The sequence below is a fragment of the Aulonocara sp. 'chitande type north' Nkhata Bay genome, linkage group LG4, assembly GCF_057382095.1.
Source record: "Aulonocara sp. 'chitande type north' Nkhata Bay isolate Kocher_YH1m ecotype deep benthic linkage group LG4, A_spYH_male_GT1.1, whole genome shotgun sequence".
Taxonomy (NCBI): domain Eukaryota; kingdom Metazoa; phylum Chordata; class Actinopteri; order Cichliformes; family Cichlidae; genus Aulonocara; species Aulonocara sp. 'chitande type north' Nkhata Bay.
The window spans coordinates 31,362,233-31,484,128 of record NC_141347.1 but is presented as its reverse complement, the minus strand read 5'-3'; the positions used below and the strand labels follow the sequence as shown (position 1 = coordinate 31,484,128).

The 121,896-nt window shown below is 40.0% G+C and overlaps 5 protein-coding genes across 12 annotated transcripts; 1 reads left to right on the top strand and 4 right to left on the bottom strand.

The window, feature by feature from the left end:
• Nucleotides 1-3,036: 3,036 nt before the first annotated feature.
• Nucleotides 3,037-6,139, bottom strand: LOC147333012 (zinc finger MYM-type protein 1-like). The gene is made up of 2 exons (XM_086290820.1): nt 5,784-6,139; nt 3,037-5,003 (listed from the first exon to the last, which is right to left on the bottom strand). The coding sequence occupies exons 1-2, from the start codon at nt 5,866-5,868 to the stop codon at nt 3,037-3,039; spliced, it is 2,052 nt and encodes a 683-aa protein (XP_086146946.1). The 5' UTR covers nt 5,869-6,139.
• A 1,213-nt stretch (nt 6,140-7,352) lies between these two features.
• mpp3a (MAGUK p55 scaffold protein 3a) lies at nt 7,353-33,724 on the bottom strand. Of its 5 annotated transcripts, none has more exons than XM_086289903.1 (20): nt 33,558-33,724; nt 24,139-24,201; nt 23,903-24,021; nt 22,576-22,653; nt 22,136-22,216; nt 21,773-21,910; nt 21,554-21,635; nt 20,506-20,591; nt 20,249-20,323; nt 18,279-18,475; nt 17,476-17,540; nt 16,626-16,646; nt 15,684-15,725; nt 13,020-13,085; nt 12,211-12,366; nt 12,011-12,091; nt 11,833-11,926; nt 11,641-11,749; nt 11,278-11,406; nt 7,353-10,939 (listed from the first exon to the last, which is right to left on the bottom strand). In XM_086289903.1, the coding sequence occupies exons 2-20, from the start codon at nt 24,173-24,175 to the stop codon at nt 10,760-10,762; spliced, it is 1,836 nt and encodes a 611-aa protein (XP_086146029.1). In that variant the 5' UTR covers nt 24,176-24,201; nt 33,558-33,724; the 3' UTR covers nt 7,353-10,759. The 5 variants fall into 5 exon arrangements, with proteins under 5 accessions (XP_086146029.1, XP_086146030.1, XP_086146031.1 ...); XM_086289904.1 differs by lacking the exon at nt 33,558-33,724 and adding an exon at nt 31,210-31,420; XM_086289905.1 differs by lacking the exon at nt 13,020-13,085 and having other exon boundaries at nt 33,558-33,723.
• A 9,218-nt stretch (nt 33,725-42,942) lies between these two features.
• On the bottom strand, nt 42,943-62,287 carry LOC147333010 (uncharacterized). Of its 2 annotated transcripts, XM_086289901.1 has the most exons (14): nt 62,079-62,287; nt 49,689-51,488; nt 49,261-49,440; nt 48,903-49,001; nt 48,669-48,778; nt 48,527-48,585; nt 48,299-48,429; nt 48,072-48,206; nt 47,320-47,362; nt 47,123-47,160; nt 45,777-45,864; nt 44,984-45,179; nt 44,271-44,303; nt 42,943-43,923 (listed from the first exon to the last, which is right to left on the bottom strand). In XM_086289901.1, the coding sequence occupies exons 1-14, from the start codon at nt 62,128-62,130 to the stop codon at nt 43,795-43,797; spliced, it is 3,093 nt and encodes a 1,030-aa protein (XP_086146027.1). In that variant the 5' UTR covers nt 62,131-62,287; the 3' UTR covers nt 42,943-43,794. The 2 variants fall into 2 exon arrangements, with proteins under 2 accessions (XP_086146027.1, XP_086146028.1); XM_086289902.1 differs by lacking the exon at nt 44,271-44,303.
• An 8,649-nt stretch (nt 62,288-70,936) lies between these two features.
• On the bottom strand, nt 70,937-82,780 carry znf281a (zinc finger protein 281a). Of its 3 annotated transcripts, none has more exons than XM_086289897.1 (7): nt 82,649-82,780; nt 80,419-80,872; nt 78,880-78,981; nt 78,243-78,369; nt 74,540-74,623; nt 74,300-74,418; nt 70,937-74,186 (listed from the first exon to the last, which is right to left on the bottom strand). In XM_086289897.1, the coding sequence occupies exons 2-7, from the start codon at nt 80,821-80,823 to the stop codon at nt 72,600-72,602; spliced, it is 2,424 nt and encodes an 807-aa protein (XP_086146023.1). In that variant the 5' UTR covers nt 80,824-80,872; nt 82,649-82,780; the 3' UTR covers nt 70,937-72,599. The 3 variants fall into 3 exon arrangements, with proteins under 3 accessions (XP_086146023.1, XP_086146025.1, XP_086146024.1); XM_086289899.1 differs by having other exon boundaries at nt 78,243-78,366; XM_086289898.1 differs by lacking the exon at nt 82,649-82,780 and adding an exon at nt 82,364-82,609.
• A 7,265-nt stretch (nt 82,781-90,045) lies between these two features.
• Nucleotides 90,046-112,428, top strand: kcnj19a (potassium inwardly rectifying channel subfamily J member 19a). The gene is made up of 3 exons (XM_086289900.1): nt 90,046-91,086; nt 105,027-105,243; nt 109,888-112,428. The coding sequence occupies exons 1-3, from the start codon at nt 90,421-90,423 to the stop codon at nt 110,550-110,552; spliced, it is 1,548 nt and encodes a 515-aa protein (XP_086146026.1). The 5' UTR covers nt 90,046-90,420; the 3' UTR covers nt 110,553-112,428.
• Nucleotides 112,429-121,896: the final 9,468 nt, after the last annotated feature.

Sequence of the window (121,896 nt, the reverse complement as noted above, 5' to 3'; positions counted from 1 at the left end):
GTATCGTTGCACCCCTATTAACTAGTTATATAGTTTTGACTTTTAAGCCCTCGGCTCATCATAACTGGAAAGTTTTATTTTAGGATCCAGATGATTTGGCAACATATGCTATTCACCTTTCTTCTCCTTTGTTTTTCTGGCTCCGACATGGTTGTTTACCTGCCTATGTGTGCATGGTTCCCGAGGAAAAGCAGCTACAGATTGCTTTGACAATACGTATCAACTTTTCAATTCAATATTTTCCTAAAATACAATTCCTGTCCTTCCTTTTTTAGTATTGTCAGTGTATAAAATCCCAGTTAATCTACCCCTGTGTCTTCAAACAACAAATTTTAGGCAATTTGTAATGGAGTTGGTGGCATCACATCACACTAGGCTTTTTTAACCGTAAACAACAGCCCTTCTGGTTGGAGGCTGATTCCTGTAATCCGTCCTTTAAAACAGATTTCACTTGGCAGGAGTAAACGGCCTCCATATTAACCACTGAGCCTTTGAAACGCAGCATCTTTTGTTTGTCCGTAATGAATGTGGATCTGAGTGCAGCGGCAGCACACCTTCAACTAACGTAGCTCCATTTTCTCAGCAGAGCAACTTTGCTAATTAGAATGATTGTTAACTGGTTTAATTGGGTCTGCCAGCAGCAGTCTCAGGAGTCACAGGATGCTCACAGAGGTAATTGCATAGGAGACAGAGTGAGAGTGGTTGATGCACTCTTGCAAAACTTCCCAAAAAGCCGCTCTTCACAGGCACAATAATGGGTTTCCTATCTTTTTTCAATTACAGAAACTGAATGGGGACTGCAATGAAGAATTAGTGTGAAGACCACTTTTCACTGCAGAGAAGTAATAATAAGGGAATAAGAGTCTGAGACTCCACAGAAAGACGCTGCGATTTTGAAGCCCTGCACCATAAGTGAGACATGTTTTCATGTCTAAAATCTAACTTTAATTATCATTTTGTATTTTGTGTTTATTTGCATATACTGGGAGTCTTCTACTCTTGGACTCAAGCTGGGTGATGCAGTCACTTTTTGTACCTATGCACAAAAATGGTTGGAACACATTCACTGGTCATTTCATTAGGCACACCTCTTCAGCTGCTCGTTAATGGAAATATGTATTCAGCTAATCAGATAGCACAGTGGTTCTCAAACTTTTCACATTGAGTACCACCTCATAAAATATATGGCTGTTGAAGTACACCTTTATGACTGAAGGCCTGTTTAACACCACATACAGTTTACATGAGACAATTTCTTGTATGAATGTTATTTGTCATAAACAAGATGTGACAAGTGATAATAATAACAACTACACTGCATTAAAACATTCACAGCAGATGGGATATCCAGTCTTAAGTGATGCCGTATGAACCCTGCTTCTCTGCTACTACTCTGTGTTTATTAAGGCTGTTTCGTTTTTAACATGTTTTAGTGCTTTGTATCTTGTTCCATTTAGTCTGAATAAGCCCGATAAAAAAATTCAGTGATCACTGTCGGCCTCTCTCTTGGTTTTTATTACCACTATTAGTTTTAAAGCTCAGTTTTTAAAACCTTACGATGTAACTACAGCCCAGCCCGTGCAGCAGTATATTAGTGACTCAGCTGTTCTCCTGACTGAAGTTTGGTCCATTTACAGCATCCTGCCATGCAATTGCATTTGTCCCTGACCATCGGGAACCCTCACATTAGCTTTTATCAGGTGGAAAAAAGTTAGCGTTCATCTTCAGATTCACTGTGTTTATGTTATGCTAACCATAGCTGTGTAGCTAGCAGTGTTGGGCAAGTTACTTTGAAAAAGTAATTAATTATAGTTACTAGTTACTTCTTTAAAAAAAACTGAGTTAGTAACTGAGTTACAATATTCTAAAAGTAATTAATTACTTGAAAAGTAACTATTGCGTTACTTTAAAAAAAATGTTTAACCCTCTGGGGTCCAGGGTATAATTGGCCATTTTTAACTACTTTTGATTTTCCCTCCACATTTTACCTTTAAAAACGATTTACTTTGCCTTGTTTGGTATCATCCTTTTCAGCACAACCTCACGTGTCTGAATTTACAGTTATGTTTTCATTTTTTACGTACTGTATTAACACAAGTGATCTAAAATCAGACAAAAAACATAAAATCAGAGTAGAAAAAGTTATATTCTTTACTGTAACAACCACAAACATGATTAATGAATCATATTTCATAACTTTAAATGCAAATATAAATTGTCAATTTTAAAATCCTATGCACAAGTTTTGCAAACAACAAGTTATTTGCATCCATTTACCTTTTACCTTTTTTTAAAATAACCATTTCAAACTATTTACAGAACAATCAGCTGTTCTGCATTCAATAAGATGCCACACAAATTATTTGTGCCACTCCAAAAAAAATAATTTCTGTCCACTATAAAGGAGAACATCACAGCCTGATACCTGCAGGTCTGACAGCAGCAGGTGTATAACTCCTGTTTCTTCCTGGAGACAGCAGTCGCCTCATTGTTCTGACACACAACCACATCCACAACACTACACACTAACTACACAAGAAAACACATTAACTACACACTCCAAAGATGCTAAACGTCACAAATCTCTCACATCTCAAAACTCGCTCTCTCTCTTTTTCTGCTGTCTCTCGTTCTCTCGCCGTCACTCCTAAAACTTCCCCTGTGCTTGCTGCACTGTCAGACAGTAAACGTGATGAAACTATTGAGGAAAAAACGCCGCATATATATTGTTTATCATGACTCTGGTTTTACGTGGCCTATCAACACAATTTAAAAACTGGTATATCTTGTTGCTTTGTCTTTAAGTGGCCATGTGATTGGCTTACCACGCCTACTTTATTCTTCCTCAGTCAAACAGCAGCACTCGATTGTTTTGCCCCCTTAGCTCCAGGTGTTGTGCTAGACAGTGATCGTGATTACCGTCCGCGGGAGCGCTCGCAGCTACTTAAAGCTGTAGCGTCCAGATTACTTACAGCTACTTCCGTGCAACTGATATAAGATGCGGTGAGCTGAACACAGCTTTAACCAGGGCCGTTGCTAGCCATTTGGGTGCCCTAAGCACAAATGCTCCTGTAGGGAGATTAAAGCAGAGTCCACAACACAATTGAAAAATGTGACCTCAAGCTTTTTAAGGGCATCATGGAGGGGCTCATCAACAGCTTCATATGCAAACTGCCTTTTTGTGCTCCTGAGCCTTTTCTCCTTCAACTGTGGTTCTATGTTCAGGGCCTCACAGAGTTCTTTGGCAGCTGACACAGCCTCATCAAACCCAGACTGTCTGTATTTAGAGAGGTTACTTTTGGCAGTGTCAATGAGCCTGACAGCAACATCGAGCTGCATGGAGCTGGACTGTAGTAACTTGTTCACCTGGTTTGTGATTGTAAGAAGTTCACACCACACGATGGAGCAAATCAAAAATCGAAATGAGGCTACTTCCTCAGCAAGCACTTGAGCCTCCACCTTTGCGACTGCATCACTTACAGCTTCTCTGGCCTCCAGGAGAGCATCCCTCACTTCTTTTGTCTGACTCCGGACAGCAGTTACACTTTGAAGCCTGCTTTCCCATCTAACGTCACTCCAAGATTTAAGTGTCAATTTCACATGTTTTGTTAAAATGGCCCATCGCTGGGTGGCACTGGAAAAGAAATTGAACAACTTCTGCAAATACCCAAAGTAGCCAGTTGCATCTGGAGAGGACTTGGCAGCATCAGCTATGACCAGATTCATCGTGTGAGCTCCACAAGGCACAAACAATGCTCTCGGGTTTAATTGTAGCAGTCTGGCCTGAACACCTTGCTTCTTCCCCTTCATGTTGGCCCCATTGTCATAGGCCTGTCCTCGACAGTTTTCAAATGGAATGCCAAGCTCCTTCAACTTGTCAAGGACAACATTGGACAGGTTAAGGCCAGTTGTTTGCTCCACATTTATATAGCCAAGAAAGTATTCTTTAATATCTGGTTGTGCTTGGAAACAAACAATGCGTACTATGACTGACATTTGTTCAGTGTGACTCACATCTGGAGTACAGTCAAGAATGATGGAGAAGTATTTTGCCAACTGGATTTGCTTCACAATGGCGCGGAATGTTTCTGAAGAGATAATCTGAATTAGTTCGTTCTGTGTCTCAGGGCTGAGGTAATGTGTGTGGGAACCTTCATCTTTTATGTTGGCCAAGTGATTTGCCATTACAAGGTCATATGTTGCCATAAGCTCTACTTCCTTCAAGAAGTTGCCATTGTCCGGCTCATAAAGACAGTCAGAAGAGCCCCTAAAAGACAAATTTCTGGAAGCCAGTGAGAGAGTTATTGAGAGTAATCGTTTGAGAATCTCTCGCCACTTTTTCCTTTCTGCCTCTAGTAAGGTCAACTCCTGTTGATCTATTGCCATGCTTTTCTTTAGCCGTGTGTCCAGTTCTCTCCACTTAAGCATGCACTGTATGTGGTCTTGGCTACACTCATGACCCCTCAAACGGATGTTGATGTTCGACCAGTCACTGAAGCCCTCTGTACTCAGCTTTATATCCTTCACACTGAAAAGCTTACATGCAAAGCAGAACACAGCATTGTTCTGCGGTGAGTACACTAACCAGCTCCGGTGAACCTTTTCTCCATTGGGAAGAATTTTGAACTTAAGGCTAGTGTGAAATGCTCTTCCATCAGGCCCCTTTGGAAAATTAAAATCAGAGCTGACATTAAAAGGACCTCTCCGCACAATTTCAACACGATCAGCATCTACAATGTGAGCTGGCCAAAGAGCAGGATCGGTTGAAGGGGGCACACATGTCTCCACAGTGTCACTTTCTGATAGTCTCTCAGTGACAGGACTCTCAGTGGTACTTGTGTATGGAACTGTACCTGAACTGGTGGTTGATGGTTCTTGTTCTTCTTGGCTAGGGATTGTTGCAGGGTCTACAATGGCTGGTGGTTGATGTCCAGGGATGGCACTACTACTGGATGGTTCATCCTGTCCTTGAGATCCTCCTTGAACATATTTAAGCATTGACCCTGCATACAAGAGAAAATATTCAGGGATTTTACAGAAATACAATTTTGAATCTACAGTAGGCCTACGAAAGATTGCATTATAAGACTAATAAATTAAGTAAGTCACTGGTACATTTAAAAATTACTAACTATATTTTACATGTATAGATTTTCATAATGGCAAATGGCAATATAAACATGCTGTACATAATTTGATATAAATGCGCAAGTAGGAAATCTATATTACTGGAAGATATAGGTTTCATATTACAGTTTCACCAACAGATGTCGCCCTTGATCTATGAACCTAAAGAAAGACGAGAACTATTTATGTGTTCAGACGTCAATGGCATAAATAAGATATGCGTCTTTATAGATATCCTGAAATGCAGCAACATACAAAGTAATCTTGTCTAATCTGATAATAATACTTGACTGCATCACTGACCTATCCCAAAGTTAAGGTTAATCAGTAGCATGCATGACGTTAGCCAGCTAGCAACCTGAGGAGGGAAATGCTAGTCTCACGAATCACGATAACGTTAGCAATCGTGAGTCACGATTGCTAACGTTATCTGAAAACCGTCAATTGAGTGACCATGATGAGTTGCTTTTAGTAGTCCATTCTATATTCATATCCACAACGTAAACAAACTACCCAACATCAATCATTTGCAACATTTGTTAACACAGTATGAACACTGCTAACAGGAGCTATCACAGAGTTGACGGACATGAGCGTGCAAGCAAGGGCTACAATAATGAACTTTTTTTATTATTATTATTTAAACATTGCCTTACCGGCAAGCGACGCCTGAGTTTCATCACGCTTCCTCTTCTTCTTTCTTTTCTCCGCTCCCGACTCCTGTTGCCGTTTCGAGGCCATGTTCAAACAGGTGTTTACCAATTATAGAACAGACCACTGGGAGTGGGGGGGCACCAGGAGGAGACTGGAGACAGGGCACAAAGCAGATTCACCCCTTTTCTCGGGAAAATTGTTTTATGTTGCTTTTGTATTGTTTAACCATATTAATGCATATGATATTTATAGTATTAATATGGTTTACTTTTTTTTTTTACGACCCTGATTTTTTTGGTGCCCTACCGGCCATTTGGTGCCCTACGCAGTGTGCGTTATGTGCGTTTGCGGAGCTACGGCACTGGCTTTAACCATCTGTTTGTTGAAAAATAGTAACAGACCACATTTTCTTATTAGTAACTGTAACGGCGTTGTAACTATAGGAATAGTAATTAGTTAGATTACTCATTACTGAAAAAAGTAACGCCGTTATTCCCACCACTGGTAGCTAGCCACCACATTGCACATCATTATATACCAGCTAGCCCAACTTCAGTAACCCTACAAACATCACTGCTGTTTAGTTTTCTGTCTTCATTTATGTCAGAAGTGATAGCAGAGCTGTATGTTTTAATTTTTCAGAAATCCCTTAATCAGAACATGGTATATTATTTAATCTTAAAATAATGGGGGCAGATTTCCCGCATACAACTAGAGGGAGCCCAAGTACCACCAGTGGTAAGCGTACCACACTTTAAGAACCATTGAGATAGCAGAAATGAAATGCATTTAGGTATGTACACAAGAAAAGGAAACTGCTGATCTCCTGGGATTTTCCCACACAGGCTCATCAAAAACTGTAACTCTCATTTAGATACTAAAAGTGATTTTGTGATAGCCTTTATTAGAGAAAATGATTAGTGCAGCTTGAAGTTAACGTTGTATTTTTTTGTGATATCTTTATTGTTATTGTTGATAGGCGGTGCCGTTCTCCACTGGCCCACAAGGACAGTTCTTAAATTATAATAAATGACTGGTCATTCAAATGAAGTGTGCAACTGCTGACGGAAATGAGGATACTGTGTTTAAAATTCCAGTTTTCGTCACATAAAAAGAAACTGTCATCATTGTAATAAATATTTGATTTTCTAATCAACATTATGCTCAACTGCTTCATTAGATTGATGATCACGCACATCTCTAGTTCCTGAGTTCCACTGCCACATCATAGGAATGGAAATGATGGTGCTCAGGTTCTGGTGAACTGCATTTAAATTCCTTTCCAGGACCTTAGCTTGTTTTCAACTTATTTATCACCGTGACAGTAATCTCTCCACTTATCAGAACACCGGAGAAAGAGTGGTGATAGAATACAAATGCGATGTGTTGAGAGCTCTTTGGGACCAAAGGCAGGACTCCTGGCAGTGTTGTAGATTGCACTGGCACTAAAGAGAGTGAGTGACAGGTAAACGCACACATTCAACATTTTGACATTAAAAATGTCAGTGCAAGCTGTAGCACTAAAAGCAAAACCCACCAAACTGTATTTAAATAAACACTGAAAGTTTGAATCAGCTAGCTTTATTATGGCACTTTGTACATGTCAGGATACAAACTCAACATTCTAGGTTTCTTGGTTCATATAGCACATAAAACAATCAAAAACATTATTTCATTGCATAAAAAAAGACAGAAGGGTTCTGGAAGCTGCTTAGTTTTTTTTTACCACACATACAGACACTTACATTCAATCAAATCCCAGTCTAGTAGTGACAGTTTATCTGAAATTTTCTCCAACCAGTCATTTCTTTTTGTAATCACCAGTGAGACACAGTCTGAGTGTCTGATTGGTTTTCTGATTTTGTGTCATTTAAGGACAGGTTGATATTTTTCAGGCCTGTCTTAGAATGATACAAACAGCTTTTGGGTGTTATTCCCCTTCTGTACACTGGTTCTCCTTCTAAGTGAAAATTGTTTCGCGTATAGAGTCAATGAATGTTTTCTAATGATAAGGAGGGGGCACAATAGAGTTCAAATAAAACTGCCCCGTTCCTTTTTATTTAATAGCTTGTAACAGTTTTCATATTACTTAATACTCTCAGTCGTTAGTTTCAGATTTTCATTAACACATCTTTATGTTCATTTTTGTAGATTAGGGTCACATTTGAATTAAAAAAGATGAAGCATGATGTAATTTAAGCTTTAGTGTTCTCAGTCATATCCATCCCTATGCCTGTCAGTGGCTATGTCTATCTTTTATGTACAGTCTGTTGTTCTGGGTCCTCTTAGTTAGCTTACTGAAGTATTTCTTTTACAAAGTTGCCTTGTGTTTTACCAGAAATCATCATAAGCTGAGGTAATTTTATAAGAGAATTTACTTTGGAAGACTTAGTAATTGAATTTTGCTTTTGCCTATTAAAAACTGGGCTAGATGTTTTCACAACCAGTGGAGGGAAATGTTAAAATACAGCTGAGAAATTATGAGTGCTGGTAATTAAAATAATAACTTGACCCTTTTCTTTCATTGACGTTCGAATTAAATCCATTTTAGACTTTATATAGGTCTTTATATTGGAAGAGCTCAAAGTATGATATATAAAATATTGATATGTGAACTGTCAAATTCAGATTTGTATGACTTGAAGCAGATGAAGTAGAAAATGACATCATAGTAAAGAAGGTGAAATGATGGCTAGCCTGCTTATTTTCTGACTCAATAAAAAAACTGGTTCTGTTCTAATTCAGATTTTCCGGACACAGTGTCTTTCAGCGCAACATTACAACAGTAATGAAAAAACAAATGAGTACTCATCACTTCTGCAGTCAAAAATACAGATATCTGCAAGAAAACTCTACAAAATCCATTTCTGCATGTAAAGGAGCATCACAGATTGGTGCATGTAAACACACTCTGACATCCATCCACACAGACTTTGTGCACAACATCATTTTACACACAAACTCATGTGGGTTCCCAGGGATCCAAGGTAAACAGGTTGCATTGAAGTGCTACGAGATCTTTCGTTGGCACGAGAGGAGTAACTTTTACAGTATTTACAACTGCGGTTAAATGATCAGTTTTTTTCATGCATTTCTTAAAAACAAACTCTTGTAGAAAATACTTTTTTCACATTCCGTTTGATTATTTTGTTTTGTTTTTGTTTGCGTGAAAAGAATGCATTAGTGTCAAATGATAGTCACTTAACTTTGCGTGTATTTATTTTGTTCTGGTCACTGTGTGATTATACTTTACATGATGCATGAGCAGTAGGAATAAACAGGAAGCATTCTGCAATTGGCATTGAGTTGAATAAAGCTTTGAAATTAAGAAACATGCTACCAAAAGGTACTCCAACAGGAGTCACAATAAACTGACTGACTGAGCAATCCTTTGAGTGGGAGACCAAACCTGACACACTCAGCTAGAAGTGCAATAGTTTGAGGAGTAAAACATTTGGGCTATGCTTTTTTTAACGAGTCCCATATTTTCAACAAAGTAACTAGTTTGCTATAAATTACCAGAACAGCTGCAGTTAATGAGAAACTCCACATTTTCTTCAAGATGAAAAAGTCTATTAGCTGATATCAGTATTCATCACTTTTATTAAAACTGCAGTTTAATTATGAAGTGCCAGGCATCAAAGAGTCATTTGTCAAAGATAAGCATTCATTCATTTCTGCCACCTGTTATTAACTTGGATGTCTCTTTGTAATTGTCACCTGTGCTGGGAATTATTTTTTTGTATTTCAGCCTCACAATAAACTACAAGATACTCTATCATTTAAACATAACTGCTAAAATGTAATCATTTCAAACCAACTTAAACCATTCTTGACACACAGCACAGTCACGTCCCATCTAATCAAACGTGTTTTCAGTCTTTCTAAGAAATCATCATTATCATTACTGGTGACCAGTGCCGAACACTGGCACCAGTGTTCGGCAGCCTCACCTCCGTCAGTGCGCCCCAGGGTGGCTGTGGCTACAATGTAGCTTGCCATCACCAGTGTGTGAATGTGTGTGTGAATGGGTGGATGACTGAATGTGTAAAGCGCTTTGGGGTCCTTAGGGACTAGTAAGGCGCAATACAAATACAGGCCATTTACCATTTACCATTATTATTTTTTAAGACAGCCAGCTCTTAAGAGGTCATATACAGTAGAGCTGTGATCCACCTAATTATCTGCCGGGGCTTCCTCTGTTTTCTATCTGTGGAAGCCTTGTGGGCAGCAAACTTCATTTATCCAACTTAAGATGAAGGAAAAGTGAATGTAGAAGGGGCTATAAAAATAACTCAATGTAAGAGGGTAAACCTTTAGGCTGAGGGGGCCAAAATAACTGTTTGGAAGGTTGCCACTATGTAAATCTATATTTTCTGCTTAACATCCAATTTTCCTGAAGGTTTATTTCTGCATGAATGAAAACCTTGCTTTTCCTAACTTTATAAACTCTTTCCAAGCTTAACAAATACATTTTTTTTTATCTATTATTAAGCTGGGGGGGGTTTTTTTGTTTGTTTTGGCCAGTCTAAACTGTGGAAATCTTTTGGAGAACCTGTTGAAAAAATATGGGACTGTTTAAAAAAAGAGAGCAGTACCAAACATTTAAAACTACAATTTCCATCCTTGTCTTTGAACTAAATAAATTGAAATCAAAACCTGAATAAATATGACAAGACAAAGTAGTGATTGTTTGAGGAAGTAAGACTGTGACTTTTGGGCTAAATAACCAACCTGCTTTAAAACTGAGGTATTCCTCTGACATCATTCTCTCCCTTTGGTGCCTCGATTTTTGGCTGACTGACCAGCCCTGTAGCATTCAGAGGACTATGTAGAGGAAGTTCAGCAGACTCCAAGGCTGGCCAGCAGGCCTTTAGAGAAGAGAAGAATATCAGCTCTCTGGGAGAGGACCAGTGCAGGGTTTGGTGAACAGACTGTGAAGTTCTTCTGGAACGATTTGTGGAGTGCGTTGGTAAGCTTAGGTCCGCACCCAGCTGAGAGGCACCCAGAAGGACTCTCTCTCCAGCCTCTCCAAAATACCTCGCAGTTCTGCACAAGCACTGGCCGAGTCCTCCTTGATCAGGACACGGTCCACTAGGTGTCCATACTGCTGATCAATCTGAATGGCAGACTGACGCATCTCCTGGAGGTCTTCATCCTGTTGAAGAAAGGCAATTAAAGAATTTTCTTTTCTTTACAGTGGATGTTGTGGATTGATAGTGTCCTTTGAAAAAATACGCTAATATATATTGATGTTAGTGACCATTTTCTATCTTTTGTGTCACATCAGTTTTGCACTGGCTTAATGCTCCAGGAGTGATATTCTATAGTACATTTGTATAATGAGATTGCTGCGTATTTACAAAGCTTGTGAGTTGATAAGAATTGTGCAATACTTTTGATCTATTAAGCAAAAGAATGCATGACAGGCCCAACTACATTTAAAAAGAAACTTTTAACAGGACGTCTGTTACTGCTTAGAGAAACATGGCTCACTGTAATGCGGCCATGCTCGCCCCCTCCTGGGGAGGTGGCTGCACTGCGACGACGTCTGCTCTCAGGAACACGAGGCTTGACGAATATCACATAAGGCTTGAACTCCGATGTCCGTAGCCTCTTTAGAGCCTGGAGTAGTGGAAGGTTTACATCAAACAGAGAAAACAGAGGTCAGGAAGGAGCTGGGAAGAAGCAAAGTCAACAGCTTGGTGAGCAGGCCTGACATGACTGCCTGCCCCTGCCCACTCAGGTACTCAGTAAAGTGCTGCTGCCTGCAGACTAAGTAACTCATTGTGACATGTTATGACAGTGGATTCTTTGGATGAACATTAAACAGGATGTTCTCTGTAATGTGACCCTTACCTCAGGCTGCACATCTACTATACACATCTTATTCTTGGCCTGCACAGAGCGGATAGCCTCGATACTGGTGCCGTATTGGTTCTCCTTGTATTCACCGTGCTCTATGAACCTGTGCAGCAAGAATTAAACCTTTTCTTAAAGACACAATAAACCAAACTTGCACGACTCAACATGGATTCAACGGAAACATACTTGTTGTTCAAAACATCTGCATCAAACTGCTGTTTGGTGACAAAGTGGTACTCTACACCATCCTTCTCATGCGGCTTCTTGGGTCTGGTTGTATCTGTGGGAACACAGGAGTACTTTAGTGATATTTCTAGAGTTTTGGCGATTCATTTAGGCAAGTGTAAAATGTGGAGTGACTCACGCGGTACAGCTACTGCATAACGATGTGGGTTTTCAGCAATCACCCTCTGTTTGAGTTCATTAATTCTTGCTCCAAGAGAACCTTTCGGAAACAGATGGTGAATATACATGTGAACAAAAGGACAGCATGTTGTAACACAAGTTGTAGTCCACTAGATGTCGCAATCATCAAAGGAGTCCTTTTGTGCTTTTCAGTCTTACCAATCAGAACCACCAAGCGGGGCCTTTCATTTGGCCTCTGCTGATAGCGGGTCACCTCCTCATAGGTCAGGAACTCTGGTTCTCCAGGATCAGAACCCTCTCCTGATGATCCCTGCCTGTCTTTACGACTCAGGCGGAAACTCCTCCGCAAACCAGCTACAGTGAGGTCACAGATGGGAAGGAAGAAGAAACAGAAAACAAGAGGTCTTTGGTCAGATGTACGACAACATTTACTAGTGCACAGCAGTTTGATAAAGTTGTGGACAAACACCTTTTGGATAAATTAAAGACCAACCCACAGATCATGCATTAAAAACCTTTGTATAGAGTGCACATGGATGAATATAGATCTATCCTATTGAAAGTGCAAATAGTTAAATATTTGATATATAATATTATATATATATATTATATATCAAATATATTTAATATATCAATTATAATATTTGATAGTGTGAGATATACTGTAAGTAGAAGCCAATTGGATGTCATGCTTAAACTAAAAATTGGATCACATGCAGCTGACAGTAAATATATTAGGTGAAAGTCTGTTATATTACATATTTTGATAATTTTCGCATTTAAAAACTGATTTTAGTGACCCAATGTAAATACCATTTTGCTTTTATGTATTAAGAAAAAGCATGCTGCTTTCAACAAGGCTACAGTGCTGAGGCAGGACAGACAGGACAACCTGGCCCTGGGAGACGCCACGTTAAAAGGAAAAGACTGGATCTCCCATGATCAGGACTGTCTGTATCCTCCCCTGTCAGTGATGTGTACCTGCAGGAATGAGCCGGGCACTGTACCTGAATAAAATTCCCAGGAAAACACCTGGCCACAGGAGGGCGCCACTGCTTTACACTTAGGAGAGACTATAACTGGCGTTAGAGCATCACACAACCCAGCCTCACACCTCCACACAGGGTGAACAAGCAACAAACGTGCCTGGTTGAGTGTGCAATGCGTCCAACGCAGCAGGGCCCTCGTGGGTGGGGAGAGGATGGGGGAAGGGGTTGATTCTGAGGGTAGGGGTAAGCAGTGCACCAACCAGAGCAGCAGGGACAGTTAGTTAGATGCAGGGCAGGAGGGAGGGGCAGGTTTAAGGGGATCCAAACACTGCAAGGTGAAGGCGGTGGGGGGAGGGATGAGAATGGGAAGGGTTTAACAGCTCCAAGCAGGTTAACGGGAAGCACAAATACTGTTTACTGAAGTATTTTGTGTTACAGTGAGAAAGGGCTGTGTTTAGATCGCTCCTTGTTGTCACACTTATTACAGCAGCTCACAGGATGGGGGAGCAGATGAGGGGTCAGGCTGGGTTAAAGAAGGGTGAGGGAGTGAAGGTCAGCGGAAGGCTAAAGAGCACAGGAAGAAAATTGGGGACTCCTTTTTTGCCCTCTTCCAAAGCGTAACGTTAGTAAAGATTGCTTATTGCAACATACCTTTGGCCTAGTTGTCCATTTAAATACAGTAAGCAACATTTTATAAACTACTTTGTTGTTAGCTATTAGATTATTTTATAGATTTGTATTATTGAACTATATGCTACACATTAGCCAGCTCAGTATGCTAGGAGTTCATTTATACTTATATCAAGTAAAAAAATCTTTCTCTAACAGTTTCAGTATTTAGTGAATAATAATAATAATAATAATGATAAAAGTAATAATAAAGGCAAGAACAAAACCAGCACATTTGTTGAATTTAAGTCCTACTGAGGTAAAGATATAGTAAAAAAATAAAAGTTACACAATTATTTTTTGCACTACTTTTTTTTCATGTTATGTCAGTGTTACATTTGCAAAAAACACTCACCGGCCACTTTGTTAGGTACTCTACTTCAACTGGTCGTTAAACCAAATATCTAATTGGTCAAAACATTTTGGCATGTTGACGTGCTCAAGACGACCTGCTGAAGTTCAAACCGAGCACCAGAACGGGGATTAAAGGTGGTCTGAGTATACCAGAAAGAGCTGATCTATTGGGATTTTCTCACACAAACATCTCCTGAGTTTACAGAGAGAAAATATCCAGTGAGCTGCAGTTGTCTGGGACAAAATGTCTCGTTGATGCAAGACGTTAAAGAAGAATTGTCAGACTGGTTTGTGCTAATAGAAAAGCAACATTAGCTCAAATAACCACTCGTTATAACCAAAGGTATGCAGAAGAGCATATCTGAATGCACAGCACTTTTAGCCTTGAAGTAGATGGACTGCAGCAGCAGAAGACCACACTGGGTGCCACTTCTGTTAGCTAAGACCAGGAAGGTGAAGCTGGAAGTGACATGGGCTTAGTAAAACTGGCATCTGACATTAGGATGCTAAGGTCAGAATTTGGCATAAACATGAAACCATGGAGCCATCCGGCCTTAAATAAGGAGGATGTTGGTAATGTAAGGGTGTAGGGGATCCCAAATCTAATTTAGTACCAAATGAGCATCATTTAAACACCATATCCTCCGTCTATCCGCACAGTGTACACATCTTCTGGCTGCTTCCAGCAGCAAAACATATCATGCCAAAAAGCTGAAATAATCTAAAACTGGATTCTTGACCTGGCCTCCACTGTTCCCAGTTCCAGAGGCATTAGAGCACTTTTTTAGATGTGATGGAATGAGAGACTCACATCATGGAGATGCAGCCAACAAATCTGGAACAACAATGATGTGATGCCATCATGTTAATATGAACCAATATTGCTGGTATGTTTGCAGCTCCTTGTTCATTTTTATTCCGCTGAAGAATTAAGGCCAAAGGGGTCCAACCCAGCAATAGCACTAACAAAGTGACCAGTGATTGTATGGATAAACGTCCAATTAACAATGTGCAAAAAAATCCCCCACCTGAATGTGGATTTTTCAAATTGTCCTTCCATGACATTGAAAGAGATGCTGTGGAAGCACAGTAGCTTGAAATCGAAAGTTGTGCTTTAAACAGCACCAAGTAGCGAGCTGTTTTCTCTTTTTTCCTTCAGGAAGTTTCTAACAAAATAATAACTTGTTTTGCATAATGTAGAACTGTACAGTCTGCACCACAGGAGCTGACACAGTGATGCATCCCTAAACTCTCTCCTAACTAATTATTCAGTGGAGTCTTCAAAGAGGCAACTCTGTTACTAACACCTGCTGTGAGTGTGAGACGGTACTCCCTACACTTTCCTTTGCCCTTCCTCACTTTACACTGTAGCAGTTAAGTGTCTCACTCACATGCATATCTACCGTCTCTTCAGCTATCAGAAATGAATCACTGACCCTCATCTAATTTCTTGGACTGCTGTGAAAACCATCTTTTTTGAACCTTCAAAACCTTCACCCTTGCTCTTATCCCTCAACCCTGGCCCCCGAAGAGACAACCTTCCAAGCAGTTATTTTGGCCCCCAGCCCAAAGCACCCAGGGAACCAGCACACAGCCAGGCTGCAGCAGGCACAGAGCAGATAGGGAGAAGGAGGTGGAGAAAGATGTGCACACTCTCACCTATGTACTGTCCATTGAAATAGCCCTCACAGTCACAGTCCTCTGTAGGGAGGCAAGCAGGGAAAAGAGGGGGGTAAGCATAGGGTAAGAGACCTGGAAGAGTTGAGGAATAAGGGTTGTGGAAGAGTTTAAGAAAGGGGTGGGCGGGCCATGGTAGCTGTAGAGGGGAAGCCGGGCCCAACGGGCAACAGGCAGGCAGGCAGACAGCAGGAGGAGAGAGTGGAAGGGCAGCCAAGAGATGATGAAGATGTGCTGTTAGAGGCAACAGCCACTAAACAAAGGCTTGATAAAGAGATTTAAGTAGAAGGGAGAGAAGAGAGATGGCTCTACATCTGTATGTGAGTCAGCTATTAGACAGATCTCTGTGTACACACACGCAAACAAGCTCTGTGTCCCCAAAGATGTGCAGCTTGTGTACAAACTGCCTATACAAACCCATCTGTAATTCCTAAGCAAAATGTGTGCTTTCTACGCTTCTTTAATAGACTAAAGGGGAACAGGAAACGTTCATGTAAAGACAAATATGGAAAAACAAAAGACAGATAATAAGAGGTGAGGTTGATGCAAGAGAGGGGTGGAGGTATTGTTCTATTCAACAATCTCTGCTAGACGAAAGTCTCCAGGGATGCTGTTCTGCCTGCACCTTACCTGATACAAAAGAAACACACACACACACACGTACACACTCAAACTAGCCACACAAAGAATCTCTATTCTGGTCTGGTAACTAATGGTAGGAGGGAAGGAATTAAGCTGGAAGCTGTAGAAATCCCAAATGCACACCCCAGTAGCACACATGCAAGCTTTACACACACACACACACACACACACACACACACACACACACACACACACACACACGAATATGCACACAAACGGCAATATTACTCTGTAGTTTGTGTTTGGTTGTTTTGCTGTGTTTGTGGCTGCACATATACCAACCTTTATCACATCCTGGATCATCTGATGCAGCAGTGAAGGGCAGAGTAACATGTTAAGCATGGTTAAAGTAAAAATTATTTTGTGCTGATAATCTCTAGGAACGTTGGAAATTTGTTACAGAGGAAAGCTAGTCTAAATTTAGGAGATTGGCCTTAAACTGACGTCACTCTGAGACGAGGAGGGGGACCCGCATGTTAAAGCCCCTGCTGGGATTGGGTGGAATTAATAAAGAGAGCTGGGGGAGTGTGGATGGAGGCTGAGACAGAAGAGACCTCGCAGGTTTGCTGCTGTGCAGCATAGCAGGGCTAGTTGCCATATTGCTAAGCTCTTGTTGTCTCCACGCAGCTCCCGCCTAATCGGATCGCCTGCAGCTTATGTGCCACGAAGAGCCACCGCTCACATCATCCACTCACCTGGCTGTTTACATGAATCCACTATAGTATCAACTGGAAAAGTGAGAAGCGCAGCATATTAACAGGGCTTTGTTTCCCACCGGACGACTGTTGTTACAGAGTCTGAGTTAAGCTGAATTTGCAGCCTGCTTACTGGCCAGATGGACTGAACATGAAAGAGATTAATTCATATGTGTGATCCCTCCCAGTGTCTTTCTTCCCCTCCAACTCTAATCTTTTTTTCAAAACCTGTCTACACTGCAGCATTTAGGGAATGTACAGTTGATACTAATGGCTGTGAGAGTTCTAATTAATAACCAAAAAAAGGTTAGAAAAATGAAAGCCAGTGAAACAATATAATCACAGTAGAGAATGGAGAGCTGATAGTGAGAGATAGTGTCAGTCATAAATTGTTACTATAAAAAGATGCACTGAAATCCTAGGAAGCAGAAACTTACAGAGAGACTTTTTAGGGGATTTTGGATTCGGGAGTGTGCCCATTTTCATCCTGTAGGCCAGTCGCCTGGGGAAGTGTGCAGTGGAACAAAGAACCAGAGACGATAAAGGCAGAAAGAGAGTAAGCAAAAAGTAAGGGGGGACTGTCAGGACTGAAAGACGTGAATCTGAAAAGGCAGAGGAATATACAACACATGGATGGATGGCTTTATTATGAGGGCAGAGACAAATAAGACAGCAGTTTGCACATTTTTTGTGCTTACTTTGTGATTGGACTATCCAGCCTATCCAGCAAGAAATGGCAACAATCACTACAAAAAGACATCTGGGCCTATTCAGTAATCCATCCCTGATGAGCAGACCTGAGCTCATGCCACTTTTGTTCAGTGACAATCAATGTAATCCAGTTTTACCCTAATCGGTTTGTCCCAAACATGAAAAAAAAAACAATTTTAGGTAGTTCTGAACCATATCTCTCTCAGTGTTTAAGCTATGGTTATTAATCCACCAGATGCTGCGGTGTTTGGCTGGAGATCAGCTGAGATCATTTTAACAGCAATTTTGACACTTAGAGTTTCAGCGCATGCCTATTCAAGTCAGAGTTTCAACTAAATTTATTCCACAATGATCTGATGCTCTATCTAATCACAGTTGACCCTTTAAAGTGGAACACATGAATGTGGATTTAAAAGATTATTGTCTGGGTAAAATAAATATCCGTTGGTGTATGGGTGAACCGTTCAGCTTCTGTGACATCAGGCTCATTTTAATTGTGAAGACAAGACCTTCTTCTAAGCGTTCTCACCTCTCCTGAAACTGTTTGGATGGGATGAGTCCAGCACGCAGGTTGCTGTCTCCCACACGCTTGGCCTGCCACCAAGTGGGGTCATCCTGCGTCACAACCTGAATGATGTCTCCTCGTTTAAAGGGAAGTCCCGCCTCCTGGCAGGGTGTGGCCTTGTCTTCCAAGGGGATGTAGTCAAACAAGGCTCTCATATACACCTGGAGTCAAATGCACAAGGTGGTGGAAACACCATATTTTAGGGTTTAGAGTTATCTGAGCAGAGTGTCCTGGATGTAAAACACAGGGCAAAGTGAGAAGGTGATTGTACCACAATTATATTTAAAAATTTAAATATAATATAAATATTATTTGCTGAAATTAAATGGGGTTACCACAGGGTTACCATCTTTCATGTTTTATTCAGTGTAAACAGACACTGTCGTTGCTTAAATGCCAAAAACCACATTTGAAATCTCCTTGGATTTGGACTTTCAGCAGTTCACACAAAGACTGAATATTATGTACACTGAACAAAAATATAAACGCAACACTTTTGTTTTTGCTCCCATTCCCCATGGGATGGACGTAGAGACCTAAAATTCATTCCAGATACACAATATAACCATCCCTCCCAAACAGTGGTCACAAATCAGTCCAAATGTGTGGTAGTGGGCACATCTGCTATATTGAGATAATCCATCCCACCTCACAGGTGTGCCACATCAGGATGCTGATCTGACATCATGAGTAGTGCACAGGTGTACCTCAGACTGCCCACAACAAAAGGCCACCCTGGAATGTGCAGTTCTTTGCGCTATTGGGGGTCTGGGGACCCAGAACCGGTCAGTATCTGGTGTGACCACCATTTGCCTCATGCAGTGCAACACATCGTCGCATGGAGTCTATCAGATTGTCAATTGTGGCCTGTGGAATGTTGGTCCACTCCACTTCAATGGCTGTGCGAGGTTGTTGGATATTCGTGGGAACTGGTACACGCTGTCGTATACGCCGGTCAAGCACATCCCGAACATGCTCAATGGGTGACATGTCCGGTGAGTATGCTGGCCATGCAAGAACTGGGACATTCTCAGCTGCCATCTGCCCTGAACAATGTGAACCATGATTCATCCGTGAAGCGCACACCTCTCCAACGTGCCAGACGCCATCGAATGTGAGCATTTGCCCACACAAGTCTGTTACGGCGACGAGCTGGAGTCAGGTCAAGACCCCGATGAGGACGACGGGCATGCAGTTGAGCGTCCCTGAGACGGTTTCTGACAGTTTGTGCAGAAATTGTTTGGTTGTGCAAACCAATTGTTCCAGCAGCTGTCTGGGTGGCTGGTCTCAGACGATCTTGGAGGTGAATCTGCTGGATGTGGAGGTCCTGGGCTGGTGTGGTTACACGAGGTCTGCGGTTGTGAGGCCGGTTGGATGTGCTGCCATATTCTCTGAAACGCCTGTGGAGACGGCTTATGGTTGAGAAATGAACATTCAATGCACGGGCGACAGATCTGGTTGACATTCCTGCTGTCAGCATGCCAATTGCACGCTCCCTCATTGCTTGTGGCATCTGTGGCATTTTGCTGTGAGACAAAACTGCACATTCCAGGGTGGCCTTTTGTTGTGGGCAGTCTGAGGTACACCTGTGCACTACTCATGATGTCAGATCAGCATCCTGATGTGGCACACCTGTGAGGTGGGATGGATTATCTCAATATAGCAGATGTGCCCACTACCACACATTTGGACTGATTTGTGACCACTGTTTGGGAGGGATGGTTATATTGTGTATCTGGAATGAATTTTAGGTCTCTACGTCCATCCCATGGGGAATGGGAGCAAAAACAAAAGTGTTGCGTTTATATTTTTGTTCAGTGTAAATCGTAGCACAATAAAAGGTGTTTCATTTTTTGTTTTTTCTCTCCCTTGCGCACTCTGAATACTGAGTGCAGATCAGAGGAAACCCATCCATCCATCATACTTTATCTCACCTTGCTCTCCTTCAGCCGGTCCTCCTCTTTAATAGCGGGGATTATCTTTAGAGTGATGGAGCCCTGGGACTGGGACTGGATCACAAATAAACAAGAGCATGGGAAGATTATGACTGCATCCTTACATTAAAGACAAACACTGAAATATAATACGCTTAACTGTCAACTTGCAGTGAACTTTATTTTTAATGGATAAAAGACATTTGTTTTTTTAGTGGAGTTATTCCAACATTCACATGTCCTTCTGTCCATCTTACCAACAACTGACTGATCTCATCAGGCCTCTTGTGGATCACAGAGACCCCGTTCACCTCCCTCAGCTCATCTCCTACATGCACCAAACCTGTGAAGAGCGTACATGCTGGATGAGCTGGCAGAAACATCAATGATGTTCAAAGAGACTTCAGTGTGCTTCCCGGGTCTGTGGGGTTTAGCATTTGTATCTTAAGATCAGCGCTGTTGTTAGATCCTCAGATACGAGCAGCTTCTGTCCTCGGCTGCGATCTGTTTATCTGCAGCCACAACAATGCGACCAAAGAGCACGAGAGAAGGGGGGTCGATATATTTCTCCCTCAGGATAGAAGCACAGAGCCCACGATATTATACTGATGAGCATTTTTTCATCACTTGACAGCAAGAAAAAAAGATTACTCACTGCTTACTTTCATTCTGTAGTTTATATTTTCCTGGTGTAACCACTGCACGTTGTACACGATGACTTACTAATGAAGAGGTTTTTGCTTTTCCAACAACTGTGCTGAATGTTTTGTCCTGATGCAATCTTTCTACCAGAGGGTTCATTAGAACATCAAGTTTTCTTGGCTTATTTTAATGAAATTATTTATCTCCTTCTCGCTGGTTGCAAGAAGAAAACTGAAGCCACACCACTGTAAAAATCAGGAGGCTCTTGAGGCATCATGCTGGGTCAAGGCTACGCTACATTACTGCAACAGCAGTTTGGTTTCATGCTGGGCCTGTTTTTCTTCATGACAGTTTCCCCTTTTCTGACTATTAAAAACAACAGAAACGCAGCAAAGAGTACACTTTTACTCAATTGTTGGTTTTATAAAGACAGATACTGACATCATTTATAAAAGTAATTCTTCTTCTTGTGAATTGATTGTTGATTAAATTTATAACGTGATAGATCTTTATTTGAAAATAAAAATAGAGAACCTTTAAAAAATGCTCTTAGTTTCTCCCCTGATAATCATATAACATCCTCTTGCTCATAGGCTGGTACCACAGATATTGTTATAGTAGTTATAAGATATACAAGCTTTTAGAAAATGAACAGCATTTTACCACTTCGATCAGCTGCACCTCCCCTCATTATCCGAGCCACTATCACTGCTCCAGTGGCTTCGTCACGCCTGATGGTGGCTCCCTAGAGTACAAAGAAGTAACAACTCCATTAGCAGAAGAGGCCAAAGGTCTCCGTCCCATAATCCTTTCCTGTTTCATCTGCTTCTCTTGAAGGCTCTCTAGTTTCATTCCCACTCTCGACTTTACGTCACAACTCACCAGAGGTTCTTTGTTCTTTACCAGCCTGACAATCTTTACAGATTCCTCTTCCAGATCGTCCTCAAAGTCGTCCGGCAGCGGTGGCAGAACAGGGTCAAAGTTCTTCTGAGCTACAGTGTCATGCACTGACAGAACAGCCTGATGGGACAGAAAACATACATGCTGAGATTACAGTGCTGACGTTCAGCTGTCGGGAAGCACACAAAGCAGTCTGACATCTGCCCGAGCTTGTGAACTGCATCAGAAATGAATTTTCAGTTTGATATGAGTGCAAGTGAAACAACCCAGCACAACAGGAGGTGAATGAAATCAGAGTTTGTGTGTCACTGCCACAAAATCTCCACTAATTGAAAATGTGTTTACCTTAAGATGAGGGGAAAGTAGCAAATTCAGCAGCTCCTTCTCCTCTGTGCTCATCGAACCACTCTGTAGCTCCTCTGCCACCTGCCAATCCCAATACACATGAACTCTGGATGTGTATACTAGTAACACACACAGTTTATTGTAGAACAACAGAAGACAGATTCAGAGATGCAGAGTGGGAAAGATAAGTGGAAAGCACCTAGGGTCAGCAGTTTGCTCTTCTGATAACTGGTGAGAGCAACAGAGCAGCAGGATATGGAGTTTCATTAGAGGAGCACTGGGATGATTCAGCACTTTGAGAACATTAAAATTCACTTTTCATACCCACATTGCTTCTCTGTCGGAGCTAACTCATGGTGACTGAATGCTGTGCCCAAGTGGAAAAGTAATTTACAGTATGTGTGTGTGCGTGCGTGCGTGTGTTTGTGTGAGGAACTTACATCCTCTGCCAGAGAGGAAGCACTGTGGAGGACAGGTGTTGGGCTCTGTCTCTCATACTGTCTCAGCTTCTCGTGAATCTAGGAAAAAACACAATCAGTGTATAGAAGGAAGAATTTTAATAAAGTGCTGCATAGTTAGGCCAAAAGGTGAAGTACAGTAATATGATATTCCATAACATGTATCAGCTTCATGCCATTCTTTTCCAACAGCCACAAAACATAAGCATAAATCCGCTGGGCTCAAATCAACTAGATATAAAAAACAACAACAAATGAACACAGCCACCATGATTGGTTCAAGTTCTGAACCAACTTGTCCAAGGTATCCATGCCCTAAAGCAGGGGTGGGGGAACTCCAGGCCTCAAGGGCCAAAGTCCTACAGGTTTTAGACATGTCCTTGATCCAACAGCTGATTTAAATAGCTAAATTACATGTCTTGAAGTTCTCCAGAGGCCTGGTAATGAACTAGTCATTTTATTCAGGTGTGATGACCCAGGGTCAGATCTAAAAACCTGCAGGACACTGGCCCTTGAGGCCTGGAGTTCAACCAACCCTGCCCTAAAGTGTACCTTGCTTTAGCCTTTATGGAGATCATAGATCAAGTGAGTTGGATCCTTTTACCAAGTACTTTTATACAACCAAAACAGTCACCCTCTGTATGTCAGTAGAAAGAATGGCTAAAAGCCAGTTTGATGCACTGCATTATGGGAAACTATGTCCATCTTTTATCTACAGTCTATGGTCAGTGTACATAATCCTGACTATTCTACCCATCGCTGTAATATGTTACAAGTAGAATGACCTACCACATCGAAAGTAAGCCAAATAAAAAAATAACTGGTATATGCTTTTGATTCAGACTGAATGCTCATATAATTGAGATCAAATGTCTTCAGATGCTTATTTTATGTCAGGAGCATACTTCCATGAAGAGCAGACCTCCGATGAAAGCTGTGTGATCTGGTTTTATTTCCAAATTCTGCACTTTTATTATCGTGCACATCAAAATGATCAAATTTTAGGATTTGTTTTGAGTTTTGTTTTGTTTTTATAAAATTATGCCATCTGTAGACCTATAGACAGACTATAAAGACATTGGGAGCATTTTGGCATGATGCTACTGTAGTTGCACCGTTTCACAAAGAAACTAGATACCAATTTCCTGTTCCATGAAGTCAGGTAGTAATCCAAAAAAAAGAAAATAAACCTTTACTGCATAAACAAATAATAGATGTTTCAATTTAGAAATTAGTTATCCAAATAATTATATTACAAGTTATCATTTGTAAAGCTTGAACCATCCTCACAAGAATCATAATTCCTCACCTTCATCAGGTATCCCAAACTCCTCTCACTGAAGACATCTTTGAGGAACACCATGTCCTCTTTGTGGTTGGCATCTGGCCGCAGCTGAGAGGTCAGCAGGGCCAACGTTTCATGTAGCCCTGCACAGGACATGAATTAGAAAATCCATCATGTATATTAGCATGAACAGATGGGGCACAGCTAGCCTTGAGCAGTATGGACAGTATGTGTTGAGCATCTGCGCTCGCTTTTCTTACCCGCTCCTGCTGTGAGAACCGGCATGGCTTCTTTCATGGGTCAGTGAGGTGAGGAGGGGAAACCTGGGAGGGGAGAAAATAGAAGTAGTATTTCCTCACACTTCCACTTGGACTCTGGCGGTTGCTTTCCGAGAAGTTTAATTGAGTGATTAAAAAAAAAGAATTTCTTTCTTCCTAAAAAAATTAATGCAAGGGTGTGTTTGTGTGTGAGCATGTAGGATTGACGTACCTAGAAACCCATGTTTGGTAATTATAGCTGTACTTCATCCTCTTTTCTACTTTAAGCAATAAATCGGGGTTGCAATTTCCATTTTGCAGTGTAGTTACCTCATCTGTGAATGTGTAGGTGTGGATCTGAACGTCTGCTCGCATTATAGGGCAGTACTACTAAGATAAACAGTCACTGCTGGTACTATTAATCACACCGACTCTCGTTAGGCTGTCTGAGCTTGTGTTGGTATGTGTGAAACGAGCAGAGTGGGATACTCTGGCACAAACCTGTGTGAAACAAGCAGTGTGTCAAACCTCTAAGGAAGAAGCTGCTGATACGAGGACTCGAAGGGATGCCTATCACATATTTACAGTACACTATGCTGTTGTAAATCTGTCCTCCTTGCTGCATAAAAAAGAGCCACCCTTCCTTGCTTGAAGGAATAATTTCAGTGATATAAAAACCAAAAGCCATCTATTGTCACAAGTCTTTTAATATAATTCAGAACAACTGAGGCTTATTTTAATTAAAAACAAAACAAGCAGTGCTTATCCCAGTTTGTCTTGAGGAATTTACCATCATAAATGAGACAGATGAGCGCAACAACTTTAGTTGGGATTCTCAGGGCTAAATGAAAAGTTAAAGTAACAAACGAAGGCAGCACTCTTCAGTATTCAGACCTGTGAGTGACTCAAAGATCTATTTAGTGTAAGCCCAGCACAGACTGCTGCATTATTGCAGTCCCAGCCAATCAATAACTTTGTCACTTGATTCAATATTCTCCATATTTCCTCACTTGGAAACCTGGATCAATATGAAAAAAACAAAACAAAAAAAACCCACAGAGTCACTCATGTCACACTGTAATCTGATGACAGAACAACAGAAAACTGCAGCAAAGTCAAAACCGCAGTCTGTGGCTAAAACATTAACAAAGAGTATTAGTATTTTCAGTTGTTTCTCATAGTTATGTTGGACATTTATGAACTCTGGGACTTCTTTTAGTCATGTCAGGAAATGGCAAATTAGAAGATAGAGTTTAATTTTCATATTTCCTTTGTTTTTTTTCTCACTGTTTGCATAAATAACACTTTACACAGTAGGCCTATATCTCACAGTATGAGGCCCTAATATCAATCCATATATCAATCTGTCTGTCTACCTATCAAAGATGATCATACTTTAAAAGTAGTAACACCTAAGCAATGTGTTTTTCTAAACATACACAACCCACAAATCCAGTCAGTGAAAATAAATCCAAGAAGTAACGTTGGCTTCTGTACTGTTAGCACAGCATGTTAGCTGTTTTTTTTTTTTACTGTATAATCTCAGTCACATTGAAGAAACAGGTGTGAAGCAGTGGATTTCCAGAGGCAGGTTTAACAGTAGCCAGTGGGGTGAAAGCAGTAAGCTAAAATTAGCAGGTGGATTTTCAAAATCCAGGCTGAGGATCCATCCAGTCCAGTTTGGGTCAACTGACATAAGGTGGAGGCTGGGCGGTGGAGTGACTGGGCCTCAGCAGTAGTCACTAGAGGACAGGTGATGAATAGCAAGTCTAAGATTAGAAATACAAGGGGATAAGGAGCTTAGAGCAGAGGTGAGATATAACGTTTTTTAGAGAGCTGGATCTTGTTCAGTGTTCAGAGACAGATTAGTCTTCCTGGTTAAATATATATATCTTTGTTTTTGCTGCAGTAATAATGGAAATATAATTATTTATTCTTCACTAGATCGATCCAGTTTTGAATCTTGGCTGAAGTACTTGTGGCAATAAAAGTTCTAGTGCCATCGACTGAGCCTGGTGAGTGTTCTAAATGTATTTTTAGATTTACATTATTTTTTATTTAATGTTTATATTGATAGAAAGAGTACTAGAATTCTTTCAGTGGAAAGTTAACAAGCTTGTCATATAGGGCTAGTGATTAAACTGGCTTGAATTTGTGTCATGTACTCAAAAGCTGAGTTACTCCAAAGCTTTCCTTTAGGTTCCCTGAACTTAAAATTATTGTGTTAGCTTTACTACTTCATTTTGTATCGTCACTCAAAATAATAAAGTTATTCTAAGTACTACCGTAACTTAAATATCTAAAGTAAACTGTACTTTAGTTTTTCTAATACAACAAGCTTGCGTGTTTATTTATTTATTGCAATACTCACACCTAATTCGATTTTACAGTGTAATATCTTAGCAATACAATTAAACCCTTCAAACTGTGGCAAAACTGCAACAAAAAGACTTAAAATTGTCTTTAGCACTATTAGAAAATGTAAATGCTAATGCTATAGGATATATGCTAATATAAAACCAGGTAGTCACACCAACAGTGACCATAGTGAGGATGTTAGCACGTTGCGATGAGCATTCAATTCAAAGCGGTGGATTACTACAGTGGCCAACCCGTGGTCATTAGGTGAGTCTGCAGTGACATAGAACAGCATTCATTCCTGTGTGCTAACAGAGCAGCAGTGTATTCTTAGGGTCTGTAACCTAAATATATCATCACTGATATGCAGCACGCAAGTGAAGACTTCTTGAATTAGGACAGAGCAACATCAACAAGCTGCAGCTGGCTCAGTTTCTCTTCATCTGCGCTGTTCTTACAGTTAAATAAATCACACCTGAACACGGATCTTCTGTTTCCGTCTGTATTTTGACATGTGCACCTGGGCCATGCATCTAGAAATTGGAATTATGTTGTTATGTACAGAGAGATCTTGAATCTCTGCAAGTGTGATCATCTTTGCCTCTTTTGCTTCTTCTTTCTGTCTCACTCCTAAAGCATTTTTTAAATCTATTCAAGGCCTTTGATGGTTCACAATCAGAATTTGATTAACTTCAGCAGAGACAGCAGCGAGCTCATGAATAATGAACAGAGATGATATTACAGGAGGTGGGGGAGGCAGAGAGGGAGGGGGCTGCACTGTTTTCTGTACTGTCAACACAAGAGACAACCTTTTGTTATTAACTATGTCAGCTAGATTTTACTTCTTAACTCACAGGAAGAAAACAAAATGCCAGTTCTGTGTTTCTAGGAATGATAGACTGGCTTTAGTGGTCACTGTTTTCACTGATACATTTTTACATCAAAGAATGCTTTAAAGGTTTCCTCTCATCTCCTCACAACTATCTTCTACTTGATGAAAATTTAATATCCTCCTTTGTAATGAGCAAGCAGTTCATTTATATTAAATATATGGTTAGACTGTGCTTAAGTATTGATGCTTGTAGAGAATTACAGGGTCAGTCCTGCACATTTGATAGATGTCTTTATCATTTTTAGCTTTTATCACTGTCTCCTTTTGATTTTTTTGTTTCTTTTGTGTGTGATTTGGACCACTTCAGAAGTCAGAACAGCAACAATGGCCATGACACCATGTAGCAAACATCTCATGGAGGCAGCCAAGCTACTTTAGTGAAAAGTTCCCGCAAGTGGGATCAATAATTAAGTTCCTACTCTGCAGCCTGACTCAGGCAAAACTGAACGCGCAGACATACTGGAGATTTTACTTCACTTTTACTTCCAGTGTCTGATAATAAAACTAAAAAAAACTAAAAAATACAGATCCAAAAATCCACAAATCTCCTTTAAACTGACTGCATTTTTTTTCTTTTGATGATTTGGGGTTTCTGCTTTGGGAAATATCTAATTCTGCAGCTGCTAAATACTCAGCGTTCACCTGCAAGCTCATCTATTAGTGCTGATGGTGGAACACAGTGGGTTTTAGAGGGGCTTGTTTTTTGTTTAAATTGACTTGGAAAAGGTTGTGAACAACTTCACAGTGACCTTAAAAACACTGTAAAACAAAACATGTAACTAAACTGATATGTGATGACTATTGTTGGGTTCATTAGCATACAAAGATTGATACTTGATCTGAGGCCTGTACCACAAACCAGGATTTTGTTTTATCCAGAAAATTTCAGGGCTCTTACCAGGTTACACTGCCATGATAACTTATATTATAATTACTATTATTATTGCTAGAGATTAGCTATCACCAAGTATGACATCACCCCTTACTTCAGAAAATAGTGTCAGATCTTTCAGACCTTTGTGCATGGATAGTTACTGGATTATTATTAATTATTAGCTATTATATCAATTGAACATTAACTAAGCCTATATTTGAATTGTGTTATTTATTAATTGTTAGTTCTTACTCGCTCTCAGTTAAACACGACCTGGGCTCCAGCTGGAAGGAAAACAAAACAAAACTGTCTTATGCAAATTTAAGAATGAATTTAATGGCGTACTTGAGTTTTCCTTGTCATAATAATTGGAATGTTGATAAGTTTGTTTACTCACAAAATTAGGATTTTTGCCAGCTTTTCTTCCTGCCATCAAACAGGCCGAATTTTTATTAACATAATAGTTCTTTTTCTGTTTTACTGACCAAAACTTTTAAAGCATAACCATGCGTTTATACAGTTCTTTTAACACTTAGCTACTATATAGTGTTTTTGCGCTCACATGTAGATTTATCTGAAGCAGCTGTGTTACTTTCATACCTAAGATCAGAAAGCCCTGGGTTGGCAAAGTAAGTTGATGACCAGCTTAGTGTGACTGCGTATCTTGATCTACCGTGTAGCGGTAAGTGATTCCAAATAATGGAAAGATATCCCGGGTATGTAGAACTTGCTATGTGTGCAGGATCCTGGAGCTTGACGTTTGTTTCCAAATATTTGACTCAGTTTAGAGCTTACAGCATGTTACATGAATGTTTGCCTTTTATTGGTAATTAGAAGGATCTGTTCAGATCATTTGTTATCCCCAACACGCACAATGTCAAAATCCAAAAACAAAAGCGACTTGGCACGAAAGAAAATGTGTTCATGAATTTAAGATTAATTTGCTAAAAACTGCATCCAAGTGATATGTTTCTGAATAATTAAACTGACGATTGAAACTGCAGCTTTCAAACAATCAAAAGCTCGTGCTTTATTGCATCTCCCTTTGCTGCTCTTGTTACAATCACTGCATATGTATTCCTGCTAAAACATTTACACTAAGATATCAAAATATACATTATTACTATGTGCACTAATGTCAGCAATTATATGGTAAATAGAAGGTTCCTAGTTTTCTTCATTAACTTCTTCATTAAGTCAGGCCTTCCTGTGCATGCATATTACCTAATTGTTGAATTTAAATTTACTGTAGGTGTGGATATGATTACTTGTGGCTGTCTGTGTCACCTCATTAGACCTGTGTGGTAGACTGGTGACCTGGTCAGGGGTACCCAGTCTCTTGGTGGCAGTTAGGATAGGCCCCAGTCTCCACACAACCCCCAGCTGCCTAACTGGTTTAGAAAATGGATTGTTGCTAAAATTATGCTAATCAAAGTCTGTTTTTTAAATACTAGCTCTGAAAAGAGATGAAAAATTGTGTACACAAGCCAAAACCACAAATAGCTGTTCAGTTCCTTCAGGGGTTGCATTTTTAAAATATCCCACTTTAAAAACTGAAAAGAATTAAACATGTTTGCTCTCCAGTAAAAACACAGGTTTGGTTTCAGTAGTTAATCTACCCCATCATAGCGACCGTCTGCTGATTGATTATCAATAACGCTCCATTTACATTGTATTAATGTTTAAGGATATGCACTAAAAGGCACACAGACACAGATGGAGATCCTTTCTTTATGTTCTGTATTGAGCTGTCTTTAAAGCAGTTTAGTTTTTTTTTAGGTTTTGTTTGCCAAAAATATGTTGACAGTCAAAATACCAAACTCAAAGCTAGAGGATTACACATGGGTGGCTATGTCTATCATTTATATGCAATAGTTTTATAGAACCTGGTTTTAAAGAACCAGTATGTTAAAGTTAATCATCATTTGCTGTCTTACAGTATTAGTAGCTTAGGATTAATCCAGAAAGCTAAAAGCTAGTACACATACTACATATACTATGCTACGCATTAGTTTATAACACCTGTTTGCTTTTAACTCTTTGCTACCTCAAAGGTCAGTGTTGTCAAGACGTTTACAGCCGAACAGTGCATCAAATTCACAAAGTTTAAAGTTCCACTTATCAAATTCAAGGTCACGGGGGTTAAAAAGCATTTTTAAAAATGCTTTGATTAAAAAAGAAAGCATTTTTAATCAAAGCAAATCCAAAGATACTGTTTATGCTGCACATTCAGCATTCTGGTCAAAGTTTGTATCATTCACAACACAACTCAAACCCAGCCCATTAAGCAAGCACTCCTAGGAGACCGGAAGATGCTGAGTGAACAAACCTGCTACATGTGTAAACTTGGTGGAGATTTTAAACAACATTGTGAACATTTAATGTGGATTTAAGGGCAAAACCTCAGACTGCAGTGATGTCTTGTGCATTGTAATGATGTATTTTAGTCTGAAATTTCTTCTCATTTTGATATCTTGAGGCCTGGTATGAAATGCGCCAGAAGATCCACCGTCAACATGCATATTTATATCAGCCTCTTCTGTCACACCCTGAATTCTGAAATCCTGCACAGTTGAGTTCATGTTGTTGTAGCTCAAAACATCAGCAGGACTACAATCACCAAATCGCCCAACGTCACTGATCCAGAAATAGACTCAGACATTACGTTTTTTGCACTTTGTTCCAGCAAAAATGACGTTTGATGTCTCTTGAAATCTAGTTAAGAGCTTAACTGCAGATCACATAAACACGATGGAGTGGTGAAGCCACAGCTCAAAAGTCAGCTGACCAGATAACAGCTTTCGTCATATAGTATTCTTCTGGACTTTGCTAAAATGCAAACATTCCTATTACTGCTTTAATAACATAATCCTGCCTTAAATAAAACATTTAAAAATCAAAAATATTCTAAACAGCAATTTCAGTGATTTCTATCCAAAGTGATACTCACATTAACAGAAAACAAACAGGTTACACCCCGCGTGAGCACACAACCAACATACTCAGACATCCTCTATCTTCCTCCCACCACATCCTGCTCTCACTTTTCCTCTCTTCTGTCCTGATTCATCTTTTATCTTTGTTAGAACCACACAGCTGGTCCACAAGCCTTTTATTCCTCTGCATTCAGTCACGAGCCCCGGGGGTGGCATGATATCAGGCGGTTCACCATGAGAGTCACTGGCCCTCAAAGTACTCAGCGCACTGCCAAGAGTTTTATCAGGTCGCTTCGAGTCTCTGTGACGCCTCATCCAGCAAAATCTTAGCCCTAAGAGAGCTACAGAGCAGCCACTGCTCTCCTGCAACAAACAGAGGGAGAGCTTTCCTCTTTCCTTTAAAGGATCCAGGGTTTTGTAAGATTTTTCAATATAAAATGTAAGAAAATTGTTTCAAATCAGTCTTACTTTAAATATATTCAATTTAAAATAATAAATCTAATTTTACATGGAAACAAGACGACTTCTCACTGCTCCAAGGACGCAAACAATTAATTTAATTCTTTTAATTATTTAATTATTATTTAATTTGTTGCTATTACCTCCTAAATTTACAGTTTCCGAAAACATGATTTCTTTTAGACATTTAAATAATGGCTTTTTCAGGAAAAAAAAGTGCATTTTCATGACATGTATGATAAAAGATTTCCAGCAGAAGTTGGAAGGTATGGATGTAAAATTTATATCCTGCTTGTTCTCAAAGGTTCCAGGTTCTTTGTAGGTAATTCATAACTAGGTGTTTTATAGGTACACACGAGTCTGTTCACATATGAAATAAGCTGCTCATTATGCAACTGACAGAATTATATTTCCATTAAAGGCCAACAAACAGGGCTAAAACTCTCTTTGGTAATTATTTTCAATAACAAAGAACTGATTTGCCATCATAAATATTATATATTTCATACAGTATTATCTGGAATCATTCAGACTGTTGATTCCTGTCACAGTATATTTCCATTCAGTCATCGTGGTGCTGCTTGTTATTGTTTTTGTGCACAGAGACTATGCCCTTGCTCTCTGTGTATATCCGAAGCTGTTACAACACAAAATAGGCCAGCTGCAGTGCTTACTGTGAAGCCTGTGTGTAGGAATCATTAGAAACCCCCTCTTGAACATAGCAGTGCTTAATGAAAATGCATTGTCTACTTTGCTGTAATATGCCTCGGTATAGATACTAAAGCAACAAATGCTTGGTCGAGCTGTTCTAAGTGTGCTGCCTTTCAGAGACTGTTTCAGTTTGCCAGATGGCAAGGGTCAGCCCTGCTTCAGGAGCATTCGGTCTCTGTCTGTCCAGTGTGCTTTTACAGTATATTATTTCTGTATCATGTCACTAAAAAATGGATGTGAGGAACTTGTAAAGAGGAATCATGCCGGGGGTTAAAGGCTCGATCTGTATACAGCTGCAGCTGTGTGTGCTCCACTACAGTATTCCACACATAAAGACACAGGCAGTCACACACAGACACACACACTGGAGAATCCGTGCTGGTCTCTACACACACATAGAGCTGAGAGCAACATCTCGGTGAGCACATGATTGAGCGGCTTGGCTTGTCGCTGAATGAACACCGCTCACATACGGCTAATCCACTGAACTGACAGTAATGGGAGGCAATACTAAGCATCTTTGGCCAACATCCAAAATGTTTTTCACACACACACACACACACACACACACACACACACACACACACACACACACACACACACACACACACACACACACACTTCCCAGGCTCACACCATCACTTCTGCGCAACCACAAAAACCTCCCATCATCTAATCTCATCTCACAGGAGCAAGCAGAGGGTGTGGCCAGACAGAAACTTATATCATCTCCAACATGGAGGGAAACTACTGATGTTGACAGCTGACACACTCCTGCTCCTGCACACTGTCACACAAAAGGCTCCCCCCTCCTAAATCCCCCTACACCCACTTCCTGAATTCTACACAGCAAAACGGAGGCAGATGTCTGCTATCTCTTCCTGTTTCCACTTCTCTTCCACCTGATCTCTCTATTCTTACTTCCTCATGTCTGTAGAGCATAATGCTGCCCATCCCTCCCTCCCCCACACCCCTCCTCTTCCTCTCTCCTCCATCTCTCTGCATCACCCTGCAGTGCTACAGCGCTCTGCTCTCCCGACATACAGCGTGCCGTCAGCTGGCAGACAGAGGAAGAAAAGGAGAGCTCGCACAGGGTAGCAGAGCATCCTTTCTTCCAGCTGATACCCTACGTTCACTCTGAAAAACAGAAAGGTGTTAAACAGATCAATGTGGACAGAAGCTGCCTTCTTACCTTCGCTTCTCTCCGTATCTCCTCCTCTCTCTCCGTTTGTGTCTCCTGACTGCAGCCACACTGTTTGTCTCGCTCTGAATCCTCTCCCTCCTCCTTCTTTCTTCCTGCTCTTCTGGCTGCTGGTCTCACAAACCTGCTACCACTGAGTGAGCGCCTCTCCCTCTCTGCCTCGTGCCCTCTCTCAGCCCTCCCCTCCCCATCCTCCTCCCTTTACATTTCTGATGCTCTTTCTGCTAACAACATCAGTAAAGAATGCCAGAGTGGGGTTAAGATTTTACATTTTTCATACTCAATGCCCCTGAGTCTGCTATCTAATCTTCTTTTTTCAGGGGGTTGTTAGAATAGACCAGCCTTTGTAATATGAGTTGCATTATTTAAGAAAAGAAAAAAATAGATAAAAAACACAAGTATGTGATAATGAATGAAAATATTCTGTTGAAAATGCCATTAAAGCTGTACTTAATTAGCAATGGGTGAAATACTGTGCAATATCTTCAAGGTTACGTATTGAGAAATATCACCAAATTCTATTGTTTTTCATCTTGTGTTTTAACACATTGTAACTAACAACAGGTAAAAGGGAACAATTTGGTGGAGACCAAAAGCAGAGCCAAAACTACAGCAGCCAAAATTGTATCTACAGGCAGATAGAGCAGTCTGATTACACACTTTCAAAGTCTTTCAACTAGGGTTGGTTATAGCCTTGTTGATTTAACATCTCAAGATAGATTTTAAAAATATCTATATTTTTAGCTGTGTGACTCATTTGTCAAGAAAGTAATAGCAGTAGAACAAAATGGCACAAACACAATGCTGCCAAACAATCCACATATTGTTTTATTCAATATAATATTTTCTCCTTTTATTTTGACTCAATTTCACTGTCACATGTTGTGGTTACTTACTGGATCTGATTGGCTGCCACTAACAGGGAGTTCCCCTCCCCCTCCTCTCAGAGCCAGGCAGGATGAAGCTGAGCCCACATCCAGTTAGGGAGCGGCTGCTCGCTTTGTCTGCATGCATGCTGTTCCGAGTGGACACACACACACACACACACACACACACACACACACACACACACACACACACACACACACAGACTTTCTTTCTTATGATAATTGGGGGCGTTCCCAGTCCGTGTTTGTGGATCTCTTCTGGGGTTTTTTTTTTTTTGGGGGGGGGGGGGGGCAGCCCTTTACAGCTCTCAGTACACAAAGAAGTGAACTGCATGTACAAATATGGCATGAACATGCCAACAAGTGATTTAATTCAATCACAGTGAACTGGTGACCTCCATCTGTTCTCAGGGATGTGCGTACACGATGCAGTCAAATCAAACGTACAATGATAAATGGGAAATACCAAAATGTCTTTTTTCTTTCTGATGTCTTATAAATATTGCCACTAACTGAGCTTTTAATGATATTAAAGCAAACATTCACTGGGATAATGACCAAAATATATGTTATCTTAAACATTAAATATGTTATGTGCATGTTCTTTCTCCTATATGATCTTTTTTATTTTATTTGTTTGGTTTTTTTTGGTATTATTAACAAATAAATTATTATCCCAGTGAGTATCTGTGAAATAAACTTATTAAAGAGCTTTGAGTTCTGACCTTTTGCAGCCAGGGCTGTTCAGTGAGAGCAGGTGATCTGGACGGAGGGATTCTGAAAGGTCATTGTGATTCTTTGGGCAAATTGATTAAGAAGCATCTGTTAACTTGCTTCTCCGAGGACCAGGAAGGGTCGGCTCTGCAGTGAGAGGAGGGGCAGGAGGGCTAAGCTGTCCCCTGACCTCACAAATAGGCCATAAACTGGGTTTCTGTGTTCAGCCTGCTCCAACGGGACCAAAGGGATGGAGCTGTCATCAGATAATAGAACACATGCAGGAAACTGTGTGAGAATTTATTCCATGCTGTGTCCAGATGCAACCAGAATTTTGAAGCTGAAGATGTTTTTCCAGTCTCTTCTGATATAGACTGCTCCAAAAAAGTAAAGGAGCACTTTGAAAACACGCCACATCTCAAGGGGGAAAAAATCAAGCTGGATATCAGTACTGATATGGATTGGATAATGTGTTAGGATTTGATAGAAATGAAAATGATGAACCTACAAAGCTCCTACAAGGCCCCACTGTGCTTGTATAAACGCCAGAGGTGGACCAGGGTATCAGTGAGCTCCTGTTCAGTCTGAGGTACAACCTGGCAGCACTGATTAGACCAAAATATAAAGCTCCAGATATGTTGCATTGGATTTAGGTAAGGCAAGTGTGGAGGGCAGTCAGTATTATCACTTTCTACATCCTCCAGGAATTGCCTGCGTACACTTGCTACATGAGGTTCTCGTGCACCAAGAGGAACCCAGAACCCACTGCACCAGCGTAGGGTCTGACAATGGGTCCAAGGATTTCATCCTGATAGTGGTCAGGGTGCCATTGCCTGATCTGCAGAGGTCAGTGCATTCCTCCATGGGTATGCCTCCCCAGACCATCAGCAAACTGATCATGCTGAATGATGTTACAGGCAGCATAATGTTCTCTACAGCTTCTCCAGATACTTTTATGTCTGTCACATGTGCTCAGGTTGAAGCTGCTCTCACAGGGTGCCATTGGTGGACCTGCCGAGTTCTGGTATTCTATAGTAAATGCCAAATTTGGCTCCACAGTGCCGGGCAGTGAACACAGGGCCCACTAGACCACATCAGGCCTTCAGGTCAGCCTCACAAGATCTTTTTCTGATTATTTGGTCAGAAACATTCACACCAGTCTCGTTCTGGAGGTCATTTTATAGAGCTTGGCAATGCTCATTCTGATCCTCTGTGCACAAAGGAGAGGATATCAGTCCTGCTGAGGGGTAAAGGAATCTCTACAGCCTTGTCCAGCTTTCCTAGAGTAACTGCTTGTCTCCTAAAATCTCCTTCATGCTTTTGAGACTGTGCTGGGGCACAGATTGTATTTACTTATTTTTTAAAAAGCACCAAGAGCCACCCATATTACTGTGTTAACGTGTTCTGTCATCGAGTTTCTCATCATGCGAGAAGAATGAATAATGAAATGAAATGAAATTCGATTTTTAAAAATTAACAAAGAGTTTGGGAAACTGCTATGAATCACTTCTAAATATTTGGAAACATTGTCAGAAATATAAAACACATTTTCAAACAAATATGTGGTTTTGTGTGTTTTTAATCACAACAACAACAGGCAAGTGATGTTGTGAATTCAAGTGGAAAAAATGAAAGTGATGTGAATATAATTATGATAATCATTTAACAGTGGGTACTAACAGGTGTAATTTCTTTTATAGCAAATTCCTGTCCATAGTAAAAACCTGTCTAAATACATTCTGGTAACAGGAAATATCCATAAAAATAGAAATTCTAACCTTTTGAAAGATGATGGAAGACATTATAAGAAATTAAACTTAACTGAACTACGAGAGTAACTGGTTTAAACAGCACAACTGCCAAGTAGCGTATGAGAAGCTACATTTTTGGCAGCAGCAAAGCTATGAGCAACATAAGATGTAAAACATACTTTTATATGAGTGCTATAAGTGTCTCGAAAGACAGAAAGCGTTAGCATCTCCTATACAGCTAAAGTTTCACACGATTAAACCGCTATCAGTATCAGGAAAGTAATTTAGTAGTAATTTTTTAATTATTCGAAAAAAGCCACCCAACAAAACAGTTGGTACATGAGAGTTTCTCATTGTTTCCTCACAGATTTGCCTTGCTTTGTTTTAATCTATGAGAACTCAGCCTTATGTAACACTTAGAGCAGACTGCAGGAACCAAAAAGCTAAAGCAGCAGTAGATTATTACGCATAGTTGTTAAAAATTGAGTCTAAATTGAGCATGACTCATCTCTGCACCACTACCTCCCACCAAGAGCTGCATGATGCACAAACAACCAGATAAATAAAAACAACAGGCCCAATGAAGTTAAAAAAAAACTGAAGAGAACAATCAGACAGTGAAATTTACTGCACAGCTGTAACAGCTGGCACCTTTGCAGGGTGGAGCTGGTCACACGATTGGCCAAGGCTGTGTCACTGACTAAGGGGTGAGATGGGGAGTTCCCCATCTTATGTTGCAGTTCGAATGACAGTGTATCCCATATAAATAAATGGCAGAGACTGACTTTCTTTCATTGCCTCAAGTGACCATTCAAGAAACTGCGATTTTGGATGTTCCATGTTGGTTTAATGGAGGTAGTGACTTCAGTTTCAGAAAACTGAGTCATTTGCTTTATAATATCCTGAAAATGTATTGCATTCCTCTTCCAATTTTAGATATTCTGTTGAATTAATTCATGTATTAATAATTAGTACCACAGGATAGGCATAACAAACAAAACGTATCATTTCAAAATAAAATACAGCAGTTTCAAGAGCCAAAAATGTACCAACGTTCAGTTGACGTTGATAAAATCTGACAAATGTCTACAGTTTACATTAAGCAAAGTTCATTTAATTATATGGAGAAAATCTGAAAATTGAAGTGAATTAAATTAGAATGGAGGTGAAATATATTCTATTACTGCACTAATAGAAAAAAAACCCAAATTGAATAAAGTAAGTAAACAATGAAACTGAGAAATGACTTTATCAAACAAGCAGAAAAACATACTTAATTCCTATTTGAACTGCAGTTTCAATCAGAACCATTCCCAAAACACCAGAGATAAAAGCGTCAGGGATAGGGATGTCACAATATGACTGTGTACTAGATACTTTTTAAAAATGTCCTAATTTATCTTACACTAAAAGCTAAACATTCAAACACTGATTAATTTTAAGGATAAGAAAAAAAAATCAATTTTGTCATAATGTTATCGTCCGGCGTGTGGATTTTAAAAGGTTAGTTTAGTCTGCACTTGGCTTATAAGTGGCAGGTGATTAATGAGGAAGAAGATATGCATATTTACTGTTCTCCCTTCAGTCAGATCTCTGCTGCTTAGAAGAGCCATCTAGAAGAAGGCTTAACGTCCTTTCAGACTAACGTCTGCCCGGCGCCACAACTTTCTCACCATTCTCTCTTCCTCCAGGACTCGTCAATTTGATTGTCTGTCTGGCCCTTCGTACATTATCTGCTGGCACTCAGGCCGAGCCCTTCTCCAAAGCCTGAGATACCGAGGGCAAGATGAAAGGATAACAAATTAGATTATTTGACCACTTTGTCAGAGGGAACTTATAAGAAACAAGGCTAAAGCAATAATTTTGGAACACTTTATCTTGCTTGATGATGATGATGATGCATGGTTAGACGCAGCAGACAGAGTAGCTGACGGGTGTAGCAGCATGCTCCACCACCTCTGATAGATAGTTGGTAACCTGCATTTGAAATTTGTTTAAGTATGCTTTCTTCTGACCAGAAAATGATTCAAAAAATCCGCAAAGAAATTCAAACCAGCAACCACAACTTGCAAAACACAGAAATGAAAAAACAAAACAACTATTACTCACTGTATACAATCACTACCGTGTGCACAACGTCCACTAAATTTGCCCCAGAAACAGGTGATATAACATGTAAAGGGAGGGGTGTAAGCTGAATCAAAATAATAATAACTTCTTTTCACATTTAAAAAAAAAAAAATGTTGAGCTCAAGTTAAGGGACCCCTTTATCAAAAGTTATAATTCTATCAAAAAGCGAGGCAGAGGAAGACTGCAGTTCTTTTATTTTCATTTATTTATATACTTTGGCAGCTTAATGCCAGACACACAACGTTGCTGGGAAATGTTCCACAATTTCATGTCCTTCACAGGCTGCTGCCGAACGGCATTAGAGAAAGAAGGAGAAGGGAAAGGGAGACAGGAGGGGAGAAGACAGAAAGCGACTGATTTCTGCTCATTCACAATGATAAAATGGATAAAATGGTAGAGCAGGTGGCTTCAGCTTCCTTTGTGGGCCTCCTGGCAGGAATTTATTAGACTGGTTTGTTGGCAATGGTGCAGTGTAAATTTTAGTGTTTGCAAACAATCATCTGCTTCATATGTTGCAGTTCCACTATTGTTTCAGCGTGAAGTCCTAGAATTGCATTGCTCATGCGATATATTATACACAGAAGACAGGTTTTGCATATTTTATGAACTTGAAAATAAACTTTCATCATTATTTTTTCATGTTAAATAGCTGAACTTAAGGGCTTTGAGAATCTGACAGAATAACTGGCCGTAAACGAAAGAAAGAGCGGCTCATTTTATCTGATGCTCTGTGCGGTCTTTGGAAAAGTGTGCAACCTCAAAATGTCAGTCTTTTTATTAACTGATATAAAATACCTTCATTTTCAAAAGGACCGAATGAAAAGGATCATTTACTGTAAGGGGACTGGATGACCTTAAAGGCCATCTGTGAGGAATACCACAAAACCACAACGCTGCTACACTTTGTTGCTTATTTTGTTCTTAAAATTCGACAAAGCTGCAGAAGGTGGTGATCTCAAGTTAGATTAGATTGAATCAGCTCTTTATGTTTTTGAGTTTTGAAGCTGAATAGATTCATTGCAATGTTAAATGTATCTCTGCACTAAAACTGTATTATACATATATCAGAAATATTCTTGATCCTAAAACGATATATTCACAGACTCACATTTAAGGTGAGTCCAGAACCTGAAATATACAAGGGATAAGCTTTCAGTTAATTCAACTATTTCTTTATATGCAACAAGAAGGAATCAATAGCTCCATGTTAATCCACATCTTGATCTCACCATGAGTGTGTGACGATAGCTTTCACGCACCTACTCTGCAGTCAGAGCAGATGTATGTGGATCTATCCGGGAGGAGGAAGTTCCTCAAGTTGGCGGTCCAGTTCAGTTGTTTCAGTGGCTCGATGCTTATTGAATTGCGTGCCCATTCCCACAGCTCCAGCAGGTCAAATGACTGGGATGTGTAGCTCACGGCCGCTAAGTGGTCTATCGATCAGTCAGCTGAGCCTGTGGGCTGATGGGATGTGCTGCAGCAGACTCGGCCAGGATTTGGCAAGCTGGTAATGGCTGTAAAATACAAAGCATTCCTACACAGATGAGAAGCACCAGAGTATATAGTTCCATGGCTGTGTTCAAAAAGTGGTGGAAAATTTGAAATGAAGGAACCTTTTAAATACAAGCGCGTCCATGCTCACAGGTGTACACACGGGTACTCACACACACAAACTACACCCTTTTTGGCTCCTACCTCAAAGCACACTGTGCGGTGTCAATATTACGTGCTGCACAATAATGTTTAATATTTAGTATTTACTGTTATATTCCCATGTATCATCGTGATGTTGTTTATTGTATTGCTCTCGTTTTCTTCTGCTTGTTTTCTTTTTTCTTTCTCAACAGGTGATCCAGGTGATTGATATATCTATTTTTTTCTGTCTGCTTATTTAGTTGGGTTTTGTTTTTTTGCCCTTTATCCCCGTCCCTCTTCTCCACTGTTTTTTTCCCCCTCTTCCTTTCTCCCTTTTCTTTTCCTGATTCAAGTCTGTCCCATATCTAGCAAGTGAAAATAAAAAATAAATAAAATAAACAATAAAAGGTGAATCAAATAGACCATTACAGCAATATTAAGTTGTTTTGCTGCTTCGCAGACTAAAGTGACGTTGACTGCTAATTTCAATCAATTGTCCCAAAAGCTCTGACAAAACACATCAGTCTCAACTGCTGCAAGTAACAGAAGACGATGAAGCCAAAAGACAAAATCCATGACTTGAGCAATCAATGTAATTGACCCATGTTACTCAGCCTCTAAGCACCTAAATTCTCATTAATGCAACAAAGTAATCAAACGTATTAAAAGATTATTTTGCACGACTTAAAAGTAAATCATCTTTATTACCATAACTGACAATGAAGGCAACCAAATGGAGACACTGCTCCATAATAAAATGGTTGTAAACATTTGTAAGCACCAATAACATACAAACACAGGTTTAAAAGGTGTAAAATGTAGATAAACACTGAATTAAATGATTGTAAATTTCATAAATCCACATTTTATTCTTAATAGCACATGGCCCAACCTTCTGTGAATTACGGTTTATATACACATATATTATTGGGCCAGACCGTATATTTAAATTTTATTTCACTCTCAGATTAGTTAAGTTCCAGCCATGTACGTGGCATTGCTATTAAGGATCAGGATTCTACACACATGTTTAATCTTTACATGGAAATCATCAAGGATGTGCATCTGATTTGTTCCTCCTGTATACTCGCCACAGCCTGTTCAAGTGACCCAGTGCCCGAGATTAAGGTTTGGCAAAGCCAGATTTAGCACCAGCAAACCAAATCCCAGTTTTTAAGAGCTTGGCTGACTGCCGACTAACTGCAACACCACAGCAGCAACCACCTCGTCAATCTATGTGACATAGTGCAGCATAATATACAGAGCAGAGAGTTTCTAGGTAAAGTGCATCTGCATCTACCTCCAAGAATAGTCCCATCAACACCGAGATTCATATAGCAGTTAAATTGTATCTCACAGCCTTCTGCAGCTGTAATATTATTCAGCTTAAATTATGACAGTGGTTATCTTTGCAAAAGCAATACTTTTAATTAAATGTTTAATTATGCATATAATTTCTTAACAAACAAACAGAGGCTAGATCACTGTTATTATTGACTTTGGTCGATGTGTGATATAAAAACAAAATCAAGAATACAAAAATAAAACACCTTGGGTCACTATATTTGTTTTATTTCCTCATTATAAGGCCACGCTGATGTATCTGTTGTAAATTACTCATTCGCATGCCTCAGTGGCAACAACAGCGATGACTGGAGGCAACGTGTTTTTTAGGTCGGCTGTTTGTCTGTGCCTTCCTGTTGAACATGATTTCTTAGGAATGCCTTGAGGGAAGTTCTTGGTTGAGATTATTAAAGTGCGGAGCTATTCTTTCTCAACACCAGAGGTTGCACATTTGACAAATGCGTGAAAATAAAACAGAGATTACCACAAACCTTTTTTTCTTTTTACAATAAAGAAAAGAAAGCATTACATGTGACATGTAAGTACCTAAGAAGGGGCGAGAATATGTAAGTTACTAATGGATGCAGCTAGGTCCCAAAGACTGAAGTCCTCTTGAACAAAAACAGCTACTTATTGTTAATCGACTACAACCTACAGTCGTTTAATATAACCCACATTTTTTTAATTCCACTGTGCACAAAACACCTGGTTTAAAATAATATTTAACAGTTTCTGGACTGGACAACGTGAGCTTTTAGTGGGAGTTTAGTGCAAGCTGCATGCAGCCATAATATTCTTGTAGCTCTATATTCCAAGTTGGTAATTCTTTGTTTTGGTTACATATATTTATAATTTTACAACAAAATCTACAGTTACACTGACTCACATATGTGAATGATGAAAACCAAGTGCAAGGCTCTTTAAATTAATTTATTTCTGCTGGATGTGTGCACACAGTCTTTTTCTTTACAAAAACACACACTTATAAAACAGTCCATTCTCTCAGAAGCACAAAGATAAATATATATAATTTATACAGAATCCTTAAAAAAATGTTTACAAATGATTTTTGGCACATCGAAAAAAAGCAGACAGGCTTCTTTTTTTTGCCAGCTTAGCACAATGTTTCCTATTCATCAAACAGACTATTAAACAGGCACATTTTGCAAGTGTAGCTTCAACAGATACAGACTGCTACAACATAAATCCCTTTAAATACTCCCAAACAGGGATCCAGCCCCTTTAGTCATTCACGATTTGCTTAATACAAAAAAAAAAAATCACATCCTTTTAGGAAAAATAGCAGGTACCCCATAAGAACCCACATTCAATTTACCTCTGATTTATATAAAAACTAATAGTAAACTTATTATATACTTTAGTGCAATTAGCAAAATAAGATGCTTCATTTTTAAAATTCTTTTTGAATTCATCAAAGCATAAAATAAGGATTAAAAGTCAGCTCTGTTGTTAAAAAAAACTGTTATTATACTATATATGAATGTAAGGAGCAACAGCGACATCCACTGGTTGTAACCATTAAGAGCAGACATGATGCACACAAATGAATCTCTTTGGTAATTTTCAAGATTTTTTTTTTTAAATGTCATTTGTGATTCATCATTAATGCAGATAAGCTCAGAGGGTAAAGTATCTTTATAAATAACTCTTCTCAGGATATGTATCTGTAGTCCCAGAGTTTCAAACCAGTTACTTCTTTTTGATCCCGTCTTCCTCGCTCATTTGTAGGTTTTAGTGTTTTCGTTTCAGTTTTTCTTCTCGTCTCCAGGTAAGAAGTAAGGATTTTCATGGCCTTGAACCAGATACGAGTAACGAGATGTATTTTTACCTTTGAAGGTCATCATTTCTTCTGGGTTGAGATCGTACGATCCCGTCTGAAAAGTCAGTAGAAGGAGTGAGTGTGACACTTTCATAAAGAAGCAGGGACTTCATAGGTTCACACACTTTTAAACCCACAAAACTCAAGACCCACACACAAAGGTAACCCCAGTCACCAGTGTAGACTGAAAAATTATTTATCACTACTCCCAAAAATATTGTCAGATGAATTTCTTTGAACATGCTGGATTTAGTGTGAAGATGAAAGCGCACTGCTGAGAAATCCCCGTTAAAGCTCCCCATCACCCAGAAAACCCATCACCTTCTCACTCTGGCATCTCTAAGTTATCAGCAGGGGTGTATCAAGGCAAATCAAGAATCTAAAAGCAAAGCCATGCCTTACCTTTTTCCATCCTTTCTGCTTCCGCTGAAACCCCTAAAGCAACATACTGGGAGTCAGGCAAAGCAGGGAGCGTGGCAGGGGGCTACATGCTAGCACTTTATTTACGATCACAGGAGTTAAAATGCATCATCAAAGCATCTGATTTATCTGGGTAGTGATGCAAGAAGGTTATGTGCCCAGTTATTAATTTGCAGGTCAAAAACAAAGGTCTAGTCTAGCTAAATCTGCCAGAAAGCAAGCTCTACCCACACATAGTTGCAGCTGTAGGTTGAGAGCTAGCGATCGTTGCCTACTAATCAATAGATTGGTGGGTCAGTTCCTGGTTTTTCCCAGTCTGTGTGTTGAAGTATCTTTGGACAAGTTACTGAAGTTGTCCCCAGTACATCCATGTGAGTGTGTAAATATTTTAAGTTCTTAAGCATAGAAAAAAGCACTTGTTTAAATGTATTTATGTGCATGAGGCTTATAGTAAAAACTTTTTTTATATAAGTACTGTTTCATGTTCCATCTCCATGCAATTTGTTTTGTTTTCAACCTGCAAATCCTTGTTTACTGAGTGGGTTAATAAGCAGATGCAATCTAGATGTGAGATAATGAAGCAACTGAATGAACAAACATTTGATTTAGTTAGTAAGCAACAATATGCAGGACTTTCAGACTGAGGATTAGCAGTAAATAACTGAGACAGCAGAAAAACAGCTGCGGTAACTCACCATTCCGTTGCTTTGATGCCTTTTGTCCACCAGGACATTACTGCTGCCCCCTTCTGTCATCTCTATAGGAGGAGCTCCATCCCATTTACTGTTGGCACGGGGGATGGGCATGATGCCAGTAGGCCAGGGCTGGTTTAAGTCTTCTGTTGAGTAAGGGCTGCTGCTAATGTCTTGCTTTCTATTTGAGCACAGCCTCCTGACATACAGAAAATAGAACAACAGTCACATTTTATGTTCTATTTTATATCTTGCTTTATTTTTTAAATTCAAGCAGTGAACTCCCACAGCAACAATCGTTTATTATTAACTGCAGCTGAGCAATTTTGTTACTCGTGCTTGCTAATGCTATAGTTGCCGCATATACACAAAGTCTTGAGGTTTTTTAAAATCTTAAAATTTGTGTCAGTTTTTAAAAACTATTCCGTCTGCTGGTCCAACAGTTTTGGATTCAGTTCTGCAGACACACTAAGTCTTTAGTTAAGTATAGTTTTTCATAGAGAAAAATTAACATGATTGAGGCTTTTGTTTTTCACAGGAGTGCAGAATATAATCACAACTTTGGCCCCGAGTCCTAAAGATTTTTAATAGCCATTTTATTTATTATTCTGGGCAAATGACAACTTGCCCATTTCCAGCCAATCTAGTCCAAGCTACAAACGACCATTTGCACAGATAACTGGAGCTGTAAGATGCAGAGCGACTTCATTATCTTTCAGTGTGAATCACAGGCAATCAGTACATATGAGCAATGTTTGGGGGGGGGGGGGGTATAAGTGATCTATAATATTCTTACCAGCAGCAGTATATGAGCAAAGCCAGGATAAGAATGAGTAGAATTCCTCCTAGTACGCAGGAAATGATCACCACTGCCAGCAGGGCCGCTGTGAAGACACAATTAAAAACATTGTGCTGTCAGATGGACCCAAGAACACCTTCATCAACACTATTCATCATTTTGTACTTATTGAAACTCATTTTAAACTGGATGTATTCTACTTTCATCTTACAAAACCATTCATCAATTTGACTACTGTGTAACTTTCAGATCACCAAACGAATCGTAATATTAGCTAATCATAACCCGAGAAAATTCAAAGTGCAGTTTTAAAAGATTATTTTATTTATTAAGGGAAAAGGACTAACCAAACGTACTGTACCTAGCCCTACATAAAGAAAACAACAGCTAATAATTGGTAGTAACACCACTGGGAGCAAGTGCTTCAATCAAGCATTTGCAGAAACAGACAATGAGTCTTTTACTTCACTGTGGAGAAATGTTGGCTCACTCTTCTTTGCAGAATTGTTTTTATTCAGCCACATTGGAGGTTTTTCCAGCCAGTTTAATTCACGCCATGGACCTGAATTTGACTAGGACAATAGCTCTAGTAACCTTCTGAAAGGTTAAACTTTTGTCTCATCAGTCCAAAGAATATTTTCCCAAAAGTCTTGGGGAACACAAAGATTTGATATGGCAAATGAAATCACCTTTTAAAAACAGCATTTTGTATTTACTCTGGTGATATTTGTCCAATATTACAATCAGTTTGATGAGTTGAAACATGTGTGACAACGATGTAAAAAAAAAAAAAAAAAAAAAAAGAAATCAGGAAGCGGGTAAATACTTTTTGACAGCCCTTTATTTTAATCCCTTATGTATAACCTTTGGCTGTCTAACATATTTAGAGCCACTTAGTTATTCAACTAAACAGTAGAACTTTTAACATATCCCTGTGGCTACTTCAGAAGTATTCCCTTAGGTATTAATATATCCTAGTTAGAAATCTCAGATATATATTTAAATAATCTACTGATCGGAAGGTTGGTAGTTCGATCCCTGGCTCCCACTAGTCTGCATTCCAAATATCCTTGGGCAAGATACTAACCCCAAGATGCTCTCCAATGCATCCATCAGAGTATGAATGTGTGTGAATGGTAGTTAGAAAGCACTAACTAAGCACTAAAACAAACATAGAAGACAGTGCTTGTGTGAATGGGTGAATGTGGCATGTTGTATAGAGCTCTTTGAGTACTCTGGGAAAGCAGAAAATCGCTATATAGGAACCAGTCCATATACTGTGCAGTCTATATGAGTTCTGCTTCTTTAGCATTTCCCCTTTGTAATACTGATGTTATACTCACAGTCATTGCAGTTGAATCCAGCATACCCAAAGGGACATCTGAAAGAAAGCACAGTGACATTCACATTTCAGAACTCCCCAGAACCATAATGGAGTTCAACAATAAATCCACATGGGGGAGCCATATTTTAATACTGTGCTCCAGTGGGAAGACGTGCAAAACCAGAAGACAGAATTTTAAAAAATGTGTGTACTTACGCTTCACACACTTCTCCCACTGGCCTCTGTCCGCTTGGACACGCTGCAAAAAGAAATAGCAATTGTAACTTAGAGATAATGCTTTGACCAATGAATGTTTCAGATTCACTGGACAGAAACATTTAGCGCTCATGATGGCACATCCAAAAATAGGAGCACTCTGGGAGTCTCTTCACTTAAAGGCTTGCTATTAAACAGTTTACGAGTTGTATGCTGGATTTGTTTGAGGCCTACGGTCTTATTCTTTAACAGTATTTCCTATAGCTGATCTCCTTGGTCACAACCCTACACACAGAGGCAAAGCTGCAATTCTTCCACATGTTTCCAGGGAAACATCCCCATTAAAAAGAAATGAATTAGAGAGATAAATGAAGGAAGTGTCAGGGGTCGGCATGGAGAAAAGGCTATAGCTCTTGACCTTGTACGTGAGTCTCACTCCCTGTTGATTCTTCTTCTCATTCCCACACAGAATTTTTTTTGCAAGGATAAGAAGGTTTTGTTACAGTTCTCGTGACTGTAGACGAGCTCGGGAAATTTCGCTTGAGCTTAGTCTTAAAAGCTGCAGGTGGTCAGCTTTAGTGGTCCATGCATGAGCCTTTAATGTATAATACTATTGCAGCAGGATGTTGTGAAGGCAAAAAAAAACATTAAAGACTTGATGTAAATACTAGAGCATGTGGTAGTTTCCTCATTTAAATCCAACACAGGTCTGGGTTACGGAAAAAGTAATAATCCGAAATAGTCACTTTTACCTTTGCAACTAGTGTTTGAGTACACATTGGAGATGTAGCCATCTTTACAGGCACAAGCAGCCTGGCCATTTGTATTTGTGCATACTGTAGTGGAGACTTCACAAGGTAATGGGCTCAGCTCACACAGGTTTATACCTAAGAAGGGGCGAGAACAGAACAGGCTATGTAAATCAAAGATACGTTATTAACTGATCACTTGACTTGTATAGAATGTAGTCAGCATTTACTTGTATATGTAGCTTGACCCAGAAGTCCAGTGGAAGTTTTTATAGCTTCATTTATGGCGTTATTAACGGTAGTTTGATTTTCAGTGGTGTCACTAAACACATTATTTACAGTTGCTTGCACGCTACCTGGTCTGGAGATTTATAGAAAACAACCAACAGAGGTTAGACACCTTTTTTAACATGTGGCATCGCATCTTTGTATAACAGGAAAGTGAAACATGTACTCACTCAAGTTGCACAACATCAGACCGGATATACCCTGGCTGTTTCTTGAGGATATCGCTAAGCTGTGAAACAGAATAAACACAGTTTATTGATTAAGTTGACAAATTCTAGAGCTACCCAACATGTTTCTGTCTTCATAACCTACTGTTGCTGAAATTTCAGCAGCCGTCATCTGGAATATCTTTGAAGACCTGTTGAACATTTCATTTTGAAATGTTAAGGTGGTAAGATGAAGCCTCCCTGGGAACACATGGGCTGCGTGATGAAGAGGAAAAGAGAATATAAGGCGACAAATTCACTATTAACACCCAATTACACTTTCATTTACGCATTAGACTTTTTGTCTGAACAGACATAAAATGTTTTAATTTTTTTTTACCAGGTACACAATGTCCATTCAGCAGGTAGGTACCAGTGAGACACTGGCAAGTGCCATTAAGACAGATGCTTTCAAGTGGACATGGGACAGCTGGACACACTGGCAAGCAAGAAAAGAAAATGTATCCCATAAACAAATGTTATTTCTGTTTTGTTAATTACAAAATACCCTTTTTGGCCACATGGAGTGAGCGCAAAAAGAAGTTATATACAGCTTTTATATAACATTTTTTTGCAAGCTAACAGTTGCTTCTTTATATCTCCAGGATATGTGGGAACATTATTATTCATGTCAAGGTGCATGTCTGATTTCATAATGTGTATTCTAGTCTATAGAAAAGCAATTTAAAGGTACAAACCTATGACTGGACTCTGCGTAGTGGTGGGTGGAGCTGGAGTGGTTTGGTTGCTGGTAGTGATCTGTGTTGGTTGCAGGGTGGTGGTTGTGATGTTAGAGACGGTGGTTGGAATGGCAGTTGTAATGCCACTAGCTTCAGTTGAAAGAGTTGTAGTTGCGGTTACTGCAGTGTGATTTGTCACTATATCATCAAAAGAAGAGAAACAATCAGATCAGAAATAGAGATAGAAAATACATGGATATGGGTATTAAAGTATGGTACTGTGTGAATATGCATATTTAATAAACACAATACCTTACTTTAACCTATATCCTAGTATGCACTCTCATGAAATACTGGATGGATTGTCATGAATTTCCTTCTCACCTCCATGATATAGTATATTATTTACAAGAACACATCAACATGTATCATGCTGTTAGTATTACCTCCTGAGCTTGCTGTTGAGGGACTAAGGGTGGTGGCATTTCCACTGGGGGGTACGGTGCTATTGCCTGGGGAGGTGCTTGGAGGGAAAGAGCTGGAGTTGGAGATGGTGGTGGGTGAAGAGGGTGAGGTTCCAGCTGTGAGTGTTGTGTTTATGGCAGCAGTTGAGGACAAGGGTGCGGTAGTAGATGCAGCAGTCTCAGGAGAGGTGTTAGTAGTGTTTGGTTGAGTAGTTGAAGTTAACACAGCTGTAGAGCTTACTGGGGTGAGTGTTGTTGTAATTGCTGTGCTGTTGCTGGTTTCTTCAGTAGTTGAAGTTGTGATGTTGCTTAGTGGTGTAGTTGCTGTAATAAAAGTTGTGTTGTTGCTTGTGGGTGTGACTGGAGTAATGTTAGTTGAATGGTTGCTTGTGGGAGATGTAACCATAGCCGTGCTGTTGCTTGTGTGTGTAAATGGTGTACTGGCAGTGGTGTCGTTGTTAGTCTGGGTGACTGGTGTACTTGCAGTTATGTTGATGGTTGTGTTTGTGACTGGCATAACTGTAGTTGTGTCACTACTGGTGTTGGTCATTGGTGTGCTAACAGTGGTGTCATTGTTAGTCTGGGTCACAGGTGTACTTGCAATTGTGTGAGAGGTTGAGTTTGTCACTGGTGCACTTGTAGATGTGTTATTGCTGGTGTTTGTAATTGGTGTACTGGCAGTGGTGTTGTTAGTCTGGGTGACTGGTGTACTTGCAATTGTGTGGGTAGTTGAGTTTGTGATTGGCGTAACTGTAGTTGTGTCATTGCTGGTGTTTGTAATTGGTGTGCTAACAGTGGTGTCATTGTTAGTCTGGGTGACTGGTGTACTTGCAATTGTGTGGGTAGTTGTGTTTGTGACTGGCATAACTGTAGTTGTGTCATTGCTGGTGTTGGTCATTGGTGTGCTAACAGTGGTGTCGTTGCTAGTCTGGGTCACAGGCGTACTTGCAATTGTGTGAGAGGTTGAGTTTGTCACTGGTGCACTTGTAGATGTGTTATTGCTGGTGTTTGTAATTGGTGTGCTAACAGTGGTGTCATTGTTAGTCTGGGTGACTGGTGTACTTGCAATTGTGTGGGTAGTTGAGTTTGTGACTGGCATAACTGTAGTTGTGTCATTGCTGGTGTTGGTCATTGGTGTGCTAACAGTGGTGTCGTTGCTAGTCTGGGTCACAGGCGTACTTGCAATTGTGTGAGAGGTTGAGTTTGTCACTGTTGTGCTCGCAGATGTGTCATTGTTGGTGTACGGTGTACTACGAGTTGTGTAGGTGGTTGAATATGTCATCATTGTGCCGTTCCCAGTGTCTGTAACTGCTGTGCTACTAGTGGTGTCATTGTTAGTCTGTGTGATTGATGTACTTCCAGTTGTGCCATTGGTGGAGTGTGGTGTACTTAGAGATATGTTGGTAGTTGTGTGTGGGATCAATGTACTTGTGCTCATTGTTTGATTCGTGGCTGGAACAGGAACCGTGGTTGTATTTGCAGTCTCGCTATCGCTGGTAGGATTGCTCGTCCCTGGCCTTGCAGTCGACATGCTTGCGTCAGTGGTTGGAGGTGATGGAGAGGGAGCTGGGCTGCCAGTGGTCACAGTACCGTTCTCAGTAACCATAGTATTAGTAGTGATCATGGACTGAGTGCTCAGATTAATTGTCTCTGCATTGGTCAGAGTTGTGTGCACAGTTGTGAATTCTCGAGTAGTACTTTCTGTTGCTCTAGTCACTTCTGAAGCAGTTGTCAAGCCGCCGTCTGTGAGGGCACTGCTTGGATTTGATTCAGTTGTTTCTCCTAGAATGAACACAAAAGCACAAAAATAATCAGATTTTTACCTTCTCTTCAAGTCCAAAGCTTTCCACAGTAAAATGATTTTTTTTAAAAAGGGCATGTATAGGACAGATATATATATACTGCCTCAACTATTCTTTAGTGGGAAATCTACGTCATAACTTACAATGCAACCGAAAAGCCTTCTTAAATCTGCCATAACCTTCCACGTAACCTGAAGTGCCCCTCCCAAGAAATGTAACTACATGTCGGACCGATGAAGTCCGCACTGACTGAATGGCGTGGAAGGTTGTGGTGTAAGCTTAAGAGGGGTTATCGGTTATGCCCCAAGTTACGACATAGATTCAGGTATAATTCAGGCATAAGTGTTTAGTCCAGATTTTAATGCTAAACATCCAATGTCTAAAAGAAAAGACACTCTCCTATTTAAATCAATCCCACCTGTAGTGGAGCGGGTAGTTGTTTACTCGTGGACTGAATTAAATTGACATTGAAAATGTTATCAATGCTTTTCAAGTCCAGATGCCCTTTACTCTAGATTAAAAATGAAAGGACTTCTGCTGCTGTGGCATCTAGGCAAGTATGCTGAAAACACCAAATTGCATCACCTTTCAGTAAAATAGTTGATGAGGTTTTAAAACAAAAATGTGTTACTTATGTACAATTTTATCAACAATATATAAATGAATGTTCAAGAGTATTCAGTCACAAATAAAATTTGACGTTGTGTTTTTGTCCAACAGGTATGTCTACTGACTAAAGTGTGTGTGTTTTTTCTTTCTAGCATTTCTTGGGGGACATGTCCTTCTTTACGTCGTAAATACTCCACTTCTTTCACCAGCTAGTTGCTGCTCCAATAGCACATCATCTACCTCCATCTCAACCAAACCCCATCCCTAGCATCCTCTTCTGTCATACCAGCCTTCTGCTTGTCCTTCTTCACTACATCCATAAATCTCATCTGTTGTCTTCCTCTTTTCCTCCTGCCTGGTAGCTCCATGCTAAACATCTTTACAACATATCCACTACCCCTCCTCTGCATATGTCAAAACAGGGTGAACAGGGTGAACAGGGTGATCCGAAGGGCCAGCTCTGTTCTAGGATGCCCTCTGGACCCAGTGGAGGTGGTGAGTGACAGGAGAACGGCGGCTAAGCTGTCATCCCTGATGGACAACATCTCCCACCCCATGCAGCAGACTGTGACAGCACTGAGCAGCTCCTTCAGTGGGAGACTGCGGCACCCACGGTGTGGGACGGAGAGATTTCGCAGGTCTTTCCTCCCCACTGCTGTCAGACTCCATAATAAAGACTTTAACTGATCAAGCACACACATCCATACATATGCAATAATACTAAGTGCAATAATCCTTTCTGTCATCGTTGTATTTTTACTCAGTTGTATATAGTATTTGTATTTGTATTCTATTCTTATCTTATTGTATATTTATTTTATTTTATTCTACTGTATATAGTATTTTATTTTATTCTATTCTGTACAGTTGTGTACTGTATTTATTCTTATTGTATTCTAATTTTTGCCTCATAACTTTTGCACTGTCCACTTCCTGCTGTGACAAAACAAATTTCCCACGTGTGGGACTAATAAAGGTTATCTTATCTTATCTTATCTTAAAACCATCTCAGACTTGTACAGAGATCCTTTTTTAACTGAAATTTGCAGAATTATCCTGCTGAAAATCACACAATGAGAGCCAACCTAAACAGTAAAGTCGACAGGACTGTCCACCACAGCAACAGTTGACCCTGTTACTTTGATGGACAAGGACTTTAAGCTGTAATCACACGAGGTCATGACTTAAATAAAAATCTAAAACACAGCACATAGAACAGTTGAAAAAAATACTGAATTTGTTGATAAGAACTACCGTAAACAAGCTGCCTTCTGTTTGTTCACTGTGCTGTTCTGACGCCTGTTCTTATTTAGCCTGTTCCCATTCTTTAGGAACAGTACAAACAGTAGGCGGTCTTTGATAATGAGTGATTACATTCAAAGCATGTTTTTTCAGCAGCCAGAGAGGATAGATATTCTACTGCCAGGAGTCAGATGGGTGGACGCCTTACACAAATAGTTTTCTCCAGTGGTGAAAAAAATCAAGACTAATATCAGATCCTGAGCTTGATTTGATTACACTGTGTGCACAAGGCCAGTGTGTGACCTAATGTCTTTATCACTTAGTAACCGAGGCTCATTTAAAGATGAAAGACCAGAGGCTCCAACATGACACACCCTGTGATGCATTCAGTGAGCACACACCTATACCCAACCTCAAAAGTCATGTACTGGAAGACAAAAATAAGACATTGAGCAGTTAAATAGATAAAGAAGTAACAAATTATAGTTGAAATTCAACTGTCACAGTTGACGTTTTCAGTGATCATAAATTAAAGGAGTGGCAGAACTAGATATTGATATATGAGGCAACAGAGCATGAAATCATTGCTACGAAATGCATATCAGTTCCTGGATATTCAAGATCATGGCTTAAATACATCTTATTAATCTTACTGGATAACCAGAGATTTAGATTAATGGAAAAACCCTCTTAAATCAGATCCAGCCAGTCACGCAGTGACGTTACATTCTCAGTGAAATTTTAATAAGATATAATGCAGACGTGTTTCCAAGAACAACTAAAGATGAAGGTTCAATTTGTACCTTTTTACATCATTCCTGCATATCTTCAACTCTCTACAATCTCACATCAAATTTATGTCAAAAATATTTATTAATAATATTTATTATCAAAAGTACGTAAAGTTTTTAATCATTTTTTTAAAAACTGTTTTGCTTTAACTGAAACTAAACAGCCAGTTTCAGCTAAGCACACCATCCTGTCAGGTGCGTGACTCCACTACAGCTGAGTTAATGTCACTGCCAGCAGCAGGTACATTTCCGTGCTGATTTGAGGCACTGCAAATTCCTAACATTTTAGTAGCACTGCCAATTTAGCACACAGCATTATTCTACAATTGCAATTAATCTTGTTGACCCCATAGAAGTAGCAAAAAAATAATAATAATAATAGTAGCACTTATTCTAAGTATAAGGAGTCATAGTAAACTTTGTCAAAGAGCCTTATCGTTTGTTATCAGTATTTCTATATACTGGTCAGATTGGAAAGTTTACAGGCAGTCTCCATGAGTTGCAGTAGTTTTTAAGTATCGCCTTGGTGTGAAGTAGTCACACTCAAACGTCAAGGAAGGTGGTAGGGAAGCAGACTATGCAGACATTTTGGGTTTCCAAGGTGAGCAATTTATTTGCAGTGAACTTAATTTAATGTATAACTTAACAAAACTTTCCCCAAATCAATTCATTTAACAAAACTCAACATAACATGGCTCTGGTGACACAGCTCACCTCTCCTCTCTCCTGCATCTGGTAGAGACTGGCTTTAAATAGGGCCCTCAATTTCCCTCCAATTGCCCAGCCAGTACCACTCACTCAACTGAGGGATCTAAAACTCTACTCAGGTTATCTAAAAACACAAAACCTCTACACACTTCTAATATGCACATTTACACAACTAAATGGCAGTATTAACAAAAGGAAAAACATTCAACAAATCCCTTTAAACATTAACACAAACAAAAGGAAGCATCTCTCTGGAAAAAGAAACCCCTCCACATGGTTTGACCTGATGATGTCATGTGTGACATGATCAGGACTTTAAAATGAGGAAATGCCAAGCGGGCGTTTCCCCACACCTGACACTCATGATGACTGAAAAGACAAACAGAGTAAGTATGAACAAATGACTTAATCTGTAACATAATAAAGTATAAAGAAACATAACTTAGTATTTGTCTTAATTTGCAGAATGTTTGATTTGCCGGCAACAAAACGCTTACACAAACAAACCCGGGATAGTGAGTGAAGCAATGTTACTTGACAAATAGCAAATCATAGCAAATACATAGAAACAGAATAATGTGTACAATGTGCAAAAAAAAGGTAAACACATATGGGACAAATGGAGAGAATTACAACTGCTTCTCCACTTTGTCACACTTGGTAAATATGTATCAATGTCATTTAAAATAAGGAACTAAAGTCAGTGCGCCCCAGGGCAGCTGTGGCTACAATGTAGCTTGCCATTGCCAGTGTGTGAATGTGTGTGTGAATGGGTGAATGACTGAATGTAGTGTAAAGCGCTTTGGGGTCCCTAGGGACTGAGTAAAGCGCTATACAAATGCAGGCCATTTACCATTTACCATTCCTAACATTAGCTACAGTTGTGCTCAGAGCTAATTGGCAAGCAAATGTATGCTAACCCAATGCTGTCAAATAAGTTTCCAAATTTGGAGATATGGAGAGATAATAGTACCCACCGCAGTATTCCAACCGCAGCGTCACGTCATCCAATCTTTAAAATCATTTTTAACAGATGTGAAATCTCTTGGCCTTACACTGCCGCCAGAAAGAAAGCATTATAAAGTACAATATGTATTTTATTTTGTTTATTTTAGCTGTATCTGATGTGTCAATAGTCATCAATTGGGAAGTGGTTTTTCTTTTTACTGTCAAAGTAATGGTGAGTGTTAGTCACAGACTGTATATTAAACCACCATGACATCACCCATTTGTTCCTCAGCTCTGACTTTTGAAACATCGACTTTAGCATTTTGGTCACTGCCAATAATGCTCGAGTAGTCTTGTTGGAGAGATGGATGAATTAAAAAAAAATGCACCGCTTCCTTTTACGATGCAAAAAATCAACTATAGACACAAAAACAGTTTTTTTAGTCTGTCAATTTTAGGATGGAGTTGGACATTTGGAGTTTTAACATCAAAGTCCAAATCAATTGACTGCCTCTCTGTCAAATTTGTCTCTTCCTTTTTCACACCCAGAGGCCTGTTGCTAGTTAACAGTACTTAACTATCAATGATTAATGGTTATTCATTTTAAGGTCACTGGGGTCAGGTTTCTGGCATTGTTGTAACAAAGCTGTAATATTTTGATTGGGTTAATACAAAATCTTACAAATCAAATCACAACTTATATCTAATCTTAATTTAAATCACCGAATACTGACACCATGAGCTGCAGAGGAGAAGGATATATACATATAAATGCAATGTAACCACTGCACTTGAATGGGAAGTATGTTCACATGCAATGCCATAATCACATAAACAAACCAAGAGGTTCCTTACTGCATGTTATTTAATAACTATCTGCCACTTTAGCCACGCAAAACTGGAAAAACAACTCAGGCAGTGAAAGACATCTGGCTTCGTCTGCGGACATATTGTTTACAAACACTGATGTGGCAATAACTAAATGAAATGCAGATTTAATTACCAAGACATGAAAGCACTTTGTCCGTTTGAGGATTAGTTATAGATAAATGTCTTGGCAGCAGTAAAAAGTAATTGAATTTAGCGGTGTACTTTAACAGCCATTTAAAGTAGGGTTGCACTGATTGTGAAATTCTGGGTCGATATTTAAGTTTAACATAATGATTTGGCAAACAGCAGATACCAACGCAAATGTTTGATTTATTGTTTATTTTCTGTTATTCATTCTCGCTTTTATGACAAGGAAACAAAAGAAATATCTTGCTTTCAGAAGCAATAGTCGTGATTTGTCAGAGCTCTGTCTCATCTTATCTCTTGCTTACAGCTTAATACTTGGAAAGAAACTGGAACCAAAATGCAGGGACGGTAATATCGTTAGCTTCATAGCATAATTGCCTAAGTCATTTGACTAAGTCAATGACTTAGGCACTTATGCTATGAAGCTAACGATATCTAAAAGCGTTGCTGATACATTGAGTGTTCGGATATTTATCTGAATGAAGATTAGTTCATGCTACGGTCACATCATAAAAACAATTGTTTATGGACAGAGGGAAGTAACAGACAATAGGGTGTCACGGATATGAATGCATATGTCATGAGAAACACAAATATGATGGTTCTCTTTTTGTCCTCATTTTCATATTGTTTGTTTATTGCCGCTTCTCCAATTCCATTCACATGGAAACATTGTCTGAAAAAGTCCGTACAGAACAGTACACTTCGATGACGTCCTGGCTGAAGACTGATGGCACAATAGCAACAAATTGTGCCCGCCTGACCACAGACCACATCATTTCCAAACTACGTGTAGTAAGGCCCAGCCTAAGGCCTTTATTTTTCAGTTGGCAAGTTGCCATAATGGAAAAGGTTACCAAAAACCCAAGACCCAGTCCAAACAGACAATCAGTGAGTAGTATTGTTGAAAGAAGAGTAATTAAGAGCACACTCTGTGTTGCAAGCCTAACAGGCAGCCTTGTCTCTAAGGATTTAGCCTACAGCCGGGTAATCCCCTGCAAATATAAAAGAGATGACTGGGACAGGCAGGGTGACAAGTGGGGTTAAGGTCGACCTGTGAACACACACTCGGGAGGATATGGATAAGAAGGTCCGGCTTTGCTCCGATTCCAATAAGGATGTTTAATAAACTATCGCTAAAAGCTCCTGTGACTGTCCACCTTTATCTTTCCCTTTATTTTCTCAATGCTAACATCAAACAAGCACAATGGGGAAGTTTATCTGTAGTCAAGGAGATGTTTGTTTCTAGCCGCTGAAGCTTCGCCAGACTTCAATTTACTCACAGAAATAGAAAGAGACAGAACAAGACTTTGGCACTGATGCTCATGTTTCAGTTCAGGGCTTTAGTGACGCAGTAGAATTTCTATAAAGTACCTGCTCATGAACAGACCGTTAGATCCTGTTCCCCAAACACACATCCTTAACTTCCTCTCAATGCTGCCACTCCCAGATAATACATGGTCGTCATTGCCGATAACACTGGGCGAGGGCCAGTGGAATCTAGAAGGAACAGTACAGCGCTGCAGACAAAGAATCTCCTCTCTTCTGTGTTGCTATGAAACTGTTCGTTCAGTTCATTAGTGCAAACTGCAGTCTTGAAATAATTGTCTATTACGTCCAGCAGCACAGAGCTGGACCAGCTGATCAAAGACTGCACACAGAGCAGGAGATGAACTGACAGGTTGTGACCCAATAGCCAGGAAGAGCCCGAAGCCAGAAGCCAGGATCTCATTAAGGAGAAAGAAGAGTCTGGCCAATAGTGTGTGCAGTGGTCGTGCGCCTAAAATCATCTAAAATGACATCTGAAACATGCTGTTCCAAGGCAAAAATGCTACAGGCATACTGGACCATGGCTCGCAGCTAATTACTGCGCACACTTTGTAGGTTAATGGGAGCGAACAAGTCTTGCATGCTGTTTTATGACCTCCTGGTATTTAAAAGCTGTTTTAAATGTCATGGAGCACTGACAGATACACACACAGGTCAGTTTCTTGCTGTATCCACAGAGGGGTAAAACCAGGACTGAGGGAGGCCACATCAAAGCTACACAGCTGATGCCACTTGAGCAGGAGCGTCCTTACAGGACACAGAGAGACTTTTAATATTCATTAACCAACAGTCAGTCATGCAGCTAACTGTCTCATGTTAACAGTTCTGATAAGAGGATGCACACAGATGCCTCAGAAGCTGGATAGAGTAGTTAATCATATGATTAACTACAGTCTACAGTATATAGACAGAACTGATAAGAGTAGCAAATATTAAATTAACAGACAACTTTTTGTTAGTAGCAACAAACAATTTGCATTTACAGCTTTTTAACTACTGCAAGTATTTTTTTTTCCAAGTTATATAATAAATCCAGTCTATCAGCACCCAGGATTACTGCACTTTTTCGTCAATACCTTAAAACCAGAATTTATTGGTTCAGATAGAAAACTGCAGTAATTCAAGCTTGGTGTACCTAATATTTATGCAACTGATAGCCTAAATCATAGAAGGGCATGATGCTGAATCACTTTGACGCATTACTGTAATGAAAGCAAAAGTGCCCCCAAATGCAAAAGTTGAAAAAAAAAATTATTCTTAAATTTAATTTGATTGTGATCATTAATCACACAGGCCTAGAGGTCAGTTGTTGAGCCCCCGACAACCACACGTCTCTAAGAAAACATGTCGATTCCCAGACAGCTTAAATTAGCGATTGGTTGTTGTTGCTGTCACTTGATATAAAATCTGTTGCTATAGCTTCAATCACACAGGCTTGGGATGCTAAGGAAAAATGTAGATTCCCCACCTGGAGGCAGCATCATCTAACATCCGCTCACAGTCAAGAATATGCATTTTTCTTATTGGTTGGTTATCAGTAGGTTAATAAAGGTGCAAGGCTTTAATATTTTTAATTGTCTTATATATGAATATATTAAATATCTTTATATTTTGGATGTCTTGAATAAATGCTATCTAAAAGGCTAGCTATAATATAGCATTGTATATTATTGTATGTCATTATTGTTTGAAGTCCTTTCATTAAACTCTTAAATTCTTTATCACACATTTTATTTTTTATGATCCAAAAACAGGTTATAAAGTCTATTACTAAATCTTTACTTACTTACATCTGGATTATCATATAAACGTAATCTTGGTCAGAACGGTAGCTCTTCCTGCTGCTTGATGCCTGACACCCACATGTGCTGGCCATCATGCATAGAAACATATTTACTGCAGAGGTGGGAGTTAAATAAATGAATACATAAATACATGAACCTGACCTGATATCTAATCTGAGTTTCTATTCATTCCAGAAGATTATGTCATACTCTAGTCTTTTCTTTGGCCCCTTCCTTATCAGACAGACCAATTTGTGGTATCCACAGTGGGAGGAGCCAGACAGACATGAGTTCTCTATTCTCTGTATGTGAGCAAACAGGGCTCTTTTACTGCAACTTGGGAGTAACAGATGGCTCCCTGGAGCAAGAGCTCACTTGCAGGGCTTCTGCACATATCATATCCAATTAAAGCTCCGCCAGCACATGCTTTCCAATTACAGAGTGAGATTTACTGCCCTGAAGCAGGTCTAATCCATCTGGATACAGCAGGGACACTGTGACAGAGGAGGGAAAGAAGGAGAAGAAACAGCAGCGAAAACATGATGAGAAGTGGATATAAAACCGGGTGCCAAGAGGTAGGATGGAGGGAAATGAGAAAGTGAAGCAGATAGTAGCACAGATAGGAATGCTTAATATGGCAGAACAATTACCATTATTCAGAAGCAAAGAATAACTTAGAGGCAATTGTGTTGTAGGACAAATGATTGTTGCAAAAGCAGGGTTAGTAATGTGTGAATCAAAAACTGTCCACAAGAGAAACTCAATAGAAAAATACTCCTTTTTTTTAACTTCCACATCTGTTCCTTAACTGCTGAGTCTGCCATGCTGACCTAATGATGACTGGCCTGAAAACACGACACGTGGAACAGACAAGACGCAGCACATGGCGTGAGAGGAAGCAGTAGCGGGAAGAGGAGAGACAGGCACTGAATGTGCTCTGCTGCTTTCATACAGGAGGCTCAAAAACATGAGGCAGCAGCTTCAGAGGAGGAGGAGCACAACCTTCAGGAGGTCTTTTCATCTGGACTCTTTACTGCCGCTTCACACTCGCTAAAGTGCGTCAGCTCCCCACAGTTTTCTCCCTGCCTGCTTAACTGCGTCGCTATAGAAGTAAACACATGACATGAAAAGAGAAACACGCAGCCTGCAGGCTTCAAGTGAGACTCCGGCACATGACAGCGAATATTACTCTCAGTCATCATACGAGGAGCTTAAAACACAAAGATCCACTTGAGAGGCAAGATAATAGAAAGAGCGACAGATTTATTTAACTGCAGTTAAGTTTAGTGACAAAGGCTCTAGTGAAGATTTTTCTCAGAATAACTTGAGCAGCTTCACTACAGTTTGGAGGGTGCACAGAGTAAACTTTGTGTGTGGAGTGTGTTGCGCTTCAGGGGGTCGCCTGGTGTTTGAACGATGCCTTCTCCCTGGCATGAGTCCACCCCCAGAGAGCTTTGAGTCACACTGAAGGAGTTGAGTCAGGTTCAAAACTATCTGGGGAAAATCCCCACCAATGAAAGTCTAGTTAAAAAACAAAAAGTTGAGTGTGCAGCACTTACTGGGGATAAGTCACGTGGTTTGATTATAGTATACCCAAGGAAAAAAGTTTATGCACTTTATTCAACCTTAATTTCCTAAATTGACTATTAAACAAACTCACAATAAATGGCCTTAAACTCTTTAGAAGGTGAGTTTGGTTACTGCACACGAAGACTGGATTTATTAACATTTGTACAACAAAGGCGAACACGAACACTGACCATGAGTCATTAATCATCAGTCTCAGTCATAATGGCCTGTTAATAGCTAAACATTTACAATTTTCCTGGCCACACAAGCGCTGGAAACCACATTACCCATCCAGAAAAATCAAAGTCTAACTAAATCATAGCTGAAGTAATGGCACTATTAAGGATTTAAACACAACACCAACGGCCCCACGAGCTTTCTGTGCTTAGAAAAATCAAACCATTAAATTAAACAAGAATGCCCAATTACATTCTTCTTGCCTCAAATTAAGTAAAATATAACTCAATATAACTAAAAACTTATATAAATCACGTATTCTAATTGAAATTAAGTAATGAACAATAAACAGTAACTACACGGTGTCTAACGCCGTTGGAAGTAAACTTCACTCACCTTTGGCTGCAGAACCAAAGAGAAACACCGCAAACAGACAAATGAGAAACATCTTTAAGTTGTTCTGACAGTTTGTAAAGCCGCTCCTCAGAGAGGTGGTTAGCCGGTTATGAAGTTCGCGTCCGGCGGGTGTAACAGTGTATAACGGTTCACTTCAGGCGCTGTCTCCTCTGGTCTGCTACAGGTGGCTGGGGATCTCAGACTGGGAGCTGCAGACTTTGACAGGGTTAAAAGCTTTATCCCCTCCTCTGATTGGCTGCCTGTCCTGTCACTTATCATTACTGTACCGGAGCTGCAATGGCTCTGCCTCCACCCACGTTATTGCCAGCAACAACACAGAAGAAGACTTTGGTAGAGTGTGCAAGTCTAATTTTAGCTCTGCAATGACGTGAAAGTTGAAAAAGAGCAATTAGCGCCTTATCAATGACGAAAGAGTCGCAAAGAAAAATGCATCAAACAACAAAGGGGTCACGGTGACGATGTTAATTAGGGCTGCCCCCCTCAGAGGCTCTGAGACAAATCCTCAGTTTCAGTTATTTTCCACTGGGGGTTTGCTGGTTTCAGTTTGGTAGCGTTTACATTCGTTTAACTTTCATTCATTTCAGTATTAGTTATAGGGGATTTTATAGTATAATGAGGTTGTATGTATTAACCTTAAAAACACTGATCAGGTCAGCAATTTCAGGTGCAGCATGCAGATGTTAGTGGCAGAACATGGAAGCATGTATCCATCCTGCTTACTATCAAATGTTCAGGCTAGTAGATAGAAGAGGAGTTTAAGGATGTGAGGTGTTTTCTTAGCACACTTTGAGCCATTTAGTACCAACTGAACATTGTTTACATGCCACAGCCTACCAGGGTGTTGTTGCTGAACATGCCAATCCCTTTTCGACCACAGTGTAGCCATCGTCTGATGGCTGCTTCCAGCAGCTTGCTTCTATACCATCTTCTATACCAGGGGTGTCAAACTCAAATACACAGTGGGCCAAAATTCAAAACTGGAACAAAGTCGCGGGCTAACGTTAATATTTATTGAAATATTTTTATTCCTCCAGATATAAGAATTAATCTTTTCTTATGGACTCAAACACATTTTGCTGAAAAACTGAATATGGAACAAGCAAAGCTTAATACTAAACAATATATATATTAGCTGTATAATACCAGTAGGCCAGCTCTAATAGTAATTTGGTATGGCTTTGCGGGTCAAATGTAATTAGGCTGCGGGCCAAATTTGGCCCACGGGCCAGAGTTTGACACCTATGTTCTATACCATTTTTACTTTAGTAGTTTTGTGCAATAAATCGTGTTTAATGACATCTATTTTTCAGTAGTTTATGTTTTCTTTTTTCACTTTGTGTTACCACCCACCCCAGTCAACACTTCATTTTTAAGTGGGGCGTAACATAAGTGGAAAATCCAAATCCAAATCATCTCAAACTTGTTTCTTAGCCTCCGCAGGTACCAGAATCACAACCACAATCCAATAGAGCAGCACCTGGTGAAATGGGAAATATGCATCATGGAGCTGACAAATCCACAGCAACTGTGTGATGTTATCATGTCAAAATGGACCAAAGTCTCTCAGGAATGTTTCCAGCAGTTTGTTGGATTTATACTTAAGAATTAAGGCAGATAGGATTTTTTTTTAAATCACCTATTACTAGATGAACTTCAGGATATAACTAGAGGAAAACTCAGTCTTTTATCCTAGTAACAATTTTATGGTAGGCTGATAGACCAATTGCCAGAACCATAAAAGTAGAAGATTAAAAGTCCTACAAGAATGAATATACCCACTGAAATCTCAACTAAACACTTGTAAGATAACAATAATACACACTGAAGGAATTCCACTCATATTTAACCAATTGTATCAATTGACTATAAATCTCTCTTACAATGTGACTCAGTGACCAACCCACAATACACATATCAGGTGGATGCTTTACAGCCTCACTGACTGTTTCTAAAAAAAGCACCAGTCTTATCTTCCAGAAAGAATATGACACATACAGTACATGAAAGCCGAAAGTGCTTCAGCTGCAAACCTTGACCTCACGATGGATTTTCAATGTATCCTAATATTTCCCTTTGAAACACTTGCTTTTTAATTTGATAATCTACTCTCTTTGTCCTCCCATTGAGATGCACTGTCTCACATTTAATTCAGCCGGTTTGGATCAAACTCTGGCCTCTACAGGCCTGGACCAGGATCAGGATCAGGTCATGCTGACTTTGAAAAGAATGAGAGTTCTGTGATCTCAGTGGCAAACAAGTGATGTGAAACTAGCACATGAGATGGAGTGATGGGATGTGCAGGAAAAACCTGAATGAGAAATGTGTTTCTTATTTAAGTTCTTCATTATGTTTTGTGGTGTTCTTTTTGTGTTGGTTTGTTCTAATATATTTAGTTGTTTGTTTTTTTTCCTTTAAAAAGACCCATCGTTCAAAGAATTAGAACACAAGAGTGCCGAGTCCTCTGGATGAAAACAGAAACTCTGCACAGTATCCTCTCTTTCTTTCATGCTGTTATGCACTTCGAAATGGGTTTGACTATTCAGGCTAAATTGGTCCTGTCAGGATATGAAAAGAAGCAATGTTCTGTACAGCATTCTATTATATTTGCAGTTGTTATGTAACCACTCAGACAATCCAATGAAGCTAGTAAACAAAACGAGGAATTCTGCCCAGACCTTTGCTATTTTTCCCGAAGTTAAAAGCCTAAAAGTTTACTTCAACAAATTGCTTTTATTACCACTTATCTTTAGTTTTTTCAGATCTACGTTACCAACAACTCATTTGTAGCAAAGAAAATCTTTAACTTGGGGAAATCATTTCGAAGTATATTTCAGTGTTTAGTGATTAAGAGATGAAAAGTAGCTTTATGGACTCAAACAAAGGTAGGAGACAGGACAGGATCCCCTGGAGTCTAGGCCCAGGGAGTGGTGCAGGATTGCTCAATGAAAGGGCTCAGACTGTGAACATCCATGAGGATGAGGTGGAGAAGAGGGGGAGGGAAGGGTCATATAATGCTAGTTATGCAAGCTAGAAATACATGATTGCAATTGTATTTAAAGCAGAGGGACTAAATGACTCAAAGAACACAGCCAGAAAGATATTGGAATAGTTTTTGAAAGGATTCTTACAGCAGGAATAATATTCAGCCAAAAACGAGTAAAGACAGAAAGCAAGTGGACAGATACTAAAGCTAAAGCTTCACTTGAATTTCAAACATAATGGTCAAACGCATGAGGAGCTCAGTGTGCGCACTATCTTAAGAAAACACATTTAGAAAGAAAAAAACACAAGTAAACAACATCACTAATTTGACATGTGCAATTACAAAAAACAAGTGTGAGAAAACATCAAATCAAACAAGATGCAGTGCAATGAGCTCTCTTTGTCACCACAAAACTCAGCAACGTATCTGTGGAAACAATTTCCCAATGAGAAAATAATGATAATGCAGATTTAAACACAGATTCCTGTCATCTCCTGCTGACAGTCTGACGGAGAATTATCCTTTAACTATCAGAAAGAACATGCATTTAAAGTGATGACTGGATGTCTTAAGACAGAGAGACGAAAACTCTATTTAAGTGAAAATTTCAAAAGTGATTTCTGTGACTGTCACTGACTATCATATGTAATCCTTAACATGGGCTGCTTATGTGATGACTACAGAAAATCCACTGCTTTTATTTTATGTGGAAATCTTGAGTCGCAAGTGCCAAAGACTCATCCTTTGATCTGTTATTGATGTGAAATTCAGACCGATATCAACTAATTAAGAATCTTGATCAATAAATCCTTCTTCAGGTGGCCATAAAGTCCTCTGTGGCACATACAACATAATTACCTGTTGACATGTCTCTAATAAAATGCTAACGTTCCAGGAAGCCTGTGCATTCAAATTTACAACATAAAAAAAAAACCCCACACTACATAAATAACATTCTTCTTCCACAGAACCACGTTTCCATAGCTCTGTCACAAGAACTCCACAACTCTGCTAACTTTTAATGGCTGAAAATAGTTGCGGTCAAGGATCCCTGTATAACACCTACAAAGAGATCTGGAACAGCTTGACCTTTCTCATTCTGAGCCAACACTGATTTTCACATTTTACAGTACCAAGGCCACGGCTGCTAATTTATACCGCCTTGAAAAAGCTCATCGTTGGAAAATTTATTGCAGCTTTTCATTTTTTGTTCCGGAAGTGAGGCATGAGACGTGCATTGTTACCGTTATATTACACCAGCGATGCCGTTACTACTGTTGGGTAATTGTGGATGACACACTGCTGAACTATGGAAGCAGATAGATCAACTATAAAGATAAAAAAGTTTCCTTAAGTTTCTATCTTAAGGAAACTGAGCAGGAACATTTTATTGTCTTTATTGTCTTCTGTAGTTGTAGAGTGTGAACGATGGTGCCATAATTTCAGTTACGAGAACTACTATTGCTCATGTTACGAGTTTCAGTGACCGTATTTAAATGCTTACACTTTATTGAGGCAGTAATTTTGTTTTGTTTGAAAAGAAAATGCCTTTATCAGACCTTAAGATGGTCAGTTTTCCAGTTAGATTCACATTCTCCTTCTTCATATTCTTCATGCTCCAACTGCTCAGTTTATATGGCTCTGCTCTCAAACACTCCTCAATGAAAGCCATACCAAATATCCAGCAGTGCATAAACACACACACACCTTAACGACCTCATTCTTATCTCATGCAAATACTCACATTGCAACATTTTCCAGTACCTTATGTTAATTTTCAGCCTGGCATGAGGAGCCTTTTAGAGTTGACACAAAGTGTGTCTTATTTCAGAGCTCGGTTCTGGTAAAAGGTGAGCCTTTCTTAATAGCGTGCAATGATTTACTTATTTATCCTTCTTTTTATTTTCCGGTTGAAGATTTCCTCTAGGGTTCCCGAAATGAAGAAAACATTTGAAGAGCTGGCATCAAAGCATATCATTGTCAACTTAACTGTGTTTGCACATTAACCACGTTTCATTTTTTTATTCTAGTCCTGATGCAAATGATTAAAACTGACAAAGCAGAGAGGCAGAAGAAGCAAATAGGTAATTCACACAGCAAAGAGGGGAAATATATTGCATTTTAGAATATACTTCCTGTGCAGGAGCCCAATCTAAAAACAAGTGGTGAGATCAAAAAGCAGCAGGCACAAAACTACCAAACAAAAGCTAGAACCACAAGAAATTCAACAGTGACTGGCATCCAGCACCACGACTCTCCTCACAAGGACATTTACCGCAGTGTCTTCATATGGTGACTAGGTGTCCCTCTTTATGTGGGGACACACTGAATTGGCATCCCTCCTACATTGTGATTTACATCAACATGTGAGTCTCACAAGAAACATGAGGACATTCACTGATCTGTCAATGCAGCCCTAATAATCACACACATGATTATTTTACAGAACACGAGCTGAAGTAGTACTTTCACAAAAACAGCTATACCCTAAAATCAAACTCTAGCTTTCATGTAGCGTTGCTTGCTTTCTAACATAATTTGGTGTATTTGTCCTTTACAAAACAAACGTCAGATTTGTACAGTGACTATTTGTTTTCTTTCTTTTCTTTGTAGGGATCTGTTCATCCTATTCTCAAACCTGAAATATGGACACGAGGAACACCTGAGTCCCCAAAGTCATTATGATCTGTCGCTGTGAAGGAGACAGCCACAGAACAAACAGCCTCTTTAAAACTCACTCCCTCTCTTTATTGCTGTATTTCCCCATACGCTATCTCACTGAGTACACAATGCAATAGGCGGCCATTTCTCAGCTCTACAGATAAGAACATCATGCACGTCACTCTCTCATCCACCCTTCCAACAGATCTGCATCCTCTGAAAGCAGGAGGAGTCAACAAGAGCACATAGGACAGAGTTCACAGCCTGTTTGCCAACCTTCCCACAGGGTTAACAACTGTTCAGCCAAACGCAACAATGCTGTAGGTTACTGCTTTTCCGAGCAACACATGACTTTACTAATAAAATTTAATCACTTCTGCCCACAAATTCATTGCTTCAACATTTAGGTCTTCCTTTCAACAATTCAGCATCAATAATGACCCTATGGTAACGTCAAAGTTTGAAATAAATCAACTGAATGGGAACATCTGTCATTGTTTGATAGAAAATCCAGTAATTTATTAACAAGATGGAGCTAGTAAGTCTGGGTGTGGACAACATAACCTAGGTAAACTTCACCTAGAAGTCATCTAAGTTTTGTTTGTGGTGACAGAAAAACAGTCTGGTTCCCATTTCTATATAAGGAAGCAGTTTAATTCCCCTCATAGGTAATAAGGGGGAAATGAAAAGTATCACCCTCCCCTGAGGTAAAGTTAAAGGTTATTCTCATCTGAAGCACACAGTGCCTCGAATCCATTTACTTCCACAGTAGTCTATCATCAATAACACACAGATGTTTGTAACCCAGTCAAAGTAAGTATAGTTTTGAATGTTCGTGGCATTTAAAACAATCCGTGCCATGTCATTTAAGCTGTCACGGAAAGTGACAAATGTGGACGAGCAGAAGTAAAAGGATTCTTCAATTGTCCACAAAACACGATTTACATTTACTGCTGCTTTTCCTTTTTTTTTCTGTCATATATGCTCACCAGCTACTTTGTTAGGTACACCTGTTCAACTTCTTGTTACCTCAAATGTGTAATCAGCCAATCACACGGCAGCAGCTGAGTGGATTTAGGCATATAGCCATGGTCAACACAACCTGCCGAAGTTCAAAGCAAGCAACAAAATGGAAAAGAAAGGTCATAAAAGTGACTTTGATGTTGTTGTTACCTGATGGAATGGTCTGTGTATTTGAGAAATTGACGATATTTTGGGGATTTACCCAAACAAACATTTCTACGGTTTATAGAGAAGGGTCCAAAAAATAAAATGTCCAGCAAGCGGCAGTTCTCTAGTTGAAAACACTTTGTTGATGTCAGACAAGAATGGCCCGACCATTTTAAGCTGTTAGTAAGGTAAAAGTAACTCAAACATTAAAACCAACATATGCAGAAGAGCATCTCTAAACACACCACATTTTGAACCTTAAAGTAGATGGGCTCCAGCATCAGACCACATGGGTGCCACTCCCGTCAGCTAAGAACAGATAGCTGAGGCTGTGGTTTCCACAGGCTCACCAAAACTGAACAACAGAAGACTGGAAAAATGTTAGCTGGTCTGTTGTTTCGCAACCTGATGCAGGATTTGGATTAAAAGGTCAGAATGTTGCATAAACATGAAAACCTGCGTTCCATCATGAATGGACTGTGATACCATCATGTCAACCTGGACCAACATCTCAGATTAAAGCTGCACCTTGTTGAATCTATACCACAAAGAATTAAAGAAGTTCTGAAGGCAAAAGTGGGTCCAACCTGGTACTGGGGTGAGTGTGGCTCAGGTGTTAGAGCAGATCCGCTACTGAGTGGACGGTTCGTGGTTCAATTCCAGTCTGCATTCCAAACATCCTTGGGCAAGATACTAACCCCAAGTTGCCCTCCGATGTGTTCATCGGGGTGTGAATGTGTGTGAATATTTATTAGTTTGCACTTGAGTTTAGAAGTGGTTGTGTGAATGGGGCATGTTGTATACAGCGTTTCGAGTACTCCGGGAGAGTAGAAAAGTGCTACATAAGAATCAGTCCATTTACTGGCAACCTGTGTCCCGTGAGTGTATGTACACCAGTGTATCGAATGTAATCTGATTCATCTTTCATTAACAAATAGCAAACTAATCTTCCCATTAGGCCTCCTTAGGAACTCACTGGTTACAAATCTGTTTCCTGAACACAATTTAATTCAATTTTATTTATGTAGTCCCAAGTCACAACAACAGTGGCCTCAAGGTGCTTTATATTGTAAAGACACTACAATAATAAAGAGAAAAGCCCAACAATCAGATGACCCCCTATGAACAAGTATTTTGTTGACAGTGGAAAGGAAAAACTCCCCTTCAACAGGAAGAAACCTTTGTCACCTGATCCAGCCTTAATTATTATATGCTTTGTCAAAAATGACAATCATATAGTCACAAACACATGATCTATCAAACTCATTTTAGAGTCTGTGCTGTTTATGCAACTCCCGCCCCACCCCTTCCAAAGAAATGAGTTATTTAAAGAACTGCTTGCTGTCACTAGATGGTGATGTCTATCTTTCTATCTAGCGTTAGTAAGCCTCTTATACATTATACTACACTAATGTGCCAAGATCTTCATTATGAGTAACTACACATTTGATAAGAACTTTGAAACAAATCAGTTTTCTTGGTAACAATTTTTATTATTTTTCTCCTACTGTCAGTTCTTAATTCGTTGGACAATCAACCTCGCGAAATGTGTCACATGAACTTGAAAGAACATAAAAGTGAAAGATATCAGCTGCAAACATCTGGCTGTTATTAAAAAAAAAAAAAAAAAAAAAAAAAAAGGGTAGCAAAATTAATTTTATACAGGGGTAACAATTCAGTAATGTGTAGTGTTTCGTACATTTTTTGTAAACAAGAACACCGAAACAATATGGCAAAAATAAGATGTGAGGGCGAGAGGAGGTTGAACTTAAGAGACTGAACACTGGTTGGCAAGAGACATTTACAGAAACAGCATCTTAATGGGTCACATGTACAAATGTCATGTACACAAATGTTTTAAAACAGTCGCACAGAATCATGACGTTTTTCCACACACAACAGCATTTCTGCTACATACGTCACACCGTCACTCCTTTTGTCCCTGGATTACTGTGATATGAGGTATACGTGAGGCAAATTCTTGCCTCAACATGGCAACATATTATTTCAGATATTACAGCATTGCATTCAGTCTGCCATGTTTGATGATTGCTTAATTTTACGTGGAGCAATATTCAGCCCCAATTCCATGAAATTGGGCACAAAGGGGTTCAGCGACTCGGTCAGCAAAGTGATATAATTTCCAGCATTCGGGGCCAGTCGTTTCTATGGAAGACAGCGCAGTTATTGTTATGTTGTTGTCTTTACATAAAGTACATTTCCAAACTAGCGAGAAATTACATTAAACATTTACGAGACAATATTTTGTTGCTGTACTTCTAAGGAATAGGCACCCAATTTCTAACAGGACAAACAGGCTTGGTACTGCCAGCACAAGCAAAAGCTCTAAATGTATACAACATATTTCTCTATGTGTATACATGTTTCTGAGCTGAAGAAATACTTGATCACTATCACATTTTGTCATTAAAGTCAATATGAAAGCAAAGCTGATAAACTCGAGTAACAAGTCAAACTAAAACTAGGGGGTTTGAATTACATTTACATTATCCCAATTAAATATTAGCATTTCTAACCCCTCCCTAAAAACAGGAGGAGAAAGATCAAATCCCAGTTTTCCCATATCAACCCTCCCCTCATCCCATATGCTCAGCCCCAAGAACCCCCATCTGCATACAACATGTCTGATGTTTGAGCTTCCTTGATCCGACGTGGTACTTTACTCAATGTAAGAAATCGGTTCAAAGTGCTAATTGAAATAAGAGGAAGAACAGAAGAGGAAAAGGGGAAGGCCATTCTATCGCTGTCCAACAGCAACCTCTATTGGCCAAAGAAAAGCCTTAACATCATTTTTGTTCTCCAAAAATACACCAAGGACAACATTTGACCCCTGAACCAGCCCCCTTTCTTCCTCAATTTGGATTGGAAGATGCCCAGAATGATTGAAACTGTTCTTTTACATAATATATATTTTTATAAATATATATATATAGATATATGTATTTATATATGGCCCTTATTGAAGCAAACATGAGTTTCACATTGACATTAAAGTACCATAATCTCTATATAGCCAAGTAGAAAGTGTTCTCAGTGTTCAAGTGAGCTGGCAGCAGTCAGTTTATGTCACACTCATTCAACAAGTAATAAAACATAAGAAATATCATCTTTGAAGTCGCAAATTTACACTTCTGAAAAGAGTGCTCACTGCACCTCGTAAGCCTCTCCTTTCTCACTTTTTCCTGAGTAATACTTTAACCTTGTAACAGACAAACACGTTTTATTTTGTTTTGTTTTTTTTGCTAGTTTTATTCTGGGCTAATCCCTGCCATCGTGGTTATTTCTATGTTGTAAAGTTGATTGCTCAAACACTTCAGCTCGTTGAAAAAGAAATACGTCTGGCTCTTACCCTACACTTACTGAAAAAGTTCATAATTAATGACCAAACCTAATGTCACTAATGTGACCAGAATAAACAGTAAAGTACATATTTAACTTAAAATTACAGATACTTAAAAAAAAAGAATAATAAAAAACTTGCATTTGCAGGAAGCCTTCCAGGCTCATTGCAGGAAGAGGAGTGGGCACAAAGACAAAGCATCAGTATAATTAAAATATAGATGTCACTTAAAAAAATAACAATAATAATAATAAAATAGGAGCACTGAAAAATTAAAATAAGGACATCAACTTTAACAACAGAGCATTTACTCGTTCTCAGGCTCTCATCTGTAGCTTTGGCTTGTCGGAGTTTTGGAACCTGTACTTACTGGCTCATTGACATCAGATAACAAACTACTATACCCTGAGAATTCAGACACAGGTGTCCGTATCCTGTGATCCACCTCCCTGCCAGAGTCAGTGCCGTAAGACAAGCCTCTGCCATCTGACTTAAACTGGGAGCCAAAGGCCTGGGCAAAGTTTTCAATCTGGTAGGAAGGCTTAGAGGAGTCCAGAGAGGCCAGATCCTGCGAGGGGGCCAGAGGGTAGGCTGCCGCTGTACCATTTTTGACAGGCGGGTGGTCCTTCTGGCTACTCAGGTCAGATGGGCTGATCTGGTAGGATGAAGGGGGAGTGGAGGAGTGCTGTTTCTCCATCTGTTCGGTGAGCTCCTGAGAAGGGGTGAGCTGCTGGTGTGTGGAGGCCTCCAGGCTGCCCAGGTGGAAGCTGTGCTGTGGTGAGGAGCCTGTCAGCATCGCAAAGTGAGACTTTGGCACAGAGGAGGACAGCGAAGGCAGCGACTGGCCAAACCCGCACTCCAGTGGGGACGTAGTGTAGATGTTCTTGTCAGCGTAGATGGGATTTCCTGGGTGGGAACCAGTGAAGGGTCCTGAGGCAGGAGGTCCCAGAGGGAAGCCTGCACTGTGGCTGGTGCGCTCCAAAGCTTGCAGCAGGAAGCGGGAGTATTCATGCATCATCACAGTCTTGTCTCCTGATGGGCTGGGTGTGTTGGTGTTGTGGCTGATGTCAGCACCATCAGATGTGGTAGGGTTCAGTGCCACATGTTGGTCATTGATGTCGAAGTGAACATCCTGGTGTGAGTTATCAGGTTTCTGGGCATAATGGTCCAGCAGACTCTGCAACACTTCATCAGGGATCCCTGACTTGTCAAGACTAAGAGAAGCATCGCTGTCCATTACACCAGAAATGCCACCCTGGATTACAGAAGGCTGGGAAGACAAGTGGATGCTTACATCATACTCAGTGCTAGATCCTCCAGCTACAGGAGGTCCCGAGGCGTTTGCATTGTTTGCTGCTTGAAGGTAGCGACGCTTCTTCAGAAACTGCATGGCGTCATCGTAATTGCTGCTGGCGGCTCCGACTTTAGCCCCATTACCCTGCAGGAGCCCAAGGCCATCCATACCCCCACCCTGCTCCAACGTACCTGCTTTGACCTGTCCCAGACCTGCTTTATCCAAGCCCTTACGATTGGCCTTTTTGAATGCCATCTTTGGAGCTTGGCCGTTGTGGCCTTGTTGCATTCTAGGGTCTGGCTCAGTAGAGGAAGAAACCGCTTGATTCTCCAGTGAGTATTCATGGATAGTATAGCCTCCAGATACAGCCCCATGCATGTGGGATGCCCTCAACCCCCCTCCATCTCCCTTCTTCTTTTTGCGCTCCCCTCCCTCTCCAGAATTTTTAGACCTTCCCCTCTTCCTACCGCCACTCCCAGCATTTCCCTGAGTGATCCCATAGCTGCCATTACCCATTTCTACACAACTCAAGTCCATCATGCCAGGATCCAGCCCCTTCTTTATGGCTTCTCCACAGGTTCGCTTGTGCTTAAGCAGTCGGTCTGTCCGAGAAAAATACTGAAACAACACGAGTTGCATTTAAAAATGACTCAACTTATTTTAAAATAACAACAGTACCAATAAACCCTTTTGATGGATAGCAAAGAGGAGGCTTTAATTAGTTCACAAACCTGTTGGCAGGTCTCACATCTGTACGGCTTTTCTCCACTGTGCGTCCTTTTGTGCCTTTCCATGTGGTATTTCTGAATAAACCGCATGTTGCACTGGTCACAGCTAAATGGCTTCTCTCCTGTTACACAAAAACAGACACTCTATAGGTTAGTCATCCTTTAGTGTGGTAAAAAACACATAATGACTCGAGTTTGCATTAGGCCCCTGGGTCATATGATTAGTTGTCATAAATTACTCACCACTGTGGATTTTCTCGTGTCGCTGGAGAAGGTACTTCTGAATGAAACTCATGTTGCACTGAGTGCATCTAAAGGGTCTTTCACCTGAAATAAGATCACATGATCACTGTGATGTTATAATAACTCATGTGATATAGTTCTTTAAAGCAGGATATACACATAACACGTACCCATGCACAACTTACGCAATTGAGGACAGTATTTACAAGCCGTCTGTGTGTCATAAAGGTGTTTATTCAACTTTGGCAGTCTGGCAGCTTGAACAAATACCTGGCTCACTCAACACAAAATGTGTGTGTGTGGGTGTGTCACTGCTATTGCAACACACGGCACTGGATTTCAGAGGTGCTTACCATACCTTATTCTCTCAATTTTGCCTCTTAGAGTAAAGCCCATTGTTTTAAGGAAGAGAGAAAGAAAAACTTCTTCTCTAACTTTTCTTTTTATAAAAGGCATGTATGAGGTCTGTTTATTAAAAAGGAAGCAGCGCACAAAAATCAAAGACCATTCTCAATTTAAATTTATTCAAATCTCAACTTAAAAATCCTCTTCCTGAAAATACAGAGTGACTTTCAGCACACCTGCCACTTTTAGAAAGTGCTGTGGAAGTCCTGATCTGACCTCTTGTACTTATGCCTCTGCAATCTCCACTAGTGTACCTCCATTAAGCCAAAACACTAAGTGTGAATTTCATTTTCAAGGAAGGAGGAAAATTTGGAGAATCAGCTGGATGTTTGTGCAGGTCAAAAACTTCTGCTCAACAGAAAACTCCTAAAATCTGCCCCTTCTGCACTTAGCACTTCAGGGATGATCTTCCACATCAAATTCTACAATAGAAATTTGGGTTTTCTCTCTGTACACCCCAAAGGAGATCTGGCACATTAACACTAGCTCCTGGCCTGCTCTTTTAATCAATTTTCTATCGTCTATGACGATACATTTATCACACCACAGCTAAACATTCAGACAAAGAGCAAACAAAGGAAATAAAACATTTCTCAGACAAGGTCTGGAGGAGCCAAATTATATTTTACTTGATAACGAGACAGAAAGATTAACCAGCATGTGCACTTATGCACACATACAGGGATTTTATTTTTATTTACAGGAACTTCAATCAGCAAATGGATTAAGCTTTATTGTAACCAGAAACTGTAATACAAAACCTTAAAAGAAGATGGATTTAATTTAGAAGTGGCAGCTAGTGCGATCATGTGCCCTTGTAAGCAGCAAACAACACATTTACAATTAAGCTTAATTATAGAAAAAAGGCATGGGTTCCCCTATGATGAGTAGTGATAAAAGGCTGTACAGGTAGAGGATAGGCCTCGCATCATATTTGTGTTTGCCTTTCACGAACAAAGAGCATCTAAAACAACCTGAATGTTAGGATAGCAGTGAAGCTCATGGCCTGGGATAACCTCTATTATTATTTTCTACAGTTGACAGGCTAACAAACCCTCCTGTGTCAGTGGCAGCTGAACTTCATTCGACCATGGCCTGCAATGACTTTGCCAAATTCTTCACTGAAAAAATCCAAAAAATTAGACAAGCAATTGGTACATCAACAGCAGATCCAGGATATGTACTGTGTCCACCAAAAAACTGTTTAAACACCATGAAACAGTTTCAACCTATTAACAGCAAAGACCTGGAGGACATCTTAGGTCAACTGAACTCCTCCTGCTGTTTAGATGTCCTGCCAACAAGTTTTTTCAAAAAGGTCTCAAAGACTTTAGAGTCAGACCTGTTACAGATCGTCAACTTTTCTTTATTATCAGGTGTGTTTCCAGAATCACTAAAAACTGCTGTAATCAAACCTATACTGAAAAAGGACAATCTTGACAAGACACAAATGAACAACTACAGGCCGATCTCAAATCTCCCGTTTTTAAGTAAGATCATTGAAAAAGCAGTTTCTCAACAGCTCAGTTACTTCTTAAAACAGAATAATTGCTACGATGCCTTCCAGTCAGGTTTTAGACAGAACCACAGCACTGAAACCGCTCTGACCAAAGTGTTTAATGACATATGTCTGAATACAGACAGTGGAAAAATGTCAGTCCTAGTTTTACTGGATCTCAGTGCAGCATTTGATACAGTTGACCACAACATATTACTCAAACGACTGGAGAACTGGACAGGTCTTTCAGGAACTGTACTAAACTGGTTCAAAACATACGTAGAAAACAGGAAATACTTTGTATCAATAGGTAACTTCACATCTGAGCAGACAAGTATCACATGTGGAGTTCCCCAAGGTTCCATCTTGGGACCCCTTCTGTTTAACATCTACATGCTCCCACTGGCACAGATTATAAACAACAACAAAATAAACTATCACAGCTATGCAGATGACACACAAATATATATCACAATGTCACCAGGAGACCGAGGCCCTGTACAGGCTCTTGGTAAATGCATTGAGGAAATCAATGACTGGTTGTGCCACAATTTTCTCCAGCTAAACAAAAACAAAACTGAGGTAATAGTCTTTGGCGCCAAAGAAAAACGATTACAGGTCACCAGAGAACTTCAATCTATACATCTAAAAACCACAAACCAGGCGAGAAATTTGGGTGTAGTGATGGATGCAGACCTAAACTTAGAAAAACACATTAAGACAATAACAAAGTCAGCTTACTATCACCTCAAGAATATATCAAGGATAAAAGATCTGATGTCTCAACAGGACCTGGAAAAACTAGTCCATGCATTCATCTTTAGTAGGCTTGATTACTGTAACAGCATCTTTACAGGTCTACCTAAAAAATCAGTCAGACAACTACAGCTCATTCAGAACTCTGCTGCTCGAGTCCTCACTAAGACCAAAAAAGTGGACCACATCAGTCCAGCTCTGAGGTCCTTACACTGGCTGCCTGTCCGTCAGAGGATAGACTTTAAAGTTCTGATGCTGGCCTATAAAGCTCTGAATGGTTTAGGACCAAAATACATCAATGACCTCCTGACCCAGTATGAACCATCCAGATCCCTCAGGTCATCTGGATCCGGTCTTTTATCAGTTCCCAGAGTCAGAACCAGACACGGAGAAGCTGCATTCAGCTTTTATGCTCCTTATATCTGGAACAAACTCCCAGAAAGCCTCAGATCAGCTGAAACACTCAGTTTATTTAAATCCAGGTTGAAGACTCACCTGTTCTCAGCTGCATTTGAATAAAGCACCAAATCCACACTTTAAGCTTAAATTTCAAAACTTACATTTAACTACTGATTTTATCTACTGTACTGATTTTATCTGTTTTGATTTTATATACTGTTGTTTGTTTGTTTGTTTGTTTGTTAATTAGTTAGTTAGTTTATTTGCTTGTTTTATTCAATTTTAAATCATGCTTTTTATTTGTTCTTGTTTCTAATGTCTCTGTAAAGCACTTTGAATCACCTTGTTGTTGAATTGTGCTATACAAATAAACTTGCCTTGCCTTGCCTTGCCTATTAAATGAAGCAAATTCAATAGATTTGATTAATCCAAAGCACTTAGTAAATACTGGACAAAGAACTATTTGAAGATAATATTACAGTAGAAAAGCAATAAGCTACGATGCATGGGCCAATGCAGCATCTGCCAAATGACATCATCATTTCCTTCCTTGTATTTATTGTGCTAACCACTGAGATAACCCACAAGGAAATGCACAGAGCAGAAAAATCTAAGCACTGTGGTGAAATCGACACACTACAATACCTGTGTGAATGAGAACGTGTCTGCGTAGATGATAGGAGCTTCTGAAGGATGCATTGCAATGTTCACACATGTGAGGCCTGGATCCTGGAGACAGGTTACCTCCATCTGCATTCAGCATCACTGACTGCTATAGAACAATACAAGAGAGAGGGGGATGGGTAACAATTAGCCATCTTTCTCTAGATACATTCTCTACAGAATGTATCTAAAATATCACTGTCTGAAAAATATTGCACTTTTTTGCAATTGGTAAAATCTTCTAACTCAAAATGCATAATCTATTTTTTCAACATTAAACTCAACTTGCACTTAAAGCTCCATGTAACTCACAACAGAATTGAAATGAAACAGATGTTTGTAAATACATTGAAATCTCTGGTCCAGTAACAAAACTGTATTAAATGTAAAGTGATTGTATTACTTCACTTTGCATTGCTTTGATTAAAGTTGATTGAAATAGACAAAATACTTTGTGCCAATCATTTTTTTATGCACCCCCCCCCCCCCCGACATTCTTTTTTTTTTTGTTTCTGCCAAAAGCAAATTAGCACACTTGTATGTTCTTTGTGATAATTATTGATGTGATGAGGACTAACTAAAATATGGTTGCATTCAGTTTTATAAATACAAGACAAACCTTTGCGTCACTTCTCTTCTTTCTTGGTTTACCCTCCTGTCCATCACCATTTGACCTTCGACCTTTTTTCCCAGTGGGCTCCTTTTCTAACTGACTTGGCAGCTGTGAGGATGACAATAGGAGAGGGAGAGGGCCGTGAGAGCGAGCCATGACAAGAAAAATCACTTGATTGAAGGTTAAAGGCCTGCAGTCTCAAACTATCACGCAAACAGATCCACGTTTGCTGCTTATGCAAACAAACAAAACGCTTGGACAATCTCTTGTAATTGTCTCTTGGAAAGTGATTGCGCAAGATGTGGTTCTAGTGGGCAGAATTTATTGTTCTTTTATGGTTTAGCAGCCTCTAACTCACCACTTTTCATCTACTATTCTTACGAAACTGCACACTTTGCAAACTAAACATTCAAAATGACAACTTCTTAGTAAACTTCACTGCAACGAATGGCATTAATTCAGAGAACAGGAAAATGAGTGCCTTTTCTTCTATTTGTTTGCCTTCCTGCCCTGCAATTTCTTTCCCAGTAAGCACACTACTCTCCTCACTGCCATATGGAGGCTGACGGGACAAATGTGGGTGCACCTGCTGTTTTCAAATCAGCCCAGTCTTTAGGTCAATCTGGGGAAAGTCCAACCAAAATAAAAAGGGTCCAATTTTGTCTAGACTATGGAGTATTTAAAAGACAACATTTTGTAGGCATTGGTTTATTACCAGAAAAGGAAAAAAACATCTGGTAAAATGTAAATATTTTTCACTATCTTATGATAATTATTAAGCAATTTCTTTTTTTTTTTTTTTTTTTTTAAAGTATTACATTTATAAAACACTCTTTTACTGCAACTTGCTATGAAAATCTGTGGATTCTAAAGGCTCCCAATGTTGTGTAACAAAAAATGTTAAACATCAATTTTAAATGAATGCTGCTCAATGAAGACAATAATTGGCTGTTTTTCCATAAACAACACTGGCGAACTCTGACGGCTTGCTATTGTTAGGAGAACATGGATGTGTATATTTGTATCTGAATGAACACAAAGGAGATCTGAAATGAAGCACGTGCTCAAACAAGACAGCTGTGTCCTCGCCACGACGTTCTCATTCATGCCGAGGCTGGATGACGTCACCCTTCTAACCAGAAAGAGAAACTACTTTGCATTTCATGCCGTCAATAGATTTAACGCCCAACTTATGATTAGAACACAAACAATTAAGGATTTTATGCTCAATTTCTTTGTTATATATGGTGTAAAATTCAATATTTCTAAATGTTATTGCAAATCTTTGTTTTGGTACATTCGGGGGAATAAGTTCAGAAAATAACGCAAGTGATTGTTCTCTTGTTTTGTCCAGCGAAGGCTCAAAAATGCTTCAAGAAAAACCATTGATTACTTTAATAAATTAAATGACTTTTTAAAATATTTGTATCTATAACCTGATAATGGGAAGAAATTCAACTTTTAAAAAAATCATACACATGTATGACTCACTTACAAAACTGCTAGAAATGAATCACAGTCTGCAATCCTCTCAGAAATACTTACACTGCCCATGTTGAGATCGTGCACCAATAAATCTTGGTTGTTACCAACATTCACCTCCAGCAGCTCTGTGCTCTTTACCAGGCCACCAGGGTAGAGAGGCAAGCGATAATCGTGCTCTGTCAGCTTCTCCTGCTTGATACCTATAGTGTGAACATAGTCTCCCACACCTGCACATCCCAGGCTGCCAGCCTGGTTGTCCATGGTGCAATCAGGGGAGTCACGCTCCTTCTTCAGGATCATTTCTTGAGGTGGAAGGTCCTGCATTACGGAATGGGCAGCCAGCCGTGTGAAGCTGGTGACAGGTGGGAGATGGCTGAACATAATCATGCCTGCTCCAAAACTGGAGTCCATGCTCCCGTTGCAGCGCAGGAATTCATTCCCTAGTTTGTCTTGAATGATGCTCATGGTGAAGGCTGGCGGGCAGGAAAACTATGTGGTGAAAATCAATGTGATCCTGTGAGGAAAAGAATGACAGCAGGACTATAATATTACATAATCACAATAAACTTTAAAGGATAACTATAACTAGCTATCAGGATGTGAGGACATACAAATAATAGTCAATAGACAACAGTTATGGAGCCGGTTAAGCTTAGCCTACAGGAATCGGTGTCACGGTCTCTGATCTCACAACTAGACGCTTAGTCGGATTAAAGTGACGATTTGTGGGTCAACAAAAGGCTACAGTCTCGAACAATGACAAGTGCAAATAAGCTGGTGGTACACTGTGCAAAATTCTTTTCCCAATTACTGTGTGCGTGCTCGATATTTTACAGGACAAAAAGGTGACAGCCAGAGCTGTTCTGGTCACAACATGAGAAGTGGGGACAGGATTGAACTTGTATGTTAATCTGTTTGATGGTGCTGTCTGACCCAGTCATCCTATTTGAATGAGCTTATCAACGAGAGCTCACACGGGCTGTATTAGAAAGGCTGATGGTGTAATTACGTGGCTGCTACATAAACAACAGCAACCAAGGGGAACAGATCCGAGCACATGCTAGTATGCCAGTTTTGATCATAGTGAGGATAATGCATGAACACAGGACCCGTTTATTATCTGACCCACCGTGTACTAGACCACAAAGCAAGTTCTATCACAGAGAGCTCCAGGTAGTATTTCCAGTTTCTGAAACCAGAATGGGATGTTTACATCTAACACATAACCAAGATATTAGTGTGCATGTAAACATACTCAGGCTGGAACCAAATGCACGCATCTGAACAAGATCAGGAGTTAAAACGTCATTATTTACATCCAAATCTAATTTTACCAATATTTGCTAAGATGTCTGTTTACATTATGATTCCCAGGATAATAATACAACCGGACAAAAATACAATTATATGTTGAACATGTCTCTCACCACTCCGCGAGTGCTTTCTGCCTGCAGCCTCTTGGGGTACGCTAGCAGAAATAACCAACTCAGCTAGCAAAAATCCAACTTTGTAAATAAAATAAATAAATAAGTAAATCAAACTTAGTCGAAGTACTTAACTATGGGTTTTTTAATGCGCTAAAGCAGATAAACTGTGTGCTCCCATATGGACATTTAGGAAAACTACCGTTCGTCTTCTATGAAATTAGCTCCCTGGCTAACCATCTGGCTAACGACTCTTGCGGGGCCCTTCTTTGTGATGCAGGAGCAGGCAATAATTAATATCGCCATGCAATAACAGCAAGCAGATTTACGATGAGAAAAACGCCGAATGATGCGAATACGAATGGGAAAACGACTGTAATACGAAGAGAGACATTTCTTTCAAAGCATCTGAACAAAGTTAGTTAAGTACTTTTTTCTTAACGCTGGGTTTGAATATTTGAATTAGAGGCAGGTATCACCACAGAGGTACACACAAGCCAACCTAAATCTGTGAGGTGGAGAAATGATCAAGGACAAAAGCTGTTTTGAGTCGGAAGATGAAATAAATGACTACAACTTACATCGTGTGCTATTATTGAGGGGCTTCTTTAAATGTTGGCTTTGTTTCCCGGACAGTTAACCGATTGTAAACGATGGGAGCGACAACACGGGCATGACCCATAACAAACGGCCCACACAACCCCAGCGAACAATGATGCTCGCCCGACTAGCCGAGACGGCTAACTTAGCCGCTAACTAGCGGTAACGTTGCTGCGCTCCGCTTTGTTGTCTGTCCCGTACGAGGAGTTCAAACACAGCTCCCGCCGACCCTGTAACCAAAGTTGGATTTTATAAATTTATCTTACCGGTGCAGGACCATGACCCTGCTGCTTTGGCTCGCGTGGTTTACCCTCAGCTGTCCGTTTTTTAATATCTAGAGCCAAAACATTGTTCTCCCGCAGCTGCTGGGTTCTTCCATCTTTGCTCGGCGCGGAGCATTCTGGGTCTCGCAGGCGGACGCGTCCTAAACACAGAAAAAACAAACCACCTCCTATGTTCACGTACAGCCTACCGTACTAGTATTTCGGTTTTCACTTTCACATCACTCATTGTCTTAAAAAACAACAACCTTCAAAATAAACCTTATTAGTTTTTGAGAATCCGCTATAATTAATGTATTTTATGCAAAGTATCAAACAGACACCATTTCAACTTCTGTATAAGCCTTTGTTTTAACACCTTTAAATTCTGAAGGTATTACAAAATAGCCAGATAGGACAGAAGAATATAGATTGGTAAAGTGCCACAGTTACCAAAAACAGTTTAGAGTAATGTTTTCAAAAGCAAGTAGAAAATCTACTGGAGTTTTCTTTCTAAAAAAGCACTAAATAAATAAGTAATTGCAAAATATGTGTTCAGAACAAATGCTAAAGCACCGATTGTAAGCAAGAGTACTGACTTCAGACTGCCATTAGGGTATGGTGTGAAGTATGCACTAAGATAAATAGCAGCCCTTTCTTAAAATTTCAAACCAGTAGACTGTGATTACACAATAGGACTCTCCTTACAGCAGAATACTGTTATACAGTATATTAATATCTAGTAAACAAAATCTTAAACACTACTCTCTCAGTACCTTAAGTAGGTACAGAATTTACATATGACATGTAGTGGAGTGACATTAGTAGGTAGAGGAACAAGTGCGTCAGTACATATCAATAAATATTCTACCTTAGTTTCTGAAAATATTGAGCACTAAAGTGGAAAAGTGGTAGAACACCCATCAGTTTTCAACTTTCGTTTTCAATAAATCTTCCTTAGGTTCACATATCGGAGGCTGCTCTTTCACACAGCGAGTCTCAGATGCTCAGCTCAGCGTTTTAAAGGGACCATGACAGATGTGCTTGGAAGCTCTCAGACCTGCTGGATGAATGATTTTGTATACATCTAAAAGGACATCAGAGTTTGTCCTCGCACCCTCTGCTCCTAATTGCCTTCACTAATGAACCAATTAATTCAGAGAGTGGGGTACAATGAAAATGCAGAGAGTGGAAAAATGCAAAAAAGGTCAGGGAATGGATTTTTGATGTCTGATCTTTACATATATCAAAATTGACAACCCACACGGCTGACAGTGATATCTTTGAAATCACTCTCATCTCAGAGTGTTTAAATATGCATGGCGTTGATGTCGGCCTGATGAGCCCAGTCTAGTAGAAAAATAGTCATTAGAATTTGAGAATTTGCATTTGTTTCAAACCAGATAATTAAATGAATAATAAATTAATCTGATTATTTAAGCATACGGTGTTAAGTAGTGACAACCATATGATTAAAGCACAAAAAATAAAAATAAAAGAATTATGGGGGCAATGCAAAAATTATAAATACAATGGTCAGATATACTGTTAGGTATATTGAAGGTTGTCCCAAATCAAACTGCCTTGGATTTATAACTTCATAATAAGTTTAACATTAATTTATGTTTCATTCTAAAAATTTTGAACTATTCCTTTAAACTATACTTCACTCTAGTCTGCTTAGATTTGCCATAAAGTCTCATTAACCCCAAAACAAAAAGTATGTAAACACATCTAAAATGGTCCGCACAAGCTTGCAGACATTGAGGAGACACCCTGGAACTATATGGTGTAAATACAAAGTCATGTTTTGAATCTTCAATGTCAGTCTCAGCTAATGTTTGGAAACATCAATGTATGGCTCAACTTTCCCGCAGTGTCTACTATCAGCTGAGTGTTTGGGACATTAGGGTCAGAGACATTAGGACTCCTGTTCAATGAATGCCCTCGTTGTGGAGGAGACACAAGAGTGAGCGTGTCTGAACCTGAAGAAGGGTGGAACACGAGAAAAAAAAACAACCAATCTGACATTTTCATCTCAAGCAATTTGTGTATCTTATGACACAGATGGTTAGCACTTCTAACTGCTCATTAATAATTCATCCTGTGCTGCACGTCTTTGTTTCCTTCTTTCTCTGCAGCATGTACCTCATCCCTGAACACATATGCACACAGTCTGGATGTTATCGCCAATATCGCCTCTATTCTAATGATGGAAGCCAAAAAGAAGAAGTGCAGAGCTAAGGGCCAAGGTTTGGAGATTTCCTTTGTTGTGCTGATTTCAATTCCTCTCACTGGGAAAGCCCGATGCCTTCACATAACAGATGGCGATCCTGGCTGTCTGCACTCTAATCCTCCATTGTCACGAGGGTCACAGCTGTATATGAATTCACCCTATTGAAACAAGTCCCTCATTAGTTAATCTGTGCAGCTGGTATATTATATATTGATTTTAAAAGAGATATATTTGCTCATTTGAAACAAATCAGAAAACACTATCAATACTAAACCCACACTGTTATGTGTTACAGACTCCAGTATATATTTATGCTTGTTAAGATAAAGATTTTAACCAGCCAATCCTAGCAGACGGATATAATATAAAACCCATAATTTCTATTTCTATCTATTATGATCTATCTATTCTGAATTTTCCCGACCAGGGTGGAGATGTATGATCACATGACAAGTTTTCTGTGAAATTAATTCCCAAGAATCTAAAACTGTCCATCTCAGCTTCACCGTTTTTGCCTTTTATCGATTGCCTGTTTAGTTTTGTTGATGTTAAGCAGCATCACACAGAAAGATCACTGATGATGATGATGCTTTCTGCAAACTTCCCAGTGTTCTCTCCATGTCTGGGCATGCAGTCATTGATGTGCAGCGTGAACAGGAGGTAACTGAGCACCTAAACCGCGGGGGCTGTTGAGTGGGGAAGATGTGATTGCCAACCCAAAGTGTGTGCGGTCTGTTTGTAAGGAAGACCAATAACCAATTCCAGGGAATAGCACTCAAGCTCAGAATGCTAATCAGTGTGGCAGCATTGAATATAGAGCTGAGAGCAACAGCTTTCTAATGTAGGTGTTGTTATTTTCAAGGTGTACGAGGACAGCTCAGCTCAGCAGATGCAGAGGCTACCTGGGGATGGTCACCAAGAGGCATCTTTGTTACCTTAATAGAGACTGGTGCTGGCTGCTTTCTTTTAATTTTCATTCTTAACATTAAGCTGAGTAAAACATTTGCTGCCAGTAGCATCTCATTAATCACAGCAAGTGCTATCAATCTTTTCATTTAACTCGCAGCACAAATATGAGCAAGCAAACATTCTGTTTTACGATAAACATTTGCTTAGCACAACATTATCAGGCAGGGCCATAATAACTTATTTTCAAAGGCTCCGTGTTGACTGGAGTCATTTAAAGTTGTTTCAAAAGCTTTTTTCTGAATCACCCAGAACAGCTGCTCCTTTCAACAGTGCGAGTCAGCACAGCGCTACTTTTAACTGATCATAAATGAGCCATTCTCTTTTTGTTTTTTGTTTTTCATCTCATCAGAAATCTGTTTGAAGGAGTTTCTATTGTCCTGGTTTGTTCATGTGCTTTGATATAAAGATAAAATGCAACACCTGTGACGTGTACAAACTTTTCTCACTTTTAGTTTCCAAGCTAACGTGCTCATAATGAGAATAATTATTATTATTCTAATAAAAATGTACCTTTCAAAACAAATATCAGTTGGAAAACTGCAGTTTAAATTCCATTTTGTTGCATCATGCCAGTTTTATCACCCACAGCTGGGACTGTGGAGCAGGTTTGCCTTTTACTATAACTAAGAGGTGAAACACTTTAACATACCAGGCAATTTAATGTCTACAAGAATTTGCCTTTATCACAAGAAATATTTCAGAGTGTTCCAGAAGTACTCCCAAGTGCTTTTGATAACTGCTCTTTTGTTCATCCTGGTCTGCCTTCTCTCTCATCCCTTTCTTGCATTTGTGACCTGAAGATAGTGTAGAGTCATCTTTTTCTGTGTTCAAATGATTAAGCTTTCAGTTTGCCATTAATTCTCCTCAAATTCTGTTAGATTTTTCCATTAGGAGGAATCTCAGCATAATATAAAGCAGACTCTAATACTGCACAATAGTCACTGAGTAAAAATGCTGAAGAACTGACACTACAAATGAAATTCTTGATGTGGTGAATATAAAGCCTTTATCATTATGGCTCACTTCACAGAACAGCACAAATCCTTAGGCATGTCTTAAAACATAACAGCCTGGATTATGTGCAGTTTCATGCCTGTAAATTCAGACAACATTCAGTCATCGTATTTGACCGTACAAATTTCAGTACTTACTTCAACATTTGTGAACAGAGTGTTTCCTTTAACCTGCACATTGTGCAAAATTTCTTGGATTCGTTTCTGTCATTATGTGATTTTTGTCAAAATTGGGTACATCCTGTTTGTTGTTCATTTGCTATGTGCAGCCTGGAATATTGTAATACCTTATCATTTGGTTGTTCGAAAATGCTCCTTAAAACTCCTTAATTGGATCCACAATGCCACAGCGAGAGTACTGACAGGTGCTAGAAAAAGCACTTGTGCATCTCTGAAACTCACTACTCTGGTGTACCTAATATGAGGGCTGTAATATGTAGCTAATTTCCTTTCTGTTAAATGCAAAATTGAATTAAAGTCACTTACAAATTATGTATCTTACTGAGTATCTCAGCCTGCAGTCTTCTGTGTCAGACTGCAGGCTTACTTGTATTTCAAAACATTTCTAAAAGGAGAATGTGAGGCAGAACCTTCAGGCCCTTCTTCCCAGTTTAAGTTTAGGAGAGAGGCACCCTCTTACTTTTTAAGATTAGCCTTAAAACTTTCCTTTTTGATAAGGTTTATAGTTGGGGCTGGGTCAGGTGACCCTGAACCATCCCTTAGGTGTGGGGATTTTCCGTGATGCACTGAACATTTCTCCGTCACATGGCTGTTTTCACTCTGTGCATGCTGTGCTTTTGTTTGCCATTACTGCATGTCACTAACTTTTGTCTGTTCCTGCTTTGTCTTGATTGTTTAAATATCTATGCTCCTTTTCTGTCTTCTCTTCCTTCCTGTTCAAAGGAAATTTTCCTTTCCACAGTAACAAAGTGCTTGGCTCTCTCTAATATTGTAGGATCTTTAACTTGCAACATGAAGTACCCTAAAATTACTTGTGTTTCTCTGCACTATTTATGCTACCGGTGCTATAGAACCAAACTATCGGATATTCTGACTATAACAGATATTAAATAACTATAATATTTAAAATTATGTGTTACAAATTTTTGCCTGTGAGACATGATGCAGTTACTTTGGTCCCCAACTAAGTGAACTTTATCCAGGCATGACTATGTCTTGGAGCAGGGGTGTAAACCGACTTATTTCACCAAAAGAGTAAATAAAGAATGATGTTCAAGGCAAGTATTGGCTGCCTTAAAATTGAAAAACAGAAAGTAAAGAATAGCTGTGGGCTGTCTGAAGAGAACAGCGTGATCCTAATTTCATCAGCTTATCTTTTACTTTTCCATGTATATTAGCATCTGGGATAGTAATTTGCATTTCAACATTGCAGACGTTGTTTTATAGGGCAGGGAAAGGTAGAAAAAAAGTGAGTCTATTTCTCAGTATGCTGTGAGGTGAGAATAGTGGGAAGAATTGTCTTGCCTCTCGCCGAGGGCCCTACATCTCTCAAGTTGGGCCATTATCGAGCTGATATTGTGTTTGTCTAAACTTGGCATAATAAAACCCCTCAGCTTTTCTTACCTTTGCTTTCAAAATGAGAGAACTTTTATTGTCACCAAAGGGACAATAGAGGTGCTTTTGACAAACAACAACAAAACAGCAGCCATCAGGTAAACCCGTAGTACAAAAGAACAGATCATAAAAGAAAAATAAAGCTGTAGAAGCTGTTACTTAACAAATCATTAAAGGGGATTGACTTATACAAAGACAAACAATAGATACAGAACACGTGTTGGGCAAAAATATACTCATGTTACAGTGACAAAGTAATTTCAAATGAGCTAGAACAAGAACATCTATGCTATCTCAGTCTCTTCTTGAGGTTGTGATGAATGATAACTTGAGCAGTCAGATTTCTGCTCTGAGTACTTGTTTCTACTGATTATGGCTGAACAGAAATCTTTGAACTGTCAGAGCAAGAGCAGGTTGTGCTTTTTTCTATCCAATTTTCTCAAAATAATTGAAGGGAAAAATCACAAAACACCCCTCTGTTCCATGCTACACGCCTACATCTACTTGAAAACTTACAATATTTAAAGCAGGATTTCTTGCTGGACGGTTTCCTTAGACTGGATTCATTTTAGCTACTTAAAATTGCACTTTTTGTCTGGTGCCATATATTTTTAAAAATCTTTTTTGTTCCGCTGTCATGCCTACCAGAAGCAACAACTAAAAAGTCCACAGGGATCAAAAACCAAAAAAATCAAGTTCCAGAAAAATCAGGCCATTACATCATTTATTGATTAAGTGCTAAAAATACATTGAAAGAGGAACAAAGTGATTATAGATCTTGTTTTTCAGAGGGCACAGCTCTTTTATATCAGAAATACTCCTACTGGGGTCTCAACACGAATGAAAGGGCTGAACAAAGACACTTGAGGTGAGGGTTGGTTGGAGGACTATGCTATCTGTGTGACTCAAAGTGTGATTATGCATTAGTTAATAATGATAATGGCACTTGCATGAAGTGCAGACCTTTTGTGGCTTTGATTAAAATGAGGCCAAAAGGGAACCAAGAATGGTCATCTCTCAAAATGTCCTAAACCCAATGTCTTCAGCATAAAAACTGACATTCAAGAAGAATATTTAACACATAAACCGCTACTCCATTTGTCTTTTAAGTTGCTCTTAATTTACTAATTATATCTCAGATTATTAGGTTTTTAGCAATTTGGCACAGGCTAGCAGAAGACCAAATATTATCAGCAGTTATGTTAGTGATACCCTAGCCCCCATGTTGCCCAGTCCACTAAAATAAATATGTATGTATGTTATCTATCCAGTAGATGGCACAATCTAACTTTAAAGCACAAAATGTCTCCAGTCTCTTTACTTTGTGTGGCTGTGTGTCTCAGTGCAGACGCAGGATAAGCAGCTGTAATATAAAGGCAATATGACTACTCAAAGGGAATCAATGAATAAATTAACCAAAGCTTTGATGAATATATCAATTAAGCCTCACACTGACTACCTGTATGAATGAACTGGACAGAAAAGAGTCAAACTGAACGCCTCCCTCCATCTCTCTCTTACACACAAACGCCTTCTTGTGTAACTCTATCCTCCTCTCTCCCTGCCCCTTCCCTCCCTCTCTTCACATCTCTCCCTCTTCCGTTTTTTTCCAATTCTTTACAGCCCACCAGAGGCTGTGAATGGTAGACAACTCATCGTATTTCGTTCCACTGGCGAGTATCACACCAGTTAGAGTGTGGGGAGGCTGAGCAGAGCGCACAGCTACAGTCAGCGATCCTCAGATGTCATGTAAAGTAACTGGCAGAACAGTGGAAATTTTTATCTGAGAGGATGATGACTGTGCTTTAAAAGCACTGAAATACGCACGATTCTTTTTTTTTTTTATTCATAGGATTTCATGTGCGCGCTAAAGTGGCCATGGCGCATTTTACGCACTACAGGTAACCAGTGTTTTGGAGGCTAAAACAACCAAAGCATGGATTAAACTGCAAGTATTTTCCCCCACTTTCTTCAGCAGAGCTGAAATGGCGGCACTTCGTAGAAAATTTGGCGAAGACTATCAGGTGGTTAACACAAATCGGGCTTCATCTTTTTCTGCTCCGGTCAAGAAAAAACGCCAGCGTTTCGTGGAGAAGAACGGTCGCTGCAATGTGCAGCACGGAAACCTCGGTGGAGAGACCAGCAGATACCTCTCTGACCTGTTCACCACTTTGGTAGACTTAAAGTGGCGATGGAACCTACTGATCTTCATCCTAACTTACACCATCGCATGGCTGGTCATGGCATCGATGTGGTGGGTCATTGCGTACATCAGAGGAGATTTAAATCATGGCCACGACTCATCCTACACCCCCTGTGTGGCCAATGTTTACAACTTCCCCTCAGCTTTTCTGTTCTTCATCGAGACTGAGGCCACAATTGGTTACGGCTACCGGTACATTACGGAGAAGTGCCCGGAAGGCATAATCCTTTTCTTGTTCCAATCGCTGCTGGGCTCCATAGTGGACGCTTTTCTCATCGGTTGTATGTTCATAAAAATGTCCCAACCCAAGAAACGCGCAGAAACGCTCATGTTCAGTCAGGACGCGGTGATTTCTCTGCGAGACGGCAAACTGTGCCTCATGTTCCGTGTGGGCAACCTACGGAACAGCCACATGGTGTCCGCACAGATCAGGTGCAAGCTTATAAAGGTAAGCTTAATATCGACACACTCGGCTAATAACATAATAATAAATTTAAAAAGAAGCTAAATCTGCAAGAGTAAGAGCAGTTCGTTTTAGACCACATCTCCTTTCATCAGTAAAGCAAATCATGACTTTGAAATAGATGCAATGTAGTTAACTTACACTAACTTGTTAGACTCCCTGCTGATACACTGGAGCTTCAGCAGCACTGCGTTATCTCATCAGCGTGGAGCACTTTCTTTGAAGGCTGGCATCCCGTGTTTTGTTTGGTTTTTACTTTCCTTAAGCTTCCACGGTCATTTATTTTAAGCGTGACTGCACACTTGAATGACAGCTTGCATCGCTGAATCTCTAACCTAAGCCCACGAGGCCAAAGACAAGCTGCAAATTGCTCAAGTATATAACAAGTATATATGGTGAAGCTGAGCAGCAGCCAGATGGGTGCCTCACAAACCACTGAAATAAGAGAGAAAAGACTGTGTTGTCATTGGGGGGGGGGGGGGGCTGCAGTGTGCATGGTCCCTACTGTGTCCAGCATCAGCTCCGCTTCAACTGGTGACACATGGGCAGATAGAAGTGTATCAGTAAGCAGATGTGACAGACAGATGCCCCTCCCCCTTGTGTTTGATAGAAAGTTAGACTCAGTGAATCAGTAGGGAGCTGAGATTGACACACCACAGCAGATCACTGGACTCAGTAAAACAATGCTCTGGAGAGAGAGTGTTAAGACATAAAAAGTATTTACGGTGATGCATTTTTTTTTAATTTCCTTTCTGAAATTTAAAAAGAGTTAGAAAGCACTGCAGTGTTTGAATTTAGCTGCAAAAAAAGAAGAAGAAGAAGCTTATGCATTGTTGAAGTGGGTTTGTGCCATTTTGGCTTCAACTTAGCAGATTTTGGGAGAATACAGCTAATAAACCTCAAACTCTAAAAACAGGCAGCAATGCAGAAAATTGCCACAAACAGCACCAAGGTTGACAGGCCCCCCTGTGTTAATTATCGTAATAGAGCTCCATTCAGCCACATCCATGTTCAATGTGCAAAATGGGCCATAAAGAAGACAAACAGCATTAGAGAGGTGCTTGGAGCTTGTTTATGTGTGTGTTCTCCTCCGCACAGCTACATCAAGCACAGCATTGGTCAGCTTAATGATGCATTCAGGCAAAGAGGGAGGCAGGGAGGACTGTGCTATTCCACAGTTACAAGCATGGAGAAAGTGAACAACCCCATAGGCAGAAAGTAAAATTGCACATGTTTGCGATGATTTCACTCGCCTACCTTGTAAGACTGAACCATAGGCTTCTCTCCACCTGCGTAATACACCAGTGATAGTGTGAACTGCAGTACATCAGTACACTGGAGCTCAGTGTTAAATTAAGTAAGTTGAAACTGAAGGCAATTTTTTTTAATAACATGGGTATCCAAAACTTAACAAACAGGAGTGTCAATGAGATTGGAACAGACATGAAATCACTAAAAAGAATGGAAACTCCTTTTTTAATTTTATTTTTTTTTTAAAATGGAGCTGAGGTAAAACCCATTTGCTTCCTTTCCAGACTGCCAGAAATACAATCAGTATATATTCCAAGACCTATGCCAACCCCACATCCTCTTTACACTCCCCCTCTCTGTGAAATACAATAAATACAGCATCCACTGTGTGCTTCTTAGATTTTTTTTTTTTTTATCATTTTTTGCTCAAGGGCTTTCTGGTCTAACCTTATTCTTTCGCTTCAAAGACTCTCTTACCAAGACAGAATATTTGTAGCAGCACTGCCAGAGTACACACACACAAAGAAAAAAACTAACAGTCTGGTGAGTCAGTGCACAGACCACAAGCCTTGTTTAGGATTTACATACGTGTAAATATTTATCATCAAATACGATGCTGAATTAAACTACTGCCATAGTTGTATTGTTTTAAGTTGGATGCCTTTTAGTGCAGTCCCTGTGTAGAAATGTTGGTGGTGCTGTTGAACTACAGCCTTTTTTAAGTCTTGCCTCATCATAAGATACCCAAAGACATTAGTGGCAGTGGAATCATTTAACTTGTTTAGAAAGAGTTTAAAAGAGAGGCAGAGTTTAAGAAACTAAAGTGGAATACGCGAACAGCCCTCAAACTTCAGAAATCAAAACAAATGTTCTTACACTGCATCAAAATTCAACTTCAACTGTAAATCTCTATCATTTGAACTGCAAGCAGAAACATAGTTGTATCAGTGGGGTTCAAATACTAAAAACTATTGCAGATTTATCTGGAAAAGCTTTGGACATCTACACAAATCAACCCAGAAAGTTTGTGCCTGCAATACGATGTTCGTTACTCGTTAGTCTTTTGAACTGAGGCGTTTCCTCTTGCTTCTCATAAACTGTAACTTGCAAACTTATAAAGCATTCAACGCCTCATTTACATGCAGAGATGTAAATGAGCGGGTATTTTCTCCTGCTGCCACCAGTGTGGTTAAAGTAGTTCGTTTCCTTACTAAATCTTTTCATTGCGCAGTATTTCTTACCAAACTCATTAAAACAAAAAAAGAAGTGGGACACCATAGATGACAACGATCAGCTTTCCCTCCACTCTGCATGAAGCACTTTAGCCGAATTGAATTTGAAAACACCTGCGTAGCTCCATTTCCTGTGGGAATCAAAACAAGCATCAAACAAGATTTGAAGCTGAACCAACTCCTTCATCCAGTGCTGCAAGGCATTTTTTTAATGTCTTTAAACAGTGGTGGGTTGTACCAGCACATTTCTCAAGGTTTCTATTATATTAAATAGCATCTTCTCGTCTTTGTAGTGTTTGGAGAACAATTAAATAAGAGAATTTAGGTAAATCCACAGACTCAGTCTTCACTTTACTCTTAAATCATTCCACATTGAAAGTGCTTTTGTCAGCTCATTAAAATGAGAAAATAGAAGAATAAGAGAAAAGTCAGCATCAATAGCATTTTTTTATTTACTTCATCATTTAAATTTAGAACCATGCAACTGTAGGTCTGACTGTCAAAAGAACCATACATTTTAATAAAGATTTTTTTTACCCTAGTGTTCTTATGCAATGCCTTTAATCACTTACCATAAATATTACACAGACAGTTTGATTTATTAGCCCAAAAATGAAAAAATATGAAGGTTACAACTGGGATTAATATGAAATAATAAAGAGAATATTTTTTTTTTTTTAAATGTTGATTCAAATTAGTTATTTGTTGCCATTATTTATGCTACCAGTGAAGTCTGACAGAAATAAACACAATATAAATGCAGTGCAGGTAACACATTCAAATATCGTGTGCTGTGGCCGCTGCGCTGATGGTAGTAACATTACTTGTGCAAACTCTAAACGAACAAAAGCTGCCATCGTACTTTGAAATCAGAGTGACGGACAGACCAGCTGTGTCCCTGTCACTAGACAAAAATGTAAAAAAATTAAATAAAAAATGGACGTTGCTTCAGATGAAGGCTCAGACAAAAAGACAGTTCCTTTTTTTCCTGCCTTGTGTTTTCATGAGAGGAAATAAGATGCAAGAGAATGACGCAATTGACCGAAACGCAGATACAATCAAGGGAATTGGGCTGTACCCCTCATGCATATGTAAAAAGAAAGGTAGAGTAGCCTGTTGTCAGACTCCCCAGTTGTGAAAGAACAAACGTAAAGTAATAAGTAACCTTATTTCTGCTTTATTTCTTTGTCCTTTTGTACTCTGCCAACTAAAATACACTAAAAACCACACAGAAAAATCACATATCAGTCTGTCTCACCTCCTACTGGAATTCATGGACACACCGAGCCTTCATTTGAAAAGCGCCTTGGGCCATCAGCTCACACCTACGAGCAAAATTTTTGGTTTTCCCTCTCATTTTGGTCATGCCCGAGAAGCCAAAGAGAGGTTTGTGGCTCGTATTAGCAGAGGGGAACACTGCTCACTGCTTTCTTAAGCCAAGAAGAAATCGGCACCGCACTGAGGGACAATTTAGCACAATCTTTGTTAGATAAAGTCAAAAATCAACATTTAACACAGTGTGTTTGCGATGTTCAGACAGGAAGCAGCCTTGTGATTATCCTCTGCCATATATGCTGTTTCTCATCTCTTAAAAATTAGAATTTAAGGGATTCAGCTCAACTTGCAAAAAGTTATTGCTGTTGCTGCTGTGTTTGGAAAGAGCCCTGTAGTACTGCTGTGGATGATCACTGGACATGGAAAAAGGCCTTGAATCCCTGCATTATAAACGAAATAAGGAAAAGACTGACCAATGACAGCCAACATTTAAAGTCCCACCATAAGCAGCTGAAATGCAGCTTTGGAAGGCATCCACAGCAGCCTCAGAGGGCATCCTGGTGGAACATCCAAGCTGAAAATATGACTCTGGTGTAGCTGTGAGGGCGGGAGGCGGGTGTGAGTGTGCAGGACATTGATTGAAAGAGATGGTGAGCAGTGAAACAGCTGGGTAGAGCCTGGCAGATTTTTTTTCTTAATATTTTCACTGTATGAATGGTGCCTTCTATTTCAGAGATATACAAGGGAGTAAAATAGTCGTGGCTGCATATCTCCTCAGAGGATTGCACAGCAGGTTACACAGGCACTAGAACTGGAATTGATTTCCATTTTTTTTTTCTAATAAGAAAAGACTCAATTATACTATCAGGCTGCAGAGGGCTGGAAAAAACAGACCTCGAATCCCTGCATGTATTGATGAGCGAGTCCAAGAGCTGGAAAGTCTGCTCTGTTCATGTTTCTCGTGTGTTTGTATTCTATACTTAAATAATTCAGTCCACACAGGACAGAACATTCTGATGTAGGAGTGTGCATTCTCAAATATACATAAGAACAGATGTACAGCTTGGATTCCCAAGGTTTCTTTCTGAGGCATTTGCTATTGCTCCGGATCTGTAATGTGAAGTTTTTCTTTCTTCTATCAGGGGTAAAGCACTGGACCATTATTTTTGCATAAATACAGCATCTTTAGGCTCCTAACAATACTAAAAGCATGAGCCTCGTTAAAGAATTTTCCACACAAGAAGAACTCACAGGGTGCACGCTGACAACAAACACACATTTTGGCCAAGAACATTGTGACACCATATCTGCCAAAGTCACAAAGTTGCCACATGGAGAATTGAATGGCTTTCCAACCTGGTCTCAGCGTTTCAAGCTACACCTAATCTTGTCTCATTTTAATTTTAGCGGAGCTTAAGCCTCTACAGCGACCTCATCAGTATGACTTTACATGCCTCTGTACTCAGGCAAATGTGGCAGGTTGTTACTTTCCAGTACGCTCTCTACTACTACTGCATATTTTCACGCACCGAGAAAGCAGCAAAGCATCCTTTGGTATTATCTCCACGTTAAGATTTAGCAATAAACTAATTATGAAGCCGTGTGCTGAGTCTAGTGTGGGAAGTTGGAGAAGAGGCGAGGTGTTGGAGCAGTGGAGGTCATGTTGTCTCGCTGTGTCTGACTTCACTGCCAGAGGCTTGAGATTGGATCCCAAAACTAATTAAAGTGAGCTATTTGTTAAACGGTGCACAGTGTACAGTGGAGCAGCCACATGCAGTTGCAGCATAAAAATATAAATACCACTTTTTTGCAGGGAATGTTCAAAAACGTGAACATGTTTCAACAATCGCCCAAAATTAATCTCAACTCAGAAGATTTTTGGTTTTTGAGGGACTGCATGGGTGTACTACAATTCAACATTAATGGGTTACATGAGTCACAAAAGTGGCTCTTTCTTAATTTGGCTTAACCAACGTGCACCTCTAACCAGATTAAAATCAGGTGTAAGCGCCACATTTTCAATAACTAAAAGGAATTAATTTCCTAACAATATAATTTCTCATGCTTGTATGCAGAGCCCGTTAAGCTGTATGTTAATAATGCCACAAATGAAGCTGTGCAGTAAAGTTAGAGCAGCGCAAACGCACTGCTTATGTTGTCATGGCAATTCACAATTAGCAGCGAAGCCCATCTTGCACTGCTGCAACTAATAGAACACAGATTAGAAGATTGATTAGTCTATTAGTATGTACTGCAGAGAATTTCCAATTAATAAAATTCATTTTACTTTGATCTCGTCCAAAACTAAACGGATTCCCACGTCTCCTTCATTAAAGGATAGTGTTAGACCTAAATATGCTTCTTTAAGTTTCATGTTTAACTGGCCCGAGCTTAAAGTTTATGGGCGCTAATGTGCACGTTAGAAATGAACGGCAGCATTAAGATTGCGTTTAGAGTAAAAATAAGACCATTAATTTACGAAATTTCAAGATTAACATCTTTCTGCCATCATTCATCTCCCCCTGTTGTGTAGAAGAGAGCCTCTATTAACTTTGTTGTACAGCCCTGAGTAGGTGTCATCTTTGGAAGCTTTTCAGTTGATCTGTGCACAATAGCTGGTCTCACATTATCAGGATGAGCCGCATTTTTCTTGTGCCTCAAGACTCAATTATGTGTGTCCGATTAATGCGCCCATGTGTGTTTGAATAGCTTTCTTTCAGTTCTATTATGTAAAAAGTACACACAACAAAAATATGCAGTCTCAAAGAAAAGTAACCTGGACCTTACCCTCGGTAAAACATGTTAAATAGGAAAACTCTCCTCTTCTCAGTTGACATTTCCACACTCATAAAAGAGCACCTTTAGACAAACGTTCTCTAAAGTGGATAAATCCACCAAAAGCTGGTCTCACAATTCAATTGTGTAATTGTGTGCCTGCTCAGCTCAGTGAGGTTTCCCCTCTGAGCTCTTTCATTAACAGATCATGCAGAGGTGTATTAAACTGTATTTGATTATGATGTAAAAAGCGATTTACAGTAAAGCAGAAATGGCTGCTTGACTGGATAAAGGGAGCTTTTAGGCGAAGCAATGAAAGCTCTATGTAAGTGTTGTTCAGTTATATAAAAGGAGAAAAGTAACACATTTAAATAGAAAAAATGAAATCTTGAGTTGCTGTGGTAGGAACACATCTTGGTGACGATGGTGCAACAAAGGTTCTGCAGAGAAACTGAGCCGTCTTTTATGCTTTTACCAGAGGCTGGCTACATTAAGCGATTCTGCCTTTCAACAGCTGAAAGTGTAGGAAGATGCAGACATTCATTTTAAACCCGTTCGTAAGCAGTCTTAAACACAAGCAGTTGTTTGCAGTTGCAGTCTCGTTTGTAAGAGCAGAAGAACACCATGCAGTCTACCTCAGGTTGTTTCTCCCAATTAATTTAACTTGTGATTTAACTTTTCTAATTAATCTCACTCAGTCTTGGCTGGATTGGCTTGAATGAAATGTTAACCAAGGCTTTTCTAAATCTAATGATTAGGCTGTGCATAACTTGCAGCCTGAAAGCGCGCATGATTTGGACGGATTGTCGGCCGGTCGATCTGATTGCCTATAAGCACCTCCACCTCCATCTCCACTGAGGCTGCTGATTGATGAGGGTCTGGCCGAGCAGGAGTGGAGTTGAGTAGGAAGACCAGGACCCTTTAGGTCTAATCAGTTTTATTTATCACCTGTCTTTATCCATGAGCATCATTCACACCACTGAGACACTTCCACTGCAAGCACAGAGGGGGAAAAAAAAAACGCCTCGCTTTTCTAATGATAATGAGTAGCTGAGTCATTGATGGGCATGGTGAGCAATCAGACGTGACAGGTAAAAATTCAAAGAGAGATGTTTGTGTGCTCATCCAGTGCTTCTTCTCCCCAAAAATATTGTGGAGAAGAAATAAAAACAGTTCCTGTCTGACTATGTGAGAGCTTGGAGAGAAAAATCTGTTGATTGGTTGAAACAGCATGTCAGATTTACAGGAGGAAAAAAAAGCAGACAAGCTCAGCTATCTCGGGATCTTTGTGCAAGAAGGAGTCTAGGAGAGTGCCAGGGGGCCTTTGTAAGAAGCTTTGCCTGTCAATGTTTGCATACAGTCATCCATCTTTTTAATCTTAAGCGACTAAGACAGAAAGTGAAAAGAAGAATTTCCCTAAGCTAACATGAGATAACCCTCAAAGGAGGAACAATGCCAAATAGTATTCAGTGGCCTGTAAGCACCTGACAAGTGAACAATGCCCGCTCGACACGAAAGTCATTCCCCGACATAAATCCAGACGAGCATCTCATTGATATTCACAGGAGATAGAAATAGAATGCAGTGTTTTCTGGCAATGCAAAACCTGTTTACTCGCACCTTATTCACAGTTTGCATCTGGGAGATAGGACAATATCACCGGCAGGTCAGGATGAAATCGGACTAGGACTAGTAACTGTAGCGCGGGGGGCGGGAAGTACAAAGAAGCACACTAAAAGAAAATTTTCATTAATTAAACTTATTTTTGCAGCACTTCAAACTCAGCAGTAGCTACTTTATTATCTAGTAAAACGAATACAGATTCTAACAATAAATCATGTTTATAGACATGCTGTTTAATATGCACGGTTGTTTGGAGTTTGGATTAATGATTACCTGCTGCAACATTTTGAGATAATTTACACGAGGAAAAAAATGCAGAACCATCTCTGTGCACCGTCACATTAGCTAAGACTAATATGCAGTCTATGTGCATGCATCAGAAAAATTACCTGATGACATTTTGTTAAACTAGTCAGCATCAGTGTTTCAGATAAATGTGATGTATCGTCTTTGGATTATTTTATAAACAGTTTCTGCTTTTACTTTAGTTTTCCCATTCGGTATAATGCCTTGATTACCTACATTCACGTCATGCTCAGTTATAGCTTAACTAGGATATTTTTAGGCTAGCTAACTTTAAACTTCATCACATTTAAAGAAGGCACCAAAAACCAAGAGAAACGCTCAAGCAAAGTGTATTTTATTCCATAAACTTTATACTATACATGAAAAAAGTGTGCTTATGTGTTTAAGCTCTCTTGAAGACATGTTCATCTAATGGCCCAGACACAGGAGAATAAAGAAGAGGACAGAAATTTCCTTTGTAGTTTTTAGATGATTCCAATTAATTTCTTCACATTTAGCAATCTAAAAGTACTACAGCAGCCACTTTCAATCGCAGTGTGGTTGCATAGGTCCCCTGGTAAAAGGTAGACTGTCTCCAAACAGTCGTGGTTGGATTGGGCCTGATTGTAGTCCCCTTTAGACTAATGAAGGTCTGCTAGTAATTGCTGATTTATAACAGACTGCAAACACTCTGCAAGCAATATATGTAATATGGGGACTCCACTCAACTGGTCGTATTCTAGTTATATTCTTACATGAAAGCAAAGCTGCTTGAGTTCCTGTCTGATTCTGCTGTTAAGATGATGTCCTGGAGCAATGACATCACTAATTTCTGTTTCAAATCTTTGAGATTCTGGCTGGACTCTGAATGTAAGCAGTCTATGTGTATACAAATGGCAACAAAATTGCAACAGACAGCAAGAAATTTGTAAATTTCCACCTATTTATCACTGTTATCACAAAAAATTTAATGGAATTGCAAACTTGACTCCTTCAACCAGGAATCTCTTATTACCACTTTATTGCCATTTTAATGCACCACAGTTGCTTTAATGATGGCAACTGACTCTAAGTGGTCACAGACCCCATTTTTGAAGCAACCATTTCAAAGGAAACATGACTGCAAGTTCATTGCACAGAGTCACAATAAAGGTTGTTTGTGCTGTGGTCTCCAACTGCTGTTTTCTGTCGAGCACCTGTAGCAAGACCGGCATCAGCACATCACCTGGTCTGGTTTATTTCAAGGCCAAATAGCACATCATTATTTATTTCCCTGTTGTTAAGAAGTGGGGTGGCTGTAGCTCAGATGGTAGAGCAGGTCAGCAACTAACCGGAAGGTTGGTGGTTCAATCAAAAATATCCTTGGGCAAGATACTAACCCCATGTTGCTCTTCGATCCATCGGAGTGTGAATGTGCATGAATGTTAGATAGGGAGCACTTAACAGCTTAGAAAAAATGCTCGTGTGAATGGGTGTGATTGGGTGAATGAATTAGTTGTATAAAGCGCTTTGAGTGATCAGATAGAGTAGAAAAGCGTTATATTTGAACCAGTCCATTTACCATTTACCAGAAGTATTCCCTGAATGCTGAAACTTTCAGCAGCTGTCTGCTCTCAGATTTAGGGTTTAGGTTTACATATCTGCAACTTCAGCTACTTTTAGCTACATTCCAAACACTACAGCCCCTCTTCATCTCTCACTCCTTTTCTATTGCAAGTTGAAAGCAGAAAGCTTTCTCTTAGATAAGGCAAGGCAAGGCAAGTTTATTTGTATAGCACAATTCAACAACAAGGTGATTCAAAGTGCTTTACAGAGACATTAGAAACAAGAACAAATAAAAAGCATGATTTAAAATTGATTAAAACACGCAAATAAACTAATTAACAAACAAACAAACAAACAAACAAACAAACAAACAAAACAGTATATAAAATCAAAACAGATAAAATCAGAACAGTAGATAAAATCAGTAGTTAAATGTAAGTTTTGAAATTTAAGCTTAAAAGTGTGGATTTGGTGCTTTATTCAAATGCAGCTGAGAACAGGTGAGTCTTCAACCTGGATTTAAATAAACTGAGTGTTTCAGCTAATCTGAGGCTTTCTGGGAGTTTGTTCCAGATATAAGGAGCATAAAAGCTGAATGCAGCTTCTCCGTGTCTGGTTCTGACTCTGGGAACTGATAAGTGATAAGATAAGTGTTTAGGCTAAGCATGCAAATATATTTCAACAGCCGTGTCTTTAATTTAATGTGCGCTCTTCAATCAGCTGGTGACCAGTGGGCTGAAAACATCAACAATGAGTCTGCAGACTGGCTTTTTAACCAAATCATGGAGCAAGCATCTGCTTAACTAGCTAACTCCAGTGGATAATTTCTATTCTAGCCAGAGCAAAATTAGTGGTTACTCATTTGGGTCAGAGTAAAACAGAATGGCTTAGATCAGTAAACAGATGACCCAGCTAGGTTAGGGGTGTGTTAAGTAGCCTACAAATGGCCAATTTCCAGTTTCATTGGTGTTTCGGGCAGGGGTGAAAGAGGGGACTGTGTTTTAGTGAATAGTGTATTGATTATTATTAAGATTCACAACAAGAACAAAAGATCCAGAAATGGCAGAAAGCATTACAGAGAAGCTGGTGAGGCTGTGTGGTAGTCTGTGTGGGAGTTCATTATGAAGCTGCGTGGAGCTGAGGTGGAGGAGTAGTGTGTGCTGTTAGGTGGGTGGCTGGTGAGTGACGCATCCAAATAATTGGTTTGAGGTAAAACAATGACCCAAAAAAAGAGAGAAGAGTAGAGAAGGCAGGGTGTCATGTAAAAGAATCTAAAAATTAATCTGTGAAAAGAGTAAAATCATCTTTTTGCAGATTATTTTCTTTGGAGTTAATGACATTAATTTACTTTAAAAGGAGTTTAAGCATCTTTTTTTGATAACTGACTTTAACTGAGCTCCACGATGCCAAAGAAGATATTGTTCCTAATTATCTTAAATGTGGATTTTTGCCAAAATAATCTTTGATTCTCAAGACTTTTTTTTTCCCCACCCACACCTGTTTTTATCTTCCCTTCCTACATTTTTTATAGCTATGAAAATATTTCACATTAATTATACAGGGTGGGCCATTTATATGGATACACCGTAATAAAATGGGAATGGTTGGTGATATTAAAGTCCTGTTTGTGGCACATTAGTATATGTGAGGGGGCAAACTCCACAAGATGGGTGGTGACCATGGTGGCCATTTAGAAGTCGGCCATCTTGGATACAACTTTTGTTTTTTCAATAGGAAGAGGGCCATGTGACACATCAAACTTATTGGTAATGTCACAAGAAAAACAACGGTGTTCTTGGTTTCAACGTAACTTTATTCTTTCATGAGTTATTTACAAGTTTCTCTTTGTTCACAGCCTTTGACATGTCGAAGAGGTTAACACGTGAGGAGCAGATCGAAATTGTGTTGATATCTGGTGAACGCAGTAACCGGGTCATTGCAGCAGATTTCAATGCAAGACACCCTGCGAGACCACCCATCTCCCATGCTACAGTTAGCAAACTGCTTGCTAAGTTTCATGAAACTGGTTCAGTGTTGGATTTGCCAAAATGTGGACAAGAAAACTGTCACTAATGAAGAAACATCAGTGGCTATCCTAGCTTCATTCAGCAAGAGCCCACAGCGTAGCACTTGCTGCATGTCACTGGAGAGTGGCATTAGTCGAACATCAGTGATGGTTTGGTGTGGTATATGGGGTACAACGATAGTGGGTCCATTCGTCATCAATGGAAACCTCAAGGCCACTGGATATTTGAAGTTGCTACATGATGATGTGTTTCCCTCTTTATGCACTGAAGCTGGCACGTTCCCTGAGTTTTTCCAGCAAGATGGTGAACCACCACATTATGGGTGCCAGGTCCGAGCATTCCTAGATGAACAGTTTTCTGGAAAGTGGATTGGTCGTCGTGGGCCAGTTGAATGGCCCCCAAGGTCTCCCGATCTGACCCCCTTAGACTTTTGTCTTTGGGGTCATCTGAAGGCAATTGTCTATGGTGTGAAGATACGAGATGTGCAGCACCTGAAACTACGGATACTGGATGCCTGTGCTGGCATTTCTCCTGCGGTGTTGCTATCAGTGTGTGAAGAGTGGGAGAAGAGGGTTGCATTGACAATCCAAGACAATGGTCAGCACATTGAACATGTTTTATAAGTGGCCAGAAACTTGTAAATACAGTAACTCATGAAAGAATAAAGTTACGTTGAAACCAAGCACACCATTGTTTTTCTTGTGACATTACCAATAAGTTTGATGTGTCACATGGCCCTCTTCCTATTGAAAAAACAAAAGTTGTATCCAAGATGGCCGACTTCTAAATGGCCACCATGGTCACCACCCATCTTGAGGAGTTTGCCCCCTCACATATACTAATGTGCCACAAACAGGACTTTAATATCACCAACCATTCCCATGTTATTGCGGTGTATCCATATAAATGGCCCACCCTGAAGCTTTTGAAAATCGGATAGGTTTTTTGCAGCAGGATGTCAGAAAATGTCTTGAAATTTAAAAGACTTTGTAATAACAGGTGAAACAGACTGCTAATTGAGAAAATGTGAAGAGAAAAGGTGAACAGATTGATTAGACAGAATAAGACAGGAAAGAAGAAAATACATCCAGGACCCCGGTGCTGAGCTCTAACATCATCTGGGCAATTAAATGCTTCCGCACCAGTTAACGCTCTGTGGGCAAGTCCTGTCCAAACACAGCTGTCTCATACGTCTGCCTGCAAGTTCTCCTAGAAATCAATGTGAAGCGCAAAGTCTGTGGACATGGCAAACAAGATAGCACAGAGAGAGAGTGAGGGATTATATATATAGAGTGAGAGAGTTATATATTTTAAGAGAAATGCATTTTCTCACCTTTTGACTCATGAAATTTTGGAACACTTATTAATTAGATGAAAGTAATAATATTTCTATAGTCTATCGGTCTGCTTTTAAAATATCAGTTGAGTCTGGACCACTATACTCGAATTAATTGATGTTATTTCAATCTGCTGTCCTTTAGATTTGAAGGTAGACATCAACTACAAAACCCAGCACAGGAGAAAGCAGGCAGCATTGAGAACAGCATGAAAGGAGTAGTTGGAGCAGAAGTGGGTTGCAAAGCAGTTTGCAGATGGGCAGAAAGTACAAGCATGCTAAAGCAGCTTAAATAGTTTTTCATATACAGCTCAATTACAAATGAGGTACTTAACTTGCCACACTTTTCCATTGGACTTGTAATACTGGGCATTTTAACATTGTCATAAAATACCAAGTAGAATACAAAAATATTTCATTTATAGGTGGACAGAAGAACTCAATTGACTTTTTAAAGACTACATGAATGTAATTATCACTTCCCTGTCTCTTTCTTTTATTTTTGTATCTTTTTGTTTTGCTTTCTTTACACTTTCCTCTGTCTCCGTCTACTTATGTGTGACTTTTATCTTTCAGTCTCGTCAGACACCTGAGGGCGAGTTCCTGCCTCTGGACCAGTGCGAATTGGATGTAGGCTTTGGAACGGGTGCAGACCAGCTCTTTCTGGTATCCCCTCTCACCATTTGTCATGAAATTAATCCCAAGAGCCCCTTTTTTGACCTATCCCAGCGCTCTCTCATGAGTGAACAGTTTGAAATTGTCGTTATCCTCGAGGGCATCGTTGAAACTACCGGTGAGCAATCTTACGTCATTTCTTTAAACTGTGTCCTTCCCATTGTTTGTTTTCTCTCCCCGCTTTACTCACTCCCAATCTAAATGTAAAGTCCAACATTAATAACAAGCCACATAACGCTCCTATCAAATAGATACTCATAATCTGGAATCTAATTTCCCCACCTTCCCAGTTTGGCATATTTGAACAGCACAAGAACTGGAGAAACCAAGGATGACATCAACACATGAGAATGACGCACTGATTGAATTTCAAGGGATATTTTATTTCTGCAGAATTAGTTTATGTCTACTCTATGCATAATAAAACCCTGTGGTCATAGATGCGTGTGTCACTTTGATGAATGAGGTTTTAGTTGAAGTTCCACTCAATTTTTCACATGACATCTGAGCGCAGAAGTAATTCAGAGGGTGTGAGACACTGGTATAAAGCCGCTGCTGTACGCTACAGGCAGCCATGCTGGAGTACCCTCAGCAACAACACAGATCTCTCTGTTGCATATTTAACACAATGATTCATCCCAAAAGTCCAATACAAATAAATCCATCCTCCTCTTTTCTTTTCAGCCGTGCTTCTAGGCATCCCCCCATAACCCTGCCTGTGTCACTGTTGTAGGAGAAACCATGGAGCTGAATAGGCTTAGAGCAGAAGGGAAGGATCAGCGGGAAGTGAGAAGCCAGGCAGGCAACACGGCTGTGCTCTGTTGATAACACCATTAAATCAGGGTGCAGCTAGAAGTCTAGTGTCGCAGTGCACAGCACTCGGAGCTGAGGAGTAGAAGAGGAAAGCCCTGGAAGTGTCACCTACAATTGTCCACAATATGCTGTCAACTGTATGGAAAAGGAATGCTTAAAAATAATAACAATAATAAAAATAAGCATATTTTTAAAATGTCATTTCCGTATGTGCATCTTCACACTAACCCACATCCCATTACCCCAAACACATTAACAGCTTCCCGGTATATCCAGCTGCTGCTGACACAGCTGTTCAGCTTGTTGATCGTCTCTCCTACTCATTCACTTTGTTTCAACCAGACTTGACAGATTACCATGCAGTGGCTCTAATTCTTGTCAGTTTTAGTTTATGTCTTCAAGGCATTTTTTTTTTCTGTTTTCAACAATGTGACAAAACTACTTAATTTCATTGCTGATAAAAAAAATTCTGACAGCTAAAATCAATTCCAAGCTCTCGTTTATGTCTGATTTTAAACAACGAGTTATAGTTAGTTTCTTCTGTGTGGCAATAGAACAGGATCACATGGGTTGTCGCTTGAACCCAGCATCACACAAGATCCATGCTGGTGCTGACTTCTGGCAACCTAATGAGATGAAAACTGAGAATGGCAGAATTTGTTAGCTCTATATAAGAAACTATAAAACTAAAGGGCAGTCAACATGGCATAAGATTTTTTTTTTGTCCTTTTAATGGTATATTGACTTCATCTTTAGGCTGCCCCTTGACAATATGCAGATGACGTGCAACTATGTAAATTCGCTGACCCTAACATAACACTCAGCAAATGAAGTTGATGTACTCTCTAACCTCTGCCAGTGTCAGGAATTTTACATAAAGTCTTGATGTGCCGAGGGCTTTTATTTTTATGCAAAAAGCAGTAGACATTAACCAGAATACCTAAAGTATGCTTAAATGATGAACCTTAACTAGCATGCCTGTCAGACTCGACCCAAAAGCTTCCATTGCATTGATATTACTGTTGTCTTGTGCAACTATAATCAACTGAAGTTCAGTTTTTTACTGGTAAGAGTGGAGAAAATGCTGGAAAATTATCCTAAACTTGCAACTGCAATTAAAGCTGAGCCTTAAGGCAATTAGAAAAAAAATACAGAAATGGTGAAGAGTTTCTGTGGATGAAGATGAGTCGTGTGCCTGGAATAGCATCAGGTTATGACATAACACAGAACATATCATCCCTCAGAGGGACTGGATCAGACTCCTACTCTTTAGCCAACTGTAGTGTTTCACAGAAGAGCTCAGGTTGTAGCAAAGCCATTGGATCAGAAAAGAAACTCAAACTAAGTGATTATTGATCACGAATGACCTCCAACAAACATCCAAAAGTCAAGAAAATTACTTTACAAGCCTCAGGTCAAATGGAAAACGTGTACACAAAGCAGACGCACAGGCACCCCCATTACTAGAAATCTTTGCTTAATACATCATCTATAATTTAGGCCCTCCACCAGAGCATGATGAAAACTGATCCCAGTTTGCCAACAGATGATTTTCTTCTAGCTGGCCGAAGACTGAAGCTGCAATCAACACAGAGAGTTAAATAAAGACAAGTAAAGACAGAACACATGCCATGTTGTTTTGATGTAAGAGCATCACGATGATCAGATTTAAATGAGCAATTATCACAACCAGCTTTGCCTAAACCATCTGCCAACTTTAGCCACCATTAATGGAAGAAAATGTGAAAATAATTTACCAGATCAAGGAAAGATAAACTTACAAAGCTTATGAAATCCAGGAAAGAAATATATGCATACATATATATATATATTAGGGGTGCAACGATACACAAAATTCACGGTTCGGTTCGGTTCGATACTTTGGTGTCACGGTTCGATATTTTTTCGATACAAAAAAAATGTTCATGCCTTTTTAATTTGTCATTTATTAAAATTATAAATATATATTTTAACTCAAAAGTACAGTTTTTAAATTTAACCCTAACCCTTGTGCGTGTTTTTTATTTTGACAGCGAATGCGCACGTGCGGACCACTTATGTGCAGCCCTGGTTATTTAGCTCGTCATATTGCAGCCACAGAAATTCTTTTGTCCATGAAACCATAAAGCTGCACTTTCTTTTTGCCTTATAGTCTGATTTGTCATAACTTTTCCGTTTTGTGGTAAGCTTTTCTTTGGCTGTCACTTCTTCACCCTGACCTGTCTTATTTGGCTCAGCAGAACTAAAATATATATCTGTCTGTGAAGGTTCTCAGTCATCCAGGTCATCGTAGTCAAATATAAATCTTGCTGCTTTTACACACGCACTCACATAAGCTCAGCGATTCTCTGCGCGATCAACCTCTCACATGTTTAAGCTGCGGGAGATTTCACTTGTCATGTTTGCATAGTAAGCTAACGATTAATAAGACGATGTCAGAGGAATTGGTGCGCAAATTATCATCACTCACAGATCAGTGCTGTCGCTCTCTATACACAGTTTGCGCGATTGCAAAGTGAAAGCAAAAAAACAAGCGCAAATTCAAACGCGATTTCAATATGTCACATATTGACAGTGGCTCACCGATGCCAATGACATAATTACCCAGCTACATTTCTGAAAGAATGCAAAAGCATTGACATATATTTTTCCTTCCTACAATAGCCCGACGGGCAGGGAAGAGATAGATTTTGGTAGCCCGACTGAAAAAATCGCTAGCCCCGGGACGTTGAGCTAGCGATATTTCGAGCCCTGTATCTGATTGAGGAATCACTCATCTTTGGAAAAGAGAGTTTATTACAGAGAAATGTCTCTTTCCAAAATAAAAGCTATACTATCCGCTTCTTCTGGGCTATATTCTCAGCAGCATATTAAACAGCTGTCTAAATGACTCGGCTAAAGTTAGTAGCATGCTTGCTTGTTTTTTTTCTGCTTCCACTTGTCTTTGCACTAGGATGATGTCGGCGTAAATGTGCAGTCATATTCGTTGTGTTCCCACTAGTGCTTTCAGGTTAATCTCGTTGAAATGACCTTAACGCCACAACACGGCAAATCTCCGTTAACGAGCTACCGCCGATCACCCGTGCATGGGGCTAGACGGCCAACACGTTAACGAGCTAACTGCGCTAACACACTAGTTCCCACCCATGTAATTGAGCATTGCATGGCACATCCAACATACTGTTTTACTTTAGTCCATGACTCGCTTACCTTCAGGGTCATACGTCACATGAAAACCAAAATAATTCCAAACGCCAGATCTGAATGAGAGTGGGGGAGGTCCATGATGTAAGGAGAGCTTAGCTTCTGTCTCGCTAGCTTGCCCTGCGCTCTTCCTTCTGACGATGCTGTCTGTGTTGAGCGCTCAGTGAATCTGCGTTCGACTACTCCGCCTAGGCTGCACTGTCGACCCTAGGCGGAGTAGTCGAACGCAGATTCACTGAGCGCTCAACACAGACAGCATCGTCAGAAGGAAAGTTGATAAAATAAATTACAAATTTTGTATTGTTCGATACATATGCGTACCGAACCGAAAGCACTGTATCGAACGGTTCAATATCGATACGAATATCGTTGCACCCCTAATATATATATATAATGATCTTCATCTCACATATTCCATTACAGTACATCAGTATTGGAACATGGCAAGCTTTGAAAATAAAAACATTAGGGTGTAAAAGCCTCTTGTTACTTTTATGAACTGGGAAATGCAATAGCCCTTTCATGTGGGTTTATTTTAAATCTTCTAGTACGTGACTAAACTGAACTGGATAATCACACAGAGCAAAGCATGAAGCTGTCATCACAAGAAATAAAGGAGAGAGAAAAGAGATAGCATGCAGTGATGCCGATCCTACAGATTCCTCGTTATCAGCCTATAATTGTTTTGCTGAAACCCCATTTAATAGCAGTTATTAAAATTATTACTGCCGTCACTCTCTTCTAGGTATGACATGCCAGGCAAGAACGTCATACACTGAGGATGAGGTTTTATGGGGCCATCGTTTCCTACCAGTAATGTCCCTGGAAGAGGGTTTTTTCAGGGTCGACTACTCTCAGTTCCACAGCACGTTCGAGGTGCCGACACCACCGTACAGTGTCAAGGAGCATGAAGAGAAGAATTCTCTCCCATCGCCTCTGTCTACTCCTACCCCCGCACTGACTGAGAGCCACGGTGCCCGACGTGACCGCGTGTTTTCTGTGGATTGTATTAACACTACTGAGGAAAGGGGCCATCATGTAGGGACTGGGGTTCGACTTCCAAGCAAATTGCAGAGGATGAGTTCATCGGGGAAGGAGGACCTTCAGAGGAAAGTGCTTATGCTTAGCTCCCAGCACTCAGAGAAGGCCTGCAGCACCGGAGACCTCCCCCTAAAGCTGCAACGTCTCAGTTCCTCACCTGGCCCCGAGGCAGCAAATCGTCTAGGGTTAAAGTCTCTCAAGGTGGGCTTTGAACCCATGACCCAGTCAACTGGAGACCTGTACCAACACAGCCTGCCATCCACGCTGTCCCCTGCTCCGGTTCCCATGCACAGCCCACTTCTTTCAGCCGGTGGGAGGTTGGAGGATAACTTGCCACCAAAGCTAAGGAAGATGAATGCCGACCGCTGAAATCCAGACAGTCCTGGACTATAACAACATACAGACAGTGACCTCTGACCACAAACACATGAAAAGAAGAGTCAAAGATGTACTTTACCCTTGGAGGCTTTGATTAAAACAAAAAAACAAGAGGTTTATTCATTTTTATTTCTTGAGACTAAATCTTTACTGGAATTACTGTGATTTTGTGCTTAGCAGAGGCTATGCTATTATTAATTTACGCTTTGGTACACAAAACCAGAAAACACAAACTTTGAGCTTAAAGCAAACTTGATTATTCTGCAAGAGTTGTGCATGTATACACTAAATCCATTGTTTAATGTATGCACCACTACACTTAACTGTCAATCTTAGTTTTATCTAAATATAAATTATATTAAGATGATAATAAATGCTGTTTGATCTTTCTCTTTATTGTGTTTTTATTACCGCCCCCCCAGAATTTATTATGTTTACATTAAAATTTTTAGTGCTGCAATTCTGCCAAATATCAATAAGTAATCCAGCAGTGCGATGCAATTGTAGCTTTAATAGGCTGTTGTTAATGCCCGTAATTTTACCACATTGGCAAGCGACACTATGCAGGAACAATCCCATAACTCCGTGGTGCAGTAAGTGGCTATCAGAGAGAGGGAGATGATAATGAGATACACTGCTGTTAAGATGGAAAATATAAATATGTGTTTATTGGAGAATGGAAGCTGATTATAGATGACCTGTTATTGCAGACTGAATGTGGTCAGCTGAGGCATCCTGTTTAACAAGCATATCCAAACGCAGTGTACCGTCTTCACGCCAGTATATTTCAGAACACACGACCACACCAATTTGGTTAGTGGGGCTTATTGTTTTTTATCAACTTATGCCAACACAATAGATTTATTGAACTGTCATTCTGCATGTGGTCAGCATTTGTACCAAAAGCAGGTGAAATAGTAGATTGAAAGTGTAGGACAACCCTGAACACATAGGGCTTAATGAAATCCAAGTATAAACACACAACACAGCATGGATGCAATTAAGGAACAAAAACAAAATCATCATCATCAAATACAGAGTCAGCATATCCAGAGAAGACCAAAGCCTCAATTTTCCTATTGCGAGGAAGGAAGGGAGGGAAAAGGATTTTTGACTGGCTTTAACAGTACGCACGGGGTCTCCCATCAATCTGCAGCTTCGGCCACCCACTCACTTTACACAGAGCCTACATATGCTTCACACACTCTATTCCTGTAATATAGCTGCACTGAGAGCTTTGAGTGCGCTTGTATGTTTGCTAACTACGCATGTGCTTTGCCACTCTTCTCATGCTGTGTATGATTTGCCAGAAGTGGATAATAATAGCTTTACTGAAAGAAAGAAAGAGTGTGATAAGTTAGGAGAAAGAAGAAAGTTCTGATGAGAGTGAGACAGTTTTATGTAGCTAGCTGTGGTTCATTTTTTACATTTTATTTCACAATCTATTGATTGAATGATCAATAAAGTTGAAGTATTATGGTTTTTTATGTAATAGGCTAATAAATATTAATAACCTCATATCGTATTCATGCATTCTTTAGCAATCATTTTTCCACCAACAGCTGAGAGCCACCCATAGTGCAATTATTACTGAAATTTGGAAAGGGGTAATTGAAAGACCATTTATAGTTTTATGTGCTAGTTTGAGAAAAATAGTCAAACTCAAATGAACTAATCCAGTTTCTGACTTTTAAGGGATATGAAAACCATACCAAGTGCGACTAGAACAGAAATGTCCAAAAGTGACAGACTGCTTTTATTACGCGGGGTTATGTGCTGGTTTACTACTTCTTTGTGCTCCATAATTTAATTCAGGGGAATTCAATTATATTTATATAGCAACAAATCTGAAAACCAACAAATTCAGCACCGAGCCAAGGCCAAAACCAGAAGTGACACTCTATTTACTAATAAATAGAGTGTCATAAGCTGCTAACTGGGACAATAAACAAGTTCATTTGCCAAAGTTTCATCAGACGCTTATGGTTTCAAACCTGCCAGTTAACGACCATAGATTTATGGTATGCAACAGATCTACCATCAATAGTGGAAAAAGTTATCAATTCTGACATCTTGTTTGGATGGCGGTTTATTTATTTTGCTTGCCCAAATCAAACAGCAGAGAATAACATCCGAGTCCAACAAACTGAAGCTTACCTGAATTATGCCGATTAAACAGCTGATTTGTGTATTGTGGTCTGACAACTGTTACAGCATGTCACTAAGCAGAAAATTAGATTTATTTTAGTTTTCTGTGTTACAACACGAGGAGGAGGAGGAGTGAAAAAATCAAAATGACTGTTTTAAATAAGCAGTCCAAATTCCCTAGCACTGCTAAAGTCACAAGTTTGGTTCACGTCTTGAATCCTGATTCGTCAGTATACTGGAAATTAACATTTATACTGGGGATGATGAAAAGCTCCTACAAAAGCAAGAAATATAAAGAAAAATATAAAACCAAAGTTAAGTCAACAAATAAAACAAAAGAATGTTCCACAGGATAAAAAGAGAAGGGAATGAGATTCACAAGAAATTATTTATGTCACAAAAATATAGTTAAATATATATAACCTTCTTAACACACGCATAGATCAACAGACTTTCTGTCACAGCCACAGGCAAATGTAAAAACCTTCCAGCAGTGGCACTGTCATCGCTGCCACCTCCTCTGCTTATTTAAAGTAACATCTGGGCACACAGTTTTAGACAGTCAGAGGTGTTTTGTGAGGGTCTGAGCCTCTGCTATAATGACCCCAAAATTGATGTCTCCACATGTTAAAAATAACAGGAACATTAATACTTAATAACAAGACGAGGCAATGAGAGGCTCATTAGTAGCCTTTCTATGCCACAGCACAAAAATGAGGGGGTTGAAAATGTCCTAAATGACAAAGAACACCAATTTCTTTTCTATGAAAAAAAAGTAAATTAATTTGTTATTCTATTTTAGATGGATTTGTTTGGGGGATCTTTTGATGTATAACTGGTTCGTTTATAAACCACAGCGAGCCAGTTGTTTGTGTTGTGTTGCACCAACTGTGAATGAATGGTTAATTAGGCCACTCGTGGTGTTTAAAAGGGAAACGTGCCTGACTGAACCACACGCATATGCATGTGCATCTGAAGACACACTGACACACAACAAACAAATGCAGCGGCCGTCAGTCAAGAACAAGCCCCTTGTTTCCATCGCAGTCACCACGGCAACATGGGAGCTTCTCTGCGCTCCAGCAGTGGGGGCTAAGCACACAGCGGAGGTGTATATGTGAGTTTGAGTATGGAGATCTCTGTATCTTTCACTGTATTCTTCTTCAGGGCTCTCCACTGCCCACTCTGAAATTTAAACACAGTATTTAATTTTTTCTATAACGGAGAGAGGGACGAGTGGTTTTTCAGCACTTGACAGTCTTCTAAATCCATCTCTATTTAGTCTCAATAATGACTCATTTGCATATTTGTTTTGCATATGCAAAGAAAAAACACCTCTGGGATGTCCCCTGCCATGAGTATTTATCAGCGATCTGGTCCTTTGAGAAAGATGGCACCGGTTTACCAACTACAAAATACAATTAAAAGGTTAAAATGAGCGATTACCAGATTAACAGCATCACAGAGTAATGTTGCAATTCATTTGTTTCTGTGTTTACTGTTTCTGTTTCTCTGTATCTCTTCATAGATTACTAAGCAGGCGTCTTAAAAAAGAAAATCACTAAATCATTAAAATACTAGTATGATGAGCTCCACATACTATTCCAATTCCAAAGCTGTTATAGCATCTACCAAGCTGCAACAAAGATAATGAAGTCAGCTCTTAACTCAAGTGCCTCCCAACAACTTTTCAGTGGTAAAAACACTCAAAGAAATCTAATCTATCTACATCATTTCTGTTCTCTTCACTTTACATTCTACTTTCTTTTCTCCACTTTTAGAGAAAGGGCGTTTCAATCAACCAACAACAGCTACTTAAAAAAGTTTCCATCTGCTTAACGTTCATCACAGAGCACTGAGACAGCTGTTAATGGCCTAAAATCTTTGTGAATGCAAACATGGTTACTGTCCTTCTTGTCTCAGACCTCAGTGTAGATTTTGATACAAGTGATCACAATGTTTAATTCATGCACTAGACAGGTTGGGTCACTGTGCCATTGTTTCGTCTTGGCTAAATTAAGATGTTAATCACTTTATTTTTATTATCTATTTATTTATTTATTTATTTATCAGCCAGCCTGGATTCTCTGGTATTAAAGACATGGTATTAAATATGGTAATTCTCAAGGAACCATTCTGGGCCTAAATTAATTTTTTTCTATAATTGATTCATTAATGTCTCAGTCACACTAAAGTAGAAAAAGGGCACTAATTTTCTTGCTACTGCTAAATCTGCCCAGGGCTTGAGCATGCAACACACCCCAACTCTAGGCGAACACTTTCACATGACTGGTTGACTGATGGGCGACAACCTGTCTCCCAACAATAACAATCTGACTCAGACTGACTGCAAAGTATCTAATTTCTCTGATTTATAAACACAGACAGATCAACAACAGCCTGAGTCAGTCTGCGCAATGAGTGCAAAGCATCTGTGATACATCTCTTTGCAATAGGGACACGACTCAGCTGGTTGTATATTTTATACAAACGCAAGATTACTGAATGCCTTTGTTCTTCCGTTCACTCCCAACTGGTCGAGGCAGATGGCCGTCCCTCCCTGAGCCTGGTTCTTCCTGTTAAAAGGAAGTGTTTCCTTCCCATTGTCGCCAAAGCGCTTGCTCACAGGGGGTCATCTGATTTTCGGGGTTTCTCAGGTTTCTCTGTATTGCAGGGTTTTATCTTACAATATAAAGCGCCTTGAGGCAACTGAATTTGTCCCAAAGTAACAAAGGTTTTGAGGCCAGACTCTAAATCTAAATAGTTAATGTGTATTATCACAGACTGCACGTAACTGCTGACCTAGCCTCATTCAATCGCAAACTGATAGGAGACTGGCTCCGTCTTATCACCACTTTATTGCCGTCTTAATGCACTAAAGACATTTATAAGATGGTAACTTATTGTGAGTGGTTGCAGACCTGGCCCTTGTCTTCAAAGCAACTATTTCAAAAGCAGTGAGACTGAATATTCATTGCACATGGCCACAGCCGCCATTTCCCTTAGTGTGACTGAAGCATTAGAAAATATTACGAATACCATCAACAATCATCATTTTAATTACCATCAGATGATTAACAGTTACAACCAGTAAGTCTTAGCAAACAGCTTAAAACAAAAACTGAATAAAATTTTGATTCTCATTTCAGGATGATCAGTTTTCCATTTTAAATATATCAAACTGAGATCATTTCTAATTCAGTGAGAGGCCAAACTTCGTATTCTTGCCCACGACTAGCTGTTTAGTTGTTGTTGCAATTTCCATTTCACTGGATTCAACTGGACAAGGAAAATGGATCATATTACCACATTGCTTGAGACATTACACCAGCTTACTTTTAGCTTTCTTTTACTTGCTTGCACACCTTTAAATAACCTCAGAGACTTTTCTCAATTTTACGTGCCCGCCAGATCATTAAGATCCTCAACTGCTTTTCCATTAAATGCATCTTCTAAGAGTGCCAGTGAGACTGCCTTCTGTTTTTATATATCTATAAATTGCCTCTGCCTCTTCAGAATGGTGCACTCATGCATATACTTAAAAGTTAAAGACGTCTATTTTAAACTGGTTTCTGATTTGTAGCCTAATACTTTAGATTCATTTATTAAATGCATTTATTGATATTGGTTCAGTTCCTTCCAAAACAGGATTTCATTATTATTGGTGTTACTTGCATTGCTTTAGGTGTTGTTTGAATCTTGCTGTATAAAATTTGCTATTCATTTGTTTTACTTTTTACAAATAAAGGAGGTTGGGTTGAGTTGTTTGTGTGTCTGCACATTGCTATGTACAAATGAGGCAGGCCGCTGATCTAAACTGCAGATTTTTAGCACCTCATCTGCAGCATATGATTTGTACCTCCTTATCCATGAAGAGAAACCCTGTGCGAGTCAGAAAGAGATAGATGGCAAATAACACCAGCACATATCTTTCTGTGAAGCATTTCAATATCAACTGGTCTAGTTTACAATTGAGATAACCACTGCTTACATGCTTTGAAAATAATGAATCTGGAAGATGTGTGGATGGTGGGGTGGGTGCAGTTTTCTCTGTGGTGGGGTTGGGTGGACTGTCCAGGGCTCTGTGGAGCCGGAGGGCGCTACTGCACTGGGCCCCGGTCTGATGGGCCTGGGCCCCCCTTCCCTGGCGGGTCGCGGAGGGTGGGAGTGCCTACTGGGGTCAGCGGGGGAGCTGGCCCCAGGGAGGGGTTACCTGCCCCTCCCTTCCTTCCCTCCCCATCTCCAGCTGCCTCCCTCTTCCCGCTCCTCCACAACCACCCACACATGCAGGGCCTTGGAGTGGGGGTATGTCACCAGGGTGCAGAGGAGGCTACCCCCCCCCTCTGTCCCCTTCTGGCTGCCTCTGCCTCAATTTTATCCCACAACTTAGACATTCACATTATTCACACTCTCATTACACATACATATAGGATCTTGGGGGTGGGCACAATCACGGAGTCCAAATTACCATCAGGGTGTATACCTCACCCCTGACGTCGTTGCCCACCTCTCAATTTTAAATACACTTAGTCATTGAGGGCTAGCAGGAGGGACCATGCGCTTACCTGCTGCTCCTTGGCAGGTAGCTCCATGCCCTCCTGGGTTTTAATTGCACCTTAGAACACATATGCATCAACACTACAATGAGCAGGTGGAGGGAGGTTTGGAGTCTTCTCCCACCCCCATTCTCTGCGGCCTGCTGGAGCGGGAGGGCTAGTAGGAGGAGTTGGCCGTCCGACTGCGGTCTGGGGTGTGGGGCCTCCCTGCTGCTGCGGAGTCGGGGTGGTCTACCTCTCCCCACTGCAGGGAAAAGGGTAACACCACCTGGGTCTGGGTGCAATTCCCCCCTCCAGGGGCAAGGGTACCTAGACCCGGTTTGTAGAGTACGCTTGGGGAGTGTGATTGTGTGTACAGCGTCTCTTTATGTCTGTCTCCACGTTGGTTGAGTGTGGAGTGAGTGCATATGAGAGCATGAGGGTGGGAATGGATGTTTGTGTCTGTGTGTGCCTGTATGTCTGTGTCTATATGTCAGGTTGGGTATCAGACGCCACCTCTCTGGGGACACCTCAGGCCCTCCAAGGTTTGGAGGCCTATCTCCACCCACCACCACTTCCCCTGCCGGTGGCGGACTCCCTCAGGTGTCGGTGTGTTGGTGGTTCTTTGTGTCTGGGGGTGGGCGTCCGGGTACACACCGGCTCACTCCTTGGCGGCCGCTTGTCGGGGCCTGGGGCCTGGGGCTCGCTCGGGCCCCTTTGGAGGTGGGGTGCCCCCGGCCTCTCGGCCTGGGGCTCGGTCACTCAGGCACAGCTGGGGGCCGGCGGAGCTCACGGGCGCGTCACTGCAACTCCCCCTGACTTCTGCTCCGCGGCTGCTGGGCGAGCCCTCATCTGGGACTCTCCTCAGCTCTTACTGGAACAGTGGCGCGGCTGCCCCTCTGTTGGTCTTCCATGGTCTCTTGTGTTCTGGGGGCCTCTGGATGTCTGGAGTTTTGATCTCCTCCATACCCGCTTCACACCCTGGAGGACGGGGCTGTGGCCCCCCCACACTCCCTAGCAGATCATTACATGGAGAAACCTTTGGAATGCAAGCATGCTGATCCACACAGGTATGCACACATGGGTATTCACAGACGCGGACTAAAGCTTTCTTGGCTGCTACCTCAAAGCACACTGTGCGCTGTCTATCTTGCGTGCTGCACAATATCGTTTATTATTTAGTAAATATTGATATCTATGACTAGCTAGTTTATTGTGATGGTGCTTTGTTTTCTCTATTATTATGTTGCTCTTTGTTGTTTGCTGTCTCCTCTGTTTGTTTTTTTTGTTTGTTTGTTTTTTTTCTCCATACAGGTGACCCAGGAGTTCTTTTTTTTTTCTCTCTCTTCCCCCCCCTTCTCACCGTCTCTTCTCCCCTTTGGTTTTCTTTCTTTCTCTCCCCCTCTTTCTCTCATTCATTCCCCCTGTCCTATTTATTAAAAAAAAAAAAAAAAAACAAAAAAAAAAAGACAAAGGATGAACTGAAGCTCTGCCATCACGTAATGTCGCATACTGCTGTTTCTGATGTCATTTAGAGGAAAAAAAAAAAAAAAAAGAAAAAAGAAAATAATGAATGGCTGACGTATTGATTTTCCATGCATATATTACCATAATACATGCCCATGGGCTGCTTGTGGGGATTGTGTAAATACTGGGTCTTAAAGCTGGCGCTTGTGACTGGACTGCTGGAATGAATAGTTCTTCTTGGAGAAGACGCACTGTGCAAACATCCTCTGGGGACCTCCATCTCATTGCTCTGTCTAACATAACCAAGCGAAAGATCGCTGAACCAATCAATACTCGTCTCCCTGTCGCAACCCTACCCACGACCTACGAGGCAATCCGATGCTTGGAGGCCTGGAAAATTACTCTGCTCTGCGGGGACAGCTGGTGGAGGGAGTGACTGGAAGGTTGGACGTCCATCTAGAGCTGAAAGAGAACTTTGGTGCAAACCTAGCACAATGACCTCCCGTCCCCTCGCAAGAAATCAATAGCTTTGAGCTCTGTTCATCACAGCAGCACACAAGAGACACTCTGACACGACTGCACTCCTTTCTTCAAAGACATGATGTCCCAAACAGGATGCTATGTCACCTCTGACACGAATGCAGCTGTATTATATAATATCTTCCTGTGTGTAATGATCACAAAAACAAGAATTAGCCTCTTCTAGTTGTTGCAAATCATCATGGCTGCAAAGTAGAATATTCAGTGCAATTTATTTTCTGTTGTACCCCTGTCAGCTTCAGGGGATGTGCTGCTTGTTGTGTTGTTCCTTCAGTTGGATAAAAGCTGGCTACCTGAAATCAATAAAATGCTATTAATAAGAATGTTTTTCCAGCATTCATGTTGTAGCTCAACAAATATGTGAAAACTTGCAAAGTTTAAAGAAAAATCAAAGGCTTCGTGAATATTTATCACATTTTTGTAGGTGTGAGAGCTTAAGCACGTCTGGGAATTCAATTGCAAAGCAAGTGTTGGAGGCGGGCTGATTTATTAAAGTTCAAGCCTCTAGCATCATAGAGTGATTATAAAACCACAATTAAGCAGCTTGCAATGAATGAAACCTAATGACACTGTTAACCTTTCACATGCGTATTCACTCACAAACGCACTGTTGTTTTTAGGCACAGTCCCCAAAGACTAAATGAGTAATAATGAGATACTTGAAAACAAACGGTGTGTATAAGAGAGTCTGTGTGCCTAAAGGTAGACATTTAGTTTCTGTTCATTTGTCAAAGCATCAAATGGAGCACACACACACATCTCCTTTCCAAAGTAATTCCATGCACCGCTACACCGTAATTACATTACATGAAACTCTCGCTGGCATTCATAAATGAAAACTCTGGGACTTAAACTTGTAAATACAAGCAACGGCTCCCCCCTGTGCCCCATTTATCTATTTACTCCCTTCTCTGCCCTCCTCGATGTACTTCTTTTTGGTCTCTTTCTGCTCTTTTACAGCTGCATTCTGCTCGTTACATTGTGCCTGATAAGCACTTTTCCTCCCCGGACAAATCATTTGTCTGAGGCCACCTCTTCTGTGAAATTGTACTTGTCACATGCAAGCACGCACGTTGATGAAATATGATCTCAGAAATTCTAGCACACACACACACCTTGACATCAGAGGCTAGTTGCAAATAGATTGAACATCTCCTTCTCCCCATGTTTCCCACTTTTCAATTCCTCACTTCACAGACTTCAGCAAAAGCAAGAGAACTTTTCTGAGACATTATTCGAAATCCATCTTCAGACACTGAAAAGTTTCTTACTTTTTAATCACACTATGTTGGAGGACTTTTAATCACGATCTTCCTGCAATGTACTGTTGTACAGGCTGTGTGTGTGTGTGTGTGTGTGTGTGTGTGTGTGTGTGTGTGTGTGTGTGTGTGTGTGTGTGTGTGTGACGAAAGAAGTGTGACAGTGATGTGGGCTGTGAGTGAAAGCCAAGAGAATAAAAAGAGACCCCATCATTACACGCAGCCATTCTGTCGTTCCATTAGAAAGAACAAAATGACCCCATCACCCTGTCTTTCCCACAGAGACGTAATTGGGTTTTCAGGAGAAAATTTCTTTGGACTTAAATTGCATTTGTTCTGTTTCCTCCCACCGCTGCCCTGTTCAGCCCACCCTTGGAGCACAGAGTCCTCGAGGGCTCCGTGGAATATAATAATCCCTGTTGTCGTATATTAACGACCAATGCTGCGTAGCTGCTCCGCAGCATGGAGAATAATAACATTAATTCTGTGCCGATGGGTGTCGTCAACTTATATATGAGGTCAATTTCTCGGGACGTTACTAGGATGAGGCTCTGAAATGATTAAGAAAGTACTGAATGGCCCACAGGACATTTGGATTGTCTGATTGCCTGCCTGCCCGGTAATGCTTGACACATAGGTGTGGTTAATCACTACAATTAAAATAACGGAAGGACTTAATAACACCAAGCATAAGGTAATTCTGAGTATGGTTGGATTAAACTGCTTTAAAGCCCTGAACAAAAATGTGGCATGGACTCTATTAATATATTAGTGCTTGCATTAATCATTTTAATATTAACGTGGATTGAAAATACAATCATGTATTCATGTAAACAATAAATGGCAAATAGGACTGTCTTTTTGAGCTAATCTCCGTTACAAATCACTAGATGTTAAGTCGTTAACGTAAAAGAGGCCATTTACATGAAAAGGGAAAGACCATCTCTGAATCGAGGAGGGGGCCTAAGGGTACATCTTTCGCCATCTTACAATGCTGTGATTGCAGCCATTCCCCAACTCTCTGTGAATGGTATTCATGGTCATTGATCAGTGGGTTTTGGTCAGTGGTTGTTGATCAATGATCATGAGAATTTGCATAATTAAGATTAAGGAACTGACCTCCCAGCCATTGTTCCTTCAGTGGGCTGGTTTCAGTCATTATGCAAATGTACTGTTTATGAAGAAGTCACTTGGATGAGTGACGAAACGTTTCTCCCACAAAACGCTACGCCCAGATGAACAGAATCAACTTTTTGGAGACACTAGATGTTAACTCCTTACAAAATGTATACTCAGTCACTTTATTAGGTACACCTGTTCAACTGCTTATAAATGTGTCTGTGAAGGTCCTCCGTCATCCAGGTCATCGTAGTCAAAGGAGCTTGC

Coding starts and splice junctions, on each gene's coding strand:
- LOC147333012 (XM_086290820.1), bottom strand. CDS start 5,868: ATGGCCTCGAAACGGCAACAGGAGTCGGGAGCGGAGAAAAGAAAGAAG. Junction 5,004..5,783: donor AACTCAGGCGTCGCTTGCCG/GTAAGGCAATGT, acceptor TCTTGTATGCAG/GGTCAATGCTTAAATATGTT.
- mpp3a (XM_086289903.1), bottom strand. CDS start 24,175: ATGAAAGAAGCCATGCCGGTTCTCACAGCAGGAGCGG. Junction 16,647..17,475: donor ATCCCCTAAAAAGTCTCTCT/GTAAGTTTCTGC, acceptor CTGCTGCATCAG/ATGATCCAGGATGTGATAAA. Junction 15,726..16,625: donor TGATCCAGGATGTGATAAAG/GTTGGTATATGT, acceptor GCCTCCCTACAG/AGGACTGTGACTGTGAGGGC.
- LOC147333010 (XM_086289901.1), bottom strand. CDS start 62,130: ATGTTTCTCATTTGTCTGTTTGCGGTGTTTCTCTTTGGTTCTGCAGCC. Junction 49,441..49,688: donor CTCAACAGCAAGCTCAGGAG/GTAATACTAACA, acceptor TTGATGATATAG/TGACAAATCACACTGCAGTA. Junction 48,207..48,298: donor GGGTCAAGCTACATATACAA/GTAAATGCTGAC, acceptor GCCCCTTCTTAG/GTATAAACCTGTGTGAGCTG.
- znf281a (XM_086289897.1), bottom strand. CDS start 80,823: ATGAGCATCATTCAAGACAAACTAGGGAATGAATTCCTGCGCTGCAAC. Junction 78,982..80,418: donor ACGATCTCAACATGGGCAGT/GTAAGTATTTCT, acceptor TCATCCTCACAG/CTGCCAAGTCAGTTAGAAAA. Junction 74,187..74,299: donor GATGTGAGACCTGCCAACAG/GTTTGTGAACTA, acceptor GTGTTGTTTCAG/TATTTTTCTCGGACAGACCG.
- kcnj19a (XM_086289900.1), top strand. CDS start 90,421: ATGGCGGCACTTCGTAGAAAATTTGGCGAAGACTATCAGGTGGTTAAC. Junction 91,087..105,026: donor TCAGGTGCAAGCTTATAAAG/GTAAGCTTAATA, acceptor TTTATCTTTCAG/TCTCGTCAGACACCTGAGGG. Junction 105,244..109,887: donor GGGCATCGTTGAAACTACCG/GTGAGCAATCTT, acceptor ACTCTCTTCTAG/GTATGACATGCCAGGCAAGA.